The sequence below is a fragment of the Gouania willdenowi genome, chromosome 2 (assembly GCF_900634775.1).
Source record: "Gouania willdenowi chromosome 2, fGouWil2.1, whole genome shotgun sequence".
Classification (NCBI taxonomy): domain Eukaryota; kingdom Metazoa; phylum Chordata; class Actinopteri; order Blenniiformes; family Gobiesocidae; genus Gouania; species Gouania willdenowi.
The window spans coordinates 6793250-6932148 of NC_041045.1; the positions used below are offsets into that span (position 1 = coordinate 6793250).

Here is a 138899-nt window from a genome sequence, read left to right on the forward strand (position 1 = left end):
GAAATGTCTGCTTTCAACTCTGTGAGTCTGATGCAAAGTGATAAAAACAAAGCTACGTGTCCCCCAAACCGCCCACCCCCGTACTGCACGTTTACATGCACATCCATATAAGGCAGACATAACCATTTCCAGGAGTTATTTTTACTTTTTCTGGACTTTTTTTTTTTTTCAAACCCCTTGAGGAGGATGGAGTCCAGGCAGGGGTGGACTGGGACAAAAATTCAGCCCTGGCTTTTTGTGTCCAGACCAGCTCACAGAAAACCACGTTATTAAGTCAGTGATGCTCAACATGTGGCTCTTTATGTATTTGATTCTAATTATTATTCCCACAGAAAACCTTACAAGGGGGAAACTTTTAAACCCCTTTTTACCTATTTCCTTTGGCCTTTTTGCAGCTTCCTTTGTCCATGTTTTGCGCCTTTTCAGACTTTAGCAACCTTTTGCCAATAAATATCCCTTTTTTTGACACTTTCATCCAAGTTTTGTCCTTTCTTTAATTTTTTTTGGGTCACCAAATTCATCCAAATCAGCTAACTTTTACCCAATAAATATCAGTTTTCCCTACATTTTGCCAGTTTTTGTTTCACATTTTTGCCCTTTTTCACTATTGTTTGCCACATTTTGCCCATTTAAGCTACCCTATACCACCTGGTTCCTCTTTATTTGCTTATTTTATGGCCACTCTTGACTGCTTTTGGCCCATTTGAGTCACTTTTCACTCTTTTCTTGCCACGTTTTTTTTTTTGTTGCCATTTTTGGCCACGTTTTAACATGTCTGCCTCCACTTGTCAAAAAAAAAAAAAACAAAACGTAGTGAACCGGACTGGCCCACTTTTGATCAGCCCACCGGGAAGATACCCGGTATGCAGGTCAAAATTTGTGCTAACGGTGAGTTAGCAATGGGCTTTGATAACGCTGGCATTTGTCCTGACTGCTGCGGTGATGGTCGAACGGTAAATATAGACGTGCCATCAGCTGTTGGCTGGCACCGACCATGTGTCAGAACGATGAAGACAATGGAGCAACGACATTTGATAAGAGGCTGCGACACAGGCCCTTTGTTTCTGAAAGCATGTGACAAATCCAAATGTGATGCCTCACTTTTACTCGAACAGAGCCAAATACGAGACGGATTAAAAAGTTAATTTTATGGCAAAAGAAGTAAGTCCAACAAGAGACAAAAAAGGTTTGATATTAGCTTTTTTTTTGCCCAGTTCTGATATGCAACGCTAATTTTTAAGATTTCAGATTTTAACCAATACCAATATATCCACTACTTTTAGGCCACAATATAAAAATCTCAATGGAAATTAAAGGTTAATTCTAACTTTTTTTTTGTGATGCCCCATGAGATGTATTCCATTAAATTAGCTTAGCAGTTAGCCCATGAGTTAGTTAAACATGTACAAAACACAGAACAACGATCTTTATTAAGTGTAAAAATGATTGAAACACATAAACACGTAAACACTGTCTAACAAATGAAAACATTTACAGACATTGCTTTAGCACACAGTATAAAGATACTTATAGAAATACTCAGAAAAATACTTATAGAAATACTCAGAAAAATACTTATAGAAATACTCAGAAAAATACTTCATAAGATACTTAGAAAAATGCGTAGAAAAACACTTAAAAATACTTGGAAGAATTCGTAGAAAAATAGAAAAATACTTAATAAGATACTTAGAAAAATGCGTAAAAAACTGCGTAGAAAAACACTTAAAAATACTTGGAAAAATGCGTCAAAAAATAGAAAAATACTTAATAAGATACTTAGAAAAATGCGTAGAAAAACACTTAAAAATATTTGAAAAAATGCATCAAAAAATAGAAAAATACTTAGAAAAATGCGTAGAAAACTGCGTAGAAAAACACTTAAAAATAGAAAAGATCCGTGTAAAAAACCTATATATATACTTGTAAAAATACTTAGTAAGATACTTGTAAAATACTTGAAAGAGACTTGTAAAAAAACTTCAAAATACAAAATATTTAAAAAGATCAGTTCCTTACCATGCCGCCTAACACTAACAGTAATGTAACAACATGGACAAAACTTATTTTTCCTCCCACCAACCTGGCAACCCATCTGTCTTAAAATCTGTGCTGGGATGTCCTGACTCCCTCCTCTTCCTCCTCCTCACTCTCTCTCTCTCCCACACACACACACTGTGTTACAGCCCTGCACAGCTCAGCATATCTAACATTTCTCTCCCAAACTCCAACCAGCTCCGCTCACATCTGAAAGGTAAGAACAAGAATCTCAATGATAAATAAACACACACACACACACACACAGAGAAAGCTATGTGATGTCATTTCAGAGGCTGGAGAAGATAAATTAGACCCAGATGTTAAATAACGCTGACTTTATGTGGTAAACCTGACGCGTGTTGAAAGAGGAAGAAGTCAGTGTTCAAAAACAAAAAGAGAAAAAAAGGGTTTGATTTTTGACAACATAACAGGAAGTTTTAACGGTTGATCTCGTTTTATTTTAAAGAAGATTATTAGTCATTTTTCATCGTAATCTGAGCAAAGAGGAGGACACAGACCAGCTAACTGGATCATAAATGGGCCGTACGAGAAAAATTTAGATTCATCTTATGGGAAAAAAAGAATAATTTCATCTTTATTGTGTCATGTATGAACAATGTATTTCAGTCACTGACAATATCCAAACATCAAATTACACACATCCAAGATCTTGTCTTTAAATTTCCATGATTTTGTGATGTTTCTTAATACTTGTGATATATTTTGTGGGAAGTTTGAAAAATGAAATGTACTTTATTGATTACTGCAATCACGTGTCAGCCTTCTTTATGTCTGGGATTTTCATTGAATTTGGAAGGAGTGAATATGATTATTATCATTATAACTTAAATAGAATTGGAGGCTCAGATGTTTTCATGAATTATTATCATAATTTATTCATCGCCATTTCACTGGCTATTAAACTTCCCAAAGTTGTAGCAAACATACTAAGTGGGCTAAAAGAGTCAACCACTGTTATTGAGTTTATATTCATATGCTGCAGATGACTTAATGACGTACGGGAAAAATCCAAATGAAATGTGTAATAAGATCCGAAAATATGTAAGTGAAGGTTTAATACATGCTATATAGCTGTTTAAACTTCATTTTGCAAGAAAAATGTGCTAAAAATACTTAAATAAATGCGTAGAAAAATACTTAAATAAATGCGTAGAAAAGTACTTAGTCAAAATACTTAAGATATTTGTAAAAAAAAACAACCTATAAAGATATTTACAAAATACTTCGAAAGCCATGATTACGTAAGATTTTGAACGAGATAATGAACGAAACTTGACATATCCGTCCGTTTGCTACACTTCTTGCTAGATTCTCAGGGGGAAAAGCACGTGAATGCGTGGTATCCTCCCGAAACATGCATGTGATAATAATAAAACAGTTTAACATTTCTACAGGAATAAAAGGTATGTGTGAACCGGCATCACGACAGCAAACCTGCACCAAAATCGGCCCTTTGTTTGACTAATGATACCTTTTATCCCATAATCCACCTCTGCCCTCAGTGTGGTTGACATCGGAGAGCAAGTATTAGCTCTTAGCCTCAGCTGTGACCCCAATATAAGCCTTGTGTTTACACATCAGCACTCCACACATCAGTGTTTCATCGCACACAATGATGTCAGGGATCCTCGCCTCCCGACAGTTGCTGCTGCTGCATACTTTCACCGTGTACGAGCCATGTCGTACTGATTCCTCTGTGTGTGTGTGTGTGTGTGTGTGTGTGTGTGTGTGTGTGTGTGTGTGTGTGTGTGTGTGTGTGTGTCTGTGTTCTATGATGACAGAGAAAATGTTGGGTGCATTCAAAGACAAGTGAGGATCAGACAGCTCGGCTACAGCAGGCATGCTGTCCTCAAAACAAATAGAAATGATATTAAAAACACAAAATGATACACAAACAAAAACATGCAAATTACAACATAACTTCAAAAGTACAGAAAACTATAACAGAAATACACAATTTGCATGTAAAAAACACACAAGTTGACAACATAAATACACAAAATGAGTTCAAAACACACAGAACAACAGAAAAATACACATAAGGACAGAAGAGTAGATAAAATGACACCAAAAAATGCACAAAACCACAACAGAAATACACAAATCAACTCCAAAAACACACAAAATGAAAAGAAAACAACTCAAAATGAGTCCAGGACACACAAAACGACAAAAAATACAAAACAAGACACCAAAAGTACACAAAACTACAACAAATTCACAAATTGCCAGCAAAAAAATACATAAAATGACAACACAAACACACAAAATTAGAATAGAGTTTTTCAAATCAACTCCAAAACACACACAATGACAACAAAACAAGGACACGAAACGACAGAAAAATACACTAAATGATTTCAAAACTACAACAGAAATTCCCAAATTGACTCAAAAACACAAAATGAGTCGAGAACACACAAAATGACAGCAAAATATTTAACATGACACCAAAAGTACACGAAACTACAACAGAAACACACAAATTGCCAGCTAAAAACACAGATAATGACAAGAGAAATTTGTTCAAAACACACAAAATAGACAAAATGACTTCGAGAACACACAAAACTATAACAAAATACAAAAAACACATAAAATGAAAAAAAAAAAACACAAATCAACTCCAAAAACACCCAAAATGACAACAAAACAAGATTCCAAAATACAAAAAAAAAAAAGAAAACACGCAAAACAAGAGAAAAATAACCAAATGACTCCAAAACTACAACAGAAATACACAAATCGACTTAAGAAAACACACAAAACTACAAGAAAATACCCAAATGACTCCAAAGACAACAAGAAAACACAAACCCACTGTTGTTTCCAGTGTTAATACTCGGATCAGTCATTATTGTTGACATGAATGTTGGTAATGTGACCCTTAGATCCCACTAGGATAATATACCATTCCCATCTCGGATCTCTGGCATTAAAGCTCTTATTCACACTTCTCATTAAACAGATTGAGTCTCTGTCCTCTACAGACACACGTATCACATGATACGTTCAGGATGCTCACATGATAATACAGTCAATGTCTGTTTTAACTGAGACTTTAACAAAAATGTTAAAGGGTGAAGTGAGGATGGAACAGTCATAAACAGGAGACGGAGAAAACCAAACAAACTAAAACATAACCTGAGTGTGTGTATGAGTGATTGTGTGTGTGTGTGTGAAGGTGTGGACATGTCTAGTGATATGGCAGCAGATAGAATGGAATAAACAGGGTGGAAATGATAAAAATAGACGTGATGAAGAGTCTAAGGATGCTCTGAGGTGACAAAGGCAGTGCCGTGACTACAGTGGATTATTAAATGGAACTCCTGGGTTAACCCCTCAAATACAACATCAACAAATGGGAATATTTTCCTCCAGAAAATTGTTGAGCAAGTTTTTGTGTCTGGTACTTTGTTCTATTTTATGAAACATTGACTTGTTCTCTAGCGCCACCATCAGGCCAAACCTTTAAATTTAAATTCATTTATCTTTATTTCTAATCCAAATCTTCTCACATTTAATCTCACAAGAGTCTGAACCCTATTGGTTGTGGTGATGATATCATGACCTTTCCTGCAGCATCACCATCGGGTCAAACTTTCACTTTTAGAGTTGTTAGTGTATCCTGAAAATCTTTGATCCGAATCTTTTCTAATTCGGGGTCACATTCACGACTCTCACAAAATGAACCATGAACATATGTATTTCCCCTTTTTTATGTAACATACTTGGTGTTATTCACTGTAAAGTCCTTTGTGTCAGACATATCCTCCTCTACGTCACTTTTACTGTGAAAGAGCTGTTCCATGTATCAACTCTGGACCTGCAGGTGTGGGGATGAAAGGTCACACATGGGTCATCCACAGCTAAAACAGCTTGGGGTCAAATTGACCCCAGAGGAACACCAATGCGTGGAATACGTGTTCAGCTCATGTGATTTTAATGCTTAATCAATTGTGTCCATCAGATTAGAAAAAGTCATGAAATATGAAGCAAAGGAAAAAAAAGTCAACTATTTTTTTTTGAATGATGAAAATTGAATGAGGTCAAATTGACCCCAAGGATAATAGGAGGGTTAAAATTCAAATTTTGTGCGTTTTTTGTAAATTCTTCTCTAGTTCCATGTGTTTGTGTTGTTTTTTGTAAATTCTTCTCTAGTTCCGTGTGTTTGTGTTGTTTTTTGTAGTAATTTATGTATATTTTTGCTGTCATTTAGTGGTTTTGGAGTCATTTATGTGTATTTTTGCTGTCATTTAGTGTTTGAGGAGTCATTTATGTGTATTTTTGGTGTCATTTAGTGTTTTTGGAGTCATTTATGTGTATTTTTGGAGTAATTTATGTGTGTTTTTGGTGTCATTTAGTGTTTTTGGAGTAATTTACAGTATGTGTGTTTTTGGTGTCATTTAGTGTTTTTGGAGTCATTTATGTGTATTTTTGCTGTCATTTAGTGTTTGAGGAGTCATTTATGTGTCTTTTTGGTGTCATTTAGTGTTTTTGGAGTCATTTGTGTGTATTTTTGGTATCGTTTTGCATTTTTGACTTCTTTGTCTTCTTTTCACTGTAGAGAAGAAACGAAAAGGTCCTTAATCGCGAACGATTTGAACCGCTGAACCATTAAAAAACCAGCGAAAGGAGCAATTCGAGGCCTCAGCCGTCCGTCGCCATGGAGCGTGTGCAGCACATGACCAAGTCGGCCATCCGCAGAGCGTCCCAGATCGAGGTGACCCCCCAAGCCAAGAGGAACCTGCAGGAGCTCTTCGTCAACTTCACCCTCATCCTCATCTGCCTCCTCCTCATTTACATCATCGTCCTGCTCAGCAGCTGAGAGCCAAATGTGCAAAGTCAGGCTGGATGAAGGGTTAACCCGTCAAATTCCCACAATGCATCAGCCCCGACTCATAAAAACAAGCCAAACTCCCTCAATCAAACCTCCGAACCTGCTTAAGCTCACCGAGGTGACCCAGCTCAACCTTCACTGATATACAAAGTGTGTAAAGAGAGGAAGTGCAATAGTAAACTATGAATATATCACTGTTATTTCTGTTTTTTTTTTTATTTTTGGTAGATCTAAAACCACCAAAATAAACTGCCACAACTGACAGAGAATGTATCCAATGTATCCGCCTGTTCACATTATTTTTGGAACAGTTTCTCAACTGGTGGGTCGGGACCTAAAAATTTCATTGGGTCGTGTTAAGTAAAGTTAAGAGAGCTGTGCTGTTATTTTGAAGAGGATTTATTCATCATAGTTTCACTTCTAACAGTAGTTGTGAGAATGCTGTGAGCAATTATTCCATTATGTTTCCCCACAGGTAATGCATCTGCACAGTTTTGGTCCAGGTTGAACAATTAGAGCAGGGTTTTTCAACCTCGGGGTCGTGAACCATGTGGGGTCGTTTGGATTTAAAACGGGGTCGCCCAAAAATGACTAGTAAAAACACTTAAAACTATATTTCTACTTAATTTTTCAATTATTCTTTTTCAAATTAACACACCACACACAATTGTATCAATATACGTTAAACTTTCTTATACATAAATCTAGTTAAAATTAAATGCAGTATAAAATGATCTGTCAATTTGTGCGCTAATCCTGGCTACTCTATAACAAACATGACTAAAAAAAAACTAATTCTAGAGACGAAAAATTTCAAAATTTTTGATATAAAAATGGGGTCAAGACACAAAAAAGGTTGGAAACCTCTGAATTAGGGTGTCAAAACATTGGGCAAATTTAAGAAATCAAATATCTGTTCTAGCCTCTTTCTAAGTTCATTTTTCTTTTTTTTTGTGTGTGAATAATTTACATTTTCCGCGTGGACATGCTCACAGCCTCTATTTATACCCTTGCTGTGGATAAGCTGCGATGTGATCTCTGTAGCCAACCTGCTCATATCAAACGACACATGCCAATGTCATATGTTGCCATGGCAACGTAAAAAACACTTGCTGCAAGTATTTGGCTCCACTGTCTTCTTGTTTTTTCAGTATTTATCTACCGATATAGACTTTTTTGGAAGTATTTTCCATATTTGATTCACCTGTTACTTCTGTAAAAAGAATATTGGATAAATGTTGATTTATGGCATATTTGAGTCACAGCTTTTTATAAAGACTTGTGGTCTAACTGTTGGTTTTATCTATGAGAAAAGTGTAACTCTGACACCCCCTAGTGTTCACTTAAAATATGGCACCAGCAGATTAATAAAGAGCTTTTGCACCTTATCCATTTCGTTATCATCGGATATGATCACATGACTGTTTCTTTCGTTGTTTGAGCCATTGAATGTAAACTTTGAGTGATTTCACTTATGACAGTCACTGATGTGACGGACTAATGGAATTATTCAGAAGATAATAAGCTGTTTAAACATGTATACACACTACTGTATGCTCCTGATTGGTTATATTTGCTTCTATTAAAGCACATGTGTATGTGGCCAACGTCCTTAAAGATTCATTATTGAGCTTTTTTTTTTGCATGCTCAATTTTCATTTGGAACGATAAGTTTTAAATGAACTTATATATACATATATAAGCTTTTACGGGAAGTTGAAGTTTGTCACACGTTCAACACATGAACTAATGATTTATTGTAGGTTAATCAACATTTCCCATTTACTGTCAATACGTAGAATATGTTCTAAAAATGGGCTGTGATCAGTAATATTCTGCTTTAAAATGACTCCATTAGATTTTAACTCGTAAAGCACATTTAAAATGTTAAAACTGACTGTTGAAAGACAAAAGTTAAGAGTGAGAACATTAAATATTAATTTAAAAACTAGACAAAAAAGCGAGTGAGAACAAATATTAATGTAAATGGTGTTAAAAAAATAAAGTAAGGTCAAATTAAATAAAATTTTAAAAATGTAAATAAAATGAAGTAAAACATAAGATAAACTAAAGTAAATTTAAATAAAATAAAACAATTTCAAAAATGTAAATAAATAAAAATGAAGTAAAACAAAATAACAAACTACAGTAAATTTAAATAAAACAAAATAAGAATAACTGGAGTAAAAAAAAAAAAAAAAAAAAGCAAATAAATCAAAGTAAACTAAAAAAATAAAAATTTCAGCCTCTGCTGGAAAAAAATCTACAAAAATGCCAGGACAAAAAATGAACAGAAGATTTAAAAATAAATAATAATAATAATGATGGTAAATGATCTCAAAACTATTACAGCCCATTTAAATAAAAAAAAACCCAAAAATAAATTATGGACTACAGATTTTCATAAATGCGTGCAGAAGGTAAGACCAGGACACATTTCTTGTGGGTAACTATGTTTTGTGTTTAAAGGTTCAAAGTCCAAAAATCTCACTAATAAAGTACAAACTAAGACCTTGAACAAAAGTACTCACCTTAAATAAACAAATCATGGAAGACTAAAGTTCATAACTTGAACTTAATTAACATTAAGTGCGTCTTCATGCAAAATAAATAAAAATAAAGAGCACAACACCAGGGCTTTATCTCACAATCGTAATTTTACTGGTCCATAACATACAATGGAAATTATAGAAATATAAACAAATATTGTTAGTGTTATAGTTGTTATACATTTTACTTCAAAATTTGCAAGACAGACATCTTTAAATAAGTCACAATGGGACATCGGCTCGTTTGGAAAAATTCATCTTTGTTTCACAGAAAACAAATTTGATTTCAATATTGAATTATGATCTCCCGAAGAAGGGACAACAATATGAATCCTTAGTCGGTCAAGATATTGGTATTCTCGCAACTTTCCTTTTATTTTGAAAAGCAAATGACTGAAATGTTTATGGGAAAGCGACTGTTAAATGCGCTACATGTTTGTGTCCCGAGTTCATGTGCTTCCCTTTGTTGAAATGACTGGATGTGAATGTGAGAAGATAAAAACAAACAAACTCAAGGCTTCTTCTGCAGATCAAATGTCAGTATTTGACGTAGTGATGGTCACAGTGTGTGTGGAGGAATCAACCAGCCGTGGTTCAGAATAACGGGTGCCGACGTTCAGTATTTACACTCAAACCGACCCTTAAAGGACAGACAGGAAGGCTTCAGTCAGGTCACAATGTGTTTGTGTGAATCACAACAGAACAAAATACTGTTGAAAATACTTGGATGGCACTTAGCGAAATGTAGAGATTCAGGTAAAATGTCATTTAAATGTATCATCTCTGCATTTGTGTGTTTATTTTGACCATTAAGCAATGCATGTTACAGGAAGTATCAAGCTAAGGAAGAGATATGGAAGTTTTATCCCAGTAGGGGCTGCAAAAAAAAGTGATTGTCTGATCTAAGGGCCACAATATTATCAACATTCATGTCAGCATTTAAAATAATAATGACCAATACGAGTTTTAATACAGTAAAGAATAAAAGGCAGGTTTTAACTTGGTTTGGAGTCATTTTGTTTATTTTTGTGTCTTTTTTTGGTAATTTTGCATATTTTTCTGCCATTCTGTGTATTTTGATTAGTGTTTAGTGTGTTACTAGTCATTTTGTTGTCATTTTCTGTATTTCCGCGGTGGTTTTGTGTGTTTTTGGAATCATTTGGTGTATTGTTTTGTTCATTTCCTGTCAATTTGTGAACTTTGGTTAGTGTTTAGTCTGTTATTGGTAATTTTTGTAATCTTTTTATGTATTTTTGTTGATGTTTTGCACATTTTCTGCCATTCTGTGTATTTTCGTTAGTGTTTAGTTCGTTATTGGAAATTTTTGATATCTTTTTCTGTATTTTTGTTTGTTTTGCACATTTTTCTGCCATTCTGTGTATGTTCGTTAGTGATTAGTGTGTGAATAGTAATTTTTGTGTATTTTCGTTGTCATTTTGCGTATTTCTGCTGTAAATTTTTGAAGCCATCTTGTATGTTTTTGAAGTCATTTTGTTTATTTCTGTTGTTATTTTGTATTTTTTCTCTCATTTTCTGAATTTTTGTTAGTAATTTTGGAGTAATCTTGTGTATTTTTCTTGTACTTAAGTACATATTCTCTCTTTTGTGTGTTTTTAGTGTAAATTTGTGTTGTTTTTGGGTTTTATGACTCATTTTGTGTATTTTTAATGGTATTTTGTCTATTTTTCTGTATTTCTGTAGTTGTCTTGAGTCTTTTTGGAGTACATTTTGTGTATTTGTGCGTCTACTGTGGTAGTCGCAAGAATATGGGCTAAAGTGATGGTACTATAAAACCTGTTTTAATTTACATTTGACAGTTTGTGTGGTATTTTATTTTGAAAATAGGATTCTTAAATACAATAGAATTGCCTTTGACCATATTAGGCTAGATGGTGAAATTTCAAGTGTAAATATATCCCCAAAATATCAATATATTTACTACTCACTGCTTTTAAAATCTTTACACTGTGCCAGATCATTTTCAGTTCATTGTGTAGATTTTTGCTTGCACTGCATTGAAGTTACAAACACTTCCTGATCCACTGAAGCCACGCCCTCTCTGCCGTAAACAAAGTGACCCAGAGCCCGCTCCTGTCAGACGGCCATGCACTTCAAAAACTGTACAGATTACTGAATGGACCTCAGCACGAGTAAAAAAATAAATAAAGCCGACACTGAAGAAACTGCAGATGTGAGGGTTTCAAGTGAGCGACAGCAGCATTATGACCGTGTGTGTGTTTCTGTTATCTCATGCTCTATGGTCTGTCAGAGTTCAGTCGCTGGCAGGAAGTCCTAGTCCTCATAACGAAACAACTCCTTGGCATTGAAGAGTCGCTAGGATTCACTCACGAGTCCGAACTCCTCCGTTTGTCACCAACAGACCGTAGAAAAACAGTAGCGTCGTACATTATAAACACCCCAATGATAAAAACAAGAGGGGCGCTCCATTCAGTTGGTTGCATGTCTGGAAAAGTAAATCAAGCGCCCCTCGGAACAATGGAGTATGTCGGAGCACTGGGACAGCTAGCTAAAGTTAGCCTTGTTTGCTGGTGTCGTTAAAGTTTACAGATGCTGGAAAACCCCGATCAGCATTTAACTCAGGTCGTCTCTCTCTCTCTCTGAAAGTTTGTTTAGCTACGTGGGACAAATGGAGCTACGCTATGAAGACGTGAAAGGCGAGCGTGAAGGCAATAATCTCTGACTGCCGTCAGAAAGCGATTGAAGACACATATGGAATGATGAACATCGCAGTGTCCGACACACAAAAACATCTGCAGCCAGTGAACATTTGTATGAGCGTTAAACCTCATCTGTGACATGTTTTGCAACCATTTTCTGTAGGTTTGATGCTAACGGCTAATGCTAAGACTAATTTTTAGGGATTTCTCGCCATTTTAGGCTTAAATCTCTATTTGATATGCTGTTTTGTATATTTTTGTATTTTAGTTGTCCTTTTTGTGTATTTTGTCTGCAGTGATCTACGTTTTCTTAGATAACTTCATTTGGTTTGTTTTGATTTATTTTGTGTATTTTTGTTGTCATTTTGTGTTTTTGAAATTATCAATGTGTATTTTTGGTGTCATTTTGTCTATTTTTATGTGCATTTGTAGTCGTCTTGTGCGTTTTTAGAGTAAATTTGAGTATTTTAGTTGTCCTTTAGTGCATTTTTTCTTTAGTTTTCCACATTTTTTGGAGTCATTTGGTTTGTTTTTGATTCATTTTGTCTATTTTTGTGTGCATTTGTTGTTTTGTGTGTTTTTAGAGTCAATTTGTGTTTTTTAGTTGTCCTTTAGTGTAATTTTTCTGCAGTTCTCTAAATTTTTGGAGTCATTTTGTGTAGTTTTCTCTCATTTGGGATTTTTTATTAACTTATTTGAACTTAAATGTAACGTGTTTTCGAGGTCTCGCTCATGTAAATGTCACGTTTTGCTACTTTGCAATGGATATGCATGAGGAGAAAACACATTTAGCTGATAAATGACGGGGCATGCTCACCACCTGTGGAAGCCCTAAGGTTCAATCTGAAAGGACGTCATAGACTCATGCTTCTGCTGTGTGTGTGTGTGTGTGTGTGTGTGTGTGTGTGTGTGTGTGTGTGATCGCTGTCCTTTAGCTCTCTGTCCCATCACTGTTGGAGAGTCTTCGTTTTTATTTTTTTGGCCAGTCAGAAAGTGAAGTATTGCGCGTTAAGCTCCTCTTCTTCATTATATTTCACTTTTTCTGCTTCCACCCCTGGTGGTTCGGATAGTGTCACAGCATTGGTCTCAGGAAGGCTGAAGGAAGATGAAAGAAAGAAGGAAAGAAAGAAAGAAAGAAACATCAGCCTGAACAAAGGACAGGGTGACTGGGAGAACAGCAGTGAGTGAAACGTGCATCGGGACTGTGGGAGAACCAGTGTCACTGTGCAATAAGAAGAGAAAAACCACTAGGTGTGAAAACCAAAGGCCAACTTAGAAAAAAAAGAGATTAAAAATACTAGGCTTGGACATTCAATCTTCTATTAAAGGCAACATGCACACAGCAAAGCAGCGCTTCAAAATGATTCAAATCCTTTCATATACGTAGAAATAATGGCTTCAGTCAGTCCAAGTTACAGCTTAATGAAAGTCAGCGATTGGATTTATTGGTAAGTGTGGTAAAAATGTTTTATTTTTCCTAATTTTTTAAGAAATGAGGTTAGATTTAAAGCCACAAGGGGGATGATAACTAAAAATTTAAAAACTTTTTTAAATTGCAAGTGTGCATTAAAGAACTGTGACATTTCTGCTCTCTTCATGGATTGAAAGTTGTGCCAAAACATAAGTTGATGTTGATGTTGTGGCATTCTCGCGGTGAACATGATAAACCACACGTGTCAAACACATGGCCCAGGGGCCAAATCTGGCCCTTTGAGGCATCCAATTCGGCCCACAGGAGAAAGTAAAAATGACAGAGAAAACATGAATCATTGTGTAAATTAAACCTGCACAATATTTGAACTGATTCACTGTTTTCCCTGCGCTTACTGTATATCGCATGAGTGCAGTCATTTTTAATGTCAAATTATGATTTAATATTTCACTTAATTACATAGTCACAAAATCTAGGAAATTTAAAGTGAAGATCCTGTTTTGACTGACATCTGTCACTTATTGCTTGGATATTGTCTGGTTTTTTACACATTTTCTATTTAATGTATACGTGACTTGTTTTCCCACATATAATCTGTGGCCCACTTGAAATCAAACTGCTCCGTATTTGGTCCTTGAACTAAAAAGAGTTTGATACCCCTGCTTTAGTGCAACCAACGCTTTTAATCAAACCTGGACACTTTAAAAAGTAGACCTGTAGGTCTGTATGGGTATTTTCTAAGGAGTCCATGTTAGACCGTAAGTGTTCATGATTAAGATTCTGGGTTTTATCTCAGAGTTAAACACATTAAAATCAGCTTTCAGTTAGCTGGGATTAAAGCCTGAATATTTTTTTTTTTTTTTACTGCAGAATCTTTACTGAAGCTTTAGGAAAAATTGGCTGAAGAAACGTTTTTTTTTTTTTACGCACAACAAATGGGAACACTATTAAAAAAAGAACTAAAGCCCACAAATGTTTCCAACATAACTTTCCTGTTCAGACGGATTTGCACCGTCTTAGTACGTGACAGCAGATAGGAAGGATTTAAAGCCTATTTCTAAGATGATGGAGGCTGTTTCTAAACCAAATCGAGTCTAAAAGGAATAATAGCTTCATTATGAGGCGTATTGACCCAGATCTGATACAGCGAGACAGCAGCGTGTGATGAGATAAAAAGATCAATGTTGAGCTGGCAAATGCAAATTAAACTACAGGAAGCAGGAAACTATTGGTTGAGAAAACACGTCTGACCAACACCCACACAATAGTCAGTTTTTATAGAACACTAAGGCCATAGGCAAAACTGCTGAATTGTGTTGTGGTTAATTCGGCCAATCACGTCTCGCTTTCTGTGTCGGGAATGAGTCCACCCCAGAAGATAATGTATATTTGACTTGGTTTTTCAGGCCCCATTTACACAAGGATGTTTTCTAGTGAAAACGCAAACGTTTTGTTGGGTTTTGGTGGTCCATTTGCATGGCAACGGCGCTTTGGTGCTTTTAAAAAAATGAAGTGGAAGTGTATGAAAACGCTACTTGTTCGGGGAACCAACATTTTTTGTGTCACAGGCACGCTTGAGACGTATTTCATGCCTGCACCAGATTCTGACGACCGTCACAGAGCTGCACTCCTACTCAGAGCTAGTTGAACAAACCCAGGTTTGGGCTTAATTATAAAATGCATAATTGACTCGTCGTTTTACTGTGTGTGTGTGTGTCACATACTGTATGTAGAGAGCAGGTTGCTGAGCTGTGTGTGTTGCAGCAGTAAACCGGTACAGTTGTACGCAGAACGAGTGGCTATCAAATAAAGCTGAGTTATTAAAGAAACTTGCCTAAATGTTCACGCAGCGACGGGTTTCAACAGCAATGAGTTCAGACTTAAAGAGAGATCAGATTTATTCTGACAGACTTGGGTTAAGTCGGGTTTAACTTTGTAAGTCCGATTAAAGCTTATCACTTTTACTTGTGTTCGGCAGAAGTGTGTTAATTATTTTGGTTCATTGCAAAATCATCTCGCCATCTATTGGCCAGGGATGTAAACTACATCGTTTTCTATGTTTTACCCCAAGTCTCATGTAAAAAGAGATCGTTTTGAAAACGTTGCCGTGTGACTGCAGAACTTTTTAGAAACAAAAACGGAAACAGAAGCTAAACGTTGTCGTGTAAACAGGGCCTCAGATTGTATCTCAGAATTCTCTCTGCTACCCAGCGCCTGCGAGTGTGTGTGTGTGTGTGTGTGTGTGTGAGTGTGTGTGTGTCTGGAAGCACGAATAGCAGGCCTGCAGCTAAATTTGACTTGTGACTAACTTAGAAAAAACTACTCTGAGAAATAGAATTACACTTGTCATCTTTCCTCGAAACTGTTCAATCAAAAGATCCGGGAGGAAGGTAGACAGAAAAAAACCTCACATGATACTGAGCTTTGTAATACCACCACCTGATTGGATGTTTGAACACAACAAAATAAACAAGGAAGAGGTGAGTTGACAGCTAATTCAATTTCAGGGAAGGGAAGGCAAGTGTTTAAAGGCACGTCATATTGGTTCCACTAGAGGGTGCAGTGAATCAGGCAACATAAGCCAGGGCTTTGTTTTTGCATGGTGAACAGAGACTTTACTACAGGTTTTACAAACAGGCAAAGGGTCGGGAAGTGAGGTGCTGGACTGGGTGCAGACAGCAAACGTCTCCCATGGGCAGCAGCAGTAGCAACAACAAGCACCAACCAGTCAATCTCACCTCCTAACGTTGGGCTGGCCCTGTTGCTGCATCAGGGCATCCTGAGGATGAGGAGCATGAGGAGGAAGAGCGCGGTCCGGCATGGGCTGATGTACAGGAAGAGGAGAGGGAGGCGGAGTGGGAGGATGCTGAGGGAGGGGGTAAGGAGGGAGGGAGCCTAACAGAGGCGAGGCTTTCTTACGTCGGGGGAGGGACCTCTGGAGGAGGGAGTAAGGAGGTGCCAAGCGGCCGCTCGCTCCTACCTTGTCACCTCCTCCTCCTCCATGACTCAGGATGAATTGAAGAGCTGATTGGCTAGGAAAGCTGGAGGAGTGGTTCTCTGATTGGCTGCCTGTTTTTAACTATTGACAGAGAAAGGTGAAATGATGATGTCGGTGATGAGCATCAAACGGTTTTACACAATGTATAAAAAAATGCTTAACTTTAACATTTGATGAGTTTTTGGGGTTTGTTGTTTTTTCTACATTCTGCATAATGTATCTTTTTTAACTTTATACAAGGTTTGACATCATTATTTTCCATCAAACTCAATTGAATTTAAAAATGTTCCACAGCGTTTTTTTGTTTTTTTTCTAACTAAATACATTTACATGTTTTGACTGTCAACTGCCAGTCTTCGTCAGAGGCATCTACTGATCGCTTTGATGTTTCCTTTGATGTTTCTTTGACAGTCCAAGTTACAGATTAATGAAAGTCGGCGATTGGATTTACTGTGACATTGTGTGATTCTGTGTCAGTTATTTGAATAAATGAAACCTCAACATATCGTTCGAAAAAAAATGTTGCTGTAATTACTACGTGGAAGTCAAGGAAACATCAAAGCGATCAGCAAGCTTGGAAGTCAAAACATTTCAGGAGATCAAAGTTGATTTCCTGAGGAACAGTTTTCTGAATAAATGAATATATTACATATTATTAAAAAATAAGACTAAATATAGCAATAATGACTAACTAGAAAAAGTCCAATACAGTAAGCTAAACGCTGTGGCTGGGTTCACTCGGTTCTATAAATAAATAAAAAAGAAATGTGTAGTCTGGAACAGCTGATCAGCTCTCATATTAGGTCTGTTAAACACAGAACATCTGTGAGGTGTTCTTGCCTCCTTTACACTTAATTTAATCAGACTTCGACACGTGTAAAAAGGATAAAAAAGGATCTGTTTGTATCAGACTGATACAAAATAAGACGATACGAGTCCGTCTCAGGTTTGTGTCAGACAATGATGCACCGCCCTCATTCCACTGAGGATTCTTTACAACCCACCATCAGATCATAACAGTGAGGAGGAACACTGCTGCCAGTTTCTCATCATTTCCCTCCTCCTGAGATGATCAATAGCTTCCCGTGGCAGCAGTAAACAAAGCTACTAACTGTGCCAGGATGTAGGCAGCCACCGTGCGTCACCCTGGAAGATGAACCGTGTCGGCTTTACTGCCGCTTTACCAACGTGACGGATCGCGTCTGCCATCATCGCCCTTTATGGGGTCTTCGATACACTCTCACATAACCCATAAACTTTATTTTGGAAAATAAAATCTACTGTATGACTGAAGTTGTTTTTTTTTTAACTCATAAGTCACAAAGAAAAACCGCTCTCTTGGTAATATTATCATACTTTACACACTGATGAGATAATAGATAATTCAAAGTTTGCATATGACTGAGAGGGGTTATTGTTTAATTGCTGATTTTAATGTTCTTATTGATTTTTGAGCTGTTTGAATGCTTTCTGTTGCACCTTTTGATCACGTAAAGCACATACTGTAATTTATTGCATTTTATTTCGTCTTTTAAAAAAATTAAATTCATATTTGAGAACGTGAAAGTACAGAATAAAGTTGTCTAACATTGTGTGTTGTGTTTTATTTTTAAATATAATACATTACTTTTTTTTTTTAAATATTAAATATGTTTTTTTCAATTACTAAGGTTGAAAATCACTGATCTAGAGTTAAAATATTTTAAAAATGTAAACATTGCCAGATGCCTTTAAGAAACTAAGAATATTTTTTGGACAATTTGAGCCCATTTTATTACACAGTTTTTACACTACAACAAACTTGCCATATTTTAACCTGTTTTCATCACTTTTTCTTGCCATATTTTTGATCCTTTTAATGCATTTTTGCTACATTACTCCCATTTCTGCACTCCTCCATTAAATTCCAATGCCTTTTTTGCTCATTTTCTCCACTTTCAAAACATTTACGGCACTTATAAACCCTTCTTGCTAATGAACTCGGCTGGATTTCTGCCCAGTGAATTAAAGCTGACGGACACAGTTGAGCAGCAGCGCCATTAAAGTAAAAAGAAAGCTGCGAAAGGACTTGTGTGCAGATTAGAAAGCTCAGCTGGAGAGGAAACTATCACTGCGACTCCCTCCGTTTGAGCGAGTCCCAAACCAGTGTAGTGGACATGTGGTTTTGGGGTTTTGCTTTGTGACGCATAAGTTGAGAAAACTCAAACCGCTCCTTTGACAACTTGGTGAAGTGGCCTCACCTTGATGAGAGGGTTGATGACACCAACGTTGGCACTGGAGTTAAAGACCTTGTTGAAGCCTGTTTCCCTGTTGACCAACTCCAGCTGGTAGAACTTCTTATCATCCTGTGGAACAGAGAACCTCAGTTTGATCTCATCTCAGCTCAGACGCCAGTCCACACTGTGATGACTCACCACCAGTTTTTTGACCAGAGCTTCCCGTTCAGTGATCATTTCTCTGAGGTCGGCGATAAGATGCAGGTCCTCTGGTCGGCTTTCTCTGTTCCTCAGCTTCTCCTCGGTTCCCTCCAACCTGGACGTGAGCGTTGAAAAAAAAACAAAAACAAGGGAAGTTAAAAAGGCGACAGTGAAAGGTAATTGACTTTGTAATTGTAATTGCCATGAAAATGCTATAAAAATGATCAGTTATCTTACAGCTTAGTGTAGCTAACAATTATTAAAATATGTTTCATATCAGGAAGCCTAACGAGGTAAAAAAAAATGGATAGGAAAGATATTAGATGATAGATATTTGTTTTTAGTGTATTTTACAGCTAAGATGCTAACAGAAAGCTAACACAAGAGGAAAGTTATGGTTATTTATTTCAGGCTCTGTAATTGTGATTAATTGTATTTGAACATTAGTAATTGAGACTTTCGGAAGAAAAAAAAAATTGGAATTTAATTGGAATTGACAGGACATTTTTCAGTTACAATTACGTTTTCAATTACCAATGTTTGATTTCAACTCAATTATGATTAAAGTTTGTAAGATTTTTTCCAATTACAACCAAAAATAAAATTAAACGTAACGTCCCTCTTGTGTTAGCTTTCTGTTAGCATCCCTTATGATAACGGGTGGGTTTTGACCCATGTCTTATATCAGCTGCAAAATACACTAAAAAATATTATCCATCATCTAATTTCTTTTTATCTCTTGGTTACCCTATTACGCTTCCAAATCAATGAAAATATTCATATTAATGTTCTTGGTGTAGTCATCTTTTTCTTCAAATATTAAAATGGTATCAACAGTAAAAAAAAAACCATCATCACACGAGTATGTGGCCTTACAGTATTTGCAGGGCAGATATCTTATCTTTGAGGACCTCCTGGGCTTTGTTAAAGTCAGCCAGCATGATGTGCGTTTCTCTGTGGTGGGCGGCGTTCATCTCGCCCAGATCCCGCTCGTGTCTCTTTGTTAGGTCTTGTTCATGAGCTCTGCAAAGGGGGCGGATAGAAACCAATGGGGCCTTGTGAATAATGCACCATTAGGTCAACCAATGCATTCGCTCGAGTGCCGTTCAGGCAGGATCACAATTTACACTCCATCAACGCCATTAGAGGCTTTTACTGTGGCTAACTCGCAGACAGGCTGAGCTAAAGGACCGCGACTTTGACCCCATGTTGGGTTAATGATAGAGGACAACCAGGAGAAGATGCACAGCTGCAAAATCAACTCAGCGGGGCACAATGTGGAGCATATGGTACTTCACAGCTTCATAAATCGTGTATCCATGGCGACCGTTTCACTGCTGGAGCTTGGCTTTTAATGATCACGGAAATGACAGAATTCGCAAACTGAAACGGGAATAGCAATATTGTTATTATTTTCATTTCTGTGGAAATATCAATATGATGCAGAATATACCCTCACGAGTGTTTTGAAAAAAATATCACCAATTACATGCAATTTTCCCCCGTAAAGGGTGGGCAAATGTCAAAGTCAGCAGAAAATCTTGCGATCTACTGAAATGGAACACGGACTAAACCCTCACGACATGTTTTGGGACAAAATCACACATTTCCATGATATTTTTGCCGTATTGACATGTATAACAGGCATAACTGAATATAACACATGTAATATCAACATCAACATCTTATGTTCTTTACGTGTTCAGTAGAACAAGGATTCTCAACCTTGAGGTGAGGACTCCACTTTGGGTTGTGAAACATTGGGAGGGGGTTGCCAGATGCCTTCAAGAAACTAGGAATGTTTTTTGGACAATTTAAGCCCATTTTTACCCTTTTTCTGCAAACTAGTCATATTTTACCCTATTTTCATGACTTTTTATTGCCATATTTTTGCTCCTTTTAATGAATTTGTGCTACATTACTCCCATTTCTGCCACTTCATCAAATTTAAATGCCTTTTCTGCACATTTTTCTCCCTTTTTCAGCATTTAAAAACCCTTTCCAACACTTTTCCCACTGAATGTCGCATATGTTGATCCATTATTGTCACTTTTAACCTCTTTTCACCATATTTCATGGTTATTTATGTCAATTTAACACAATTTGTCATGTCCATTATTTGCCAGTTTAAACTACATGTTCCTACTTTTTAAATTAAATTACATCAGTAACTGTCCCCCGGTATCAGGCACCTTTATTTTGCACTGCAGTAAAAAACTAAATAAAGTAATCCGTGTGTGTGTGTTTGTTCCAAATGTGCTGTGTTATATACACATGGGGTTTGGCCAGTTCCTCCCCTTCTGACAACAGCGCTGGATTACTTCCTGCAAACTGGGTCACTGACTGCCGAGTCACACTTTCATCCTGAGAATCACTGCAGCAGTGAGTGTTGTTGTTTACTAGATAAGACGCTGCTCTACTCTGGACGTGTCTACCTTATCTGATGGTTCGCCTCGCTGCGAACCCGCAGCACCTCTTTGCCCTTCAGCTCCAGCTCTCGGGTCAGGGTGTCAATGGTCTCGTTCAGGGAGTGGATCTCGTGGTCGAGATCGGTGATGCGGTTGCTACGGCAACACACCTCAGTTTGCAGGTCTGACATACGAACCAGAAGCTCTTGCTCCTAAAGAAAAAAAATAGAAGTGTAGAGAAATGCATCAGGTATATGTCCTGTATGTTAAAACAAGATGCTATATAGATATAGCTGATATAGATGCAGATATAAATATAGATGGAGACTTATAGCACATTGAGTTGCTTTGTGTATAAATTGTGCTACACAAATATAGAGGGTTATAATTACAGATATAGTCTGTATCTATATTGATAGCCCTCTACAACTAGGTCTATATCATATAGATATATAGACATATAGATAGAGGGCTATAAATATAGTCTATATCTATATCCATAGCCATCTACAACTCTATGTCTATATCATATACTGTAGATATATAGACATATAAATAGAGATATATGTAGAGATATAGAGGGCTATAAATATAAACATAGAAATATATAGCGAGACTTAGATATAAATAAATAGATATAAAGAGAAATTTAGAGTCTGTATGATGGATTAGGGAAAGACAGAACATGTAAACTCCTCTGACAAAGCATTTTGTTCACTAAATGTCATAACTTTACTCGTCTCAACTAATGTAGTTTGAAAGCTACAGGCTAACCGCTAACAGTGGCTTTTATTTTGAAGCAAGAAACGCACTGAGTCGAGGAAGTAAAGCAGAGCTTGGACCTGCTGGTGGCAGTGCTCCATGGCCTTTTCCAGCTCCCGTTTAGCAGCCGTGTGTTCTTTAAGGTGAATCTGTTTGATGTGCTCTATGGCCGTGGCGTGGAGGTGGTTTAGCTCGGCGCGAAGAGAAGCTGCTCAACAGAGAACAGTGACATCGTCATCGTCATTCATGAATCCTCATCAACCACTGCATCGTGTCTATAAAGCTTTACCCAGCTTGGCTTTGCCCTCGTCCTCCAGCTCGAACCGCAGCGTCTGCAACTCTTGGTCCGACTGCTGACGGAGGATCTCTAAGGTTCTCCTGTGCGCCTCCTTCAGGGCGTGGACCTCCTCCCTCTGCTCCTGCTTCAGTCGCTCCTCGAGAGCCTAGAGGAGACCCGGGAAGGAGAAAGACAGAAAATGCAATGGAAATATGTGAATGAAAGAAACACAAAGTTCTTTGTTTTCTTCCTTTTTCTGAAAAGTAAAAGCATTGAATGGAGGTTTTTATATAAATTATAGCTTTCAGTCTCCATTTAGCTTCTGTCAGGGTGTATTATGGAACAAAAGCCAATAACGCGTCTCCTCACAGGCACGCGCCGTCCGTCGTTTAGCTCGTTCAAGCACGGAAAAAAACAATCTTTACAGGTTTCAGTCTGCAGAGTAATTATACGTGAGCTTCAACCGTAAGTAGCACAATGAATACACTTCTGTCGTCAGCAGCTGATTTTGAAAAGCACTTAACAAGACAAAGGAGGAAATCAAAGTGGATGCACCGCGTGAAACGGTGCATAACGAGGGAGATTTATTAGCTTTATGAATCCTCTATCTGCTCATCAATCAATGGATTATTCCATTAAACCTGATGACGAGAACACAATCCTGAACACTGTGATGATATCAAAAAAAGTTTATTCTTCAACATCCTCTAGGAAAAAAAGCATTCACTGTAAAGCATGGTGGTGGCAGCATCATGCTGTGAGGATGTTTTTCATCAGCAGGGACAGGGAGGCAGCTCAAATTTAACGGGAGGATGGATAAAGCCACAAACATTCTAGAGTCACATTTCAGCAGCACAATGACCCAAATCCAATGTTGGACAACTGGTGGCCTGCGGACCACATGCAGCCCTCAAACTATTTTTTAGTGGCCTACAAAACAAATACCCCAAATGACCCCAAAAATACTCAAAACAGTCAAATGACAAAAAAAATACACAAAATTACAACAGAATAATGCAAAAATAACATCACAAACACAAAATAATACACACATTGAATCCAAAAGTATATAAAAATACATATTCTATATACTTCACAAAACACAAAAGGACTGAATAATTCATAAAATCATTAGAAAACTTAATGAAATGACACCAGATATACAAAAAGGCAACAAATACACACAAAAGAAAACAAAAATATACACAAAATGATAAATACAGAAAATGGCCACAGAAATACAGAAAATAACTCCACAAATACATAAAACGCCAACAAAAATTACACAAATGGATTACATATTTCACAAAATGAAAGAAAAATTAATTAAATGACACTAGATATAAAAAAAAGACATTAAAAACATACAAAAGGAGAACAAAAAAAATACATGATGACTCAAAAAAACCACAAAAATGAGAAAAAAACCCCCCACAAAAGGACAACAAATATACAAAAAATGACGGGAAAAAATTAAATGACCCCAGATGTACAAAATTACAATAAAAATAAAATACACAAAATGACTACAAAAACAAAAATTACAGAAGAGGAAAGAATTAAATGGCACAAAATGACAACTGAAACAAACTAATTGACAGCACAAACGCGCAAGATGACAAAAAATTACAAATTGTGGAGACTGTGAAGCTGTTTCACAGCCGGATGCATAATGTAGCAGAGTGTTTGCGCCGTAGTGACAAGTTCTCTTGACATGCACCACTTAGGCTCACAGAAGATGGTGCCAGACAACAGCCAGGCGTGTGCATGTGTGTGTGCACGTGCGTGTGTGAGCCTCACTCTTATCTGATGCTGCCGAGCCTCCTCCATCGTGCTGAGAGCGCAGCAGTGAGCTTCCTGCAGTCGGTGCTCTCTCCTCTGATGTTCCCTCTGCATCTCTGAAGACACAAACAAGTGTGTGACACTTCAAACACACACACACACACAACTCAAAACAAGACACGCAACACAGCTTACACTGCTCTGCAACATCCAGTACCACTGTGTGAAGGTGTGTTACTTACTAAAGCTGAAACGCTTTCTAAAGGCTGGATTGTACATGTTAAAGGGATCCTCCATTGTTTTTACAAAACCTTTGGAATGTCCTTATTAGAAGATCTAAGATCAGTTAGATAATTGAGCAGCTTTTTTGGTCAAAATGACAACTTGTGCAGCTTTTGGTTGCTCTAAATCATGGGCGTCAAACTAATTTTAGTTCAGGGGCCAAATATGAAGAATTTGATCTCAAGATCAGATTTTATGCAGGAAAATGAGTAGTTTCAACATTTTTGTGCCCTAGTTTACACTTCTACCATATCCAAGCAATAAGTGACAGATATCAGTGCCAACAGGGTCTTCCCTTTAAATGTCCACGATTTTGTGACCTATTTCTATTTAATGAAGGAAATATAAAAAGGAAAATGTTATAATTAGAGCAAAATTGAAGTATTTTGTAAGAATTTTGAGTTTTTTTCCAACTGTCTAACATTAAAAATGACTGCAATCGTGTGATATAAGCACCGGGAAATCAAGGATTCATGTTTTCTATGTCATTTTTACTTTCTCCTACGGGCCGAATTAGATGCTCCAAAGGGCCAGATATGGCCCCCAGGATCATTAGTTTGACACATGTACTAAATAATCACACAAACCCTAAGAATAGAAGTCCTTTTGGGCAGGAGTTCTTCAACAGTCCGTGATTAACTCGCTAACTTCAGCCACCAGAGCATGTCAGCGCACTGTTTACTGGAGAGTAAATGTCCCTTAGGAGAGCTCTTCTTCTCTGCTTCAATGTCTATTTCCAAACAGCAGAGTTGAAACTGTCGCCCCCTGTGGTCACAGATTTTTTTTGGTCACAACTGTTTTTATCCTCTATCGGTAAACAAAAGTGGGTTACATCGACATTTTTAACTTTTCCTGATCAATTATATCAACTAAAAGCAGCACAAGTTGTGAAACCTAAAAAGCGACTAAATAATCTAATATGCAGGTTCAATGCTTCACTCCATTAAGAAACAATGGGATGTTTACAGGCAGTGGGGCCATGTGACATCATCAATCGGAACACAGTCTCTAAAATGGTAAATTTCAATGTTAATAAAAGCTAATATGGTGCAAAATAATGTGCTTTGTTAAGCATAGATCTTCTACCGGTGGACAATCCCTTTAAAGCAACTTCTGGATTGGCAGAAGAAGAAAAAATGGAAACCTTTCAGCTGTTGGCTCAGTAGCTCCCTCTCTTGGTTGAACTGAGACTGCAGCTGCTGCAGAGCCGACTGAGACTGGGACAACTGCAGCTCCAGAGACTGTTTCAGGAGAGAGATCTGTCAAAACCCAGGGACAGAAGAAATGAATGAGTGCACACATATATTCCAGTGGCTCCTAACCCTCATATTATCCTTGGTGTCAATTTGACCCCATTCAATGTTTCAATATTTCTTTTTTTTTGCTTCATATTTCATGACTTTTCCTAATTTATCCAAATCATTCCTTATTGTGTATGGAAGTCTGCATGCTCTCTTTCTCTTGAAAATGCCCTGTAGGAAAAGGTTTACTGTCAATAAGGCTTTGGAACAGCTCTTTCACAGTAAAAGTGAATGTGTCTGACAGAGAGGAATTTATAGTGAATAATCCCAAATATGTTAGAAAAAATTAACCCTAACCCAAAAACACAAGTGTAAAATGTGTTTTTGAGGACAATAGAAGGGTAAACTCCTGTCACGCTGTTGTAATACCATTTAAACTGGTGCTTCTGAATCTATCACACATTCAATAACATAAAGCCACTGAATAAAAATGTTCTATTGTGGAAACAACAAGCAGGAGTGAGTGGCAGAACTCTGGGAAACAAGACGGCTCTGGCCTTTCACATGCCACTCTTCTCCTACACAGATAAATCCCCTCCAGGATTAAGCTTTTGCAGGAGAACTACAATACGAGGCAAGACGGATTCAATAAAGGCAAAGACGAGAGGACGGGGTTGGGATGAAGAGCGCGATCGTATCTGTGACACAATTAAACCAAACATACACACACCGCCACTCCCACGCGCCGCAAGTGATGATGTCACAGTTCAACAGAAGTTCCACAGTAAGTAGGAGTAAGACAGATATTACATTATCATGCTCAGACTTATCCGCTCCTAAATATGATGAGGACGACAGTTTATGTAATAATTTAACATTGACCAAAACTGAAGGTTGATGACATTATCAACATTCATGTCAGCATCTGGAATAATGACAAATCTGAACATTAATATAGGAAAGGAAAATGGATGTGTGATTTTTTTCCGGTTATTTTGTGCATTTTTGATGTCATTTTATAAATTTTTCTTGTTTTTGTGCATTGTGTCATTTTAATATATTTTTTGTTAATTGTGTATTTTTTGTTATCCTTTTGTGCATTTTGTTATCGTTTTGCATATTTTTTGGTCATATTATGTATTTTCGTTGTCAATTGGCGTTTTTGCTGTCGATTTACATTATTTTCCTAATATTTTTGTGTTATTTGACATATTTTTTGTGCATTTTTGTTGTCCTTTGTGTTTTTGTGGTCTTTTTATATATATTTTTGAAATTTTGCATATTTTTGTTGTCTTTTTGCATTCTTGGTGTCATTTTCTATATTATTTCTGTGCATTTTAATCATCCTTTTGTGTATTTTTGCTGTTACTTTGTGCAATTTTAAAAGGGATTTTCTGCGTTTTTTTCCTAGGTTCACACAAAATTAGACCATTCAGCTGTTCGTCTATTTAGTTATTCATAATTTGACGTTTCTAAGCTAATACGAGCCGTCACGTTTGACGCTCTCCTGCCGCGCTTCTCTTTGTAAGATTTGTCAACTAATTAACTGCTGAAAACTGTGTTTATTTTGCATGTTGGAGGTTATATCACAGCTCCAATACAAACTCAGCAGCTTATCAGGATGCCAGTTATTTATGCAGAGAAGGGCCTTTAGCGCGCGTGCGTGTGTGTGTGTGCACTGCCTCTGATCAAAAGAACGGTGAAGTGGATGCTACAGCAGTTCATTAGCCGAGAGAAAGTGTAATTTTTGATTAAAAGAGAAATGACATGCTAAGTAGCAGCTCTTGTTGGGGCGGAGGGAAGAAACAGCGGTGTTTTACTGATTTCAGTGTTGTTGATGTGTCATGCTAATGTCTAAATCACAGCTCCATGCGTGAACTTCATCTGGCTCCTCAGCGCCTTACTGCGCCTAAAGTAGGTCAACCCTAAGAGGAACGCCGAATAATACCTGAATCCTTTTTGTTTGTACTAACGAGACACGTGACTAGTCTTCCACAATCCTAAGACCTCCCTTCGTCAATCCTCACAGTGCTGAGCTTTAATTTGAAAGTCTGAGTTCAAAAAGTCTGTGCTTACTTTAAGGAAACAGTAGGACTCCACATGTGCAGCTACTTCGCATAAATATTGTTCTTTTGAAGCTTTTTTTGGTGCAGTGTGCAGCGGTTGTAGTGAACATCTGGCTAGCCTAGCTTAGCATAAAGTCACTAAATCCTGCTGGCAGCGCCTCAACGTGCTTTTACGTGTGTTTACTTTAAGGGCTTGTTTGTGATGGTTTTAGCTCCATGTATCAATCCTCTTACGTAAAGCGTTAACATTGCTCCCTATGATCATTTGCAACTGGTTTCTTGTTAAATGTCTTTTAGACAACTACACTTAGTCCATAGACTGCATTGTCTATGGCAGGGGTTCTCAACCTTAGGGTCAGGACCCATATGGAGGTGGTCGCCAGATGCCTTTAAGAAAATTTTCGGAACAATTTGAGCCCATCTTTGCTTATTTTTACCCTTTTTCTGCAACTACGCCAAACTTGCCATATTTTATAACCTATTTTAACAACTTTTTCTTGCCATATTTTTGCTCCTTTTAATGCATTTTTGCTACAGTACTCTTTCCAACACTTTTCCCACCTAATGTCACATATGTTGACCCATTATTGGCACTTTTAACCATATTTCATGCTTATTTTAACCAATTTAACCACATTTACAATTTGTCATGACCATTATTTACTGGTTTAAATTAATTGTTCTATTTTTTCTACCACTTTTAAACCAATATTGACCAATTTTAACACTTTTCCTCTCCGTTTTTGCCCACTTTAATTTGCCACTTTTAATAAATTTTTGTTTTTCTGATTAAAACAAGGATATACATCTTTAATATGACTAGATATTATGGAGCAAATAATAACTTCCTGGATAACAGTGGATATTATTCAGATAAATAAATAAATAAATGTGGTTATCACAGATTCATAGAACAATGGACCATCATTTTGCTGACTTTATGGATGGACCCCAAAAATCTCTCCCCTTTATTCCCCCTTATAGAGGGTCCTGTCTCCACATAACTGTTCTTTAGTGTTTATGTCTGTGTTCAACCACCTTCAGGTACAGAGGGGGTCCCCGGTCTCTGGAACCTTTATATTGGGGGTCACGGGCTGAAAAGGTTGAGAAGAACCATATACTCTATATTCATGTGTGTTTACACATACCGGTAAATATTTGCGCACAAATCCTGTGGATCTCAATTCAAAATGTTTAAAAAAAAAAGGTTTTAGAAAAGGTTTATTAAAAAAGCTGAACATTTCAAAAACATATATATTGTTATTTTGTGGGGCTTTGGAGACATTTTTTTTGTGTGCATTTTTCAGGCATTTTGGCATTTGAACTCACTCTGGGAGCATTTTAAATCTTACCGAGACACAACCTTGCCAATGGAGTTACCATGGCAACACTGTCTCAATTACAAAGTCCTGTATATGCCCTATCTGAACCTGCACAGAGCCAGGATTAGCATTATTCCAGGTATTGACCTACAGCTACAAAACGATGACATGAATATTAATTTCCTTTATAAACGGATGCATGTATGCAGCTGGTGCTTTTCTATAAAGGAGTCACACGGAGGAGAAATATGGCGGAGGGAACTAATTAAAACAAGAAACCTTCATCTTTGTTCTCCGGGATTGCCATCGGCAAAGAACAGAAGAACGGGAAAAATAAACGCAGCCACTGCTCTTTTTTTCCCAAGAACTTCGTTGCTGTTGCTATGAATCCTGGGAAATGGAAAGAAGGTAATGTATGTAATGATGTAGTCATAAAAAGGGAAGAATAGCGAGACATAGTCACTCCATCTCTGCGTTTGACCGAATTGTGATTGTGTAGCTGATAACTAATTACAATTATGATGTAATTATAAATGCAATTGTAATTTTTGTTGTAATCATAATTTAATTGTAATTGAGTTCAGATAATTGACTTTGTAATTGCAATTACAATTGAATTAAATGCACACCTGTTGAACCATGTTACAGCTCTATGTCTTACACATACCTCGTTAATAATTATTAATATATATGTTTCAGATCAACTTTTTTACCACTACCTGTCACTTCTCTTTTTACCATTTAAAAAAATATATAAACCCAGGGCTATAGTGACAGAATAAAGGCTCAGACGCCCACACCAAAAATATTAATACCAATATTTTCATTGATTAGGAAGCCTAAAACAAATTACATTATTTTTTTAATGTATTTTACAGCTGATTTAAGGCATGGGTCAAACTGAGCTGTTATCAAAACAGATGCTAACGGAAAGCTAACAACAACAGAAGAGGAAGAATACGTTTAATAAGGGATATTTATTAAAGGCTCATTAATTGTGATTAAATATAATTGAACTTTAGTAATTGAAACATAACTGTAATTGACTTTCAAAGGGAAAATAATAATGATAATTTTAGTTGTATTTGGAAAAACTGTCGGTCACCGTAATCGTAATTGAACATAATTGAAGACGTAATTATAATTTCAAAATTTAATTGAGCTCAAAGCTCGTTTGAGCTGTCACTCAAGGGTTCAAAGGTCACAATTCTGTGTGTGTGTGTGTGTGTGTGTGTGTGTGTACCTGTTCGAGCAGGTCCTCCACCTTCCTCTGCCAGCCCTCTCGTGCTGCCATCATCTCCAGCTCCTTCTGCTGGGAAAGCTGAGTCAGCGCCGCCTGTTTGTCCGCTTCGTACTCTTCGTTCAGCTCCTCCTTCAACAGACGCACCTCTTCCCTGCAAAGCATGCAGGCACTTCGGATACATTATATTTCATCATAAAAGCGGAAGTAGAAGACGCTAAATTGTCATTTTTGTAAAGATCCAAAATTGCAAAATCGCCTCCAGATTGCGTACTTATTAGAGGCAATGTCTATTAGCGCATAGTAACACCATTGCTTACAATGACACTACCATTGGCAACAATACCATGAGCACGTATTTTTATGTAATTAGCAAACATCATATAAATGGATGAATAAATGGAAAATAAATAACTGAATTGCAGTGGCTGAAGTGAGGATGCTGTATGCTTGATCCTCGGAGTCAGTATAACCTGAGCTCAATAAAAATGAATGGGACAACTTTTTTCCAAAAAAGTCAAATAACTACTGAAAAAGTTTAAATGTAAAAAAATGTATCACAAAAGCAGAATTTTTGGAAATTTTGATTTCTACTTAGGTCTAATAAGTTACAAAATGTGAAAGTAAATGAAGATTGAATAACGTACGGAACGTACTACAATTATAAGAAGAAAAAGAAAAAGAAAAGTATGTAGATTACAAAAATAACAATAAAATATTTGTCTGTATAAACAGTTGTTTCAATTGGATTACCTGTATAAACAAAGCTATTACAATATGTATTTTATTTATCAAACATAGCTTATAACAGTCATTAAAAGATGAATTCATTAACAAAAAAAATATGAAATAAAACCAATTTACTACTACTCCATTGGCTGTTCCTCAGCTATACTGGTTCTTACCGTAAAGCGTCTCTCCACTTTTGGTCCAAGTCGTCTGCCATCTTGTCCATTTTCTGCTTCTCCTCCGTCCTGATGGACATCACTCTGGCCTCGTGTTGTTGTTTCTGCGTCTCAATTTCCTCCTGTAAACAATGAAGTGGATGCCGTCGCTAGTATTAAGCCGTCAGGACAAACTATTCCCCAAAATGTTTGAAATTCAACAAAAGGAGCCCTAGAATAATGTAATGTATTCTTGGTATTAATTCGGAGCATAACAATGCTCCGATCAAAGCATGTACGTTAGCGCTATATACAGTGTCAGCATTCAAACTACGAGTGCTGACTCATCTAGAACATCAGCTTAATCTTTTTTTTTTTTTTTTTTTTTTTTTTTTTTTTTAAAAGTCAGCAGAATGCACTCACAATAGAAACTACAACATGAAGTGACTTAAAAAAAAAAAAAAAAGGAAACTGATTTTCCACACTGAAATCTATGTTTTGATTTTAATCTTTTTAGTAAATCTTTTAAATGTACGAAAATTATATTGCTCAGATCATTTAAATACATTAGGTACTCGAAAAAAAATATATAAATGCATTAAGAAATGTCCCGAATTTTAATATGTTTGGGTCAAACGTGACAAAACAATGAGCTAATGCTAAAGCTCATGAATACTTCCTTTATTTTCAATGCATCTAATTTAATCCAGTGTGGAAGACTACAATACATAATTACAAATTTTTACCCATTAAAGGAAACAATAACATTAAAACTCCATTAGCCTAGCTTGGCTAGCGTACCTAGCTTGTTTGTTAGCAATACTGACAATCAAATTTAACGGACTGGAATATCACTGGCTTCCCAAGATTTAAGGTCCAATGATGACGACACACTTTAGCGTTTAGCTATTGTTTTTTTCTGAACAATGTTTGCTAACGAGACGATTGTTTAAATGTCTTCGTCACACAGGATAATTACGGTAAAGATGCGAGAAAAACAAAAAACATTCTAAGTGCATTCAGAACTGTCCCAATCAATAAGATTATACTTAATTTAGTTTCAATACAATTAAATTAATAAAGTGTGTAAGACTCTACAATGCATAATTAGGCAGAGTTTGTGTAACATCGAAACTCAATTAGCCTAGCTGGGCTAGCTTACCTAGCTTGTTTGTTAGGAATGCCAACAAGCAAATTATCCAAATTAAATATTAAAAAAATTTAAATATCACTTGCTAGTCCCGAATTTTAATAGATTCAGGTCAAATGTGCAAAAACTATGAACCTCAAACTCATGCTAATGAGGCTATCGTTAGCAATGTCACAGAAAGCTCTGCTTTCTTTCTTCGAAGCTTTGATTTTTTTCTTGTTTGTGTTTTTTTCCCATTTCCGCTTCATTTTTATTCCATTTACCCCCAAACATCGCCCATCTGTCTCACAGCAACAGAAAAAGAACCTCTCCGCTCATATGAAGCCTTATCGTCATCATCTCACTGCTTTATCTCCAGCAAAATCCCTCCCGTCTCCTGCTCTCAAACCTGACTTCCACCCACCATCTCTAGAACCAACACAATCAGTTCATATGGGCTTTTCTGACCTGCTACGTCAGACATACCGCTCACACGTTCCCATTACAATCAATGTAATTATCATCTTGGAAATGCAGCATTTAATGGATTTCAATTGCATTTGAGGGCAAAGTGGACAATGAAACACTGAGGATAAGTGGCCATCAGTGCGTGGGATAAAGGGTGTGAAAAGACAACCAACGCAGTGTGACTCATCGACGCAACTTTAACATGTAAAGCTCAAGTCGGAGCCCAGCTGGGTTTTGTTAGGTTCAATGAGTGGAGTCAGTGTGTGTGTGTGTGTGTGTGTGTGTGTGTGTGAGCAAGAAATATGGAACTGACTGTTTTTAGGGTGAGAATCATGGAAAAAACAAACTGCATGCAGGTGAAAATACAGAAATATCAGAATTTTTTTACTTTTTGTCAAACATCACTAACACTTTTAAAGCCAAACAACGTAAAGCTGGACTTCACAAAGAATGAAGGCTTACTTTACAAAATGCTCTACAATTTTATAATAAAATATCAATTGATAGATAATTATATACGGTTTGTGTTTTTTATTTTTGTATAAGTTCCTAAACAGGAAGTGAAACAATCAGGAGTGTTTAAATAGGGGGAAGTGCGACAAAATGACAAAAGCTTACTTACATGGCAGTGAATGGTCGACCATCCAGGAAATCCCCACAAACAAAAACAAGACCAGGAACCACATGATACTGGTACTACAAACAATGGGTGAGGCTCATCCCTCCATTCATCCATCCATCCATCCATCCAACCATCCATTCATGTATTTAACCACCCATCCATCAATCCATCCATTTATTTATTTAATTACGATCATCCATCCATTTAGTCACCCATCCATTCATTCATTTCCCCATCCATCAATTTATTCACCCATCAATCCATTCATCCTTCCAAGTTCCAACCACCCATTCATCAATCCATCTATCCATCCATCCATTTATTTATCAATATGTCCATCCATCCATCTATCCATCTTTTAATCCATCCCTTTGCCCATCCTGTCATCAATGGTTTCTAATAAATGGTTGAAATGGTTTGTATATTTGTACATTCTTTGTGCATTTAGTTTAGTTATAATTATAATTATTATTAGTTTACAATATACTATAATCTCAATCAAAATAACAAAAGGTTGTAACGACGACACAACAGCCTGGAAAGTTACAAACTGGATTCCGTCAAAGGACTAGATTTATTAGAATCCACTTATATCACTAATAAAAAACGTTTGATATCGCTCCTGTAACTCTGGGTTTTCTCCTTACCTGCAGGTCAGTGAGCAGGTTGCTGGTTTCCCTGACTCGGCCTCTGGTTGCATCCAGCTCAATCTTTAGTTTCTCTTGAGTTTCCTTCAAACAGGTGATCTGAGCCCGAGCTGAGCCCAGGCTCTGTTCGCCCTCCCTCACCAGCTCCTGGAGGTGGGACACCTACGGAGATATTCAGTGGTCATTAATCACACCTCTGTAATAGAAAAGTGATCAAAGCTCTCCTACTTCTTGATTGGACATGTTGAGTTTGGCTGAAAGCTCTTCCTTTAGGTTGTCCAGTTGTTGCTGGAGACGATCTCGCTGCTCTTCCAACGACAAGCGCTTGATCTCAAACTCTTGACTCATTTTCTGAGACGGAAAAATAAAGTGTGAAGTTAAACGCAAGGAAACCAGAAGTTCAATGTGCACCAACTGAGTAGGTGTGTTAATGTTGACAATTTTTGCATTTTAAGAGTGCTTTTACTTTAAAATGTGAACTTTTATTGAAAATGCATTCATAAAAAACTTAAAATCGAACTCTAGTGTCAAATATTTTTTTCAGAGATGTCCAATATTACCTTTTTTTCAATATCAAATAAGCAAAACTTCTCCAACTCTTAAAATCAGATTCCGATATCAACAAATACCAAAAATATCACTGCGTTTGGTTGTCATTATAACTCACAAACTTTTCCTAAATGTCCTAAATCTAAGAACTTAGATGTATACATAAGAAAATATTAACAGTCAGAATATAAAATTACTAACCATCTTAAATGATTTCTAAAAAAAGCTGTCCTCTGAAGATACCTCGAACAGAGTAAAAAAAACAGAACAAGGGCAATAACTCCAGGACAAATATGTGCACACTTCTCATTTTCGAACTCCATCACGGTATTGATACCCTGAAGCCACACACCAAAATATGTTATCCTATCCTAAATGATTTCTTAAAAAAGCTGTCCTCTGAAGATACCTCGAACAGAGTAAAAAAACTGAACAAGGGCATTAACTCCGAAAATGAGAAGTGTGCACATATTTTTCCTGAACTCCATCACGGTATTGATACCCTGTAGCCACACACCGAACTTGGTTATCCTATCCTAAATGATTTCTAAAAAAAGCTGTACTCTTTGAAGATACCTAAAACAGAGTAAAGAAAAACAGAACAAGGGCAATAACTCAGAGAAAAAGATGTGCACACTTCTCATTTTCAAACTCCATCACGGTATTGATACCCTGTAGCCACACACCAAACTTGGTTATCCTATCTTAAACAGTTTCTGAGAAAAGCTGTCCCCTTTAACTTGCACGGACCGACAAGGCTCAAACCTAAATCCCCCTTCACACTTTATGGAGGGGGATAATAAATGTATTATGGATCTCTAATCCAAATATTTTTAGTTAAACTTGAGACAAAAATTTACTTCGTTATTGCCTCCCAATTAAGTCACTGTAAAATTATAAAACACAAAGTTGATGACTAATCACTGTTGCTAACCTAAAACAGCTGTAAACAGGTCACACATACTGCTGTCCATCGGCTACATTACCAGAGTTTTTGTGGAAAAAGATTGGTTAAAAAGCCTGTTAGCTTAATACTAACGTATAATAAGAAATTGCATTGACAGGCCAACCAATGTAGCATTGTCTGTATGAACACTTGCACCGACATACAGAAATAATAACACCTCATACTGCCGAAATGCATATGTGAACCGCTAAAATCAGTACTGGCTTCTTTATTTGGTTCAGAGCGATAATGAGAAGCTGCTGCAACAATTTATTTGCTCCCTGTTTTGCCCTAAAATACACAGAAGAGAGAAAATCCACTGCATCGTAAATCCTGTTTGCGCTGTGAGTTGCAGGCCGAGTGTGACGGAGGACTCCTGAGCGAAGGAGAGACACATTTACACTACAACAAGCTGTAGAATCACTCCCACCATCGTTGTTTACTACTTTCTCCTCCTGCTGAGGCTGTTTTTATCTTCAACATACGTCCTTTACTCGCAGCGATGATTTATTCTTTCAGCATGTTTCCTAATGTGTGTCTCGCATCAGGTTACATAACGTTAATTTATGAATGTGAAATGTTTCCCTGAGCCGTCAGAGAGCCATCGGTTATTAGCGGATATCTCTAATGTGTCAGTCAAGGTGTAGTTTTACTGAGCATTGGCTCATTTCTTCTGATGTAGTGGGAAATGTTTTGTGTACACTAAACAACAACAAAAATACAGAAAATGAGAGCAAGAATGCACAAATCGACAACAAAAACACAAAATGAGAGAATAAATATACAAAATGTGACCTAGAACACAGAAATGACAACAAAAATACAAAAAATGACAATAAAAACATCACAAAATTAAAAATAAATACACAAAGTGACACCGTAACTTCACAAAATGGGACAAGAATCCAAAAAGTGAGACCAAAAATGCACAAAATGAGAGAAAACACAAAACGAGAAAAAATATACACAAAATGATAGCTCGGACAAACAAAACACAACTACAAGACATGACAACAACAACACAAAAGAATGACAGAAAAATCCACAAAGTGACATTATGAACTCACAAAATGGAACAAAATCACAACAAAATGAGAGAAAAACACCAAATAGCAAAAAACACAAAAAACGACACCAAAACACATCACAAATACACAAAATGAGGGAGTTATCATATTAAATGATACCTAGAACACACAAACAACAACAAAATTACAAAATAATGAAAAAAAATACACAAAGTGACGCCATAAACTCACAAAATAAGAGTAAAAACACAAAACGACAACAAAACACACCACAAAAACACAAAATGGGAGAATAAATGTATGAAATGAATGATACCTAGCGTGATTCAGCATCTCTAAAACAACAGTGTTGATGACTATAGATATGCTGCAGCACAAGTAATGATCAGAATTAGTGGACAACTTGTTCACGTCTTCGCTGACGGGCACAAAAGTTGAAAGTGTGAAGATGATGATGCTTTTATGAAGATGGTCCCTCCTGTCTCTGCCTCGCGCCGTCTTCGTCTCTTTAATTTCCTCCCACGTGGAAGCAGACATTAATCTGCGGCGCCGCGCAGCATTTGGATTACATAATCCATCTCTCCGTCTCCATTACTCCTCCTTTCATGGAAACAACAAGCTCACCACTCGTTTTGCCCTTTGCCTCAAATACGTCATGAGACTTAAAATCAACTAATGACCAGTGATCTTAACAGAACACTGAGGTAAGGAATGAAAGGATGAATTAGGAAAGGTAAAGATTGGGACGGTGTGAAACTGCTTTATGGTATTTCACAAACGGTGGGATATTTTGGAAAGGAAAGTCCATGGATGCACATCACACGCTTTTAGTGCCTCTTTGAGCCACGCAGGAGTATAAGCGCCAATTTCCTCGCTCCAGAAATGCAGGTGGGGCCACATGAGCATGAATAACGGCGGGGTAATGCAGTGAAAGCACATTGGAGGAAATGGGACTTCTTAGGAGGAGATTTTATACAAAGTGGCAAAAAAAAATGTTACATAAGATGTTGGGGTTGGGTTTTTTTTTTTAGCTTGTTTTTGCCATTTTATGAATCTGAATAAACATCATTTAGATGTTGTTGATCTTTTGGTCATTTGTAAGCATCACATCAGAGGCAGTGAGAAAAGGAAACAGGACAAACTGAAGCAAAGTGACTGTGAGTGAAAGTAGGATGCATTCAAAAACACACAAAACAAGAAAAAGACTCAAAATGAGAGAAAAATAGACAAAATATCAGCAAAAATAGACAAAATATCAGCAAAAATACACAAAACGACTCCAAAAACACAAATGAGGACTACAAAAAAAAAAAGAACACACAAAACAACAACACTAAACCTTGGAGAAAAATACACAAAATATCAGCAAAAATACACAAAACAAACCCATAAAAACTAAAATGAGAGAACATTGTATAAACTGACCCCAAACAAAAACAACACACACACAGTGACTCCAAAAACACACGACACAAAAAACAAAAATAACAAAAAAATAAACAAAACAACAACAAAAATACACATAATGACTCCAAAAACACACAAGACTACAAAATTACACGACAAAAAGGACAGACTATGAGAGAAAAATATACAAAATAACAAAAATATACAACATCACTCCAAAAACACATAAGATTACTACAAAACTACACAAAAATAACACAAAAAAAAATACAAAACAAAACCACACAAAATTACTACAAAACCACTCCAAAAACACTTAAGATGACTACAAAAATTATAGAAAAACTACTCAAAACTACTAAAAACTCCCAGAAACCCTTTGCTATCGCTTGTGTTAATGCTCAGATTGGTCATTATTCCAATGTGACTCTTGAAGCAGAAACAATCACGTTTTTTGTGGCCCACGCAGTAATAACAGTTGCTCATCTCTGACCTGATTAAACCAGCGCTTGTTTCTTAAAGATGTTTTTCTTTTAACCTCTGAGGCTGTGCCTGTGAAAAGTAGAGCCTGATGGCAACACGTCATCACAGATGTAAACAAACAGTGGACACACTGATGAGTCAGCGTTCCACCACATTCGTAATGAGCTTATTTTAGTAACAGGATGAGAAACAAATGAACAGCTGAAGTGGAAACCTGAACTCACCGCCATCACCAGTTTCTTCTCCTCCTCTTTCTCCTGCTGGGCCTCCTCCCTCATGGCCCGGTGCTTGTCCTCCAGCTCGTCCAGCGCTCTGACCTGAGCCTCCTTACAGCGCAGAGACTCCTCCTCGTAGTGGACCCTCACCCTGGACAGCTCCTTCTCGTAGCTCTGGTGCTCCTCGCGTAAAGACTGGGAGGAAACATGTGGGTTAGACTCCAGCACCAGGAGGAGGAAGGCAGGGACTGGGAAGGAACCATTACCTGTTCCAGTTTGAGCACTTGCTGCTTGTGCTGTTCACTGGAGACCTGGCTCTGGTTGAGCATGGCCTCCCTCTCCTCCTCCAGCCTGCAGATCTTCTCCTTCAGGCGGCTCTGCTCCTGGTCCAGGTTCCTAATGGTGGCTTCATGGGACATCTGTGTGGCCTGCAAGGAGCCGATCTGACCTGGGAACATAGAGACGCATCATAAAAACCTGGACTGATTAAGTTGGTTTTGTATATTCCTCCCTCATTTTGTGTATTTTGGTTGTAATTTTGTATATTTTTTCTTTCATTTTGTCTATTTTTGAACATTTTTCTCTCATTTCATCTTTTTTGTATATTTTTCTCTCATTTTGTGTATTTCTGTTGTAATTTTTTATATTTCTCTCTCATTTTGTGTATTTTTGTTGTAAATTATTTTTCTTTCTCTCATTTTGTGTATTTTTTAATATTTTTCTCTCATTTTGTGTATTTTTGCTGTAATTTTGAATATTGTTCCCCTCTTTTTGTGTATTTTTGTTCTTCTGTGTGTTTTTGATGACGTTTTTATATATAGATGAATATATATATTATATATTTTTCAGTTATTTATTTGAAGTAGTGTGCTTGTGGCGTCATGTTTTGCAAATTTATTATCATTTTGCGCATTTTTGTTCTACTTTTGTTTTTGTGTGTTAAATATCATGTTGTGTGGTTCTTCTGTTGAAGTCGTGATGCTTTAACTAGTATGTATACTATAGTATACTTTGTAGAAATCGAGGCTTCGTTCTCACTGGCTTTATGAAGGATTTCCTTAGCCTGCTGCTGAACCCGCTCCCTGCTTCCCTCCAGCTCGTACTCTGTGTCCTTCAGCTGCATCACCCAGATCTCTCCATCCTGGATGGCCTCTTCCAGCTGCTTGTGCAGGTTCTGCAGAGCACACACACACACACACACACACACACACAAACCCCATCAGCTTTTAACGCTCCTATTGCATTAAGCGACCAAGCTTCTTCCTGCATCTCCTGCTCAGCCTGGAGGAAGGTTTGGTGCACAGTACATTACATTTCCACCATTTAGAGATCCTTGAAAACAGTTCTCACCCTCAGGCTTTCACTTTTATCTCCCTTTTCACCCACTGTTTTACATTCAATTTAGCTTAAGCACACTTTTTTTTCCTACCTACTACCAGCCCGAAGCAAGGCACCACATTGGCGAGTCACAACACTTAAACACTAACACTCGTGCATGCAGTGATTTATTCATGCAATTATCAGCGGGCACACACTTTGATGGTGCCCTCAGCGTTGGCCATGGACGTCTGAAGCCTGTTGGTCTTGTCGCGGTTCTCCCGAGCCTCCTCCTGAGCTTTCTGCAGCTCGCCGCGCAGCTTGGACAGCGAGCGCTGAAGTGCGGCCTCCTGAGCCTGAAACTCCTTACGAAGCTCCACCTGAGCGAGATAATCCAATCCGTTACTGTAACATCAGGCTATTCACACACAGCTGTACAAAATGGTACCAACCCGACTGTATGAGCTTAAAAAAACACTTCCATTGACACAGTGTTTTTCCATTTAAACACAAGTAGAGCAACCCTCAGTAATAGATATTAACCAAATTTAGTATGTTTAGTATGATTTAGAGAAGTTTATTAGACAGTAAAGTTATATCGAGAGAGAATCCTAGAGCTTTGAAACTTTTTTTATATTTAAATCGAAGAAAAAAAAAAGTGTTCAAATGCAATTTTTCGAGGTCTCAAAAGGGGTTTTTGTGCAGTTTTGTCTTTGACAGAATATCTTTTTTTATTGAAGATATTTTTTTGATTGAAAAAGAAAAAAAAAAATGAATTCAAAAAGTGTTCAACTTGCAATTATTATTATTTATTTATTTTTCTTCTTATTTGATTGAAGTAATTTATTTTGATTAAAAAGTTTTTTTTATTGCATAATAAAGACACAAATCTACCTCCATATAAAGTCATCTACAGAGGCAAATACGATGAAATGAAAACAATAAATTAATTACCGTTCGTAATTCATTTATTTAATGAAATGCCATTTAATCACATCTGAGGGAATTGTTTACTTACAAATTACATAAAAAGAAAAATAATAAAAAAAAATTTAAATACTATTTTTGAGTTAGTGGACAGAGCCAGCGGTGCACAACCACTGGAGCGTGGTCCGGTACCAGCCCATACAGGTCCATAAGGAAAAAATATAAAAAAAGTGTAAAAAAAAAAAAAAAAAAAGATTTGTATTTTATTCCGGGTGTTTTGTTTTGAAAAGTTACACTTCTGTTTTACTGCACACACTCAACCAAACAGAGCAGAGCGACGGCTGTACCTCCGTCCTTTTCCAAGCCAGTAGGTTCTCCGTGGTCAGCTGATGAGTTCTCCTCATGGCCTCCACCTCTCGCTCGTAATACTCCTGAGCCTTCCTCAGCTTGGCCTCGTACTCCTCCACCAGGCGGACTTTGTCCTTGGTCAGCTCCTCCACCCGCTCCATCAAAGCTTCCACCTTCACAATGAGAGCATAGTTGTACTGGTTGTTATCTCAATGTGTTGGTAATACAGGGGGAAAATGGAAAGAAAAAGAAGGTCATGACCCAGCTGTTAGCCCACCTCTTGTCTATGGAGCTTGGCCAGCTTCTCCTGGTCCTCAGAGGAGCTGGCGCTTTGGTTCTGCTGGTTGTTGAGGAGTTCCTCCACCTCCTGACGGTGGCTGGCCTTCAGCTCCTCCAGGGATCGACGTTTCTCCGCCTCAAACTGGGCCTGAGCCTGGCTGAAGGACCGTAGCTTCTCCTCAAAGTCCCGCCGCATCTCCTCCACCTGTTGGAACCACCAAACGTAGTCCATCCAGCGTGTTGGGATCGTGCCATGCTGAGAGCTCATCAACACCCTTCAAACACCCTCTTTCTACATGTGCAAACAGGCCACGATAGACACGAGGCAGCTGGGTAATGTGTACAAACGCAGGATGATGTAATGTCATGTAAGGCCACCGCTAACGCTAATGCTAACCAACCCACTCTACATCAAACACTGACTGTCACCATGTGAAATGGCCAAACACGACAACACAACGTACACATTATCGGTGCGATAATAAAGATTTCACAATTCATATAATAGAAAAATACAGACAAACTCTTTATTTTCTTCCCTGTATTAATGCTTACATTTTTATATGTTGTATGTGTGTGTATTTAGAGCAGTGCTTTCCAACCTTTTTTTGATCATGACCCCATTTTAATATCAAAAAACAACCAAATCTTACTTTATTTTCCTTCTAGAATTAGTTTTTGATCACGTTGTTGTTATATTGTGTTACAAACACAGATTGATTAGTGTTTTTGTTGTTTGTTTAAACATTTATATTATATTATTTCATTCATTATATTCTTATTTAAGTATCTATTATATATTTTCATATCGTATCATATTATTATATTTGTGTTGTTTTCATTTCAGGCGACCCCACATTGGGTCGCGCCCCCAAGGTTGAAAAACACTGATTTAGAGAGTGATGGAGTGAGAAATTCTCATGGCAGTGTTCAGTGAATGTGTGTTGTGTTGTGTTACCTCTCTGCTCATTGAAACCACTCTCTGCGTGTGCTGGGCCTCGGTGCACAGCTGAGAGTCCTCGATCCTCTGTCGGTACATCTCGAACTCAGCGAGAGCCTGAAAACCATAAAAGAAGGCAATCAGGAGAAGAAGAAAACGACTTGAGACTCAAATATTCTAAATATTCAGTGTTTCAGTTGAACTCCGCCTTGTTACGCTCTTTAACTGAAATGGTTGTAGTAGGATGAGACAGAACTAAAGCTTTGTTGCCATTTATTAGAGATCCAAATACGGAGAGAAAAGAGGAAAGGCAACCGCTGTACAAATTGCATTGCCATGTTGGGTTTATTGTACCCAAATGGTGATTTAAGCAACATTTTTAATGGTTTGTGTTAAGAAAATAGAGTAAAATACACAAAATGACAGCGAACATATGCAAAAATACAGAAAATCTACAAAAAAATACACAGAATGGCTACATACTACTTACAAAACAACCACAAAAAATACCCAAAATGACAAAATTTCAGCAAAATACACATCTATCATTGTTGATATGCAGTTGGTTTGACCTAAGTATTGTAATGCTGTAAAAAGTTAATATGACTGCTGATGATCCCAAAAATTCATATTAAAGCACAAACTTTTTTTTTTTATATTAAATGGTAAATGGTAAATGGACTTGATTTATATAGCGCTTTATCCCCACACTGAAACAGTCTCAAAGCGCTTTACATATCAGCTCATTCACCCAATCACTCTCACATTCACACACCAGTGGGACAGGACTGCCATGCAAGGCGCTTGTCGACCACTGGGAGCAACTTAGGGTTCAGTGTCTTGCCCAAGGACACTTCGACACATAGTCAAGTACTGGGATCGAACCCCCAACCTCTCGATTAGAAGACGACCCTCTACCACCTGAGCCACGGTGTCTCTACTTTCTACTCTCTTCACATTTTAAAAAACGTCTCGTTACTTTGCTACTCGCTCTACAGAGGGAATAAAACGAGACTACATGAAATAAAACAATGAACACTGATAGAAAAGAGGGAAGTCAACTGCTGTAAAAAATTAAATGTTTTAAAATTGCGTTGCCAGGTTGGGTTTCTTGTGTCCAAATGATGGTTAAGGCAACATTTCAATGAATTTCTGGGATTTCTGTTTTGACTGTTTTTGTCACAGCTGAGCTAACGTTAAAAATACTTTAATTCATCGCTGGAGAACTTTCGTGTGACAATGTTTCTTTGAGGCGATGTGCAGAAAGTAAAAATGTGATGAATAATAATATTAATATCTGAGACACTGAGCCGTATAAAACTCTGAGTGTACTTTCTTTTTTACCACGGCAATAAGAGCAAACGTCCAAATATTGTGTCTCTGTGGTGTGGGAAAGCCCCCATGGTAGTGACTGACCTGTCGCTTCATGTGTTCGTGTAGCTCCACAGATTCCTCCAGACTGGCCAGTCTTCGCCTCAGGTCTGCCTCGTCCGCCATCTTGCTCTTATACTGCATGATCTTGTCTCTGGTTTCTGTGACGATGTGTTGGACCTGAGGAGAGGAGGCAAATCAGCGTTGATGGAATGTGCAGGAATTTTAGCGTACACAGTGAAGCTCCAGGAGCTTCCAAAGCATGAATAAAAAATGTCAGAAAACAAAAAAAAACACTTGAAAGAAACTGAACTACATCCTATACCTATTGTGGAAATAAGATTTTTTTTAGAACTTGCGACTCAAGCCAACCAGTTTGCCAATGATAGCATGCATGATTTATAAGATATATAGGGCCAGTTCTTTTCCATGTCTCCAAACCAGATATCGGCCACACATTTTGTGTGAGCACCAAATTAAAAGCACAAAGTAACTCCAAAAACCCACAAAATGACAGAAAATTTACAAATGAACCATAAAATAAACAGAAAATGACTCCAAAAATATACGAAGCAACAACAAAATATGTAAAATTACAGAAAATATACAAAAAAATCCACAAACATAAACAAAATCAATCCAAAAACTAACAAAGTCAGAACAAAAAACACAGAAAAAAAATACAAAAAACATGAAATATACAAAAGGACTAATTCAATATAGAGTGTATACAAAACAACAATAGAAATAAATAAAATTACAGAAAATGTAATAAACAAAATATGCAGAAATACAGAAAACAATAAAGAGAATCTGCAAAAAAAGAAAAAAAACATATAAAAGGACCAAAATAAAATACAAAAAAACCTCTAAAAACATACAAAAGGACAATAAAAAATATGGTACATTACAGAAAAAACCCAAAAAGGACAACAAAAAATACAGAATAAAAAAGAAATACACAAAATGAAAGAAAAATACACAATATTGCAACACAAACAACAACAAAACATTAACAAAAGTACATTAAACTACAAAAAAATGCACAAAAAGGACCACAAATTGCCCAAAATAACTACAGAAACACACAAAACAACAATACAAATACACAAAATGACAACAGAAATAGATAAAAAAAGACATAGAAATGTTTGCATCCTGACGCTTTTGAACTGAGCCAGCCACAAACCTGAAAATAATACAAACTAAACACACTGTATAGAAGATAACAAAGCACACAGCCCACATGCATGTGCATTATCAATACCTCGTCTTCATGGGCTTCTTTCAGGGACTCGATTTCTTCTTCGTGTTCGTCGTTCTTGGTGTTGAGAGCATAAATAACCTGCAGAGAGGAAGAAAGACAAATCTTTTTAACTGTTTCCATATCCAATCGATGGTTTGACAGCGAGGAATAAAGTGTCTGTGCGTTAAAATGGCAGTAAAATCAATAGCCATAACATGAGGAGGTAAGAGAAGGATCTCTCTGCTCTGATTGGACAGCACTGCAGCTCGTCTACACACAGGAGTCATTAATGGAGCACTTGGATTGACACATACTGCAGGCTGTTTGCTGGCTTTACTCTATAGGACAGTAAGGTTGGTAGAGCTTTAGCTAGGCACAGAAATATATAATGTTTGCAATGGCTTGATCCTTTAAAACCAACATAAGGACTGAAAATGAACAGAAAACATGGAACTCATGTTCTGAAATTGAAAATGCAATCTGAAATGTGTATTTTATTATTATAGTAGTCTGGCTTGTTTAGGAGAAAGTCTGGGTTAGGACGCAATCAGCAATCCATCCAACTGAGCTATTTTGATACAAAATAAGCTTTACAATAAAAATATATTGTTATAGGTGTTATAGGTCACCAAAATAGAAAACTCGATATGTCATGAATCTTGATATATTGCCAGGCCTAGCACTACGTATTCACAGCTGTGTATTTCCATTTATGGAAATAGCTCGAGGACAAAGATACAACCCCCCTTACATGTTTTGGGACCACATCCCACATCTCCATGAGATTTGTCCATTAAAAGTGTGTCTGGCAGTGTAGCTAACGCACTTTCTTGCGCCGTAATCTTGCTTTATTTCCAGCATAACCCTCCCAGCTTCCGTAAATTATCTAAAGCATATAAATACAATCGTCTTTCCTTAATTCTATGTCATTTTTGGCTTTGAAACTTCCCAAAAACGTGTTAAAAACCTGCTTAATATGGTTAATTGAGTCAACCATTTTTTAAATATGCTTAATTTCACCATTGAGTTCGGACCCGATCAAATCACGGAACATTTTCTGAGACTGTTTGCGAAAGTAGCAACAGTGGTGACAGTGGAAAATTGGGTGTAAACGTGCGATATTGTCCCAAAATATGTCAATGAGGGCTTATTCCGTATCGTTGAAATACTTCCATTTCAGAAGGTGAACTTCATCATATCGTGTCAAATCTTGAGCGAGAAATTGACATTACCGCCTCTTTGCTATCAGAAAAATAAACAAACATGCATGCGAGGGTATATTCCATGTCATATTGCACTTCACACTACATAATAATAACAATAAAACACAATATTTTCATTCCACGAAGTGAATTCTGTTGTTTCCATCCAATTTTCACGATTATGGACAATGCTGGTGAGAGCTATGGGAGAATCAGAATCATGTTTTCTTCCGGCTTGAGTTAAGAGTTAATATCTCTGCTATCCTTCTGTTCTCCTTCATTGAAATGTTCCTTCAATTTTACATGATTATTTTAATGAGGCTGCACGCACAGCCTGCTGCTTTCATCTCCTTCCTTTTATCTTTCCCTCTTTTTGTTCCTCGTTCCTTGGCTTCTCAGAGGACCACCGATACCTCTCAGTGCTATTTGGGTCTCCACTCTCACTGTAAATCTCCCTTTCCACAAATAAACCCTCCGCAACACGACTGGGCATCAGAATGGTTTGGCTGCAGGAGAAAACCTGCACAGATGAAAGCCTGCTTGGTCACTGAGAGCTGCTAGAAACTCAGATGAGTCATGAATCATACATGAAGAGCCAAAAAATAGATGAATCGGCAAAGGTTCGGATCAATAATTAATCCTCGAGATAGGTTGTCAACGCAATATGCTCACAGCTGGTTAAGCCTGTCACTATTTTATGGTGCTGGATACATTCAACACACCAGTGAGGTTCAGCCCATCAGGCCTCCAACCCTCCACGCTGATGAGCTCTGAGTGTAATAAGGTGGAGTCTTTAAATTTCAAGTGACGGAAATCACGGAATTAGCGGAATATACATTCACAAACTTTTTTCGTGAGTAAATATCAAGTATTTCCACCGCACTAGAGAGCGTAGAATGTGTTTCGAAGACAAAATTGAACTATGAAATCTTGCAAGACTTAATTTGGGAACATTTTAAATAAGAACTGGAGACCCTACTTACTGTGTGATAAACTAAAGGCTATTAGCAGTAACCTGGGGCTTTTACTTACCAAAACTGTCATTTTAAATGACTTTAACAAAACCCAAGGATCGATTGTTTTAGTTTTTTGGCAATTTAACTCAAATAGATTGTTAAACAAAACAGAATACATCAAATTACACAAAAGCACAACAAAAATACACAGGACAACAAAGACACAAACAAATACACATAAATAACAAAAAACATAGATGGTACCATAATCATTCACTCTTTAAATGACAATATAATAGGTCCAAATGTGTGGGCACCATCATTTTTTCAAAAAAGTGCGCTGAAATGTGCATTTTGGATCCGATCCGGATGAAACTAGCTTGGGTAATTGAAGAACCAAATTATAAGAAAATATGAGATATGAGTTTGGAAATTTTGCCTCGTTTCATACACTCCATGTCTAGTGGGTGTGTACGTGTAAAAAATAAAATAAAAACAAAAAACATGCTGCATTCCCTCCTCCTTCTCATCCACGCAGGTGTGCCTCATCTCCAAATTGCCTTCCATCAATACTTAAGCTGTTCTTGAACACTGAGTGTTTGCTGGCCTATTGTTTTCTCACCTCCATCTCTTCCTGTCCGCACTGTTCTCATTTCTATTTTAAACTTCTTTCAGTTTTATCAATGACTACCTTTTTATTCATCGTGTCCTTAGATTAGATTAGAACATCCACTCCATCCATCACTTCTCACCCCATTTACACCCATGTAGATTTGATTCTTAAATTTCTACCGTCTTCTGAGACATGTGAATAAAGACCAGTGCATCCAATTGCTGCAATCTGTTTGAGTGGAATACCATCAGTCTGTCACTGAGTTTTAACTCTCAGTGTTTAGTGTCTGGATAGCAACTTATTAAGACGTGATGTGATGCTACGGCTCCAACACATCACAATCTAATGACTAGCTTATTGCCACCAATGACAGGCTAATTGTCACCATTGGAATCGTCTCGCTTGTCACTGGGACAGGCTGCATGTGTCCTAACGACTGATATAAGCGAATATATGAATGGATATCAACTGTATCTGTTTGTTGTAGTTATTGAAAGCTTGTTTTTCAGTAGCTACAGTCGTGGACTATTTTTATCAGCGCATCTTGGAAGCGGTGCACGCACGTGGCCGTATGTTTCACACAGAGCAGTTCCACGGAGGCACTTTGTTTACAGGAGAATCAGTCAAAGCAGGGAAAACAAGAAGTGAGTGCCAATCAAAAACCTTTGTTTGAAATAAGACTTGGCGATTTGAACCAAAAATCACATCTCAATACTGTACACACTTAGCAATATTCATACATAGGAGTTTTCCATTTAGAGTTGAGCTGGGTTTAAGTTGCAGAAATCATGTCCTGAAACGAAAAACAAATATAAAGTGACAGAAATACCAAACGTGCACGTTTTGGGACAACATCTTGCATTTAAATGCTATTTTTCCCTGGAAAACAGGTGACTGAATGTCTAAAAAGTGTATCAAACAGACAAATATGTCCAATTCCGCTCATTATCTTGTTCAAAATCTCATGCTGTGTTATGGTTTGCCAAGTCATCCTGTGACTGAAACTGAATGCAGAGCTTCATCTGAAGTGTGTTTCAATGGGTTGTGATAAGCAATTCAGATTATTATGACTGTGCATTTAAATCTGAAAAGGCTCAGGTACACAGACAGGTTTAGCTGTTGGTGTAATAGTTTAACTGGTGATCGTTTTACCTGGTGACAAGACAAAATTTTGAAAAAATGTGTTCGGACCATATTTCATTTCTGTATATGTCCTGTAAAACGGGTGGCTGAGCGAACGCAACGTAATCTCGCGTGATTTGGGCGTAACCCTCGAGGCTTCTGTAAATCACTTATGGCGTCTAGATTTTAAATTAATAAGATTTGTTGACTATTATTAACCCTACTATTTAGCATGCTTGGAATGATTTTGTGAAGTTTAATAGCCAGTAAATTCATCTAAATAGGAAAAGACGATGAAACTACAGTGGCTCTAAAAGCTCACTACACAACACAGAACAACTAAAGCCACAACGCAAGACACAACGTAAGCGCATACAAATGCAAACGCCACAACGCAACACGAAAGCAGCCCCTCAAACACCAACAATGGAAGCAAAAGTCTACGAAGAGTGGTGTGAACGTTGTTTTTGTTTTGAGTTGCGTTGTGGGGTTCTTCATTCTGTGTTGTGTTGTGAGCTTTCAGGGCCACCGTATGAATAGCAAAACCAAACGGAAATGGGAAACTTCCGTGAAAACGGCAGATAATTCCTCAAAAGTGCGATAACGATAAGTCAGATAAAACACCACAAATCTAACTCAAAGTCAGCACTGAAAAATGCCACATCTGGCACTTTTATTAACAGCAGCTGCACAATATCAAAGAACTTGAAGGAATCTCTGAAATTCCTGGCTAGTAGTTTACTCCAGTTCCTCACAATCAACGGTCGATTTTACACGACCAATCAATCCGACTGTGCTGCATCACTCAACGTATCGCTAGTTGCCAACAAAAGGAACAAATTTCCATCAAGTGAATAATTATCAAGCTTGTTTACAGTCCAAGATTATCGATCCTACTTTGAATTTTTTTTTATTTTCTTTAAATAGTTGCAACTTTGGAGTTGAACAAGTGCAGTATTTGGCAGGAACAAAACAACTGCTGCTCTGCGGTCATCATTTTAAGAGGATTACCGTCATATTCACTAATTAAAAACGACTAATGAAAGCCCCACTCTCAGAGGCGCAGTCGTCTTAATGGCATCCCTCGGTGTTTGGGCTTTGCAGTCCTATGTTTTCCTTCAGCGGGCATCGGAGTGGCAGCACGAGCCCGGTTTACAGGTACCGTACATCTGTCATTGTTGTGCACTGCTCCCATGCTTCAAGGACACTCAGCGACACATCCCAACAAAGGAAAAAGGAAGTGAAGATGTGGGAACAGGGGAGACTCTCTGTGCCTCCAGATAAAGAAAGCCAACAGTGTCTGAAGCATAAAATGTGGTTACAACACCGCTTTGGTGAAGGTGTTAGGAATAATAACAGTTCTCTCAAAGGTACAAACGTTTACTGTGATGGTGTTTCAAAAGTAAGCACACGGCTGTTTCCTGTGTTTCCATATCAGCTCGTACATACAGTACACACATCACTTTTTTGGTCTGGTTCTCAGTGGAGCACTTAGGGTTGTTGCTTTGCGTTTAGTTTTCTAAGGACGTGTTTTTCCATGTGCGACTCACGTCACAGGACAGACACAAAAAAAAAAAAAAGAAAATGGATAATTGAAGTGAGTTTATTTTGTCTTTTTATGTATTCAGACAACTGTTTTTCAAGAAATTTACTTTGATCTCCTAACATGTTTCGACTAATCGCTTTGATGCGTCCTTATGAGTTCTTTCTGGGCGTGGCCACCCTGACAGAATGGTCAAGTTTGTGTTTTTGAAGTCATTTTGTTAATTAATATATTTTTTTTTTCCATTTTTGCGAGTGATTGTTTCTGTTTCATGAGTATATCTGTAATCATCTTGTGTGCTTTCGGATTAAATGTGTGGATTTTTCTGTCGCTTTTGAGTGTTGCTGTCATTTAGTATCTTTTTCTGATTTGATCACATTTCTGTTGTTTTTGTGTGCTTTTGTTCAGTCGATTGGTGCATTTTTGTTGAAATTTTGTGTTTTTGGATTCGTTTTTGGATATTTTTTTTGTGGTTTTGGTTATTTTCACTCATTTTGTGCATTTTCAGAGATTTTTTGAAGTCATTTTGTGTCTAAGGTGTCATTTTTGTGTATTTTTTATGTTGTTAAACTATTTTTTTGTATTTGTGTTGGGTGTTTGGAGAGTACATTTTGTGCACTTTTCTGTCATATTGTGTGTTGATCAAGACACTCTTTTTTGAATATTTTTTTATGGTTTTGGTTATTTATTTGGTTATTCATTTTATTTATTTACTCATTTTGTGCATTTTTTTTAGAGTCAATTTGTGTATTTCATTTTGGTTTTGTATTTTTTTTAGTCACATTGTGTATTTTTTGTGATTTTGTATACTTCCTCTTCATTTGTGAGTTTTTAAGAGTCGGTTTGTGTATTTTTGTTGGAATTTTGTGTTTTAGTTGTCATTTTTGTGCATTTTTTATTATTGTGTATTAGCATATTTTTCATATTTGTGTTGTGTATTTGTAGAGTAAATTGGTGCACTTTTGTCATTTTGTGTATTTTTTTTGTGATTTTACATTCTTTTTTGCATATTTTGTAGTGGTTTTGGTTATTATCTCTCATTTCGTGTGTTATATTTAATTTTTTTTATGGCATATTGTGTATTTGTTGTGGTTTGGTATAGTTCCTCTCCTTTTGGGAGTTTTTGGAGTCGGTTTGTGCATTTTTGTTGTCATTTTGTGTGTACGGTGTCATTTTTTACGTCATTTTACATTTTTTTTTTTTTAAATGTTATGTACTTTTCTGTCATTTTGTGCATTTATTTTAGGGGCTGCACAACATTAGACTGAGGGCCACATGTGGGCCCCGGGGCTGCCAGTTTCCCAAGTCTAAACGACTGCATTACATTTAGAATTTCATTTAACCTGACATCTTTATCTCCTCATTTATTTACTTCACGTTCAATAAAACATTTCTCGTTGAACAAGAATATAAAATTAACATTTTATTGCTTAAAGAATTTAAGATGATCTTTTATTATAAGGAAAATTTATGCAGCCATCGGAAAACACCCATTGAGAAAAATCCCAGCAGTGAGCGTGGTAACGTTTAACTGTCCCTTTGGTCCGCCATCACAAAGATAACCCCTTTACTTACAGATCATATTTCTCCTACAGACTATGAATCCTCCATAAACCACTTGGTTTTTTTAATCCACAGTTTCAATCTGACTGGATGTTTGTGGGTCTTATCTGGCTCCATGGGGCGTCTAATTCTGCATGTGGGGGGGGAATCGAATCATCATCATCCTCATCACGTGCGTTATGTGAAAAAAAAAATATATATATCCTGTCGTCTCTACTCGTGCATTGTCCCCCATTTAATTACATCTAAATCAATCACCCCCCTGTGGATGATGGATGTGGCTGGATCACATCCTGCATCCATCCTTGGATTCTTCCACTGGTGTCAGGTTGAGCACAAAGAGGCGGCTCTGCCAAATCCTCTGCATCCCTCCAGGATTACATAACTTCTTTGAACCCTTGGTGGTGGTGATGGCTTACAAACAACACACAACACAAGCCATGCATGCACAGGTGAAAACAATAAAGAGTGGAAGAGCAATCAGTGACAAAAAAACAAAACAAAAAAAACCACTAGATTGTGCCAATGTGAGAATTAGAAGAAAAACATATAGCACTGTGTACGTGCATGTATTATGACATCTGGACTGTGCATTAATTAAATTAATTAAATGAAAATTATTTTCATTAAAACATAAAAAATACAGCATTAGCAGCAAAAAAAGAAAGATTTTTTTTTTTTTAACTACTTAATCCCCATCCTTATGTTTACAACCTGCATCCCACGTCAGCTACTATCCTCCAGATGAGTTAATAACACCACGTCATTCATTCATTCACTCATTTTACACACCTTGGTCAGCTGTGCTATCTTCTTGCTCATCTTCAGATGCAGGTCCTGTGTGTACTCCATGGCTAGGCTCCCATCGTAAAACATGCTGGAGCTGGGACACGGGCTGTATTTAGTGCTGCTTATCGGGGTGTTGTACGGAGGTTGCCAGCCCGTGCCCGTCGCCATTTTTCGGCGGGAGTTGAGCCCCCAAACGGAGGGTTTCCAGACGACGGAGTGACGGAGCTGCTGCTGCTGCTGCTGCTAGGCGTCTGTCCGCGGCATTGCTGGTTAAAAACCTGCGGCTTTTACTGGGAGGAGGACCTACGATGGTGTGCAGCCCCCACGGGAGCGCGCACACACAGTGAAGGAGGGAGACGGTGACGCGCCACACACGCGCTCACGTGATGCTTTGATGCGCCGCTTTACGTCCCAAATCCAAATTATTCACCGTGAAAATGACTTCAAACTGCATAAAAACGGTAAGTATAGGTTTTTTTTATGTTTTTTGTGCAAACTAAACTTAAACTAATTAATGAAAGTGTCTAGTTGTACGGTTGCCGTAAGGACCGGAACAACCCAGGTGCTAATATCGCTAATATCTTAGTCACGCGACTTAAACTGGCCAATGACTGACTTATCACGTGACCTAAACTAGCCAAATAGGGGAAGCTTATCATTTGGGGCGCTTACGTCGTTATATTGATACGGCAACCGTACGGATAGCCACTGCCTTAATTAATTGTGTCATTTGTCAGCATGTGTTTTACAGTTGTACAAACAGGCCGAAAAATACACAGAGTAAAAGTATAGAAATACAGTTGTTTAAAAATTTTAATTGTATGTTTTACTTTTTTATTTAAAAAAATAAATTCTAAATTCTATTTTAATTTTTCAGAAATTTCAAGTGACCCCATTTAAACTCCAGGCGACCCCGACCCCAAGGTTGAAAAACACTGATTTAGTGGCTCCTGAATAGATTTATTTCTATAGACCCTTTATTTGTTAATTTCCCCCCCTCTCTCTCTCTCTCTCTCGCTCTCTCTCTCTCTCTCTCTCTCTGAAATACCCCCTGTAGTGCCATTACATACCCCGAGGGGTACACGTACCCCCATTTGAGAAACACTAATGTACATAACATACAATTATGTTCAGTGCCATAAAACACAGTGACACAAAATACATATTCATATATATATAAAATAAATAAAATACATATTCATATATATATATATATATATATATATATATATTTTTTTTTCTGCTGCTTTGATTCTAACATGTTACTGTTAGTTTCATGCCACAGATGTTAGTTCTACCATACATTTTCAGTGAAATGCTCCCAAACTTTTGAAACTTTAGGTTGGTTCTTCTTCTGTTGCACAATTCTTCTTCAAAATATAAACGGTGAAGCGACACGGCGCCCAAAAATGAAGCAGAAAGCGGCCGCCAGTCTGATTTTATCATGAATTTACAACATTAAACGATGCTTTGATGACAATTTTTGGAGTCAACATAATCAATTATGTATCTCATAATTTTTGTATTATTGTATATGTTACTGATGCCAATATCTGGCACTCGGCATAGATTTGCGCTGTCCTCTGGGTGCTCTTGTTTTGCATCGCTTTCACACATCTCCCTCACATATTATGTAAGGGAGGCCCTTGAGCACCCTTGGCCCTTCAGATGACAACTGCTACTGCTAATGGTGACAGCAGGACAACAATCCCAAAGGAAATACGCCCAACCCATAGCAGAAAAATGGTAGAAAAACACACACACACACACATATATATATATATATAATAAAACTAGTGCAGTGGTTTGGCATTTAATCAATGGGGGAAAAATAATAATTCTGACATTCAATGCTTTGAAATTCTATATTTTCCCACATGCACAGTACATATATTTGTGTTTTCTAGCTATCAGACTTCAAAGTGTGTCATTTTGAAATCTCTTATGGAATAGTGACATTTATTCACAACTGTACAGTCATATGGAGATGCAGCTGGCACCGAATTTACTGCATTACGTCACTCTGCACATAAACTAAAGCTGTAACCAGTCCCACACTGACATCTGCTGATGATATTTATGAACTGCACAACTGTAATTCAAGAAGAAATATGAAACCCAACACAATACACTAAAATGATACCAAAAACTACACAAAACAAGAGAAAAACTCACAATATGTCGATAAAAATAAATCAAGTAACAACAAAATCACACAAAATGTGACTAAATTATTATTCATTTAAAAACACACAAAAAGGTTCCAAAAATACACAAAAAGACAAAATCATACATGATCACAAAAATTACACAAATCAACAAAAACAACAATAAAGATAACAAAATGACTAAAAAAAAACATACAAAAAAACTAAAAATAAATAAAATAACTTCAAAATACACCTACAAAATCAAAATACACAAAATGACTTAAAATTCCACACAACAGCAGAAACATACAAAACAACAAACAACTTTACAGAATGATACTAAACCCCCCCCCAAAAAAAAACTTTAAAAAAAAAAACATAAATAGACCTAAAATACACAAAAGAAAAAGAAGTATACAATATTACTCCAAAAACCAACAAAACAATAGAAAAATACACAAAAAATCAATAACAAAACAATACAAATCCACAACAATGGAGGGAAAAAAGCCCAAAACAGCAGAAAAAACTACACAATACCTCAAATTTCACAAAAATTAAAATTACACGAAATTAATTCAATTACCACAAAACAGCAGAAACATACAAACAACCAAAAAAGCTACACAAAATGACTCCAAAACTCACACAAAACAATAAAATAATACAATATTACTCCAAAAACGCACAAAACGACAGAAAAATACAAAAAACACCAATTATAAACAAAATATTTCCAATAATAAAACATTATAAAAAGCACAAAACAGCAGAAAAATACACACACAAAAAAAAAAAACATCCAAAATGACGTAGTTATTATAATAAGCCTTAGCAGATTTCGTGTTTGACCTTGTTATCCTGAGGGTGGCGCTGTTTTCAAACTAATGCTACAGCAGAAAGTCCAAGCCATTGGAACGGAAGGGTTTAAAATTACAAATTCACCAGATGCCAGTGAACGCATCCATTTGTACCAGGTGTGAAGAAGCAGCACAACCTCCATGAAGGACCTGGTGATAATCCATTTCAATGATATTAGCATCAAACACACCACAGTCTTTTCCAGTTTATAACCAGAAAGCAATTTAAAGGTTAGTTGGTGGCATCATCATCTTCATCACTTTTCATCTTCAATCCCTTTTGTTTGACTGACAGCTTTCTATGCTTTTATCTTTGCTGTAAACCTGAGCTGAAGCAGATGGAGACTCTTCCATTTAGTCTTTCTGGAGCTGATTGGCTCTTTAAACAATGTGGCTTACATCTTTTATTCTGTTTGTGAGGTTTTTTTTTTCAATTTATTCATTCATTTTTAAATAATATAGCCTGCAGCTTTTATTTCGTATCCCTTTTATTCAAGTTTTTTGAAGAAAAAATATAAATCCATATTTAAGGTTATATATATATATACCTTGATTAGTAGGGGTGTGCATTGCCATGAATCTGACGATACGATATATCCCGATACTAAACGATACGATATACATATTGCAATATGGTATGAAAAACAATTTATTTCATTTTGTTAAACTTGCAAGAACAAATAGATGGTAATTAACTGTAATTCAAGTACCAATATCCAAAACAAGTGGTATGCCAAATAATATTTTGTAAAAAAAAAAAAAAATTACGATTCTGTTAAGTTTTTAAATTGTATTTAAAAAAAAAAAGTAGCCACAACTATAAAAGTGCCCAGTATCTTTTATGAAAATAAAGTACAATCAACTGTATTGCGGAGGGAGTGAGTGGACGGTTACGCACTATGCATATGTTATGCAATTTAATTGGGGTTTTTCCATTAAAAAAAAAAAAAAAACATGATTTAAAAAAATGGATTTTGACATTTTTTGGATCGATATAATTGCGTGGTGAAATATTACGATATATCACCGAAAATATTATTGTCTTAAACTCTTATTGATTGAGTTTTACCATCAAACCTTCTTAGCTGCTGATGTTTGTGTGTCGTAATCAAAAATAACGGCTGCAATCTTAATTTTTTTCTGCTTTCTTTCAGGACTCGACTGCCCCGAGGTTTTGTGGAGACTTCAGGTGGGTTCGTTTTTCTGATTTCATGCTCAACAATCAGCTGAAAACATACAATAATAGTGGACAGCTGCATATGAAGGGAATCACTGTCGAATTTAATATTCCGTTTGGATTGGTTTCAGAGTAATCCCAGGGTTTCATATCTCTCTGTACGACAGCATTTACACTAAAATGTGTAAAATCATTATTATACTGTGGAATGGATTAGCCTGGGTTGGATGTACAAAGAGGTGTACATACTCTGTACTCTGTAGCGTTATAAAGATATATATTTGTGGGTGCGGTATTTAGTTTTGTGTATTTTGAGTCATTTTCATATAACCGTTGTGTAATCAACAAATAAGTCCAAAATGACGCGAGCACACACACTCAGCTATGTGCAAGCTGTTCATAAAGTTTCAGGTCGAAGGTCGCGCTGGAGAGAAATTCGCTCCACAAACACACACACACACACACACACACACGCAGAACTTCCTTGCTTTTATAGAGAGATGGCCGCCTTCACATCTTGCCAGGGCTATGAGAGCATCTGATTTTCACTTTTCGTTCCATTCATTTTCCATTTCATCGTCTTTCCCTATAATTAGATGACATTACTGGCTACTAAACATCCTGAATTAACGACAAACATGCATAATATGCTTAATTAAGTAAAGTATTATCAGATTTAAAGTATATTTCTGTGCTTCTGATATGCAGAATAAAACATTGGGCTGAAGTCATGCAAGAATCTGCATATAGCGCAAGTCAGATACCTGCTAGACAGAAGGTGCCCTGTTTTTAGTAGAACAAATATTGTCAAAATACATCATATTGTCCTAAATCATTGGTATGGAGTTTAGTCCCTTTCATATATCAATTTCAACCTGAAATATCGATGGGAAAAAGCGGTAATGTCAATCAATATTCCATTTAATGGCAAATTTCAGCCAATAATATATCGGTGGGTTGATAATTTCACACATTTCTAATTTGAAGTCATTAGTTGAAGCAACAGCACGATCTTATTCAACTGTTGGACTCACATTCAAAAGTTTAAAACTAATAAACTGCTTGAATAATATGTTATGGCTTCATTTATTCCGACTTTTTTCCAGGAAATTTACTTTGACCTCCTGACATGTTTCGACTGCCAACTGCCAGTCTTCTTCAGAGGCGTCTGCTGATCGCCATCTCAAAAAGGAACAAGAAAAACTACCAAAACACTGGCCTTTTTCCTCTCGAATGAAAACATATTCGTCCTTGTGTCCATTCGTTTTTATTCTTTATATTTCCGCTGCATATTCATAGCTTCACTATCTATTATTGCACTTGTGAAACGATGGCTCAAACTGCGACTAAATTATTCATTTCTGTGCTTGCTGTGACAATTTTTGCAGTTTAAGTGTGAAACATGTCAGACAGTCCTCGGCATGTATTTTTTTTATAATAAGGCACAGCCAGAAATAGGAATAATAGGAGTTCAGGCAGGCAGAGGATGGAGGATGAGAGACCAGTGGAATGTCAAAGAGCTGAGGAGGAGGAGGAGGAGAAGGGTGGGTGGGGGGTGAATGGAGAGCAAAGTGGTCGAATATTGTGTGAGGGGAAAAGTGTGAGTGCAAGAGAGGAGGTGAAACAGAAGGGAGCTGGAGGAGGAGGGTGAGGTTGGGCTGCGGTACATCCGTGCGTAAATGTGACCGTCCGCCCTTTACGCGCTGCCTCCGTCCCTCCATCCCCTCGCCCACCGATCGCCTGGCACTCGAGTCGGACCCCCGGATGTCTCGGCTCGGCGCCCTCCTCCAGGGCCTAGGGGGAGCACCTGGGAGCACCTCCAAGTTTCTCCCGGGCTTTGTGACCACATCCGGCGACAGTCATGGCTCGGAGCGCCGGGAGAGACGCGGCTCGACGCGCTCTCGGATGCCGGTGATGCGGGGTTTGATCGCGCCACAAAACACCTTTTTGGATACCATTGCCACCCGTTTCGATGGAACCCGTAAGTAGCAAACATGTATTACCCTCCAAACATCACCAATGAGCGTTGAAGTTATCCTATAGTGACTATACAATAAAACTGAAAAATGAGGAATATGATGTTGTCAAAGTGCCTGATGATTATTAAAGACAGCTGAACAAGTGAGCGCGGGCTTCCTGCGACTTTGATGAATGAATAATGATGAATGAAAGCGCGGGCTACCGTTTAACATGGTAAATATTTATGAGGAGAACCCAGTCAACAGATGGAGTCCACTGACGGTCGCAACGCCTGATGTCACCAAAATGCGTCTCCACGTTCACAACAACTTTAATTGCCACAGTTTCATTAACTTTATGGTTGTTGTTGGTGGTGGTGTGTGTGTGTGTGTGTGTGTGTGTGTGTGTGTGTGTGTGTGTGTGTGTGTGTGTGTGTGTGTGTGTGTGTGTGTGTGTGTGTGTGTGTGTGTGTGTGTGTGTGTGTGTGCGTGTGTGTGTGTGTGTGTGTGGGGTGATATTACTTTGAAATAAAGGTTGCGCATTTCAACAGCTTGTGGACAAACCTGGCTGGATTACATTTGGTCAAAAGGAAGCCTATATATATATGGTTATTCACAAAATACAGATCATTCTCCATAAACACCAAAAGCTGAAAATGTGTAAGAAATAAGAAACTAAATACATGAACAAAATACTGTAAAGATGATACTTTTGAAAAATCACAATTGTCTTTTTTAATTTCTGCAAACGTTTTAGTAAACCAATGTTTGAACTTGTTCGTTAAACTAAACACTGTATTAGTTTACAGATTAAATGCTCTTATTAAATGTGGAGTCTGCAATTCTGCTCAGAAACACTTTGTCCTTCCATCCTGAGGGTAAATACATTATATATTAATATCCATCCATCTTCTGCCATTTATCTGTAGTCGTTTCACAGGGGCAGCATCCTTAGCAGAGAAGCCCAGACTTCACCTTTTTCAGGTTGAGAACCAAGGACTCAGATTTGAATGTGCTGATTCTCATCCCGGCCGCTAGTGTTTTTCAAGGATTCCAACTGCTCCAGAGGTCTCAGACTCGGACCAATCCCTGCCATTCAGTCCATATGGAAAGAACCAATCAGACGCTGTCCTGCCTTTTTCCTGTGTGCACACTCCACCATTGTTCCTGGAAATATGGAGCATCACTGAGGATGTGAAGGGCCTGAAAAGTGATTCAGAAATGTCTTCTTTCTGTTGGACAGCTCGTTATTTGTTTTGCTTCGGGGTATTTGTTATTTTTTTATCCAATGCTTGTGGGGGCGTGGCTTTAGACAGAGTCTTGAAGGGATAGATGCGAGGAGAGGGTGGAGCTTAGCTGTCCAAAATTGCTGCCTGCACCGTCACAGCTTTTTTTTTTTTTTTACTGTCTGTGCAGCGTCTGTGGATTTTGGATGGATTTTGAAAGTTACTCGCATTGATACCGTCGTCCTCGGTGAAAACCTTTGATGCCGTGTTTTGGTTGTCGTAGCAACGGGTCGAGGATGAGCCGGAGTTTGCGTCGCCTCTGTTGCAATCACGGCAAAGCTATGTCATCGGGTCAATTTATTTGTTCAAATTGTGCCGTCATTTCTTTCAGGAAGAAAATAGTAATTATCCTGCATCCTTAGTTTAAAATATATTTAGTTTTTCTTCCTGGTCACGGAAAAGCAATGTATTGATTGGCTTTCTCTTGATGTGAACTGGAATCGAAAAGACAAGTTAATGCCTTTCAGTTCTAATGCTCCTGTAGCTGAAACTTACCAATTCCAATCTTCAAAATCAATATGGAAACCCCTTTTGCAAAAACTCTCTGTGCTCTCTAAGGAGTTAATTTTGTCCAGTAATTGCATTTATTCGTGTGTTCCCAAACACAATTTCAATTAAATCGCCGCTAATGCACATTGAGTGCAATAAGACGAGGGCTTGAAGGCGCCGGCTGTTCATTGGCCTTTCTTCCAAATAGGAGTACTCTGGAGGAATTTGTCTTCATAATTAAAATGTGCATTTGTGAACAGCGCGCAACAGCTGGTAAACACAAACAATGAAAAGTGCTGCATTGTTTGAGCCCACGAGCATCAAGTTGGATGAGTCTGTTTTATTCAAACATTTTCCATGAAAAACAGCCAACGGATCCCTGTGTGTCCTGCAAAAATCAGAATTAAGATGTTTACCTGTTTTTTCTTTTACCTTTATTGATGTCTTTATATTTTTCGCAACGTGAGTAATGATTTTGCCAAACTTGTTGTTTTCCATATTTTAATTTCATTATTTACCTAATAGGGCAGTTTTTTTGGATATTTTTGCAGCTTAATAGCCATTTTTGTCACGTTTGGTGGTGTTGTAGACCCTGAATTCAGAGGGAGATGAAGGAGGAGGGCAGGCAGGAGTGTAGACCAACATAAAGTCCATTTATTGAAAACCAAAAACCAACAAAGTACAAAAACCAAGATGAATCAAAGTAACTAATCAACCGATTTACAGGCTATTACAGGCGACCACTGGGAGCAACTTAGGGTTCAGTGTCTTGCCCAAGGACACTTCGACACATAGTCAGGTACTGGGATCGAATCCCCAACCTGTCGATTAGAAGACGACCCTCTACCACCTGAGCCACGGTCGCCCCATAAATAAATGGTGGATAAAAAGAAAAGCTATTTTCTAGGATTTTCAATATTCGCGAGTGGGGAAATAACCCAAAGTTGGGGTCCAATAAAATTTGCGTAAATAAAATAGAACACAGAAATGGAAGAGAAGGCATTCCCGCATGCACTTATGAGCTGTTATTAAAAATTTTTTGGATTTCAAGAGACTGTCACTCAAGAACCAATGCATATATGTGACTAATCATTAGTGATGTGAACAGTCTATGTTCATAGCTCAAAGCTGATCAATGTACAGAAAGCTTAGGCATATGCAAAGTTGTTTACTGAAGGCCCAACATGTTTGAGACAAACTTTTTTTCCAAATTTGAGTGGCTGACATGTACACCAGACGGAATGTATAGCAGATATTTTTGTGTATTCTGAGAGAGTAGGTGGAACTGTATTACTATACCAAATTACAGTTTCCCATGTTTGTTGAAATGACATGGAATGACCCAATTGCTTTTGGTTACTTCTTATTTAAGGCATATCGAGCTAATTGCTATATACCGAAGCTGGATAATTACAGATTATTTGCGGCTCGGTTGAATCATAATAATCCAAATCTAGCCATTATAAGTTTCTTTTTAGCAGTGTTGCTCTCTGCAGCTGACAACAAACCTTTTTAAGGCTGTCACAACAATCAACGTGTGAGCGTTACAATAGGCTCGGCGTTACCCACAGAGGAACCTCTGTCAATCAAAAGTTCAAGAACGTTGCACAACGCAGCCCGAGGGGCGTGCAGTGCGTAGCATTAGCTCAGGATACATGCAGTTTTTTAATTAAGAATAAATCATTGAGGATAACTGCTGTGTGGAAGAATTCACACACAAAACGCCACATCTCTGAAGGATACTATAGAATAATCAGTGTTGTAATAATAGTCAGCACTGTCTGCACGTACTCGCTGCTTTCTATGTGTCCCTTGAAGTCAAGCTTTTATGAGATGGCGCTGATTCAAATAGAATTTTATATTTTGTGTCACATCCAATCAGTAGCAGTCTAATGTGAGCAGAGAACAGGCTGAAACTCTGTGTCCCAACACGTCGCAGCTTTTTAATTGGATACTGGCATCAGTTTTCAGCACTTTTGGCTAATATTTATCTTATCTGATCAGAATAGGCATCAACCCTGCAATTGTGTGTTTGTGCGGGAAGATGAATCAACATTGTATCCACGCAGCAGTCGCACACACACACCTCCGCTGTTTGTTTCTTTTGTGTGATAAATGAATGCTGGCGTCACAGGATATTTACATAAAGTTAAGTGTTTCCACAGCCCCCGGTGGCTGCAACACAATATCCACTCGCTCTGGCCTCATGCAACAGCTGAGAAATAATCAGACGCCACAAGTATCACACTTCTGCACGAATGCGGTGCGATTAAATCATCCACCTGTGCGCCTTCTTCTCAGGAAGACGCTGTTTGTACACGTTGCCATGGCAACAGTTGCGTCCTTTGACGTGCGCCTCATTGGCTTTGAGGTGGAATCTTCGTAGATCCGCAATGTTTCAATGGCAAAAATCAAAATTCTGAATGAAATGAATCAAAAATCTGAAAAGTTCAAATGAAGAGAGCAGAGATTCCACCAGCGTTCTAAAAATGTTGACACTTTAATCAATAAAATGTGTGGATTTTTTCGGGATCCTTGCATCCTCGTCATCCTCACACACTGCTGTAAGTTGTAGAGGTATTTAGTCTTATAGTGCTAAAATGAGAGAATTGTATGCAAAATAACACCATAAACACAAAATGACAACAAAAACACACAAGATATGCACAAAAACGATAACAAGAACACACAAACAAGAAAAATACAATTTAACAACAACAAAATTGCAGAAAATAACACCAGAAACACAAAACAACAACAAAAACACACCTAATGAGAGCACATTTTAATAAATGATATGAAGCACCCACAAACAAGAAAAATACAAAAAAATGATGCCACAAATACACAAAATGACAACATGACAATAATAATTTTCATAGTGGTTAGATTTGAATTGCTGACGGGAATTCTCATAATGCGACACTCAGATAAGACAACCACAATAATCTCCTCATGTGTTCCGGAAGGTGAATTCACCAGTGCTTATTGCCGTATGACTGCAGTGACTCGTTTGAGGGCAGGAGCTGAGATCTTAGCATCTCTGCCATGCAACATTAATGCCACATGGTAACTGGGGAGCCTCGGGGGGATTTTCCCCTGTATGAGTGTGTTTACCTTCAGTGTAGCACGGAAATAACCACGACCTACAAAACATTGACTTTTGATTCAAGGCTGCTACAATTCCTGGAGGTTCTCCAATACCTCGATTACAAAAAAATTAATGACCAATGATTTTTTTTTTGTTCAGCCTGAAAGTTTAGTTTATTTAAAGTTAAGTTTTTTTGTTCTTTTTTTTTTATTTTTTTTTATTCACCATGCCTGCAATTGTCGTCTCAGGTTGACTTTACATGAAGTGGAATCTTTTCACAACAAATATGTATGTTTTTGTTTTTTTTCTTTTTCTACTTTATGTAATATATTGAGAATTCTGTTGCATGTTTAAAATTTAAATTTTGATTAAGAAAAGTATGTTTTATCCAATTAGTCAATGAAATATTTAATAGAACTCTCGATTGCCAAAATATTTGACAGCTGCAGCCTTGATTTGGTTCACAGTGATGTTTCGTCCATTCACCTATTCTCAGTGGCACACACACACGCACACATACAGTATATATACACAGTATATACGTGTATGTGTGGTTGGATGTGTCAAAAGTGTTTATTTTCATCAATCATGGAAAGTCTGAGGCCCTTTTTGTTTATTTTAATTCTTAATTCTTGCCTTTTTGATTTTTGCATTATCAAACTACAAAAAATGCCTGACAAATGCTGATTTGTTCCTTATTGGACAAGTCTGCAGAAAAGCAGTCATGTAAATTAGTATATTTAATTTAAAATTATTACCAAATGAAACAACAACAAAAACCCAGATGTGGTAAACCCTAAAATCTGCTCGGTTTGAGTTAGACGCTGAAGCATGCTTCTTTATCTGTATGCATTACACTTTCCATTACCTGTGTCCACCAAAGGCTCTCGCCCTACATTGTGCACGCTGTTGAATGCACTATGGCAGGCTGCCGTTGCCAGTGCTGTCAGTTGGAGTTTTTATTGGGGTTCCCCGTGCCGCTCGGGGCCTGATCTTAAGTGCTTTTGTAGTTATTACACCTGGTCTGTGGTGGGAATGTGACGGGCCTGCCTGGTGTCTGAGACATGTATGCTAAAGGGGCATAAATCAAAGGGCTGTGGGTTCACAGAGTAAGACTGGAGGGGGGGGGGGCACTGACTACTGCACCCAGATCACGTCTTAGGGCCGAAACCAGTGTCCTGCTGGGGAGGTTCCTGTGCTCTCTGTATATGTAATGAATAACTCTGTAACCTTGTACACAGCAGAGATGGATATGCAATCGCTTCCCTCTGTGTATGTGTCTGTACATTAGATTTTTTAAAAAGATGCTGCTTTGGTTGGAGCTAAGCCTCGTTCTCAGCTAATGCCCCATCCTTGGCTGCACAGCGACACAGCTAATCACAGCTTTCAGGCTGGGATTACGATTGGAGATGTCATCTTCCACAGCCAGATGAATTTGACATCCGTGCAAAAAATAATAATGAAGAAGCTACTGACAGAGCAAAACGCTGGGATGTGTGGAGCACCAGGAGTCAGATTAGCATGTTTTTGGCGCTAACCCTGCAGCAGAATAAAGTATTGGCCAGTATTTTGGGAAACAAAAGTAGTAAAGAAAGAGAGAGACTTCACCTTTAAAAGTGTGTGTAAAACTAGGGATGTCCCGATACATATTTCCGTCATTTCCGATATAATACCGATATTGCAGCCTTGCGGATCGGCTGATACCAATATTGATCCAATTTCAGCATGAATTATACATACTTTTTTATGTTTTTTTTTTTTTTCTCTGTCTTTTCTTTAAGGAAAAAAAAAAAAAAAAATAGTTATTTTGTAGTGTGGAACGTTAGAAAAGGCTTCATCAACTGATCAGCAACAGTAGGTATGAGAAAAACTGACCTGCAACATAATATCTACAGCATTCTACAATTGAATAAAATAAATTGAAAATAATTTTATTTAAAGCGGAAAATCCGGAAATTTGAATCTGATATTCGTTTTCAGGCTAATATCGGACCGATATCGGATTGGGACACCCCTATGTAAAACACATAGCAGGAGTTGCAGATTCTTGCCGAAAATAGAAAAAATAGAATTAAATATATAGACCGTCTCAAGATTCGCGCCAACCACAATGTGTGTAACATACACAATAATGCAAAAATGATCAGTAACATAATTGATGATGTTGACTACAAAAATTTGCGTAGTTGTGTGGTTTTATGTTGTATATTCATGATAAAAAAAACAGAAGAAAAACCAACCTAAAGTCTCAAAAGTTTGAGACCATTTCACTGAAAATTTCAAACTCCTCGTATGGTAAAACTGTTAAAAATATCCTTTACTTTAAGCAAACAATGTGTTCAGACTACTCAGATTCTCAACTACATCTCATACAAAGTACCTCAAAACAACAACAGAAATGTATATTAACGCAAAAAGATTACACAAAATAAATGAAATGTCCCTCAATTTCAACACAAATACACAAAACGACTCTACGAACACACAAAATCACAGAAAAAACATAAAATGACAACAACAAAAATCACAATAATAAATAGATACAAGACTCAAAAACACACAAGCACACCAGCTGCATATGACTCCTTGTGTTCCCAGTTTTCTCTTTTTGTTCTCAGTTAATTTCTTTGCGTACTTTCTGTTCCTGGACTGTTATTTTTGCACTTTGCTCATAGATTTTGAGTTTCATCAAAGTGCCGCCTCATCCCTCTCATCCTTTGCTTCCCTGACATTGTGAACGTATACCACCATACGCAGGTATTTAGATAATAATCTATATTTACGTTGTGGATAGTTTCAGTTAATTTACATAATTGCGTTCACTTTTCATGAACAAGCTTTAGGCATTTGTTGGAAGCACTCTGAGTTACTGTATTTCTATTCTCTGTATAAAAGCACAGCCGTTATTCTCCTACAAAGAGGTGCCTTCTTCTGAATATTAATGCACTCATCATTACCCAGCTATTCATCTCCACATTGAAAGCTCTTATTTCATGCAAAGTGATTCATCAGTTTTCGTTCAATCGTCTCGATGCAAAATCCGGGGCCGCGTCAGTCTTTTGGGTAAACATTCTGCTGCCGAAGACTGAAGTTGCACAACATTCAATGACTTCAGGCTTCAGAAACCTGCTGAAAGGGAGAACAAAGAGCCGACGTCTTTTCTTGCTGTGTTCAGCACTGATCCATCTGTTTTCATATGGGGAAAAAAAAAAAGACTACTTCACACTTCCAGTCACGTTGTGGTGGTTCATTTGGAAAATGGCTCATTTACTATCATTAGGACCCTTTGACTACAATTGTATCAAACTCGTTTGATTTCAAGTGTGCCAAATCATAGAAATCCTGTCTAATTTTAACATTTTGTGCCATATTATATATATCTTCATGGTTCCTCTGCGCTGTGAGGTGATGAAAGGGCGATATTGTCATTTTTTATAAATCGCCCAAAATAGAATTTGGGATATATCGCCCAGTCATATCAACAAATGCATGCAAATCATGTTAGACTTAAGAATAAACTTTGCATTAGACTTCCCCTTTGTAAGATTTCTGATAGTGGCAGCACTAAAACGCCTTAGCGTAACATTGGGACAGGAAATACAACTAGCCAAAATGGCGACGGCCACATATAAAGAAATATTACGTGTGTTTGAGGCTAAAAGTGACTTCAAAGACATTTCTTACAGGAAATGGTAAAAAAAAGTTTTATTATTAAGCTTGGAGTTCGGTGAAAACTCTAAGTCACCATAAGGCTCCGTCAGTCTAACGTGGAATGGAGGTTTTAAAGAAGGTCATCAACGGGTCTGGAATTTAGAGGCACCACTTCATGTTTTGAGAAGGAAGAACGAGTTAGCCGGATATTGGATTTTGGGCCGATATCCGAAATGCCGATGTTTTAGAACTCATTTGACCGATGGCAAATGTAGACATGAGACAAAACTTAAAATGACAAATAATCATTCCTTGTGCAAAAAAATACTTCAACTTACAGGTCATATTTATCCGTGACAATCGTTTCTAAACCAAATAATGAAGATAATTACAACCTAGAGTTGCTACCAACTTACTAGGAGTGTGACAATATCTCAATACGGCGATATATCGCGATATTTTTCCATTTACATTGGTATGTTGACACTTATTTACATAAATGTTGCACTAAATTAGTGTCACTGTTCATAGGACACTTTTTCAATTAAAATTGTATTTTTTCACTTAATCTTTTTTTTTTTCTTGTTATGTCGTAGATTGAGTTCTGACCAATATATTGATAATCGCAGTATCGTCATATCGTGAGATAGTTATCGTGAGCTTTGTATTGCGTATCGTATTGTGAGGTCCCCAGAGGTTCCCACCCCTACTACTTACCCACTTACATTTTTTTTTTGACTTGTAAAAACAGCATTTTTACAATATCCAAGTATTCTGTGTCATAGCTATATATGACAAAAAAAATCAAAGCATTTTGACATCGATAAATTCAGTAAGTAATTATATTTTGAGATTGAGTGCCTCGAGATGGCAGCCCTTAGTCACGCCTCTTTATGGGCAATGAGGCATTTACGTATATGATGATGTCTATGGGTTGAACAATTTCGACTCTTCCCCACCACTTCCATTTTCCTACCCTGACTCCCTCTCCCCTGTTCCCTTTCCTCTCACCGAGGTGTAACACTGCCCTCTCTTTTTTTATTCTCCCTTTAATAAAGTTTTCATAAAAAGATTGCACTACATGTAGTGTTGACCTTCGACAGCATGTGCAGACGAGGTGGAAGGAAGCAAAGCCACTCATTTCATCAGTTAATTCTATCCACGAAGCCGATATCTGCTGATAATGTGCAGATGATATCGTGCAACACTACTTTGAATTCATGTGGCAGCCGATTTGTCAGCTATACATTTATTCGACCACAGTCTGGCTCATGTTTCAGTGAGACTGTTTGAGGCTAAAAGCAGCACTACAGTGAGTGCCTTTATATTATAACAATTGTTATCCCACTTTGTGATTTTCTCAGTGATTTGTTACCGTAACAACAGGCACATCAAGCCCTTTTTTTAGATCTCTGATGAGCCCAGCTTCAACATTCTGGTGCAAAGGAGAACCGGACAGCCTCATCCAAACCATATTTCAACAAGGTTTTTTTCTAGGAGCATTTGCACAGGTTGTGGTTTATTACTGTATGAATAATTAAATGCAGTCGTCTTTAGTACTGGAGCTGCCTGTCTGCCTCTCCTTTACAGTCAATTGTTCACCAGCTTCCTCTACAGCTCACTTTCCCTCTGAGGCTGCTGTATGTGAACAACAGAGATCTTGATCTAATAAATGTCACTGCCGTCGGAGGAACCTTAACCCTAGTCACCATTAATTATTTAGGGCCGTATCTGTTGTTCAGGCTTTCTAAATATTTCTCCAACATCTGCTTACGTCCATGTTTCCATGACATGTGATGGATGGATTTCCTTACAGGATGGGAACGTTTCATCATCCCATACGCGCTCAATGTCTCTCCTGGAGTGACCAGCAAACTATTAAATGAAAACTTCAATGTATATTTTTGTTTAGGCATTATCATTTGCATTGTAGTTCATGTGCTTTTTCAAAAATACGTACCGTAATTAAAAATCTTTCCCTACAAAAACCCTTTGCCTGTGCGTCATGTCTGCACCCACGTGTTCTACGGAAAAGACGAGACAGGAATGGAATTCACTTCCTGAAACAAAAATGGTAATTGTATCCATTTATTTAGTTTTCAATACTTTTTTTGTATTTATTTAAAGCTACCTAATCACAGAAGTCACATTTAAAAAAAAAAATGTATGAATTTAGAAATTGTTTTTTGAAAGTTGTTTTTTTTTTTTGGTTTATTGGAAAATGTTCATGTGACTTGAATTTTGGAAAGGTTTCGCGCATTGCATTGTGGGATTTGGAGTCCTCGTTGAATGATGCAAAAATGGAGCAGAATTTTTACTTCATTCTTCTTATTATTTTTTGTGTTTCTTTCCCAGATAACGAGGACAGTGATTTGCTTGATGTCGTTTTTGTTCTGTTTTGTTTATGCTGTTTCCCCGTGATATGACGTCACTCTGATTACGGCTATATTTATATTACATATTTCCTTGAAAAGCCACTATATTAACATCCACAAGTGTTTTGTCATCAAGTTTCATTCAATCCGAAAACACAGGCAAAATGTCACTTTGGTTGCATTTTTGGGGACATATTGGCATCAGTAGCCGACGAGAACAACTTGTAGATGAAATACAGATACAGTTTAAAATGTACACCGTAAACAGGTATTTGAGGAATAAAGAAACAGAAATGTCAAACCTTGCTCAACATCTTCCACCGAAATATAATATTTTCCCCTTAAAACGGGTGGCCTGATTCAAATTCTAGCAAATATAACCAACAGTATCTGTTCTGAACATGTGAAGCATAAAAAAATTGAAAGTCGCAGGGTTTTAATAAAACACACGTTGACACAGACGAAGTAGGACAAAAGTAAACCCACTGAAAACAAACCCCAGCAGGACTTGAACCCACAACCTTTAAACAACCAGACAGAAATGACCTCAAAGTGCTGCAGAACAACAGAAGAACTGAAACCAGATCATATCTCAATGTATGGAAAGTCACATCAATGAGGCTTTATAGATGGAGACTGTACCTTTACTAATGGTTTATTATTTCTATTTTCCTCTGAAAATTAGGCCCACAATATTTTATTTGGCTCAGATAAAGATAAACAAGTTAATTAAATTGAAAATAGATAAATAAACTGAAAGAAAAGGAGAATTAAGAGGCCATTGAAAAGCATCAGGCGTGTTGAAGTCTCCCAGAGGAGCTCGACTGATTACAAGGTAAATAGAGTGAAAAGGAAAAGGCAGTGGCTGCATTTTTCATCAAGTGTTATTTGAAGTATCGTGGGATATTTCTGAAGCTGTATTGCTCTAATTGAATGTGGGGGGAAACCCACTCATAGATGTGACTTGTTGCTCCTGCAGGCTTGGTTTCATTAGTGAATGAATAAACTGTCAGGCATCACCACTCAAAAGGAGGATGAGACTTTTGTTCTTCGATAGCCTGTTGTCCGTCCAAGGCCTCGTCCCTCATGCGTTTCCCTCTTCTTTTGTCCCAACGCTCAGACAGCAACTTCGTCCTGGGTAACGCTCAGGTTCAGTCCCTCTATCCCATCGTCTACTGCTCCGACGGCTTCTGCGAGCTGAGCGGATTCGCCCGCGGCGAGCTGATGCAGAAGAGCTGCATGTGTCACTTCTTGTACGGCAGCGAGACCAGCGACCGCCTCACGACACAGATGCAAAAAGCACTAGATGAACGGCGAGAGTTCAAGACCGAGATCATTCTGTACAAGAAGAGCGGTATGACAGAACAGCCGGGGGACGCTGTCCAACTCAATTAATGCATTATGGGCGAATCATCATCAAGCAAAAACCTGACATGTCTGTGCTCTTATCTTCATTCTATAGGCTCCAGGTTCTGGTGTCTCCTTGACATCGTCCCCATCAAGAATGAGAAGAGCGAGGTGGTTCTGTTCCTGGTCTCCCATAAGGACATCACTGAAAACAAGGACCTTGACAATGGAAATGAGGGGGACAACGGTGAGAAAATGAGAAATCAGAAAGCGGCTTTATCAGTAATTCTGTTTATAATATGTCTGAGGAGATAATCTTTTCTTTTTTTTTCATAAAGCCTGATTTACTGAAAGTGGACACAATCAACACAATCTATTTTATGCCTTAGCCTCTAATAAATAATCTGGATGTCTCAGCCAGAATGCACAAATATTGGGATGAGCAGATGCAAATAGATCAGGAAGGTGCTATTCGTCACAGCTCTACCCACAGATGGCTGCAGTTATTGTTAAAGTGGTAGTGGAAGGCAGACCAAAACAAGACGGAGAGAACAGATCTTTTCATCTTCTGATCAATGGTTGGGGGTTCGATCCCAGTCTAGACCTGTCTATGTGTCCTTGGGCAAGATTCTGAACCCTAAGTTGCTCCCAGTGCTTCATTGTGCTTAGTAAATTAGATCTTTGGGCTTTTGAAAAGACCTGCAGGAGGGTAGTTTTTAACCATATTTTCTTCAGTCTTTGATTGCTGCTGCACTTGTTGACAGATGAAGAAACTGGAGGCCTGGAGGTCCACCAGGTCAGCCGCCCCCCAGGCTTCAACATCGAGCGGCGGCGCAGTCGAGCCGTCCTTTACCAGCTGTCTGGACACCTACAAAAACAGGACAAGGGCAAGAGCAAACTCAAGATTAACAACGTGAGGACATTTAGGCTAAGGAGGGGGATTGCCTTACATGTTCATTATTACTTGATAAACCAAGAGTATTAATGTTTTCCAGGCTGTTCTCGGCGCCAACGCCAACCCGGTGCCAGAGTACAAGGTGGCAGATATCCAGAAGTCCTGTTTCATCCTTCTTCACTACGGTGCATTCAAAGCCGGCTGGGACTGGCTCATCCTGCTGGCCACATTCTACGTAGCCATCACCGTTCCTTATAACGTTTGCTTCACAGCTGTGGAGATCCGAGAGGACGGAGGCTCTGCTGCGCGAAACCCTCCGAGTGTCAGCGACATCTTGGTGGAGATACTTTTTATCATTGGTGAGCTGGTTTGAGCGGCAACTGTGTTCAGTCCCGGGCTTTGTTTTGATTTTCAGTCAACGTAGTTGTTGAACTCTGTCATTGAAGGGTCACATTGGGCTCTTTTTGCATCCAAGGGAACTGACTATTGACACTTAATGAAATGCCTTCTGAAAATACAGTAATACTTGAAGTTTTATACGTAAAGGCTGTTATTAAGTCTCATTTGTTACCCTAACCCTTTGTTACCCTAACCCCTAACACTACCTAAGCCCACTAAATCCCTCCACCTAACCCACAAAATGCCAATATAGCTCCAAAGGTGTCATAATTTAGCAAACGACACCTATTAGCAGCCTTCATGACACCTTATTCATGCTAATGATGGCATAATGTCAGCCTTATGTATGAAACTTCAAGTAAAGTGTTCCCAAAAAATCTTAAATTCCAATCAACCAAGTGTCACATTCTTGGATATCTGTGTGTGTTTTGGCTTTATTTTCTCATCTTTGTGTTGAGTTAAGATATTTTTGTGTTTATTTTTCATTTACAAATACAGTTGGTTCAGATTTTGTTCTGTAAAACCAAGCTTTCTGAGTTCATATTCCTGTGGGTTAATTTTTCAGTTTATCTTTGTGTCTGTCATTATGTTTTAGTGATTATATGTTGTGTGTGTGTGTGTGCGTGCGTGCGTGCGTGCGTGCGTGCGTGCGTGCGTGCGTGCGTGCGTGCGTGCGCGTGTGCGTGTGCGTGTGCGTGTGCGTGTGTGTGTGTGTGTGTATGCAACATGGTCTGTTAATTATTAGCTCTGAGTTTGTCTTTGTCTGTGATTCTTTGGTCCTGTTTGTTTATACCACCACATGTGTTTGATAGAACGAGTCGTATCTCCATATTGTCTCCACACGGGTGTGCCTAATTTCTTGATTGCCTCCCTCCAATATTTAAGGAGTGTTTAAACACTGAGTGAGTGCTGGTGCTTTGTCTTGTGATGGCTTTTCCCAACCGGTTTGTCAGTTGCTGAGTTTTTCTTTCTGTATTTTTGTTCTGTTCATTTTAAATAGATAAAATAGATTCTGTTTTATCAGTTTATACGACAATAGGGAGTGTTGAGTCAATACTGTTCAAGAGTACTAGATTAAAGATTATGTTTAGATTCATCAAAGACCTTATTTTATTGGAACCAGCAGTCTGATCACCTGGAAAGGTGCTGCATCAACACCCTTATTTCTGTTTTAATTCCAAAGATATCGTCCTTAACTTCCGGACCACTTACGTGAGCACGTCAGGCCAGGTGGTCTACGATGCCCGCTCCATCTGCATTCACTATGTCACCTCCTGGCTGTTTGTGGATCTGATTGCTGCCTTGCCCTTTGACTTGCTCTACGCCTTCAATATCAGTGTGGTGAGGAACTCACACACACACACACAGACACACACACACACACACACACACACCAATACAGTGGTGTTTGTTATGTAACGCACTGATGGTGGTTGTAGGGGAACTCTTAATGGCTCTCAACGAGTCTGGGTTCAGAACCCAATGTCACCACTGCTGCTTCCTCAATCAAGGAAGACTTTGTTTTTATTTTTAAATATTATATATATTATTATAAAGAAGGGAGTACAGTTTTCACCTGACATTAAAATGGACAAAAAAAAGCATAAAAAATGTGTACCACTTAATGTTAAACATATGAAAATATTGTAATTCAAGATACAAATGGTCACCAAAAATACTCCAGTGACCCATTTTTGGGTCACACTTGTGTGTGTGTGTGTGTGTGTGTCTCTCTCTCTGTTTGTGTGAAATGTAAAGGTCGAGGCTCTAAGGGCACAGCTGGTGGTAATGGACATCTTTCTTTACCAACAGCAGTCACATGCTGTGCATCTCTCACTCGCTATTGATTTGAGAAGATCATGGGGAGCCTTTGTATGTGTGTGTGTGTAACTGTGATATTGTGAGTCTGATGGGCTTCAAATACACAAAGGAGCAAACTAAAGTCTAGCAAAATAATTTTTCTCTCAGTGATTAGCAATAAAAAAAAATTTAAAAAAAAGAAAACACGTTTTTGTCTTTCAATATGAAAGTTGTGAGTTTTTCACAAAGCAGTAAAAAAATTTTATTCACACTGCGACACACACTTTCTTTGTATTACGTCTTCTTCCTGGTGGCACTTTTTTAGAATTGAAGCAATGCGCAACTTTAGGTTTGATTCCAGAAGTAGCAATTAGTCAGTTTTCCTGACTGTTTTCAGTATTCCAGTTTTTCGTTTCAAAATGTGTTAGTTTACCTGTTTTTGCGTAATTTTACACTTTCTCTTGTTTTTTTTCCCCCTTTCATTTTCTTTACCTATTTAGATGACTATACTGGCTATTAAACTTCCCGAAATCATACCAAACATGCGAAATAGGGTTAATAAAGTCAACTACTGTTTTCATTTACTGTATATGCTTCAGATGACTTATGAAAGCTGGAGGGTGTTGAAAATGCACAAGATTACGTCTCAAAAATGTCCATTAGCTACACTGCTATTATAGAAATGCATGATATGGTCCCAAAAATGTAGATAAAGGTTTAGTTTGTGTCATATAGATATTCCCATTTTGTTTTGCACAATAACAGTCGTGTGATTATGTTACCTAATGCAAGTTTTTTAACAAAATTATAAGCGAAATTTGACACATTTGTTTGTTTTTACACTTACTATGCATTCAGTCACCCGTTTTACATGGTAGTGTACATGCGATATATTGTCGCAGATCATGCATTGGTGCCTGATTCTAAATAAAGTGAGAAAAAAAAAGTTTTATAGTGCTTTTTTCATTTCAGTTCGTGAATTCCGCGATTTCTGTTGCTTTTACGCGATCACAGAAAATCCGAGTCATTTTTCGGTAGTGAGAATATTTTCCAATTACATTTTTTCCCCCTAGTTTGTTGACTTGCAAACTGCATTTCAGAATTTGAAAATATATATATGTAGAAACGTAGAAAAGTTGGGATGAACTACGGCCGAGCCCACGGAACGCGTCGAATAGCACGTAGCACGTTCCCAAGAATTCAGTCAAATGACTCGGTTCCACCGAGCAAAAAAAGGTCTCAGAGAGGCTGTTGACATCCGCTCATAGAATATCCATGTTAGATTCAATGAGCATTAACGGAGGAGTAGTCATTTGAAAAATGTTGCCCCCCGGCCACCCCATGGCACATACGGAGTACTGGGACCCATTCATATATTGGTATGTGTCAATTATTTGGTACAGTACCACCAACTGTCACAATATTTGACTCATAAATAAAAGAGAAAACTTTTTTTGGGCACCAAATTCAAAATTGGGCTCTGGGCTTTGATGCGTACATATCCATAGATTATACCTACCAAATTTCAGCCCAATCTGTTCCCGAATAACAGAGGAGTAGCGATTTTAACTAGTGTACACAACAACAAGAAGAACAACAAGAACAAAGTGTGGGGCGTTTTGAGCCCGGCCTAAAAAATACAAACATAGGGTGTCTAAAGCTTAAAGCTCAATTCATAAATGGTCCAACAGTTAACTCCAAGTTCAGCACCTGTACCAAGAAGTGTCATTTTTAAGAAACTCACAGAACATTATTTGGACTTGATTTGATGTTTGTTGCCTCAGAAGTTGCATCCAAATGCTTCATTTTTCCATTATTAAGCAACGACATTTGCCCCAGATTTAGACAGAGATTCCTCAGAGGCGATTTTAACGTTTTGTGATGATAAGAAAAAGGCCTGCCCATGAATAACCCCTAAAACACATGAAGCCACTGGCCTGTGGTTGAATGAAAAGAAGCGTCTTTGGCCCAGAATGTGAGCTCGGACTAAAAGCAGGGACTCTACCTGTGTCAATGGGTGAGCGCGCTCTGTAAAGTGTGTTTATTTGTTCCGCCTGTTTTTCCCTGTAGATAGAAGATGAACTGAAGGCAGATGTTGTTTAAGCTTAGAGTTTTTCACTAGACTGACTTCTATCTGTCAACTGCATGTGTTTGGAAACAGCATGGATCTTAGATCTATTTTGGTGATAATATAGAAAATGACAATATTGTAGTTGGTACTTCTCAGAACAGCATGAAAAGCAGTTTTCTAAGTGCGTGTAGTCATTTTGTGTATTTTTGTTGCATTTATTATTGGGGCCGCTAGTTGCCCATGTTTGTGATACGCACGGAAGTTCTTGTTTTTGTTTTTTTCAACCGATGTTATTTTAGCCTGTGTGGCATTAAAATTTACCCATGAATTGTCTTTCTGGTTAGACTTTATTCAAATTAAAATGGAGATTTCTATCTTATATCGCCATTTTGAGAAAAAAACATTGAGATATGAATTTTGGTCCATATCACCTAGCCCTAGTGGCTAAAACAGAATATTATGTAAATACTACATTGTAAGCATGTGTTTCTAAGAAAAAACACAAGGCAGCTGCAGTATCTGGCCTTTAGCTTGTGGTAGCCACTGGTCTTTGAAGGATAAAAATGAAGGAGGGAATGCAGGCTCTGTGTCGATGATGTCTTAGAACCAGGGTTACTTCAGTCCACAGAGGGAGTGTTTTGAAGACGAAAAGGAACCTTAGGGCGTTATCTGTCGATGGGATGATTGTTCGCCAGGCTCGCCAGGGGGTAATTGCTGTGATTTTCCCTTTGATAACTCTCAGCTGCTGGAAGGCATTGTAAATCCTTTCCTCATCACAGGCCCAGTTCCTGCGTAAAGTCACGAGCACGGTGGTTTATAGTAGCTTTCCTTAGCCCAGCTGCTAATATCTGTCTTTGCTTTGCTTTGTCGAAGAACTTTGGCGTCCACCTCCTGAAGACGGTGCGTCTCCTACGACTGCTGCGTCTCTTGCAGAAGCTGGACCGTTACTCCCAGTACAGCGCCGTGGTCCTCACGCTGCTCATGTCCACGTTCGCCCTGCTGGCCCACTGGATGGCCTGCGTCTGGTATTTCATTGGCCGCAGTGAGATTGAAAGTAACAGCCCTGCGTCCTGGGATATAGGTTGGTGTTCACACCACAGAAATGCACTTAAACTGTTCTGTGTCACACTGGTCAGCTTGATTCTCCGAGTTTGAGTTCATTTGTTTCACTCTAACAAAAGTCTTCCAACCAAAATTACAATTTTAAAATATATAACAAGACTGAAACAGGCAGAAGACAAAATGGTGAGGAGCGTAACTGCACAGTAGTGTAATTTATTGTTTTTCAGGGTTTTTTTTTTTTTTTTTTGCATGAGCTTCTTTTGTTCATTTTTTTTGTTTTTAATTCCAGCAATTTCTTTTTGTTGTCTTTTTGTTGAGGTTTCATTCATCCTGACAACTGTTTTTCTCTCAGGAAATTTACTGTGATCCCCTGACATGTTTCGACTGTCAACTGCCAGTCTTCTCCAGAGGTGTCTCCTCATTGCTATGATGTGTCCTTAACTCCTGCGTAATAATTCCAGCAAGTTCTTTCTGTCTTCTTTTTGAATAGTATGTTAAGGTTTCATTTATTCAGGCAACTTTTGTCTCAGGAAATTTACTTTGATCTAGATCAAAGCAGTCGAAACATGTCACGAGATCAAAGTACATTTCCTGAGAGAAAAAAAAAAATTGACCTTACCATATTTTTTTTCTCTCTTTTTTTCTTTTTGAATAATATATTAAGGATTTATTTATTCAGACAACTTTTTTCTAAGGACATCTACTTTGATCTAGATCAAAGCAGTCAACACATATAAGATCAAAGTAAATTTCTTGAGATAAAAGTTGTCTGATTAAATGAAACCTATTAGAAACATATTAGGTATTTTTCTTCTCTTTTTCTATTAATTTTAAATGTTTCATTAACTAGTTGCTAACAGCTAGCAAAATATATGATCGTGAAAAAGCTGTCAAATCCTCTTGTGTTATTTCAGGCTACTCTGTGCAGAGAAATAACAAATAGCATCTTTCCCCTCACATTGGGTTTCGTGTGTGCAGCGTCAGCATGTTCTACCTATTAGGTCGTGTCCAGCCCAGCGCGTTTGTGCTATTTGACCCTCGGGAGCGAAACATTACTACACATTGGTGTGCTGCTGCCTGGCGGTTCAAATGATGAGAAAACACCTCTAGTTTTAGTGATTTGTTTCCCCTTTGGCTAAAAAAAATACTATGAGGTACATGTGGAGATGATTGTTGTAATCACAAAAGAAGAAGCAAAACAACATAATGCAAGGTTTTTTATGGCTGTGGAAGGAAATAAGGTATTTTTTTACCATTAAATGGACGCTTTATGGCTGATGGTCTGCTTTGGGGTTGCTGCGGCTCACGGCCAAACGCTGGTTTGTTGATTAATCACAGTGTTGGTAATTGAGCAACGGTAAATAGCTGCTAGCGCACGTAACGGGGACGTGGTCCACCATTCTTTGGTAATGAGTGTGTGTCCACGGCTGGTAAAAGCTCCCACTGCTCAGCTCGAACAGCATTCTCTGAAAAATACACATAGTTGCACTTCCTGTGCTCTTACTTTACAATGTCCAACAAAGAGTTATTAGAAAGTGAGGGAGTGAAAAGACAAATATGAGTTCAAACCGTGTGAAACGCTTGCGTGCAGCCATGTAGCAACACATTATGTAGTGTTATGTAACAACTAACAAACGCAATGTGTCCCATGTCTTTATTCTGTGATGAGTTATTATAGATTACATTTTCATTTCAATAGGCAGTCACAAATGCACAACATTTTACATTTAGAATTCTTATTGCAAAATGCGTCATTAAAAATCTTTGAAAGAGCACACAAAGGATGTGCTCACAGCCTCCATTTATACTTTTTCTGGGTAGAAGCTTGGTTTTATTTTATTTTGTTTTTGCTTTTTGTTGTATTGTATTTTTTTGAGTCATTAAGTTTATTTTATTTCTCATTTAATATCTGTTTATGTCGTAGCATATGCTTTCTCATTTTGTGTAATTTTCCAGTCATAATTTGTGGTTTTGTGTATTTTTGTTGTCATTTGTATATATTTGCAGTTTTTTTTTTTTTTTGTCATTTCATGTTTATGGAGTCAATTTGCTAATATTTGTTCTCGTTTTGTGAATTTTGGTAGTCGTATTGGGTATTTTATGCGCAATTTTGTGCATTGTTTGTTTTTGAAGACGGTTCTGTGTATTTTTGTTCTTGTTTTGGATATTCTTTTTTTCATTTTGTGTAATTTTCATGTCATAATTTGTGTTCTTGGAATAATTTTGTGTATTTTTGTCAATTGTGTTTATTTGCTGTTTTTTCTTTGTCATTTCGTATTTTTTTCTGTCATTTTGTGCATTTTGGAAGTCATCTTGTGTGTTTTGTGCACAATTTTGTGCATAATTTATGTTTGTGGAGTCAGTTTGCGTATTTTTGTTTTCTTTTTGTATATTTTTCTGTCCTTTTGTGTGTTTTGTGCACAGTTTTGTACATTATTTATGTTTTTAAAGTAAGTGTGTCTTTTTTGTCATTTTTTTTCTAATTTTGTGTATTTTTTTTCTAATTTTGTGTATTTTTTTCTCATTTTGTGTAATTTTTCTTTCATAATTTGTGTTCTTGGAATTTGTGTATTTTTGTTGCTAGTTGTGTATATTTGCTGTTTTTTTTTTGTTTTTTTTTCTTTATAATTTCGGGTTTTTTGAGTAATTTTTTGCGTTTACCTTGCACAAAATTAGACTGAAGGGAAGGCTGCCAGTTGCCTGTTTAATCGCTTGCAATTTAAGTTCACCACAGGTTCCCTTTGAGCTTTAGTTTTACCACTACTCACCAAAACTTCTTCTAAACGTGATGACTTACCTGAGGCTTCAAACCAACACACAATGACCTGTCCTCCCCTTTCCAGGCTGGCTTCACGAGCTCGCCAAACGCCTTGGAACGCCGTACTTCCTGTCACCACTCGCCTCTTTGCTGGGAGTCTCTGACTCACCTCAGAGTTCCACAACATCCGGTATGGCCAACTACAGCCAGTGGAACAGTTCTGGTTTGGGGGCGACGAGCACGGAGGGCCTTCTGGGTTCGGGTCAGTGGAACAGCAGCAGGGCGAGGCCGAGGACGCCCAACGGCACGGGGACGACGATGCTGAGCGGCGGTCCGTCCGTTCGGAGCTCCTACGTGACGTCGCTGTACTTCGCCCTGAGCAGCCTGACCAGCGTGGGCTTTGGGAACGTTTCAGCCAACACGGATTCTGAGAAGATTTTCTCCATTTGCACTATGCTGATCGGAGGTGAGCAAAACTGCTGATTTTTTTCCAACTACAATTACATTTTCAATTACTAAAGTTTAACTACAATTAATAACAATTACTGAGCCTGAACTAAATAACCTAATAAAAGTTAACCTTCCTCTTGTGTTAGCTTTCTGTTAGCATCTCTAATGACAACAGGTACTAAATCAGCTGTAAAATACACTAAAATCAAATATCTATCATCTAATTTTTCTATTTATTGTTTTTTTTGTTGGGCTTCCTAATCAATAAAAATACAGGTCTTAATATTTTTTCGTGTGACCATCTGAGCCTTTTTTGTGTCGTTTAAAATGTTTTTAAATGGTAAAATGTGTGAAAGCTTGATGTGAAACACATTTTAATAATTATTAGCTACAGGTGTGTGGAACTGTACGTACAACCAGGGGTGGAGCAGCAATTTTAAAAGTGAGGGTGTTCTAAGGATAGGGCAACCGTCAACTCCTAATTTAGTGTATTAAGTGATAACGCTGTTATTAAGTCATTTTGCAACTTACTGTGTTACATTTTTGCCCCTTTTTGTTCTTTTTGTCAATAAATATCCCTTCTTCCTAATTTCTGTCCATTTTTGCAAGTTCTTTTTGACACTTTTATCCAATTGTTGATTCTTTAACCATTTTTTTTGCCACTTTTCATCCAAATAAGCTACCTTTTGCCCATTGAATAACAGTTGTTTCCTTGTTCCATACATTTTGCCTATTTGTGTTCCACATCTTTGCTCTTTTTTTACACTATTGTTTGCCACAATTTGCACATTTAAGCTGTCTTTTGATATTACATACGACCTGTCAACTCTTTTTTTGTTATTTTTTTCTCCACTCTTGACTGCTTTTGGCCCATTTTGTCACTTTACTTACACTTTACCCATCGCTGTTAACTCTTTGTTTACCTTCTCGGAACGGCGGCTGAATGGATGAATGGTGTTCCTCTTTCTGTCTCTTGCACTAGCATTAATGCACGCCGTTGTGTTTGGAAACGTGACCGCCATCATTCAGAGGATGTACTCGCGCCGCTCCCTCTACCACACCCGCACCAAGGACCTGAAGGACTTCATCCGCGTGCACCGGCTCCCCAAGGCTTTGGAGCAGCGCATGATGGAGTGCTTCCAGACGACCTGGTCCGTCAACAACGGCATCGATGTCAGCGAGGTAAGAGGGACGCTGTAACCACTCTGCTTTAATTGCCTTTAATTTAAACCTAGTTGGACTTGGAGTGTGGATTAATAACCACACACACTGAGTTTAACATTTGTTCAGGTACCAAACATGCAGAATAACATGAAACTTCCTCATCAGGAGTTTAGGATTTACCGAGTTTGTATTTTTGTCAACAAAAACTATTGTGGGTAAGGGGTCTGGGGACCTTCTGCAGCGTTGAGCAAATCTTTGTACGTTGCCATGGTGACCTTTGATGTTAGCTGATTGGCTTTAGTTTTTTTAACAAACACATTTTGAACTAGAAAAGCACTCGGAGAGCGCAGACCTCCGCCAAGCAGCTCATGTTACCTTGACGCTCCAGTCACGGTAGCATGGTAAACTCAGGATTACCATGACGACCTGTCAACATTTAGCTGTTGACTCTGAGAGAACCTATGACATCATCAACAAGAAGTTCCACAGTGTGGATGGGAAACAGAATGATATATATATATATATATATATATATTATTTTTTTTCTTTTCTTTTGGTAGCCAGAACATCACCAAAATGTAATCACCTGTTCCTTGTCCCATTTATCAATTTTTATTGAAATTTCATCCAAATCCGTTCATAAATTTTAACATTATCTTGCTAACACACTGACAGTCACTAACTGCGCTTTGTGCTTGGCGGAGGTAAATAAATAAAAATATATAAATATATTACAATGGCCTATTTGCAAATAATGATTAAATCTTTTTCAAAAATGTTTTTTAGAGCAATTAGGTGAAATTGATTAATTCCCCATGGTACACCAGACGATCCCTCACGGCACACAAGTGTGCCACGGCACAGTGGTTGAAAAACCTTGCTGTAGTATATTAGGAGCAAGGGATTATGGGGGCTGTGGTTGGTATTTCTGCACACGTGTACCTCATTCTTGATTTGTGTGTTTTTTGAGGTTGCAGTCACTAATTTCAGTCTGTACAAATATTTTTATTGTTTAGTTTGATTTAAAGTTGTGTTCCCTTTAATGTTTTCTGACTTTATTGTAAGTAAAATTGGATTATAGAATGATCTACATCCCTTTTTTAGCTGCTGAAGGACTTCCCAGACGAGCTGAGGGCGGACATCGCCATGCACCTGAACAAAGAGCTCCTGCAGCTGCCGCTCTTCGAGTCGGCCAGCAGGGGGTGTTTACGCTCCCTGTCCCTCATCATCAAGACTTCCTTCTGCGCCCCCGGGGAGTTCCTCATCCGTCAGGGAGACGCGCTCCAGGCCATCTACTTTGTGTGCTCTGGCTCCATGGAGGTGCTGAAGGACAGCACCGTGCTCGCCATCCTGGGTAAAGCATCAGCACCACGGACAGCGCCGTTTCTCACAGGGACTGTGGCATCAAAGTAACTCAATAACAAACGCTGCCATTGTTGTGCGGAGAAGCTCATATGTCTGCTGGGAAGTTTTTACAGCAGGCTCGTCATCAGAACACAGAGGCCCAGTCGTCTAAACGCCCTTTAACTGCTGAGTCATTGCAGGGACATCATCTCTGCTGGTGCTTATCTATTGCAGCAGCGACGTTTAGGCACTGCTTTTTCCCCTTTGAGAGACATGAAGCCCACAACAATCACCAAGGTTGGGTTACATTATAATTGTAATCGCGTGATTGGTAATTAAGTGCTGTTATGGCGTAATTATAATTGCAATTGTAATTTTAAAAATCTGTTGCTGTTGTAATCTAGAGGTAAACAGACACAAAAAGGGCTCGGACGCCCACAACAAAAATATTAAAACCTATATTTTCATTGATTATGAAGCCTAACAAGGTAATCAATAAATAGGAAAGAAATGAGATGATAGATAATTGTTATATATATTTTACAGCTGATTTAGGACCCGTTATCATAAGAGGAAGGTTAACTTCTATTAGGTGATTTATTTCAGGCTCAATAATTGGGATTAATTATAGTTAAACTTTAGTAATTGATAACGTAATCGTAATTGGCTTTCTGAGAAGGAAAAAGTAGTTGTCATTCAATTGTAATTGGGCGAAAAATGCTAGTCACTGTAATTGTAATTGAATATGGATAATTGAAAATGTAATTGTGACTGAAAAATCTAATTGACCCCAACCAAGACAATCAGACTCGTGAAGTCTGACTGCAAGGTGGATGCAAACGGGTTAAAATAAAACGCCGAGTCAGTGTCACTCCTGCAGAAGGAGAACGTCTCCATAGTCTCGTCCGACAACGAGCACATTCCTCCCTAGGTGTTGATAAAACAGAATCGAGAAACACAAACAGACTCACAAACACGCGTTGGAATCAGTTCAGGTTCATAGAAAAAAAGCTCAGGGAGCAAATTAGCAACTGGTATTTTCATATTAATGAGCGCGGCGGTGTAAATAATGTACCGACGGCAGTCCACAGGGGGAAGGAGCAGAAACTCATTAACGTGTTGGACCTGCACAGTCTATGCGTGTGGAATGGCACATTGTTACCCGTACATACATGGACAGATTACCCAGTGATTAATAACACATTTTCATATGTAATAAACTAGCAGAACAAGTAGCATCAAATTTTATATTAAATTAAAAACTAAATCACTCTAATCACCTGCATTAAAAGCAAACGTAAAAGTGCAGCAGTAAAAAAAAATACAGGAAATAACGAAGCGTTGTTTGCAACCTGTGCCGAAAAGCTAAAGAAAAACACTAAAGGAAATTCAGTGTACGTTTGTAATGCACTAGCAGGGAACAAATAACATGATGTTTTATTATGAAAGTAACATAGTTTATGAATAAATCAAAACTCAAAAAATAAATTCAACGAATCACCTGCGTAAAAACTTGTAAGTTGTGACAAAAAAAAAAGTGAAATTACATTTTTGAAGTCAGTTACAAAAATGTTGTGTATTGTTTCGCTTCGTGAATAAATCATGATTTTTATCTTTAGTTCCACGTTACATTTGTTTCTCAGTCGCGTCTAATAATTTAATGCGGTTAATTTCTGCTCCATTTTTAGGCATCTTATTATTACTTTGTTTGTGTGTAGTGTTAATGATCTTTTTCTTTTTTTTCTTTTTGAGATTAGCATGAAATTGAAAATGTCCTCCTGTTTGTCACGCCCCACCTGTCATACCTCCATGTCTCACCAGGGGGGGCGCGCACTGGTGTAACCTGTGCTGTATTCAGTACTACAACCACACATTCTTCCATCAGCTCTTTACATTTTGTCCAACTATACTGTTTATAATTTGACTTCCTTTGTCCCTCCCCTCCCCTCCCAGGCCGGGGCGACCTGATTGGCTCTGACTGTCTGACGCAGGAGGAGGTGATAAAGACTAACGCCTGTGTGAAGGCTCTGACCTACTGCGACCTGCAGTATATCAGCTTGAAAGGCCTCCGTGAGGTGCTGTGCCTGTACCCTGACTACGCCCAGAAGTTCATCACAGAGATCCAGCACGACCTGACGTACAACCTGCGAGAAGGACACAGCACAGAGGTGGGACCCTCACACTGATGTTAACGTTAAATCAGAATAAATGAAATAAAATCAAGAGTTTTAATCCTGAAAATAACACTTGTATTTAAAGCTGGTGGGGCAGTCATTTTTTTGTCAGAAAAGAGTTGGCCTCATAGATCAACCTTAGCTCGGAAAAAAGATGTAAATGGTTTAAATTACTCACATTGTTGGAAAGGTTTCTCACATTGCATTGTGGGATATGAAGTCCCTTAGACAAGGAGTTCTCAACCTTAGGGTCAGGACCCCATTTGGAGTCGCGAGACACTGGGAGTGGGTTGTCAGATGCCATCAAGAAACAGTTTTTCAACAATTTAAGCCCACTTTTGCTTTTTTTACTCTTTCTCTGCAACTAAACCAAACATTCCATATTTTAACTTAATTTCATCACTTTTTCTTGCCATATTTTTGCTCCTTTTAATGCATTTTTGCTACATTTCTCCCATTTCTGCCACTTTTCCATCAAAATTAAATGCCTTTTCTGCACATTTTTTCCACTTTCAACACTTATAAACCCTTTCCACCACTTTTCTCACCCAATGTTGCATAAGTTGACCCATTATTGTCACTTTTAACCTCTTTTCACCGTATTTCATGCTTATTTTTGCCAATTTAACCACATTCACGATTTGTCATGACCATTATTTGCCACTTTAAACTAATTGTTCCTACTTTTTAAATTATATTGCACCCCCGATATTGACACTTTTAACCCTTTTTTACTACTTTTTCTGTCTGTTTTAGGTCCACTCTAATTCAGAACTTTTAACCAATTTCTGTGGTTTTTAAATACCCATTTCACCAACTTTTCCACCATTTTTGGTCACTTTTAACCCATTTTATTTCTGATTAAAATAAGGATTTACATATTTAAAATGACTATATACTATGGCGCAAAAAATTGTAAACTTCCTGGATAACAGTGGATATTATTCAGATGAATAAATAAATGTGGTTATCACAGATTCATCGAACAATGGACCATCATTTTACTGACTTTATGGATGGACCCCAAAAATCTCTCCCCTTTATTCCACCTTATAGATGGCCCTGTCTCCACATGACTGTTATTCAATGTTCATGTCTGTGTTCAACCACCTTCAGGTACAGTGGGGGGTCCCCAGTCTCTGGAACCTTTATTTTGGGGGTCACAGGCTGAAAGGGTTGAGAACCACTGCCTTCAACGATGCATGGAAATGTTTTTTTACGTCATTCTTACTGTGATTTCTTGTGTTTGCGTTGAAAAACTCTGTCGAAGTGACTTCCTAAGTGGCAGCAAAACAAAGGTGGATATTTATTTATTATTATGGGTTTACACGGAAATATCCGAATCCGGCCAAAATTGGATGTTTGGCGTACTGAGGTGATATCGCGAGCAACACTGGGAACAAATATGCTGTCAAGCCAATTATTGTCCTCCTTTTTCTGGAGAAGAAACACAACAATTCACAGATTAAAGGAGAACTTTTGCCAATCCACTTTTTTTAACATCATTTTGTGAGCAATTTAGAGCTTTGAATGTTTTTTTTTTTCGTCTGAAGCAACTTTAACAATCAGTGCAAATCTTTCTAAATGATTCCACTCAAAGCAAAGGCAATAGCAGCAATACATCTGCAATCACTGGAGAGACCACCATTAGTATTCACAGCTTGATAGATGAAAAACAAAAGGCCAGGGGTAGCAGTGACTTCCTTCCAAAGGCTGGAGACTAAAGTCACTGGACAGGATGTGGTCGGAATCAACGATTTTTTTTTTATATACCTGTTTTACCTTGAAAACATGACAACACAGATACATGAAGCAATCACTCAGCTTTAACCTCCTGCTTTGCTCCGTACCTGAATTCCTCCCCCAGGAGGACTGGAAGATAAGGAAACACATCCGCACCATCCAAGTTAAATACTGTAGACTTGACTTTTCCTTGTCACTCCCTTCAGCTCCTCCTCAGGGGGAAACGACACTCTGTCCTCACCCACAGAAGCTGCACGAGCTCATCAACACCCATGGGCTCTGCTTCAGGGATCGTTTAGCAGTCAGAGTTCCTCCACCAGAGTAAACTTTAATCACAACGGGAACCAGAGATATTTTATTCAACTAAATGACATTAATATTTTATTACTACCAATGTTTAATTCAGAGTTTACAGGAGTAGTTATGAGAAAGCACATACACAGTAGTATACAAGTAGATCTATTAATACCTAAAAATTAAGTAAGTATATAAACTACAAGGGTACATAATTCCAGCAAGTTCTTTTTTAATAATATGTTAAGGTTTCATACATTGAGACCACTGTTTTTCAGAAATTCCCTGAAAAGCAAAATTAACTTGCTGGAATTATTACGCGTAAATCACGGACAAAAATGTGTCCAAGCACCGGACTTATCAAAGCAACCAGCAGACACCTCTGAAGAAGACTGGCAGTTGACAGTGGAAACATGTCAAGGAGATCAAAGTAAATTTTCTGAAAAACAGTTGTTTGAATAAATGAAACCTAAATATATTATTCAAAATCAAGACAAAAATAACATTCTGAAATTATTATACGGAATTTAAGAAAACATCAAAGCGATCAGCAGATACCTCTGATCTCCTTGACATGTTTCGACTGTCAATTGCCAGTCTTCTTCAAAGTAAATTTCCTGAAAAACAGTTCTCTGAATAAATTAAGCCTTAATATATTATTCAAAAAGAACTTAATGGAATTATTACACGGATGTCAAGGAAATATCAAACTGATCAGCAGATGGCTCTAAAGAAGACTGGCAGTTGACAGTCAAAACATGTTAAGAGATCAAAGTATATTTTCTGAACAACAGTTGTCTGAATAAATTAAACCTAAATATATTATTCAAAATCAAGACAAAAATAACTTTCTGGAATTATTATACGGAATTCAAGAAAACATCAAAGCGATCAGCAGATGCCTTTGAAGAAAACTGCCAGTTGACAGTCGAAACATGTCAAGGAGATCAAAGTAAATTTCCTGAAAAACAGTTGTCTGAATAAATTAAACCTAAATATATTATTCAAAATCAAGACAAAAATAACTTTCTGGAATTATTATACAGAATTCAAGAAAACATCAAAGCGATCAGCGGATGCCTCTAAAGAAGACTGGCATTTGATAGTCGAAACATGTCAGGAGATGAAAGTACATTTCCTGAGAAACAGATATCTGAATAAATGAAACCTTAACATAATACAAGGACACAATTCTGCTCAATATAAATAATTAGATAAGTTTTTGTGGATTATTCTAGAATATTCAGAGTTTAAACTTTACAAACTCAAAAATATCAAAAATATCACTTTTTTTTTTTTATGAATGTTTTGAAAATGTAATCATTATGGGGTCACATCCTTTCAGCATTCCTATATTAAGTAGATTACTGACTGACTCAGCCAATCCAACATTTTAAAGTAACAAGCACATGTTACAGATACTCATTTGCACTGTTTTGCATACAACCACAGAGAGAAACTGTTCCTTACTGGGAACGCTGCTCATATTTTGATTTCCCAATTCTCCTTTCGACTTGTGGGAATGCTGTGATCTGTTGCTTCTTTGGTGTCGTGGACGAGCCTCAGCTGTGAAGTGCGCTCTCCTCCTTCATGTTACGCCACATGCATAAATCTGCTCTCGAGACACGATCGTCCATCTGGACCAGGCCAGAGAAGGAGGCCACGGCTTGCGCTTGAGATGCAGCCAACAGATGAAGAAGAAGAGGAAAACACGGCAGATGCCAGGGATTGACTGATGGATGTCAGATGCTGCGCACACGCATGAATAACCACATGATCCAGAAATAAATTCGATGTTCATCTTCAGTAATTCCACAGGAAAAGGGATCGATCTTAATGTGCACATTCCTCTTTACTGTAATGAGGAAAGCCTTTGCTTTGGCAGTAACTGGCGTCCCTGGGGCCTCATGTGCTGCACGGTTTAATTTTGTGTGCCCCCCAAAATGAACACACATAAAAAACACACAGTATATCAAAAATAATTACATCAAAGTACAATAAAAACACACTAAAGGACAAAAAAAGTCACAAAATTACAGCAAAACCACACAAAAGGACTACAAAACTAACAGAAACATATACAACCAAAATAAAATAATGACTCACACGCAAAACAATAACACAAAGGCACAAAATAACTCCAAAAAACCAAAAACAATAGATGAGAGAATTATGCAAAACAACAACAAAAACTCAGAACAATAACAACAAATATACAAAAACAACAGAAAAGTATACACAATGACAAACGTGTTAACTGTCACAGCTTTACCCACAGATGGCTGTAGTTGTTGTTGGATGAGATGAAGGCAAATCCAAAGGAAATTAAGAGAACCAAACTTTGCTGCTAAGTCAGCATTATTCGTCTTCGGCTTGTTCTTCTTGTTCTTCATGGCCTTGTTCTTTTTGGTCTTGTTCTCCTTGTTCTTCTTGGTCTTGTTCTTGGCCTTGTTCTTCTTGGTCTTGTTCTTCTTGTTCTTGGTCTTGGTCTTGGCCTTGTTCTTCTTGGTCTTGGTCTTGGTTTTCTTGTTCTTGGTCTTGTTCTTCTTGTTCTTGGTCTTGGTCTTGTTCTTCTTGTTCTTGTTGTTGTTCTTCTTCTTGTTCTTGTTGTTCTTCTTGTTGTTGTTCTTGTTGTTGTTCTTCTTGTTGTTGTTGTTCTTCTTGTTCTTGTTGTTGTTCTTCTTGTTCTTGTTGTTCTTCTTGTTGTTGTTCTTGTTGTTGTTGTTGTTCTTCTTGTTGTTGTTGTTCTTCTTGTTCTTGTTGTTGTTGTTCTTCTTGTTGTTGTTGTTCTTCTTGTTGTTGTTCTTGTTCTTGTTCTGCTACTTCAACTTATTCTTCTATCTTTTTTTTTATTTCACCTGCTGTTTTTGTTTCCTCCCCACAGCACTGACTTTCTCTCACATAGCCTCCCATTTTGTGTTCAAAATGGGCACCAAATTTTGCACCCTTTATTTGGGATCTTAGTAAATCAGGTGCACTTTCTCACCCTAAAATGAACAAGCATCAAAAACCGAACAAAAAAACTTTGATTTCCATGGTTTGAGTCCAACTTTACAACAGGATCTCTAAACTTCACATGTGCGGCAGAGTCTCTAAAACAAATGCGATTGAAAACTATATGCCCGCATCTTCATTTTGCAGTGATTGAGAGAAATTTAGATGAGCGGCGCTCACGTGAATGAACCAATAATAGGCACACGCAGCAGAGCCTCCTCAAACCAAGCGTTGCGAGAGCTAAATATAGCGCTGTCAGATGGGTGGAGGAGGAGGAGGGTCATCCCTGGCTGGGTAAATATAGCGCGCTGAACCAGATGGAGACGAGACGCGGAAACATCAGGATGAAAAGGGGGCTGCGAGGGACGAACGAAGAGGGTGGGGGAGTACGAGTTGTGTTTGCATTCACGTGCAAAGTAACGTGTGCGGATCGTGCAAAAAGACATTAATTAGCCTATCTGAACCTTTGAAAAGTTCAAGTGTGTGAGGACAGTTACACACATGCATCACTTCTCATGTAGGACACGCATGCAGCTGTGTGTGTCTGTTTCCACATTAAGCGGCGAACGCAGCTATTCTGGCACGCTGTATTACAGCATGGCACGTGTCGCACACTCACACACAGAAATTCTCAAACAGTCACTTCTCCGCTTGGCCCCCTCTGGGCAAATCTCTGCTAAATTTAAACCTCGGCGATCTAAAAATACCAGCAGGCCACGTGAGCCTAAAGACTGGATGGAGAAAGGCAACAAACGGATGGGGTGGAGGGTGCGGAAAGGTTGCCAGTGAAGAGAAAAGGGAGGGGAAAATGGGGCTGCTTGACAGTGTCTTAATTAGCTTTAAAATGCAGCTGGCAGGAATGAGATCACACCATGTGACCTTTCAGTTTTCATCCCCCTCCATCAAGGATGTTTAAAGCTGCTCCTTTAATCACAAAGAGTGGTTTGAATCCACCATAACAGTCACAAGTAGTATTTTGAATGAAAACAGCAACAGTGATGGTGAATGAACACAAGCGTCGCTGCAGATGTTGTGAGTTGTGGAGTTTGGAATGACTCAGCAATGCCCACATGTGGCCAAACCTACAACACAACACTCCAAAAACATGCAAATCACAATATAAATACAATAAATGATGACAAAAACAAGCAAGTGACCACATAACTGAACAAATTTATAGAAATATTCATAAAATGATGAGGAAAAACCCACAAAATACAATAAAAACAAAAAGTTTGAGAATGTTTTTTTTTTTACATTAACTCCTAAAATCACATGAAATGAAACATGCAAATCACAATATTAACAAACAAAATTATAGAAAAATGTATAAAATGACTCCAAAAACACTCAAAACAGCAACAAAAACACAAATCAGTTTAATCCTGATGGAACAGAAAAGAGCTGTGGGGATCTACAGAGCTTGGTTCTAGGCCCTGTTTTGTTCTGTTTTAGTTCATCTGCATTACTTTTCCCTCTTCATTTCTGTGATCTCTGACCTTCAGGCAGACTGTGACAGCAACGGGGGGATCATCAAGAAGCTTCCATCCATCAAAGAAGACGAGGAGGGCTCAGGGTCCGAAGGCGAACACTCCCCCCTCCCTAAGATCTCCCCCTTAGGCCGTCTGGGCCGAGGCCTGTGCTCCCCCCTGCGCTCCCCTCTGCGCTCCCCACTTCTGCCGCCTAGGCCTGTCCGAGCGGGCGGCGACCTGGCCCGGCCCTGCACCCTGCAGATCCCCATGGTGAGCTTCAGCTGCGTGCAGCCGGACCTCAGCCCTCGGTAAGAGCGCGGGAGAAAAGTTTCCATGAAAATTATAAGGTTTGTTGAGTGAGGATGTATGGGACGCCGATTGACGCGCATGCGAAAATAAACAGCCACTTTTTGCAATATTTAGCAACAAACCATGGTTAAAAAACATATAAGAATTTATTTGTTACTTTTGACCAGATTTACAACAGCATTTGTAAAAATATAAGGTCAATGTTAAATCTAAATGTTAAATGTTAAAACTAAATGTTAAAACTGAATCTAAATGTTAAATCTAAATCTAAATGTTGACTGTTACATCTAAATGTTAAATCTAAATGTCACGGGTGAAACTAAATATTTAGCTAATAGGCAAATTTGCCATTTAGATTTAGCATTTAACATTTAGATTTAGCATTTAACATTTAGGTATAACATTTAAATGTCATGGTTGGAACTAAATATTTAAAATGGTAAATGGACTTGATTTATATAGCGCTTTATCACCACACTGAAGCAGTCCCAAAGCGCTTTACACATCAGCTCATTCACCCAATCACTCTCACATTCACACACCAGTTCGACAGGACTGCCATGCGAATATGCAAATTCACCTTTTAGATTAGCATACATTTAGCATTTAGATTTAACATTTATATTTAGATTTAACATTTATATTTAAATGTCACATTTATATTTTTAACATTTAGATTTAGATTTAACATTCAGATTTAACATTGACATTAAATATTTTACACCCAAAAAATGGCCCCATAAGGATGCAGCCAGTATGGACGGGTTCTGATTAACTCCTGTGGTCAGGTACCGTGACCTTTGACCTTTGAGTCCACGCCATGTTGGTGATCTGTGAGTTTTGACTCCAGACTTGGATTCGAACCCATGTTTTGTGCCGCTCTGTGCTCATTGAGAGTGAGAGACAGAGGTCTGTTTGGATCGCTCAGAAATCAAACCATGTTTATTTTCTGTTTATGAATAATTAAAGCATTCCCAGGACCCGTAGCATGGGCTCTGTTTCTTCAAACAAGGAAAATCCATTTGTATCCGCCTCCATGTGTAACTGTGCGAATGCTAATGCTTAGTAACACTTTGCACTGTTATAGTGATATGAGCTGTTTGTTTCTGTGTATCTGCTTCCACCGTGTGGACAGATACTGTAACAACAGTGTCTCTACAGGGATTTAGTATACGGCGTACAAATCTATTAAATTCACTAAATGTATGTAATATTTTAAATATTAATCAATTAAATTAAATGAAATGATAGTATACAGCTTTTTTTGTATACTTGTTTATTTTGTGTTATGTAATATGAAATAGAAAGCATGGGCTTGTGCTGTAGATTATAACAGTGTGTGATATTGGGGGAAAAAAGTAAAAAAAAAAAAAAAAAAGCACAGTATAATATTGTATGTAGCAGTTATTAGGTTTACCGCCTGTGTTTTTGAAATGTTAGCTGTTGTTTGTTTTATTTGTTGTTTGAGAAAGAAGACACTTTTAAAAAGTTTATAGTTAATAAATCTATCTATATATATATATATATATATATATATATATAACACAAAATTACAACAAAAAAACAACAAATAATTCCAAAAACATACAAATAACAACAAAAACGAGAAAGAAATTGAGAAATAATTATAAACTCACTTCAAAAACACATAACAAAAAAACAACAAATCATTTTAAAAAAACACACATAGTACAACATTAATGAACAAAATTATAGAAATGTTTATAAAATCACTCCAAAATCACTCAAAATACAACAAAAACGAGAAGAAAAAAAATTGAGAAATAATTATAAACTCACTCCAAAATCACTCAAAACCACAACAAAAATACAACAAATGATTCTAAAAACACACACAGGGCAACATTAACAAACACAATTATAGAAATATTTATAAAATCACTCCAAAATCTCTCAAAACCACAACAAAAATGCAACAAATGATTCCAAAAACACACACAGGACAACATTAACAAACACAATTATAGAAATATTTACAAAATCACTCAAAGCCACAACAAAAATACAACAAGTGACTCCAAAAACTTGCAAATAACATTAACAAACATAATACATTGAATTATTGACATGTTTGTTGATGGAACAATGACTTACTTTAGGCTTTGCTTTTAGATTTGTTACATGTTTGATTATATTTGTTACTAGAACATTAAAAATCTGTCTCGTCTTTGCTCAGGTTTGTAGACGGCATTGAGACGGAAAACCAAAGGACTTCTCACAAGTTTGATTTTTCTCCTGGGACGACTCGGAGTTTATTACCGAGCCCTGAATCTGCCTCCACAGGTGAACTGAACTGAACGCACGCAAACATCAAAGCATTTGTTTGGGACTAAATCCAGTATTTGTTTCCTCAGACGCCTGCAGAGACAGGGACACCCTACAGGCTGTTGCAAAGCTGAAACATGAGGTAAGGCTAACGCTAATTGTTAGCGCTCATTGTTGGAGTCAATTACATTTTTCCATTACAATTACTGTACGTCTTCAGTTATCCATATTCAGCTATAGCTCAATTACAATTACTTTAATTTTGATATGAAACATCATTTTAGAATTATTTACTATATACTGTATGTGTGTAAGTAAAAGTAAATGTTTCTTCAATTACAATTATAATTATGGCATCATTGTAATTAATGTTCAATTTCACAATTTCAATTATGGCGTAATTATAATTATAATTGTAGTTTCAAAAAATAAGTTGCTGTCATAATCATAATTAAATTGTAATTGAGTTCAGATAATTGACTTTGTAATTGTAATTGCCATGAATATTCTATAAAAATTGTCAATAATAATAATTTAAAGCAAACCATGTTAAAGTACTATGTACACTTTTACACATATGTAGTTAACAATTATGAAAATATGATTTATATCAAGCTTTCCCACATTTTACCATTTAAAAAAAAAATTAAATCGAGGGGTATCGTGACACAAAATAGGCTCAGACGCCCACATCAAAAATATTAAAACCCATATTTTCATTGATTAAGAAGCCTAACAAGGGAACCAATGGATAGGACAGAAATTATATGATGGATATTTGATTTTAGTGTATTTTACAGCTGATTTTATACCCGTTATCATAACAGATGCTAACAGAAAGCTAACACAAAAGGAAGGTTATCTTCTATTAGGTTATTGGTTTTAGGGTCAGTAATTGTGATTAATTGTAATTGACATTTAGTAATTGAAAACATAATTGTAATCGACTTTCTGAAGATAAAAGATTAATGTAATTTAATTTTAATTGGGAAAAATGCTGGTCACTGTAATCATAATTTAATTGTAATTTAAAATGGGTAAAACCCCAACCCTGCTGGTGGCGCTGGTGTCCAAAGTGGGATGTCCTCCTGATGATGATGATGATGATGATGATGATGATGTGACCTTGTGTCCCTCAGATGAGCGTCCTCTCCCGTCAGGTGTCCACCGTCTCTGAGGAGCTGCAGGAGATGATGCGTCTCCTCAAACCAGTCCTCCTCCTCCTCCATCATCCGTCCACGCTGTTGATGCCTGGGGCTGTGACTCCGCCCCCCAGCGTGTCATCACATGCTTGCTCCCCGGCCCCGCCCCCTCTCACCCAGCTCCATCCAAACCCACCGTCCCTCCTCGTACCTAAACTGTCGAAGGAGGTGGATTTATTCGGCGGCGTGCGTGATTCTCCGTCGTCCTGCGGGCTTAGCCCCGCCCCTCTTGCCACACCCTCCTCGCCACACCCACACACCTGCTCCTCCATACAGTCTTCATCCTCACTGACACAATCACTCGCTCCCCTCCTGGTCGACCTATCAGAGCCTGCGAGACAACAACACGCGCCCCAGTATGAACCCCGGCCTTATTCCCACTCCCTGCCCCCGTCTCCAGTCCAAGGATTCCTCCAGGCCTCCATCACATCATCACCATCACCATCATCATCATCATCACCACCTAGCAGAGACACAGAATGGAAGCTCAGCTTCATCAACGAGGGTCGGCCGTCACTGTGAGAGGACGTCTGTGCACGGATCAGCATGCCTCACACTGTAATGCATGACAGACGTTAGCCCAGAGTTTGGCATGCAGCCTATTATGTATATAAAACTATCAAAATATCATCAGCACCACGGAGCAGAGTAATAATATTATTAATAATACTACTAACAATAAAAGGTTGTTTTACAGTTTGATCTGTGCAATAAATGACTTTTATTCACTACACGTCATGCAGAGCTGGAAGATATGAACCAAAAAATATATAATTCGAAGTATTTTATTTACATAAAGTTGACTCTGGGTCAGAATCACAGGGACAGCACGTGTGAGTGAGATTTTGAACACTTGATTACTATAGTAAAATAAATTTCCTGAAAAAAAAGTTGTCTGAATAAATTAAACCATAACATATTCAAAAAGAAGACAAAATGAAACTATTATGCTGAAGTCAAGGACACATCAAAGCGGTCAGCAGACGCCTCTGAAGTTGATAGTTGAAAGATGTCAGGAGATGAAAGTAAATCTCCGGGAGAAAAACTCGTCTGTATAAATGAAACCTTAGCATATTATTCAAAAAGATGATAAAATAAGCTTGCAGCATTATTACGCTAAAGTCAAAGACGCATCAAAGCGATCAGCAGATGCCTCTGAAGAGTACTGACAGTTGATAGTCAAAACATGTCAGGAGATGAAAGTACATTTCTGGGGGAAAAAAGTTGTCTGAATAAATGAAACCTGAACATATTATTTAAAAAGAAGACTAAATGAAGTTCATGTTGAAAAATATACACGGGCTGCATTTTATTTTGAAGTTACATCGATTCTCACTGGTTTTTCCAAGTCAAAAGTGATTGATTTTATTCAATCTAATCTCATCTAACGTGAGCATTAGCTTCTTTTTAGGCATGACGTTATGCTAATAACACAGTATTTCTATTCCCAGGACACTGGTTTAGAATAATATGGACAAAACACATTTTATACAACTTGGAACACTTAAAAAAAATTAAGAAAACAGACAAAAAGCCTATAAAATTACAAAAGTGGATGAATAAAATGTTAGTCATCATTAAAGCTTTAAAGTGAACTTTTTTGGCTTAGTGACTGTGGGAACATGTTAAATGTGAAACAGTCCATGAGGTGTAACGTGTGATATTCGTGTTTGCTGTAATAGAAATCAGCCTGTTTCCATCAGAGCCTGCTGAGGTTTAATTAGCCCACATGGTAACACACACACACACACACACCTCCAAAGACGTGTGGTGAGCTGCTGTCAGACACACTTAGGATGATGTAAGGCAGACACACACACAAATACACACATTTTTTCAGAGAAGGTTGTACATACTGTTGTTTATCTTTACTAAAAAAAAAAAAAACGAATGAGAAAATTCCTCAAACAATATTTTACTTTATTTTTTGGAAGAAAAAAAATTAATTTACTTATTTTAAATATATATGTAATAGTTTTTTTTTTTCTCATCGCATGCATTCATTATTTTTTACTTGTGCAAGAAATGTAAACCTGTTTATTTAATTACATTTAATTCAATGTAGTTAAATTTTATTTTACCACCCATCATGTAAGTGTGATATAATTGTTTTATCTTTTTAGATTGTGTAATGATTACATGATTGAATGGGGAAATTGCACTGCCAAAAATACAGAAAATACCTTTAAAAAAATAAATAAAAATGTTTAATGTTTAAAATAAATGTATTAACTCTTAACCCCTTTCACCAATAAAAATAATCGCATGCATTCATTATCTTTACTCCTGTAATAATTGTAAATTAATCCTTGTTCATTTCATTTCATCAAAATTGAATTAATTTTGCCACCCATCATCTAGGTATATCTATCTATATTCTATCTATCTATAAAGCGAGGAACCTTTGTGTGTCTGTCTGTCTGTGTGTGTGTGTGTTCCTCAAGTATCCCAGCGCATCAGGCTCAGAATTACCTGAGACTTTCAACATGGCTGCTGCTTGGTTCAAGGATGTGCAACGTAGGATTTGTTTGGACTGCAATGAGAGCGTTCATGAATTACTTCATAAAATTGCCTTAAATGCAGCTTTGCAGAACAGCTCAGTGTTGACAGGTAGTCATTGTAACTCAGAATAAGTTAGAACAGCTCAATGATGACAGGTAGTCATGGTAACTCAGGATAAGTTGAAACCTGTGTAGAATCGACAGGAGTGACAGCACAAAGGGCTTTTGAAAATGGGTCTAATATCCTAAAAAAAAACACCCCGTAAATATTGACCAACAGGTCAGTGAGCAACGTTTGTAACTAAGGTGAGTAATAATAGTGATTGCCGAATGTCCCGCAAACTACGTGATGTCTGATTAGTTAATTTAACAGTCATTCATAAATATACGTCTTGCATCCAATACCGCACTGTTAAAGTGCTTCACACATTCGTATTTCTGTTTTAAACATACATGGTTATAGCAGTAGTGGATTAGTTTCAACCGACTAATCGAAATAAATTGTACACTACACATTAGGATGTGCTATAGCGCCCCCTGCAGTACTTTTAAATATAAGCCCCCACATGAAATCCCACAGATCAAACAGACACACACACACACACACAGACAGACATATCCATGTCTTCCATGTCTTTTAGGGCTCTCTCTCTCTCTCTCAGCAAGCTGCAGATGTATGCTAGCCTATTTTACAGTGCTAAATATTATGCTATGCACAGTTCATTTAGTCCAACTAGCTACAAGTTAGTCTGTTTACACTGCCAGATTTCATCCCATTTATGATGTTCACTTTATTGTTGTTGAAAAAGCTACTTAACCTCCCACTTTTCTATAGCAATACATACTTCCTACGGGCACTACACGAGTATAAATTAAAAATAATCTATATCAAAGACAAAGCTAAAGAATTGTGCCTTAAATATTTATGAATGAGACGAGGATTGTAAAGTTGCGCCTGCTAAAATAAACATCAACTTTTTTGCAATACTTACAGCAACATTTGTGAAAGTTGTCAATGTTAAATTGAACTCTAAATATTCAACATTTAAGATTTAGATTAAACATTTAGATTTTGATTCAATATTTAACTTTTAGATTTAGATTTAAGATTTAGATTTAGATGTAATATTTAATATTACGTTTCTATGGGAAAAAACATCACTGATTTCATAAATATTGCTGGAAATTCAAATCTAAGATTTAGATTTATTATTTAGATTTAGATTTAACATTGATTGTTAAATGTAACATTTAGATTTAATATTTACAATTCAGATTAAGATTTAGATTTAATATATAACATTTAGATTTTTATTTAACACTTACATTTAGATTAAATATTTAACATTTAGATTTTACATTTAAATTTAGATGAAATATTGACATTATATTTCTATGAGAAAAACTTTCACAAATATTGCTGTAAATCTGGTCAAAAGCACCATTAAAAAAATTCACATATGTTTTTTGAATTTGCTTTGTTGCTAAATGTTTCAAAAAAAGTTGCTGTTTATTTTACAATCGGTGACCCATATATAAAGATATATATTTTTAACAACTTTATTATTTGCTGAATTTGCGTGCCTTTACTTTTTCAGCCACTAGAGGGCAGACTATCCTCCCTCACTAAGCCGTGTCAGTATTAAGTAAATACTAATAATAGAGTCTGAACAGATGGATTTACACAAATCCTGTTTGATCTTTGATGACTTTACACATTATTTATTATGTTTACAACTTCATATTCATGTTTCCAGCTGCTTTTAAAAATGTATTAGAGTCAAATTGAAACATTTGGATTTGGATGAGTCAACAAAGGCATGTCACTGTTCATGTCTGTCATTTTGATGTGGACCTTCCTCCTCCTCCTCCTCCTCCTCCTCCTCCTCTATCCATGTCCTTCTCCTTCTCCTCCATCAGTCTCTCCTCATCCCTCCTCTTCCTCACATCACATCTCATCTCTTCCCATTAAAGGACCATCTCAGAGAAGTTTCCACACTCTTCCCAGGCTGGATTCCCACATTTTCACCAATGGATGGAGTTTATTCCCTAACACGCACAGCCACGTCCTGAAACGTGAGTGAAAACTTTTTTTTAAAACGTTGAATGATGCAAAACTTTATTAAAAAAAAAAATGGAAATACAATGGTAGAATTAGTTCTGAACAAGCAGGCATTTTAAATGTACATTTAATAGGTTACATTTCGAAATTACATTTTGAAATTTTTTTAAATTAATTTATTCATAAAAGATTATAATGGTTAAAGTTGTATTTTTGATGAAAGAAGTTGAAATTTATTTTGCATTCATGAAATATGATTATTTAAAAAAAAAAAAAAAAAACAACAACATTTTTAATAACCGTAAATTATTTTTTTAGTTTAAGTATAATACAATGAAATATAATTCTATTCAATTATTTTAAAAATACATGTATAAACATTATAATAAAATTAATATTTGAATAAGATGACGTGTGGATAATTTAAGTACAATAAACTCTTCAATGTTTAATACGTGACTGTTTTATGGTTGGTTTTTATCACCAAGCAGAACTTCATTCAAAATATGTCAAATTTAACGATATACAATTTTATTCAATCAATAATGTTAGCAAACGCTTCAAAATACTAGCATTAGTTTGTTGTGTTATGTCGTCTATGTAGTTTAGTTGAAGTGTAATAAAAAAAAAATGTGTAATTTTATTCAATAAAATAAAAAATACATGTATAAACTTGATAATAAGATTAATATTTAAACGACAACATAAAAAAAGTGTGGTTTTTAATCCGTGATTTCTGATTTTTATCGTCAAGCCAAACTTCATTCAAAATATGTCAAATTTAACGATACACAGTAATGTGTTAGCTGTATTGTTAGCTAACCGTTCAAAATGCTAATATTACTTTGTTGTGTTGTGTAGTTATTCTTCTGGGGTATTAAAAGTGTTTAAACCAACTGTAACTAAACTACTTTAGTTAGATTTTTGTATGATTTGAGGGCGGATTCAGTGATAATATCGGAGGTTTTGGTTCAGCACACCTGAAACAATTATTAGGCTAATTGTGTTAGCATCAGGTGTGAATTCAGCTGACACTTCCCAGCCACCGTAGTGAATCACTGATGGAGGACAAATACATACAAGTTTACCTCCTATATTTGGTGAGTATTCAAATATTTGCTACATTTTGAGTTGCTTATATGAAAATAATAAATAAACAAAATAAGAAAATTGTTAATGTGAAATTTAACAGATCTATAAAAAAATAAAATAAAAAAGCATCATGATAAATCCTGAGAATTATTCAATATTCTGTGATTTAATGAAACCAAGGAGTGATCTTTGCAAAGTTTTTGATATGAATAATAGATTTTTAATTTTTAATAGGGGACATTTTATCTCTTATTTATGTCTATTTATCATAATGTTTCTTCTATTCACGTCTCACCTTTGCAAAGTGTCTTTGAGCACCTGCAAAAGTGCTTTTTAAAGTAAAAATGAATTATTGTAATAAAATGTGATACTTATAGACATTTTGCACAGAAAAAAAAGTAAGCTTGACAAGAACTAAAATACAGATATGATGTATAATACTTTATTGGTCCCATTATAAAGAATAATGTGGTTGTTTTAACAGCAAAAAAAAAAAACAAATATACAAGACATAAAAGGCTACATTGATACGTAACACATTACACAGCATATAAACATAACTATACCCATAATGTAACAATAATATGACATCTGAAGCATTCTTGGCCCTTTAACTGATGCAATAAATCACAATTTTAAGTGGCAAATGTAAGAATCTGTGACAGACTTTTGAATTTAATGTTAAATATAATGTTAAACCCTCTGTTTAAAAGTTTATTTTGGAATACAAATGTAATGAGGTTCAGGTCTGCAAAGTAATGCAGCAAAGGCCAAACAAGGATTTTTTGGCAGACGGTTTAAAAGCACATTTAAACACACAAGAAGCTTTTAAATCCAACCAGCCGTGAATGTGCCGGAGTAAAGATTTGTGCATGTTCTCTTCGATTTGTCAGCCCAAAGCTACCGAGGTGTGACTGTACATTTGGCCTCCATGTGCGCCTGTTAAATGTGTGTGTGCTGGGAGTGTGTGGTCTCTCGGCTGCACACCCACCCAGCATGCCATTTGAAGTGGTTTCATGTTTGTGCGAGTGGCTGAATGACAGCACTTTTTCTGTACTTCATTTTTTCATTTTATTATTTATTTATTTTTCCAATTGTTAGAAAAAAACAACCTAAAAACCATCAAATCCAACTTATTTCTGCTCACTTTTAGCCTTTAATGTAAAGGTAGTCATTGAAACTGGCTGATAAATCCTTGCATTTACACTCTTTTTAGCTTAAAAATGCTAATGACCAAAGAGTGAAAGGAGGTGGAATAAAACAAGTATGTAAAAGACACAGTTTCAGACAATTGGAGGGCCAAAATGATCAAATTTCAAAATAAAAGAGCATCTTTTACAGCTGTATTAGGAATTTCTCTGGTTGTGTTTTGGGCTCTGTTGCACACAATGAAACGCATTCACTGTTTGTGCACCTTCAACCTTTATAAGGCACTTAGTAGTTTAGTTAAACATAAACATCAGGCTTGATATGAAAAATTACTTTAAAGCAAAGAAAAACCTCAATTTAAGTCACCTTTATGATATTGTTTTTTTTTTTTTTTATTTACATTATGTGGAGTGGTTCTCAATGTGTGGGTCGCAAACAGAAAAGAAGAGCTTGTGCTTTTATTTTGAAAGAAATTTGCTTTCACGGCAAAACTATTGTTTACGTCCTGTTAAGGAAAAAACGGAGGATTGGCTTTTCATTTATGAATTATACTTACTTATAATTTTAACGATATTAAATGTAATAACGGAAATGGCAACATTTCATTTATTTAGATTCTTTTTTTAATGTATTTACCAGTAATTTAGTTGTTTTGTTTTTTTTTCTCAATAAACATAATCTGTCGGTGATGAGAACATGACACTGAATTTACCCTCTCATGCATGTTTTTGGGACAATATTGGGCATTTACAGGCTTTTTTCTTCATACACGGGTGGCAGAATGCGTTGCAAAGAAACAAAAATATCAAATCATGTGACACAAAATGACGAACCTCACCTGTTGTAGTGGAAATAGCTTTTCAAATCTCACCTACATGTTTTGGGACAATTTCATGCACAATTTTCTTGGAAAAACACGTGGCCTAATTTTTTAGCAAACAGACAGACGTGAAATCTCACGCTACGTAATCTCACGTGACGTTCCCTCCAAACTTGATCCAATAATTAAAGTCAAATAGAATAGAATTCTTTCTGAATGACATCTCGAAATGTGATGTTTTGTGTCATGAGAAGCAGAAGAAAAGGTAGTAACTCCTGGTGAGATGATGGTCCTGAGGGCTCTGGTTCTGGTTCTCCTTTGGGAACCTTTCAGAGACACGTTGGCACTCTGTGTGTGTGACTGCGGCTCCAGGTCGTCCATTTTTTAACAGCAGCTATTAATTTTGCATTGGAGTTTTATTGTAATCATGTGTCGCTCTCACATTCATGCGGCGCTGCCAGCTTTACGGTCCCACCACAACAAACCACACAGTGTGAGAAAAACCAGCAGAGATGATAAATATGTGGAGATTTGTCCACTGTGTGCTTTATACATACAGATATTTTATACCTGCCTATCAGCTTTGTGGACGCCTGAAGCCTAAATCATTCCGTAGTTTTTCATAATAACTTATTTTGTGCAGCAGGACTCTTCAAATGTTTGGTGTGATTTAATGGGGATTTATTGGTTATTTAATTGTGAGTTATTGGGGATTTAATGGTGATTCATTGGTGGTTTATTGATGATGTAATGGTGAGTTATTGGTGATTCAATGCTGAGTTATTTGTGATTTAATGGGGATTTGTTGGTGATTTAATAGTGAGTTATTGGGGATTTTTTTGTGATTTTTTTTATTGTGATTTATTGGTGCTGTAATGGTGATTTATTGGTGATTCAGTGGTGGTTTATTGGAGATTTAATGGCAATTTATTAGGGATTTATTGGTGATTTAATGGTGATTTATTGGTACTTTAACAGTGAGTTATTGGTGATTTAATGCTAAGTAATTTGTGATTTAATGGGGTTTTATTGGTTATTTAATAGTGAGTTATTGGGGATTTTTTTTTGTGATTTTTATTGTGATTTATTGGTGCTGTAATGGTGATTTATTGGTGATTCAATGGTGGTTTATTGGGGATTTATTGGCAATTTATTCGGGATTTATTTGTGATTTATTGGTGATTAATTGGTTCTTTATTGGTGATCTATTGGTGATTTAATTTTGAGTTATTGGGGATTTATTGGTGATTTTTATGGTGAGTTATTGGTGATTCAATGCTGTGGTCTCTGAAGCGTCCTGTAAATCCAACAAACCAGTTTGTGGTACAAAGCTGTCAAGTCCCTCCTCCCTTCCAGTGGGTGGAGCTATGAGCAGTTGACGCTGTTGTTGCAACCGACCGTTTAAACCAATTAGCTGAAGTGGTAATAATGTTAAAATAGTGCTATTAACTTTTCAAAATGTCTCTCTTGACAATGAAAAAGTGGAATACTGATTCAGAAAATATGCAATTTACCAGCAAATAGACAATAGATACAGACAGGATATTATTATTATCTAATGATATGATCAGAATGTGTCACTGTACAGTGTGGTGGGAGGTAAACTACAGCCCCCATGATTCATTGCTCATATAACATTAAATGGACTTCCTTTATGCTTTTATTACCACTGAAATCCCTATTCACTATTTTTAATGATTGGTTTAATCAACATATTGTTGTTTTATAATTATACCTAATTATTTAGTTATGAAAGAAGTGGCTTTATTAGGGTAAAGGGTTAGCCATATTTCTATCATGATCATTTCTTCTATACACAATGATTTAAGGCCTTTTTAGGCATTCTGCTGAGATCTTTTACTTCCTAAAGTAGCAGAAAAACACAATTCTTCAATTTCAAAGTGCAGCTTGACAAACACAAACCTCTGAGCCATTCGCTGACATACAAAGTGTGTGTCATTAGCTTCAAATGAAAGGCTGACAAAAGGAAATCGTGTAAACACCGAACAAAGTCGGCCCTGATTCTGGTCAGACGACGGCTATGGCGTTGCTGTCTTATCCACGCCTTAAACACCTCCACGTCTCTCATTAGGAGCCGTTGTGTACTCGTATCTGTCTGCGCACAGTCTGTATTTAGTCTGTTGTGGCGGAGGCTGGCTGACTTCATTCTAAACAACGTAACAAACATGTTAGCTTAGCTGAGTCAGACTGGGTGAAACCAAAGTCCCATTTTGTTGATGGCGTGTGTCTAAAATGGCTCAATGCTGTCCACAAACAAGGAAAGATGATACAGTTGATGAGTCGTGTGAAAATAAACTGGAGGAGAATCCGATTGGATCCGTATAGATTCTACTGTTTGGCCCAGGGTTGGTCTCCTTTTTCAGTTTGGACGACTTGAGCATTAAATGTGATGAATTGATTTTAGAATGCAACCAAGAACAAGAACCTAACGTGAAATCACTATTGTTAAGCATACTTCTTATGCTGTTAGATACAAGTTGAGTAAAGATAACATGTGATTTTTCTCATTCGCTATTTATCGAGTGTCACGTTAACGTTTTTCCTTTATTCAGGCAACTTTTTTGGAGGAAATTTACGCCCCCACTCGTAATCTGACCGAACTGTCAAGTTGGCCACGCCCTGAAAAAACTCATAAGGACACATCAAAGCAGGAGATCAAAGTTGAAAAAAAGTTGTCTGAAGAAATGAAACCGTAACATATTATTTTAAAAAAAGAAGACAAAATAAATCAATTAGCTCGGTGACCCACTTTTGGGTCCCAACCCACATGTTGAGAGCCTCTGTTCTTAAGTCTGATGCCACTCTCAAAATTGCCATAGATTGCTTTGATTTTTGATGTTCATCCTTGGATTTTTTTTTAAATTTTTTTTTTTTTGCTTAGCTGACGAAAGGTAAAACGGACTTGCTGGAATTATTGTTATTTATTTATCGAGAAATCAACGTGTTCATAAAACACACGAATAACATAAGTTCTAGCTACATGTTTAGTTTGCAAACGTGTCTCTAGGAATACAAGTTTTTTTTATTTCCCCTTTAAGTACAAAACAACTTAACTGTATATAATAAAGAAGTGAGACATTACTCGATTAGTCAATTTCTGGCCTGTATGGTTTAACACATGCAGATACATTTATTCATATAACTTAAAAATAACTTTTCCACTGAGTGGTTACCAATGCTGGCTTTTTTAGCAGTAGTCGGCTGTATTTATTGAATATTTAACTTTTATGCACTAATCCTGTGGTATACAGCCAAAAAACATCATTGGCTCACAAAGCCGAGCTCCTCTTGCCAATAAGGTTTAATCAGATTGTTGCCATGGATGTCGTAATCAACCCTTAATTATGATGTTTGTGTTCTCCCAGCCTCGCTCCTCGGCAGGGGGATGGAGCAGCGTGCAGGCACAGCGGGTCCAGAGAGTCCCAATCTACGGGACTGCGTTAGCCCAGAGGACGGAGGGGAGAGTCCTGTGTCCAGCGGCCCACTGCAGTGCAAGCTGAGCCGCCTGGAGGTCAACGGCAGCCCCGCCACCCCCAGAGTCCGACAGAACGGCACCTCGCTGAGGCCACTGGGAGGTACGTGTTTATCGTCATATACAGCAGACATGTGCGACTGTGCAGCCCCCAAAATAAACTAACAAAATGACTTAAAACGACACATAACGTTTGAGGATAATACACAGAAAAACAAATATATACACAAAATGACAAAAGAAATATTCAAAATTACTACAAAAAAAGCAGACTGGAAGACTGAAAATTGACAACAGAAATATACAAATGACTCAAAACTTCACAAAAAGACAACAAAATAGCACCTACATATAAAAAATACACAAAATGACAACAGAAAAATGCAAAATTAACCAAAAAACACACAAAGCGAGTAAAAATATACAAAGAAGAGCATATTTAAATAACAATTACAGAAGAAGTACACAAATTTAACCAAAAGTTGTACAAGATGACAACAAAAACTTTGAAAATGTGGGATGACTACAAAAATAAAGTCAATTAAGCCACAACAGACCCGTGATAAAGGTTGTCCATCTCTGATATACAGTATATAAACACTATGCCACATACTGCTACATGTTATACGAACATTTAATCACTCAGTGACATGTTAATACAGAGCACTATGTCACCATGCACTGGAGACGTGTGGATGGGAGGCTGCGTGTGCGTGAACATGAACACACAACATTGCAGCACAGGGCGGCACATGCACACGCTCATGCATAATTGCCCCGTTATTCTCTAATGCAGCTGAAGACATCATCATGCATCGTCACACAAACATTGTGATAAAACACACACACACACACAATAATGTGCCCTGGTTTGCGCTTCACGTATAAATGATATATAAATGACAAAGTATGTGAGTATATCAGTCGATATAGGAACTTCACTTAAATTTACCTGATTTTGGGAATTTGGGGAATTTTTGTGGAATGAGTTGAGAAAAATTTTCCAGATTTTTTTGGATAAACTGAGTTCTTTCAACAATTTAACATGTGTATATATATATATATAATTTTTTTACTTTCTCGAGCAGGCCCAATTTTGATGCTCTAAAGGGCTGGATTTGGCCCCCGGGCTTTGAGTTTAAAACATATGCATTACAGAGTCCTTCTGATAGCTTGTTAACTAACCAGGCCTTACACACACACACACACACACACACACACACACACACACACACACACACACTAGTGGACTGGATGGGTGTGATTGGTCCTGGACCACTTTCACCCTGGCACAGGTCCTGAGTGCTGGTTGCATGGCTTTAATGGCGCTTCTGGAAGCAGGTCCTCTCCCTTGTGGCTTTGAATATGTGGCTCAAAGACAAATACAGTTGTACAGTCTTTTCCCTGAAAATGGAATACATGCACACACTGGCAGCCGCCCAGTTCAACCAGAGACCACCAAGCAGCTACTACGTTCGACACTAAGCAGACACCAGTGAGTGGAACAATGTCACTCACTGTTATTGACGTGTGTGTATATATACACAGATGAAATAACTGATTACAAGTACTCACGTTACTGTAATCGACTTACTTTTATGGGTACTTGTACTTTATTTCTAGTATAAAATTTAGAGGAAATTTCTAAATCAGTAATTTTACTTGTACTTAGGGATGTTTTTAAAGAATTAAAGTCATTTGTTACATTTCTACACCTAACAATAACTGAGTAAATCATTCTTTTTTTTGTTTTAAAGTGATCAACGTACGTGTGAAACTACAAATAATCAAATGACCAGACAACAACCAAATGCATGACATCATAGCCGAAGCCGACCAATCAGATTAAAGTTATACACCGCGCCAAAACGGCTCTGAATGCCGTTTGTTTCAGCCTGAGAATGTTTTTATTTTGAATTGAATTCATTGGTGTTATTTTATTTTCAAAAAATAATTGTGCATTTTTGACAAACCTTTTATTTTATGCCTTTGTAGAATAAATTAAGTTCTTATTGTGCAAGATTTGGTCTCTTCCTTTTTAAGTTTATACATGAGATGTTTACTGTATGCAAAGGAACCGTGGCAAGAGTTATTATTAAAAATAAACAGTTTTAGTGTATTTTACACGCAGCGTATTTAAGACATGGGTCAAACTGACCTGTTATCATTAGAGATGCTAACAGAAGGCTAACACAAGAGGAAGGTTACATTTAATGGCCTAATTAGTTAAAGGCTCAGAAATTGTGATTAATTGTATTTGACTTTCAGGGGGGAAATAATAATTGTAATTGGAAAAAATGTCCGTCTCTGTAAACCTGATTGATCATGGATAATTGAAGATATAATTGTAAATGAAAAATGTAATTTTTATATATATGTGTGTGTGTGTGTGTGTGTGTGTGTTTGTGACTCTCTCCGTCCCAGGTTTGATGATCCCCGTCTACTGTGTGGTCGAGCGTGCAGACGTGAGTCGATCTGGTGAGTGCGAGGGCCGCGGCGACTGCCACGCCGAGTTTGTGCTGGTGCGTAAGGACGTCCTGTTCACGCAGCTGGTGGAGACGGTGCTGGTGGCTCTGGGTTACTCACAAAGCTTGGCTGCACAGGCCAGAGGTACGTTACGTGCACTGTCAGAGGGACGGCAATGCAGTGGTTCTCAAACTTGCACCCACCCCTATGACACCCCTAATGTCATATTTCATAGTGAATCAAAAATAAAGAACTAAATGAAACTAATCACCTGCATGAAAAACAAATATAAAAGTGCAGTCCTCAAAAATACAGGGAAAAAAAAACACATTGTTTGCATCTGTGACAAAAAGCTTCAGAAAATAAAAAAAGGAAATTCCAAAAAAATTTAATTTTCAAAATAAAAAAGGAAATTCAGGGGATAACATCATGTTTCATAACGCAAGTAATGTATTTCATGCACAAATTGAAGCTAAAAAACTAAATTCAACTAATCACCTGCATTAAAACGTTAAATGTTAAAGTGCAGTAGTCAAAAATATAGGAAAAGGTTAAACTTTGTCTGCAATCTGTGACAAAAAGCTTTAGAAAATCCAAATGAAAAAAAAACCAGGCAACAGGTAACATCATGTTTCATAATGCAACTAACATATTTCATGAATATATTAAAACTCTAAAACTAAATTAAACTAATCACCTGCATGAAAAACAAATGAAAAAGCGTCAGTTAATGACTAACAGTTAATTCGTCAAAAATACAGGAAATAGAGGAACGTTGTTTGCAATCTGTGGCAAAAAGCTTAAGAAAATCCAAAATAAAATACATTATATAAAATAATTTATGCACTTTAGTTCCACGTTACATTTTTTTCCCCGGTCATATATCTAATGCAATCTAATAATTTAACTCTCTTTTAATATCTGCTACATTTTTAGGCTTCTCATTATTACTTTCTTTGTGTGTAGGCGTTTTTTTTTTTTTATTTAATAGTATTATTAATGTCAGAAAAGCTTCTGGCATTAAATACATCTGTAGTCATGTCCCTAAACTAAGCAGAACTGACAACCTGCTGCAGACCACAAGTGGCATTCACAGGGAAACGTGACTGTTTCTTCAACTTCTTCATCATCATCTGGTGAATCAAACCATCCAAAACATCTCGATTCACTACCGTACATTCCCAGAGCTGAGCCAGACCCAAAACCACTCTCACTCACACACACACACACACACACACACACACACACACACACACACACACACACACACACACACACACAGTCGGGGGAGCTTGACATTCCTCTTGTCCTATAAACATAAGGCGTTCTAACCAAACGGCCCACGCCCTGCAACGCCCCCCCCCCTCTTCCCTCCCCCTCCCGGCCTCCCATAAATAGCTTGGTTTTGTTCGGAGGAATCGGCATTTCATCCCAAATAAATGGAGTCGTTGCATTCCCCTTCTCAGTGTGGTCACAACCAAAATTATACAGTCTCTTCTATTTTCTTCTACAATTGTATATGGCGTCTTGCGCAACTTTAGGCCTAAAACTCCTTCAAGAACTCCTACTGGAACGCAGATATCTCATAGACGTATGATTACAGCTCATGGTTTAAACCCTGGTGATTTTATTTTGTCCATAATAATCAGACTTAGAGTGAACTTTAAAGAGCCTGTTAACCACTTAAACAGCCATACATTTCTGTAACTACACTAGTTACAATAGCGATGAGTGTGCAAATCACTGTTATTATGGTAAAACAATTATTACAAGTAGTTTGCAAAAGTTTGAATGCATCAGGTGTGATGATGTGAGGGTTATTTTGTGACAAGTTCAATTGTTTAATTTAATTTAATAATAATTTATGCGAATAATGATTGAAAGGAACAGGCGTTAATGTCACTACTTTATACAAAAGCTTGGTTTTGACATAATGTATGTTTCACAAAGCAGGAGAAGTGGAAAATCCAGGGTTTGTCAACTAGAAAATCATTAAAACTCACTCAAAAAACACAGAAAGGGAGAAAAAATGTAATACATTAATGGTTCAATTGAACCGGTTCTTATTTACTGTGAAATACAGTTTGAATGATAAGCTTTTAATCAACTGTGAACACTTTGCTGTAAGTATAGTAAGCATTGCAAGGTCTGGTTAGTTCTTAGTCGTGTTTTTCAACATTAAGGTCGTGACCCCATGTGCGGGATGCCTGAAATTTAAATGGGGTCGCCTGTAGTGTCCAGTATTTGATATTAAAAAACAAAAATCACTGTTTAAAAAACATTTTAAAATTTAGATGATTGTTTTTCAAATTAAAACAATGCAAAACAATATAGTGTAGTGCAATATGGTTACTGAACACATAAGAGGTGTTCAGTCATTTCAGACAATTTGACCCGTTTATTTTTTTATTTATCATCTTAGTGGTTCCCCTTGTAAATAAATATCTTACTTCCGATTTATTTTTCTCTGCACCACGAGAGTTGTCTCTTAATTTCATTGTACCTTGTGTGTAATGACAATAAAAGCATTATATTCTATTATGTTCTATATAAATCTACATGAATCCAGTTCAATTGAAATGCAGTTTAAAGAAAAGAAAGAGAAAAAGGAAGATTAATAACTAAATAAATAAAATGCAGCGTAAAATGATCTGAGCTGGCGCGTCTTGTCACTTTGTGCACTAATCCTGGCTACTCTGTATTTTTTACACATCATAAGAAACGCGATCAAAAGCCTTGACCAGGAATGACGAAAGAAGTCAGACAAAGTTTTCTTTATAAGATGACACGTGACTAATCATCTGTACGTTTAGTTGTGTTGTATTTTATATTAACGAGGGTTTCTGGAGTCAGCAGTGAGCACAGTTCCATCCTCCTGTTTCATTTGTTGGATACGACCTCAGTGTTTACACACGGCACCGACATCAAAACACGGCTCACATCAGCGGCCTGATGCTCTTTTATGTTGAGCTGATTTCACATTTCTCCCCTGATTAATCAGCTGTGGGGTCCAAAGAGAGTAGACCTTTGTTCTTCTGCCCCTATCACACACACACACACACACACACACACCACTGACAGACAGTCAGAGGCCAGACTGAGCCTGTGTTTGATTTAGGAGTTCCTAATGTGATTAGGCCTGTTTAGATTTGCACTTCCAGTCACGGTTATAGTATGCAGGCTGGGGGAATGTTTTGCTCCTCTGCAGTTTTAAAGCACAGGTTGTGCATAAAACTGATTACTAGACATAAAAAAAGTGTCTCAGATTAGTTTATTAACCCTTCTTCTCGTTTCATTTGCAACCCCACAGGCATCATTAAAGTGGGCCGGTGGAAGCCGATGCCCATCCACTACCTAACGGACGCCCCAGAGGCGACAGTGGGTGACATGCTGCTGGACGTTTACCACATGGTCACTCTGAGGATCCTTCTGCACAGGTCAGATACATTCAGGTTAAACATTCCTTTACCTTTTGTAGAAATCAGATTTTGTGTGTGTGTGTGTGTGTGTGTGCGCGCGCTTATTCATATTACACATTGAATGCAACTTCTATCAGTTTGGAGCAGGGGTTCTCAACCTTGGGGTAAGGAGGACCCCATTTGGGTTTGTGAAACACTGGGAGGGGTTTGCCAGATGACCCGTGTCAAACTGAAGGCCCGGGGGCCAAATCCGGCCCTTCAGACTAGAGCATCCAATTCAGCCTGAAGGAGACAATAAAAATTACAGAAAAAACATGAATTATTGTGTAAATTACCAAATAATCCATTTGGAGATATCTCATATTCTCCAATTTGACGAAACTCTACAATATTTTTAGGGGCTTCAAATTTTCCTTTGTTTATTTCACATGAATGCAGTCATTTTTAATTGCAAATTCTGGAAATAGCTCTCAATTTTTTCACAAACAATTCCACAAAATTCTTCTAAATTACACAAAAATTGGTTACAAAATCAATAATTTTTTAGGTGAAGTTCTAAGTGAAACCTAGGCTACAATTATGTTGAAATAGTTCTTTTTTCCATCTAAAATCTGCGGCCCAATTGAGATTAAATTGGTCCATATTTGGCCCCTGAACTAAAATGAGTTTGACATCCCTGATCAAGGAGGTCTGCAATGTGTCTTTATCTGGTAAATAATTATTGTCTTTAGCAGCTTTAAGTAGTTCCTAGTTGACTGGTGTAGCGGTGTGTTGCTGCATTGGTTGATATATCAGTTATTAACCTTGTGCTCCTCCTGCCATTACAACATGTCACGGTGAATTCATCTTATTGATGTTTTTGTAGTTTCGCTCGCCTGGAGGAGCTGCCGTCGGAGCAGTGGAACCACGCCACGGTGAGAAACGCCCTCAAAGAACTGCTTAGGGAGACCAACCAGAGCACGCTGGCGAGGGAGTGTCCTCTCTCCCAGGTAACTTCCATCTTACCTGCAGGAAGTATAGCCGTAGCGTTAGCATTCTTGATGACATTTCCTCAGCAGAGGGGAAAAAAAAAAAATCGACCTCAAGACACCAATTTGTGCCCATTCTGACAATCCTGTTCAAACTAATCCAATGGGTCCTCTTAGAGTCCAACTGTGCTGCGCCATTGTTTACGGTGGAGATGCTGCTAAACACATGGCTCCATCCTCCGCTCACCACACACTTAGTGCACTGTGTAATCTGACACAAATATTGATACCATCCCATGGGAAAGGATGCAAACACACACACCTCAATTATCTCACTCACACGCACACACCCTGCAGTCGTTAGACTGGAGAATGTGTCACTGCGACTTGTGATTATACACAAGACTTAGTCGTGTTGTAGTTAGTGATTAGGGGAAGTGTGTGGGCGGCGTGAGTTTTAATCCTCAGCATTTCTAATGTTGAGTTTTGCTCCACGAGTGTGTTTTTTTTTTATTCTCGAGTTCCCAATCGTCGGGTTTTCATCTTGCATCTTTGTGTCCCAGAGTATGATCTCAGCGCTCGTGAACAGCTCTTTCTACGCCAACGTCTCCACCTCCAAATGTCAAGAGTTTGGACGCTGGTACAAGAGATACAAAGGGCTGAAAGGTAACGGTTTGTGTTTGTTTTGAATCAATCAGAGCATGGCTCGTCACTAACAGTCTATTTTGGAGCAGAGACGACAACCACTAATGTGAGTTTAGCATCCAAAAATCTGTATGACAAACTTTAGCCAGCTCAGCAAAAACATCAAAGGACGAACAACAAAAATCAAAGAAATCTCTGGCACTTTTGACAGTGGGATCAGACTTTAGAAGGGAGGCTCTCAACATGTGGGTTGGGACCCAAAAGTATGTCACAGAGCTAATTAATTCCAACAAGTTCATTTTGTCTTCATTTTTTAAATAATATGTTAAGGTTTCATTTATTCAGACAACGTTTTTTCTGGAAATGTACTTTGAAATTTTCTTTGATCTCCTGATATGTTTCAGCTGCCAACTGCCAGTCTTCCTCAGAGGCATCTACGTATTGCTTTCATGCGTCCTTATGAGTTCTTTCTGGCTGTCCCTGAGACTGGCTTCTCCAGAGACCATTGGACGACAGGGAAGAAAAATAACTCATAAGGACACATTAAAAGCGATCAGTAGATGCCACTGAGGAAGACTGGCAGTTGGCGGTCTCAACATATCAGAAGATCGAAGTAAATTTCCTGAAAAAAGTCGTCTGAATAAATGAAACCTTAACATGTTATTCAGTCACAGAGCTGTTGTTTATGGGTCATCAGCAAAAATAGGTGCTTTTATTTTGAAGGTGATTTACATGCAGCAGAGTGACAAATACTTGTATTTAAGTTTTTGATAAGATGTTTTCTTTTCTTTTTTTTTATATCATTTTTTGTGAAATTCTTTTTCATCTATAGATAAAATGCTTTGTTTGTGTTGAAATTATCTGCTGGAATAGTTAAATAGGTAAATTACTGTTTTCATTTAGGGTGGAACTTTATATAAATGTGATGCATTTCTTGCTTTTGGTCACAGGACAAGTTCCTGTTACATGATGTCAATTTTATATAAAAACATGAAATCAACTCAAACACACAAACTGTGGGGTTGTTTATTTTGGCGAGTCGTAAATCACATTATCACCCTACATTGTTCTCGATCGTTGGGCTAGAGAGGCGATCAAAAACCAGGGGTCACAAATTAATGAATTTTGCCATCAACGAATTACTTAATCGGTTCTCTGTGTAGTCTCATTTTGAAAATATAAAGCACTATCACTGTCGAAGTGATGATGAGGCAGAATTTATTTTAGAAGCAACTAAATGAATCAGTTGGATGTAAATTCAGTTTAATTGTAAGTTTTGTACCTAATAAGCTCTTTTTAACATAGTCATAGCTGTGTTTCCTCTCATTACAACATCAGATTAATCCCATTTTTACATTCTTTTGGTGTGTGGCGCTCTTTACTTGCAGTCAAACATTTTTGCTGTGCTCTTTACTTGCACAGAATGGTTGAATATTTATTTTTAGCACAAACAGCCCCCACATTTGAGCTGTTTGCACTTTATTTACTTTAATGTTGCTGTTAAAACTCTGTGAAATGAAGAGTGTCCGCCCTGCTTTTCAAACCGACAATCACGGCACGTCACACCTGAGTTTAATGCGGCTCACCTGCCCGCAGCTTGTGCTTTTAACAACGCCTTCCTGTTCTTCTGACCACCCCCCGCCCGTGCGCGGCGTGCGTCTCGGGCCTTCACGCGTCCGATCTGAGGCACGAGACGTCGTCTGTGACAGCTCTCGCTAGGAAGGAACTGTCACACATGGTTCACATTAATGTCACCCTTAATACACATGACAGAGCTAAATGCTCTCAACTCCTAATGGAAAGCAGCAGTAACCCTCACCAACACACACACACACACACACACACATTGGGGAAGGTAAAAATGTGAAGTCCTGCCAAACCTCACTCCAACTTTTATTCCTCTAATAACTGAAACTCTCCCCCAAACAACAGTAATCAGAGACAGATTTCTGTGGAGACGAGAGCAGAACAACACGACGCAGTGACTCAATCACTTTAGTTTTTCAAGATCACTGGGAAAAAAACTTCCCGACTCAGTGGTTTCCCAACCATCGGGCCGCGGACCGATACTGGTCCCTGGACCATTTGTTGCTGGGCTGAAAAGAAAAAAAGTAAAGTTTTAGATAAATTTATTTGATTTTGATGGCTTGTTCTAGTAATTTTACTTTGAAAAATTGTCATTTTCTAATTCATCACTCATCAGTTTTACTGAAGTGCATTTGATTAGACAATTCTTAATACAATATACAAATATTTCCAGTGCCATAAAACAGTGTTTGTTGTTCTTTTAAAGATACTAATATACGTTTTCAGTGAAATGGTCCCAAACTTTTGAGACTTTAGGTTGGTTTTTCTTCTGTTGCGTCAACGCAAATTTTTGTAGTCAACATTATCAATTATGTTACTAATCATTTTTGCATTATTGCATGTGTTACACACATTGTGGTTGGTGTAAATCTCAAGGAGGTTTATACATTAAATCCTATTCATAGAATCTCAAACTCCGCCTATGCCGAGAAGCCTATGTTTTTGTGGTGTAGATGCATGCACAAGCCCCCGCGTGACCCATGTGTGGATAGTTTTTGTTATGAAACAAAGATGTATTTCTAGTTGAACCAAAAGATAAATGTGGTGAAGTTGTTGGATAGAGCTGTTGTCCTAATAGTTTTGTGATTTCTCCTCCACAGGTGTATACATGGACAAGACGTGGTCGACGCATGACAAATCTGAAATCAAAGGTTTGTATGAAGGTTTGTTTCCTATCAGTTACTTCAGCTGATAGAGAACCTGCAAATCAGTCGTTTACTGCTTTCCCTTTGCTACATTCTGTGTGTTGATGCAGTTGAGAGGGATTTGGACCTGACCATCCTCAACCATTGTCCGCGCTCCGTCTTGCCGTCTATGGGCACCGTCGGTGGTGGCCCTGGAGGTCTTCCCATCAAAACCAGCATGGGAGACCCTCAGACCCCCTCCCACCCGCACGGCCTCCCTCCACCCGGTGGCCAGAACCGCCCCAGTCCGCCATTGCGTTCGCAAGGCCAGCCGATCCTTGGCCACGGCACGCTCCTTTCACCCCAGCTGGTACGCCAGCAGCTTGCCATGGCCCACCTCATCAACCAACAGCTGGCCGTGAGCCGCCTGCTCGCCCACCAGCACCCGCAGGGCATCAACCAGCAGTTCCTTAACCACCCACCCATCTCACGGACCTGTAAGGCGCCCGCTGGCATGGTGGAGCCCGGCCTCAGCTGCTCCGGGACTGAAGTGTCCCCCGACATCTACCAGCAAGTCAGAAATGAGCTGAAAAGAGCCAGTGTGTCCCAGGCCGTGTTCGCCCGCGTGGCTTTCAACCGCACACAGGTAGTCCTTAAAAAGTCAACAACCAGGGCCCGGTTTTTCAAAAGTAATACACTCGGATTCTGGATAACAGACTGGATCAAATCTAGAAAATGGGTTTTTCAAAAGAATAAACGTATTACGTAATGGAATTAGATCACGTAATCCAATCTTGGTTTTGATTCAGATCAAACCTTTAGTTTGTGTTTTTCAGAACTTTTTAGTAGGATTGGGATCACTTTGATCCCAAAAAATCTGGATTAAACTGATCCCATCAAAAGGGTGTATTCATTGTGGATTTCAATCCCAAAATGTAATGCAACTTTAAAAGGTTACAGTGATTAGGTAGGCTATAACAGTATAGGCCAACAAAGTAAAAAGAGTTTGGTCTCATAAAATAATCCCCCCAACAGCTGTCAATATTGACCACAAATAATGTATTTAATTCTGTCACTAATTGATGTATATTCATGAAAATCAAAAATATTGTTTTGTTTTTAGATTATTTTTTAGTGAAGCATGCAATGATGAAGCGGGTTAATAAAGCTCAAAAGTAAGATGGATTACGTGATCATGGATGGGGAAAAAAAAGGATTAACAAAACCTCCGACTTAGTTTGAGATTAACCGTGGGATCACGTGTCCTACAGGGTCTTCTGTCAGAGATCCTTCGTAAGGAGGAGGACCCTCGCTCGGCCTCCCAGTCTCTGCTGGTGAACCTGAAGGCCATGCAGACGTTCCTCAACCTGCCCGAGGGCGAGCGAGACCGCATCTACCAAGAGGAGAGAGAGAGGAGCACCAGCACCAACCTCAACCACGCAACCAATCACATTCCCAACAGCCTCACACACAGATACACACAGGTACACACACACACGCATCATTTAACCAATCCTTAAATACACACAATTTCACATGCACATCAAGGTAGACCAGTGGTTCCCAACATTTTTTTGGATCGTGACCCCATTTTGATATCAAGAATTGCTGGCGACCCTGAAGACATATTTTTTTCTAGAATCAGTTTCTGATGACGTTTGTTATACTGTATTATTACTGTAAATGCAGAGTTGCCAGTATTAGTAACAACTTGTCAGCTCAGATATTTTTATACTGCATTTTATTATTATTAACTTGATTTAGTATAGAATACAGTTGGTTAAGATTGTGTTTTAATTTGAAAAACAATCATTCCAAAAATTCAAAAACAAATTTTTAATCAGTAATTTGTTTTTATATTTTTTATCAATTATTCCCAGCCCCCGAGGTTTAAAAACACTGTAGACTGAAAGAAAGAAACATTGATAAAGTTCACAGCGAATTTTCTATTTTCGTTATAGTCTAGTTTAAGTCAACTAAATAACATTAAGATTTTAGTCGACTAAATCTGTTACGGTATTTTTATTTTTTTAAAGATTAAATTATCATTGATCAACCTGATATTGGATTGTATTGTTTGTCAACAGATTTGATGTGATCAATGTAATTTGGAAATTATTATTATTAGTCGATGAAAATATAAATATATTTGGATATAGTTTTTGTTAACATGTTTTTTAAATTAGTCATATAGTCTAGTTATTGTCACTTAAACTATGTGGGAAATTTTTAATCAACAAAATTAACAACGACACTTGCGCAGCAATACTAATAGCCTTGATAAATTAATCTGGTGTCACGGCAAATTTGCGGTTGACCTCATTTGGAGACATGATTTATTGCTCTGGTTGAATGATGGAGTCCAGTCGAAGCATTGATGATTTTATAAAAAAGATTTATTATAAAATAAAATAAAAAGGAGTAAAAAAGAAGCTTCCATCCTGAAAGAATGAAAGGCAAAAGGATCGTGGCAGAGCAAAAAGGCAAGACCCACTCTAACTAACAGTTTCACAGCTTAAGCTTTTATACAGATAACAGAAAAAGTTCCACCCTGAGGTGAGGAGAAGGAGGGAGTCAGAGTGGAAACATTTGAGGATGATGAAGACGTGTATATTATGAGGAAGATTGGGCGCCACTCTTATCTATCCGTGATAGTGTGTGTGTTCGTGTGTATGGCCTTCAGCAGAGACTCTGTGTTGCACTGAGTACAATACGATCTGTACTGTTTAATCTAACATGACTCAGCTGTTCAAAAGTGCAAAGAGTAATGGAGTCATCATGTATTAAAACATGACAAATTGTACACATGAACACACATTTGACGATATTATGATGAATATAAAAATTGCCATAACACTGGGAAAAGAGTCTGTGACTGCCACAGAAAGGTCACATGATCAACATTCATGTCAGCATTTAGAATAATGACTGATCTGCGCATTAATACAGGAACGAACAAAGAGTTTAATATATAGTTGGTTTTCCTGGTCATTTTGTCGACTTTTTGCAGTAACTTTGTGTGTTTTTGGAGATACATAAGGTAATTCCCCATGTCTTGGTGTAGAATGAATACATAAATAAGATAAATACTGCTCTGTGCTCAGCGTGTGCATTCTGCTCCGTGCAGCCAAAATGCATCGTGTCTGCTCCCGAGCTGCAGCTGAAGCTCGACTCGCTGACAAACATCACGACTGGGATCTACGAGGAGATCCAGCAGGAGATGAAGAGGGCCAAAGTGTCCCAGGCGCTGTTCGCCAAGGTCGCTGCCAACAAGAGTCAGGTCAGTCCCAGGGAGTCACAGCCATTTATTTGGATTGCAGTGACACAAGCTCAGTGTGTGACTCTGTTGCCAATGTTTGAAGGCTCTGATGTGGGTGTGATTGAATAGGATATCTGATTACCCACTCATGCATGTCGCCACAACTCCATGCTTAAATAAACAACACGGGTAATTATGACCGTAGCACAGAGACGACGAGGACTTTATGACAACAGGACTTTAGAAACTAAGATGTTTGGGAAGAACTGCAAGCTTTTTAAGAATGTATCAAAGTGTTTACAAAAAAATGCGATATCTGAGGGTGAAGTGACACAGTCTGAGAGGACGGAGATGGATAAGAAGAAGGAGGGATGATCACATTATTACCAATGATTTCCAGGCTGTAGGTTGTGTATAAACAACAGCTGGTGCTACATCTTGGGTCAGCCTAGCAGAGATAATTCAATCTATGCACACACACACACACTTCCAGACGCTCACAGCACACACACAAAGGAGAAGAAGATCTGGTGCTTTTATTTTGAAGGAGAAGTATCAGGGTATCATCAGTTCACACCTTAAACAAGAGGCGGCGGTGATCAGTCTTTTTCGGAATAATCAAAAAATTGAAGTTGATGATTTGAGCTTCTTGATGAAAAAGTGCTTAAACAGCTCCAGGATTTTTTTTGTTATAGGCATAAAGAAAGAATTAAAGAAATAAAAGAGATTACTTCTTTTCTTGCATCACTGTATGCTCGACTTTTCAGTTTGTCCTTTTATGGCTATGGCTCAATATGCTGATTCTGAATCAGTTCGAAAAATTCTGTCATCATTGGCTAAAATTTAAAAAAATCATATCTCGGTTTGTAAATGACGAATCGTTATGAAGCTTTACTTCATCATGTGGGGTGGGTCCCTTAATTACCCAGTCAAGTTTTATCCGGATCAGAACCAAATTAAGCATTTTATCACCATTTTTTCTGAAATGGGGTGCCCATAAATTTGGACCTATTGCATGGTTTTACAAGCTTTTAAAGTGTGTTATCTGTTCTTCCTTTTATTATTTATTCCTATTTTTTTAGCATGCTGCTGGCCCTGAGGCAAAATTTACATTTTACATGTCACATGGAAATGCAATAAAAACCTTGAAACCTATTGGACATTTTTCCCAATTTGGGTCATACCTCGCTATAAAGGGCTGATGTTAGCATGTATCTTTATGGTTAGCCTGCTAATAATAAAAACACCAGCCACCACAGGAAAAGGCTGACATCATCAGCTTCAGTTTGTAACACGTAAACCAGTTTGGAGCTGTTTCCATTGATGAAGCAGGTTTGAATCCAGTTTGTTTGAGAATGGGTGTCGTGCAGTGGGATCATGGGAATGGGAAGAGCTGCTGGAATGTCAGGCATATTTTTAGAGTCTATAAAGAAGCAGCTGGTGTGAAAGTGGTTTGTGTTTCTGGGACTTACTCGTAAACCGTTTATTTGTGGGAGGGAAGAAAACATCACAAGATCCATCGTTGTGTTGAGTTTTTACTACCAATAGTTAAAGAAACAAATGAGGAGTTTAATCTTTGTTCAGTTTTTTTTATTTGAATGTTTCTGTACCCTTTTTGGCTTTCATTCTTTATGTTTTAGATTTCTGAGTCATATGTACATTAATACATGAATCCCGTTTTCTGTTTTTATCCCGTTCCTGAAGAGCAATGCAGAGTGTTCAGTGTTACCCCACTTTCTGCCTCCTCCTAAAATGTGTCTAACCCTCATTTAATCATAGGTAACCCTAAATAAAATCCAAAATTGATAAATCAATAGTTGCATTTTAATGAATGGAAAACGTAAACCAATGCAAATACTATTCAGTGACTTTGGAAAATTATTGTGAAACTTTATTGGGAGAAAAATATTGATTCCTACCATTATTGCAATTAAGAAGAAAAATGGAGATGTCATTTTTGGTTCATAGGTTTGTCCATTTCTGCAAGTCAGTGACTTTAAAGCTATTTTTTTGCTTCAGTGACAACTCTAACATCTGAACATTGTTTCCTTATATAAAACAAAAAAAAACACTGAGACCGGGCTTTTGATGGCAAAATTATTATTATTTTACTATCTGGGTCAGAGTTGAATGGATTTTTTACTGTATTTTGGCGTTCCTCCAACTTTCTCTCCCGTCATTCTGCACGCACACAACTTCCTCTGTCACTGCATTCCCCTTTTTTTTTTTTTTTTTATCGTTTTATCTCACCATCGCCACACTATCCATGAGTTCCACACATGCTCTGGTCGAGTATGCGCTGCTGTGCGCTGCTGGGAACGTCAACTCTCGCCATTTTCTGTCTCCTAAACGCCTTACCTCCTCTCCCTCTGAGCTCTGCTGAGCATGGATGATCTTTCATCCAAAGGTGCGCTGCTACCTCCTACATGTCACCTATTATTTTGCTATCTGGCTCACAGGCTGGGGGTATTTTGTACCCCCCTCCCGACACGCAGCGATGACCCGTTTAGCCCGATTAGTTGATGGTTTTATCTCGCCATCTCAACATTATCAATAATGTACTCATGTCCATACATGTTCTGTGGCACAGTTGGTCACTACAACACCCCACAGCTTAGATATTGATGAGGGACCTCCGCTAGGGTATTTTCTAGTAACCCCCGTCAAAAAATGCAAATGACGAGTTATCTCGTCAATGGCACTGAGTGAGTTAAACTTCCTTAAATCGTATACCAAACATTGTAAATGGTGTTAATCAAGTCATCGATTGTTGTTTTATATTCATATGCTTTAGATGACTTAAAGGTATGCTAAAATCCTAAGAAATTTAATGTTTGCTATTCCATCCAGCTTCTTTTTTCATGGGGAAAATTTACATGGAAATGTGTGATATGGTCTCAAACATGTAAACATGAAAAAAAAAGGTTCAGATTGTCTTTTTAGAAGGTGAACTTGTTAGAAGTTTGAGCCATTCAGACTAAAAGTTGCTGTTGGCTTAGAGAAAAAGAAGGAAGTAGGAACATAGAGATAATGGTTCCTGGAGCCGTACCCCCTCTAATGTTCTCTCTTAACCATGGTTAGAAATCTCTGCTGTTGCTGTAAAGGTCTTTGGTCAATGATATTCAGCATAAGTGAACAGAAGAAATAGCGTCCATGTCTACTGGGATTTTGTGGGGTTTCAATGAAAAGTGGGTGTGATTTATTCACTTCTGTAGCTTTTATGAATGAATCATGAACACCTTCTCATCAAAAGTTGTGGAGCTAGAATTGTTGTTTTTTTAAATTGTAAGAACCAAAGACGTGTCCCTCAGGCTGATCAAAACATAATGGCTCCTGTGTCATGTATGTCCCAGGGTTGGCTCTGCGAGCTCCTCCGGTGGAAGGAAAGCCCAAACCCGGAGAACCGCACTCTGTGGGAGAACCTGTCCACCATCAGAAGGTTCCTGGCTCTCCCACAGGCCAACAGAGACCAGGTCTACGAGGAGGAGTCCAGGTTGCAGCACAGCGACCGGGTTCTCACCGTCCTCCACATCCCAGACCAACAGGTACACGAACTTCTCCTCATTCTCCTTTTGTGTCTTCACTCCATCAGAATAAAAACGGTGAATAAGCACACCGCACCATTTCCTGCTCCCACCCTCTCCCAAAAAGGCCGAGCACTCCGCAGTCTCGCCCTAACCTCGATATTATTTAGGAGACAGCCTGTAATTATTGAAGCAGAGAAAAAGGAATTGCCATTATCTTTATTTAGGCCCTTTAATTTTGATGGGCCACAGATTTATGGGCTTGGATTCCTGTGTTTGGGTGTACTGGGCGACCCCACCCTCTTAATAAGCCTGAATAGCAGCAGTGTTTGTGTGATGCCACTGATGGAGGCGGCTCATCGCACTCCTTCCTCTCGGAGAACATTTCCTTTGGCTGCGTGGACGAGTTAAAGGGAAATATTTACCCAGTGGAGTTGGTTTTATTTGATATAACTGAATTTGTGTTTGATTGCCATTATTTACTTGAACTAAGCAGCTATTAGGGAGCATCAAAAGCTGTTACAAGATTATTTTATTCAACTTTTGGATTTAATTGTTTGTTTTTACATTAAAGTGTGTAAAAGATCAAACAAGCAGTTATCTATCTATGTTGGCAGAGGCAAAAGTAACAGTACAAACACTTCATTTATCTGTGCTTTAGTGAGTATTCATTTCACTGGACATTTTTTACTCAGGTTTTTACATAAATATCTGAACTTTCTACTCCTTACGTTTGAAAAACTGCCTCATTACTTTCTCTAACTATAGGGTGAAGCCACACTAACATGAGAGAAAACGGCTGAAATCACATACCAACGTACACTCTTAATAAGTTTGACGTCAACGTTATTATGCAGTGCTTTGCCGTTCACATTATATAGTGTGAAAAGATTGACTGCACTGAAATACCCCTACTCAACCGTCCCATGATGCATTGTGAACGGAATGCAAACATCCCCTTTTTCAAAATAAAAGCATCACTTCTTGTCTTACATTAGTTTTTTAATGCTTTTGTTAATAGGGCTCTTGTTTTGAAGATGCACAATGTTGGGTCTCCGAAAATCTCCAAAATGTCGTCATTAAATGTGTTTACATTGAGTTTTATGAATTAAATGAGCACATGTTCATATTCTACTTGGTCACTTTCTCGCTTAAAATGTTTTCAGAACCTTTAGAGGTCGAGAATCATTGGAGATGTTTAGCTTCAGTGTGCTTCAAGTTTTTGTCATTGTAGGTTCCAAATGCATCTTGGGAAACTTGGAAGTATACTTCATGGGAATGCTCATCATCCTAATTATACTTAAAACTAACTATCTAAAACAAAATGATTTTTTTGAACTTTTCTCTGTTATAATTTCCATTTCTACTGTGGTCTAGCTGCTTAAATGATGTCCTACATTACTAACAACATGAATAAGATCGTTACCAGCTTAACACACACAAAATGAACTTTAAAAGTGTTTTTTGTTTCTTCAGCAGCTGCTCCACAGACAATCTCTGCCTCCTCTGACGGCTCCGTCCCCGTTATACGACGACCCCCAGCCCATCCCTCTGCCCGTGCGGCCCGCCTCAGTCGACGGCTCTCAGCGAGGAGAGAGTCCAGGTCTGAGTGTGAAGAAGGCTCGTTCGCGGACCAGGATCTCCTTGGAGGCCCTGGGGATCCTGCAGAGCTTCATTGGGGACGTGGGTCTGTACCCGGACCAGGAGGCCATCCACACCCTGTCCGCCCAGCTGGACCTGCCCAAACACACCATCGTCAAGTTCTTCCAGAACCAGCGGTACAACGTCAAGCACCACAGTCAGCCGAGGGAGCCCGTCTCCGGGGAGGAGGTTGGGATGTGCCAGGCGGAGGCTAGTGGGGAGGAGTCGAGCGAGGATGGGAGGGGCTCAGTGGAGGCGTTCATGGGACAGGAAGATGCAGAAATGGAGGCGGAGAAAGATGAGGCTGAGGGCGAGAAGGTGTCGGGGCCGCCCACGTCATCCCTGTCCCCGTACAGCAGCGTGGACAGCCCCCAGTCGGCCGAGCAGCAGAGATAACATCACACTGTGAAGGAACTCCGCCCTGAGCTGCTCAGAGCTCGTTAATATCTGAACACAAATATTTATAGACAGTGTTTACTTCCACGCAGCAAGCAGACAGTCATTGGCTGATATTTAATACTGCTTTAAAGGGATCCTCCACTCTTTTTTTATTTTTTGTTTCAATTGTGGCCTAAAATCTTTGAAATGTCAATATTAGAAGATCTATGCCTAACAAAACCACATTCTTTTTATTTACTTGTAAAAATGAGACCATTTTGGAGCCTGTGTTCCTGCCCATCTATAAACCATGTGATTGATGACATCACACACACATTTTGCTGGTAAACCTAACATTATTTTCTATTGGCGTGAAAAATTCAGCCTGCTTTTTAAGATCATTCAGCAGCTTTTTCGATCAAAATACCAATTTGTAATGCTTTTGGTTCTAAATAATCAGGAAAAGCTGCTAAATTCATTTAAAAAGCAGGCTTAAGTAGTCCAATTTTTAAAAGTTAATAAAACAAATGTGGTGGAAAAGTAATACATTTTGTTCGGCATAGATCTTCTAATAAGGACATTTCAAAGATTTCAGGCCACATTTGTAAAAAGAGTGGAGAATCCCTTTAATACTTTGATTTATTTCTACTGAACAGTGGTTCAGAAACACCTCCGATGTAACATATTTTATACACACTCATCCTGATGAGTGCGACTTTAAAAAGCCGTCATCTTCATCATGATCAGAGAGGAACTTCTTTAGTTCAGGAGAACGTTTGTGATTTTGAGGGAGTTTCCTGCTCTGACAAATCTATGACCACCCAATGATATTTATTAATGCTATCATTATATTTACTAATGTATTTACAGTTTGTGTATACTTATTTGAAGGAGAAAAAGACAACTGCTGCACATTCTTCAAGTGTAAGCCTCGTATTTTTTACAACGACTTTCCTCAAAGACTCTGACGCACAGGATGATTTCACCGTTGACGGATCGTAAGTCAAAGGGAATCCGTCATAATCCCAGGACGCAACCACTGTCACTTCACACTGTTGAGTGTAACTTTTCCCCAAACTGAGGAATCAAACCCTCCTCTGTGTCCAGAATGGAGTGCACACAGCCTCTGATGTGATCCACGTCACCGTTTGACTGTTCTTTGTTGTTTAAAGGGCATAAAAGTGGTTTCCAAAGTCATCTCTGCATCTCTGTGTGGGATTTTTGCAACGAGTGTAATTCTGAGCAGAAATAGTTGTCAGATTGTGTGTTTAAATTGTTCATAATACTGGATGCATAATGACGCATAATGCGATTGCTGAGGCACTCAGTGTGAGTGGCCATGGGTTGGCTCACAGAACGTGAACGAGAAAACATGGAGGCACACATTTAGAGATGGACAGGATGCAGGGAGCTAAATAGAGCATTTGTCACCCAGTGTTACCATAGAAACCGGAGGAAGTAAGTCTCATACTGTCATTTTAAACACAAATATAACACCACAACTTTTTTAGGCTTTATATGTCAATAAATCAAAGACAATTCCCTGGGAAAAAAACATCATGGAAGCGTCTGACCTGCAGTTCTCCAAAAACCAATGTGAAACGAGTTCATGTGAAGTAAAACTTTTACACGGGGCGCTAAGTGAAAGCACGTCAGACCCTTTTTGTGTGTGCGTTCTGGTTTCAAAGTGTGACAAAAACTAATCAGAGATCACAGTCATCTCACATCCAATATTACGACTGCATCAGTGAGTGTGTGCAGCACGCTCCACAGCCTTCCTGCACACACAGCTGGCTATTAGATGTATGGCAGGCTGATACAAGGCCATTAGGGGTGTGTGTGTGTGTGTGTGTGAGAGAGAGTGTGTGCTGTGGGACAGAGACGCAGGTGCTCCATGGGCTGATATTACCCAGGATGGCCCTAGTGTGGGGCGAGGGGGGTTAGAGGGGACAAGGAGGATCTCAGTGGAGCTCGGAAACACACCTGTGATCCCCTGCAAGCATGCTCACACACTCCATCACACACACACACACGGTGACCCATGAGCTGCAACGTTAATACACACTCTGATAAACAGGCTAATACTCACAGCAGCACTTTACACACCATTGAACACGAAACACAGTCAGTGAAGCAAAATAGAAATGTGGGGCGGGGGCTGTTTGTTTGGCAACGTGGGGTAAAGGACTGTATAAAAAGTTTCATATCATGACAAGCATAACCTCGTGCTTCACTTAATGCCTGGTCCTAAAGAGCTCCTGTCCTGCATGTTTTAGAGCATGGGTGTCAAACTCATTTTAGTTCATTGGCCAAATACGGAGCAGTTTATCTTAAGTGGGATGCAGATTTTAGGCGGGAAAATGAGTAATTTAATCATTTTTGTGCTCCAGTTTGCACTTCCACGTATAAACAAATTATAGAATATGTAAGGCACTGATATCAAAAATTTTGTGGAATGATTAAAGGAAAATTGCAGGATTTTGGAAGAATTTAAATTTATTTTAACAATTTCAGATCAACAATGACTGCCATCATATGATCTAAGGGTGGGGAAAATGTGAGCCCTGCTAATATTGTGGAGTTTCATTGAATTTGTGTGTTATTTTGATGATATCTAGCTGAGATATCTACAACTGAATTAGTTGGTAATTTACACAATGATTCATGGTTTCATGTGGGCCGAAGTGAATGCTCTAAACGGCCGGATTTGGCCCCCGGGCCTTGAGTTTGACACGTCTTAGATAGGCTCCTTTGACTCTGCCACAGCTGATTGTAAAGAGCTTGTTGTTGGGCTTTCTACAGAGAGGCATTAATAAAATAAAATATATCATACTATATATGTAGTATAGAAAATAAAAGATAGGCTAATTTAGTAAAGTAGTCAATTAACTATAGCATAAAACGCCACGTTTTTCATCATTTTTCATGTTTTACTGCATTCCTACCCTTACTTTAATGAGTACATTATATTTCTACTAGTCTTAAGGGTCTTAAGATAGCGTTAACTAAAACAACTTTTTTCATTTTTATGCCGTACTATAGCCTTACCTTTGAATTTTGGCGTTTTTCACATTTTCGTCATTTTTCACGACTTACTGCATTCTCATCTCAGTTTTTTAAGTGTGTGCATTACTCAAAATCATAATAATGAGTGATTATTTCATTGTTTGATACTTTAATGAAGTTACGAAACAGTGCAACACAATTGTCACATACGCTTCAAACAATTCACGACACATAAGTCAGTTGACACCCCTCATGACTGGAAATGTCTTTCTTTTTTTTTAAATTAAATCTTATAATTTTATATTTCTGCCTGTATGTAAAGTTTATATAAATACACATTTTATTTAAAGTACGATGACTACATTTACAATAGCTGGCAATCAAATAAACTGACTGTTTAATGTCATTTTTGGACCAAATATTACTAATTACTGCTAGTTACTGGTATTTATAATACGACAAAGCACAAAAACGTTCATTCATAGCCCTCATGTTTACAGGTAAAACACCCAAACATGAAGCTGCATTATTTCTACACAACATAGGATGTTTATGCAAATGGTCAATATATTCCTGACCTTAGGATAAGGGACAATTCCCTTCATTCAAACATCTGATTAAATCACAGAAAGGCTTGTTGGAATACAAACTAGGGTAACTAGAGTAACATGACACCCCCGCTTACAGGATGTTTTAACAAGCTGTACGTAATGGGCTTCTCCTAATCTGCGCGGAAGTGTTTTGGTCTATTTGTTTTGCTCCATTGTCGTGATGCATGTAATGAAATCGGGGTTTGCTTGTTATTCATAGACCCGTGCGCGTGGCGTCCCTCAGGGGAGGGTCTCAGGCTCCAATCAACAGCATTTGGAAATGATTATGTGGTTTATAACTAGTTTGCAACGCACAACAGAGGTGAACTTAATTCTTATGCTCGTGTGTTTGTGGCTATATACAGTATATATAAAAAAAATGGTGGACTTGAACAATTGTGCATTGACTTTATATTAACGTTGTTTAGTGTTGAAAGCAAATCTCACATTGGGTGCATTCACACTGTTGGATCTCCATGTTTCAGTGACATCTCAATTTACCAAAAAATTCAAATTTTACTCTAATATTTGATATGCCATCCATAATAAATCCAAGCTTTTAATAAAGTACTTTTATTCGTCATAAGAATAGTATGATATCGTCCTTAGAATTAGGATATTTATTTCTATCCTTTGTAGTGAACATAGTTTTTCTTTAACCTCCTTTGAGTTACTTCAATGATTACTGTTTGGCTTTACAGAAAACATCACTTATTGTTTATTATATTTATGTACTTTATCATATTTATATCTATGTGTAATGTTATGCCCTTTTGTCCTTTTTTAATGTTATTTTACATTACATTTTACAGCTAGTTTGTGTATTTTTGTCATTGTTTTGGGTTTTTTGGAGTCATTTTTTATTTATTTTTCTGTCATTGTTCAGTATTTTTGTGAAACGTTTGGTTAATTTTGTGTATTTCTGGTGTTATTTTAAGTACATTTGTTGTTTGTCATTTTGAATGTTTTTTTGAGTCATTTTGTTATTTTTTCAGTATTTTTTTGTCATCTTGTGCTACCTTTTTTTTTTGCGTATTTTGTGTATTCATGATGTTATTTCACGTATTTTTGTTCTTCTTTTGTGTATTTTTTTTCATTAGGAATTTTTTTTTTTTTTTTTCTTTTTAAATTATTTTGTGTATTTGTGTCGTGGTTTTATTTACTTGTGCAAAAATGTTATTTTGTTATTTTTCTGTTTTTTTTTTTGAGTTTCTTTGTGTATTTTTGTTGCTGTTGTTTCATATGTTGCTGTTATTTTAGTTATCCTTTTATTATATTTCTGTAATTTTAGGTGTTTTTTGTCATTTTGGGGGCGGCACAAAATTGGCCCCCGGGCCTCCAGTTGCTTATGTCTAATCTTCTTGTTTTTTTTTTTAATACAAATGCTGGAGACAATAGTCAAACTCAGATGTAGAAGCTAAGAACAGACACAATGGTGTGTGTGTGAGTGTGAAAGCACAGCTGGCCCAGTAACTATGGTCTGACACCAGCTGCAGAAAGATCCACCAGGTGTCTGTGATTTCACGCTCCTTCCTCCTTCACTGGTTCCTACTGCAGCCTGTTCAACCATCACTGGAGCCTGGATTAGCACCGGCTGTTCCTCCACAGCCTTCATCTCTCACGTAAGGTTGTGTAAAGTGTCGGAGCGTCCTCCTACATACAGATTAATACAAAGATGTCCATATGTATATAATAATGAATTGTTTAAAAATAAGAACACATTTAGATGAATAAACATTTGGTCGAACAATAGTCAAACACCCACAATAGGTATTTTTGTGTATTTATTTGGTTTAAAGGGTACGCGGAAAATTCCGTTCGGTATGTTTTCAGTACAGTCAAGGGAAAAAAAATGAAAATATGACATTTTAAATGAAACCAAATATGTAAATAAATAAAATAAATGTGTGTGAACTACCACCACCAAGTTAAAAAAAAAAAGTATATAACTAATATTATTCTTCTATTATTATTCTTTTTTCTTTTTTTTTTAAGCATAAACCTGTTGTAAAATGATGTGTAAATGTCCTTCCCAATTTTCTTTTACATTTTCTGTCTTTTCTGATATTTTTATAGTTTTTTTGGGCCAAATTTTCCCATTTCCGTACCCTTTATATAATATTGCATCTTCCTGTTTCCATATATGATAACATACTTAGTTAATCCCTCTTTTTCTCTCCAGTTTGAATCTTCTGTATAATAATATTTGTTTAATTTTTAGCTTGTTCTTCAATCTTTACAATCTTTGCTAGCCAAGTGACCCAGTTTAGCATTAGCATTAGCATTAGCATACAAAACACACAGCTGCCAATCATTTTCTATTTCACCCAACTCAGTAATGATGTAGTCAATCGCTAAGTGACAGAAACTACACAATAAAGTTAAGTTTTAAATCTACAAGCATGAGTTAGAACTAGTTATTTATTGTGGTTGCTCAATATCGCGCTTGGTTTAGTTTAGCTTAGTTAGCTAAAGTTGCGACTAAACATAAAAAAAAAACTGTTTTGGCAGAAACAGCAGTTAATTTTCCAAACAATAAAATAACATTCATCAAATGCAGAAAAATGAGCCAAAAATGTCCTGTTTATGGCTTTTTATGTTTTAAATAAAACATTTGAGTTAAGATAAAGTTCAAAACTATGCAAAAGGCAGAAAACTGCCCAACCTGGCAACCAAAAGCAACATTGGGTAATGTGAAACCCAAATTTCTACATATTGTTATTATTTAGTTATTCTTCAATAAGCTTTCAACTATTCAAGAACAATTTTCTGTATTTTTCAAAGTGTTTAGTCACAGTTTTGCCTTTTTAAAAAAAAAAATGTACTCTTCTTTATTTTCATTGTCCCGTTGTCTGCTTAACTGTTTCCATGTTTCCCTTCGTCTCCTCTGTTTCCTTTCAATCTTTAATCACCGATGTTTGAAACTTTACTGTAATTTAAACAGACGCGGGAAGTCTATGTTACAATCACACAAACACGCAAAAAAACTGCACAGATATGTACAAACATAGAGAACGTATACTATTTAAGTACGCGCGCGCACACACAGTCATCAAACCAGGCCTCGCTCAAACAACTGCTAACAATTACAACAATTAGTGGTTGGGCATTGCATGCCCACCGCGTTGCCTGTTTATAATGTGACGGAGCACAAATGTCATAACAGTGAGGTTTTGAGGCAAACAAGATGCGTTATCAACATGATGGCGGTGGAGTTTTTTCAAGCAGATATGTAATCAAGACGAGGAACCAGGAAAGTCTTTAGCGTTTCTCATTGTTTCTGTCCTGAATTGATAAAGAAACACATTTACATCCACTTTGAATGAACTCAAGGCCAGAAACGTCCACTTCTGGAAGAAAAAACTCCATCAATGTGTGAAAATAAAACGAAATGGTGTTGCTTTAAGAGCAGCTTTGACTTTGTTTTGCTCTCCACGAGGTGATGGGCGTCTCATGGTGCATCAGGACGCAGCAGGAAAGCGTTTCTGGCTGAGTTAATGGAGGAGCGACTAAAACAAGGTTAGTGGGCTTTTGATGGGAGTGGGAGTCGTCCTGTCATAGGAACAGGTGCTCGGGTCCAAACGCAGTGACCTTTCAGTAGAAGTACTGTTACTTGATTGAAATGGTACTCAAGTACAATAAGAAGTACTGGTAAGTCATACATGGAATAAAATAATAAAAACAATAACAGTAAGTACAAGTAAAATGACTGATATAGAAATATAGTAATAGTATAGTAATGCTAGTACTTCCGTTACTTTCACCTCTGGTAAAGACTTATTTGAAATCTAATTGAAACTACCATAATTTCCACATTATCTGAAGCATTAGTCAGTTTCTTGGTTAATTCACTCCATCAGGTATCAATATTGAGAATAATGATCAATCTGAACGTATATATATATATATTTATACAGTATATTGGTTTGTGTGGTTTTTTGTTGTTTTTTTGTGGTGAGGGGTTGTCTATGTTTATTTTTGGTGTGTTTTGTCTGTTTCCTTGTGTTTTTAGAGTCATTTTTGTTGTGGTTTTGTATGTTTTTGTTATCTTGATGTGAATTGGGAGTCGTTTTTGTTGCCATTTATCTATTTTTCATTTTGTCTATATTTTTCTTTTGCTTTTTTGTGTATTTTTTTGTTGTTTTGAGGGGGTTAAGGGGTTTTTTTTTTTGCAAGTTTTTGTAGTGTCTTTTGTTTATTTTTCTGTATCATTGTTGTCATCTTGTGGACTTTGGTTAATTTGTGGTTTTAGTTTTTGGGTGTTTTTTCGTTATTTGTGTGTTTTTGTGTTTTTTTTTTTTGTTGTGTTTTTTATATTGTTTGAGTTTTTTGCGTATTCTTCTGTTATTTTGTGTTTTTTGAGTGTTTTTGTGCTGGGGGTTTTTTTGGGGCGTATATTTTTGTAATTATTTTGTGCAGTTTTGTTGGTTTAAGACTTTTTTTTGTTGCAGCCTTTTTCAGTATTTTCCTGTTGTTTTGTGGGTTTCTGAGGCGTTTTTGTGCATTTACTTTGGAGGACGCAGAAAAATAGATCGAGAGCCACTTGGCACTAAATTTAGACACGTAAGTTCCAAAATTTTGAATGTAAATTAAAAAAAAAAGTCACGACTTATACTCCAGAATCTGTTACTTCTTGAGACCTGATGCAAACATTCGTGTCCATGTGCAACATCCTCTTATTTCGCAGTAAATCAACTTCAGGTGTGTAAAATAAATAACTCAGCTTTAATGTTGGCTCTGCACCAAATCTCTGCTAAACTATGACAGTAATAAATCTTTCTTTATTTTACCTCTGAGCTCAGTTTGTTGACTGAAGTCATTATTCTTTCAGTCAAGGCCTGCTCTAATAAATGTCATTTAATTTGCTGCAAAACAACGTTTAATATTTAATTCCAAATGTACCAAATTATTGATTCAAGCATCAATATTTGATAAGCATCTTTATTTGTATAGCATGATAGTTTAATTTGATTTAGCGGTTCATTAGGCATTCTTACATAACCAGCATTACCTATGAAACTAATTTGCTGCTTTTTTTAATAAAAAAAAAACAAATACAATACTCCAGGGATGCTCCAATCAACATGTATCTTTTTTTTTTTTTTTTTTTTGCTTCACAACTGGAGTTTTTGTCTTCCTTATTTACATTTTCATTAACATTTAGCAACAAACCACTTTTAGAAAACGTATGAATTATTTTATGTTACTTTTGACCTGATGTACAGCAACATTTGGGAAATTTGTGATATTTACCTTTCTCGTAGAAATATATCAATGTTAAATCTAAATGTTAAATAATAAATCTAAATGTTAAATAATAAATCTAAATGTTAAATAATAAATCTAAATGCTAAATGTAAATGAGAAATGTTAAATCTAAACTTAAATCTAAACTTAAATCTAAATGTTAAATGTAAATGAGAAATGTTAAATGTAAATGAGAAATATTGAATGTAAATGAGAAATATTAAATGTTAATCTAAATGCTAAATCTAAATGTTAAATATGAAATATAAATGTTAAATGTTAAATCAAAATGAAAAATTTAAATCTAAATGCTAAATCTAAATGTTAAATGTTAATGTCATGGGTGAAACTAAATATTTAGCTAATATGTAAATTAACTGGGAGTACCAAAATAAAAGCTCACCCTTGACATTTTTATTTAACATTTAGATTGAGATCTAACATTTAGATTTATATGTAGCATTTAAGATTGAAATTTAACATGCAGATTTAGATGTAATAGTTAGATTGAAAATTAACATTATATTTTTAGGAGAAAATTAAATATCACAAATTTAAAAAATACAGTATTTCTGTAAAAGTGGTTATTAAAAAATTCACATGCGTGGTTTGTTCCAAAAAGTTGCTGTTTATTTTAGCATGTGCAACTTTACAATCGGCGCCCCATATACCTGTACAAATTTCCTAACATCACGATTTATGTTGGAATCTAGTTCGTCTTTTTGTCGACTGACAAAAAATCTCTCACGTTCTGCCCTCTCGCATCCCTGCGTTGGTCTGTCTTCCTGGCAGGGACCGAAGCCTCCTCGGCAGACAGCAGCCCTAATTTCATTAATTATAAACCAATATGCTGCTGGCAGTCCCTCTGGAGAGGTCTTTACCCAGCACTGGCATCTGTTCAGCACAAACACAGTAAGGGTTGAAGGGAGGAGAAAACAAGGACGATGGTGGAGGTTTCAGCGTACCAATATGGACGCCAACCAAGAGGCAATTCAATGACCAAGATTGAGAGATTATATGTTGAAGGTTTTTTTTATTTGTTGCGAGAAGACAAATGTTTAACGATGAAGTAATCCTCTCATGAAAGAGGATAATTAGACATTGAAAATATCTACCGTGAGAATATCCACCATGCGTGGCTCAGGATTTGGCTTCAAAGTGTTGTTTTTTTTCCTTCAAAATAAGGGTTCCCAGGCCTCAAACCAGGACGTCCTGAATGCTAAACCCTGGTTCAGTCCTTTGTGTTGTGTTTCTCTTTCTTACATTACAGTATTAACCATAATTAAACGTGAATACAGTGAACCTCCATTTATTTTAACACATGGGGCGCCATTTGTAAAGTTGTGCATGCTGAAATGAAGAGCAAGTTTTTTGCAATGTTTTGCCACAAACCACGTTTAAAAAATACAGCTGTGAATTTTTTCTATGTTACTTATGACCAGATTTACGGCAATATTTGAGAAATTTGGGATATTTTTTTCTCGTAAAAATATGATGTCAATGTTAAATCTAAATGCTAAATCTTAAATCTAAATCTAAATATTAAATATACATTTTAGATATTAAATTTAAATGCTAAACATTATATCTAAATGTTAAATCTAAATGCTAAACATTAGATGTAAATCGAAATGTTAAATCGAAATGCTAAACATTAGATCTAAATCTAAATGTTAAATCTAAATGATAAACGTTAGATCTAAATCTAAATGTTAAACCTAAATCTAAATGCTAAATGTTAGTTCTAAATGTTAACTCGAAATGTATAATGTGGGCTGGGCATACTGATCTAATGCACATTGAAAACTAAAAAGTTTACACAGTTCACAGTTTAATCATCTCAAACCACTTTTGACATCAAATTCTCGTGCATGTGTGTAGTTGAAATGTCCATTCGGTTTGGCTTCACTTATAAGTTTTGAGTAATTATTTTTTTGTTTACCTACAGACCATAGTCGTCCAAAACGTTCTTATTCTAGCTTAGCTTTTAGCAAGCAACTAGTTAGCTTTAATTGCTTAGCTGTTAGCAAGTGACATGTTTTTTTTCCTTTACTTGCAATTCAGTCAATTTGATGTAGAAAATGTCATTTAGTTTTTCATGCAGAAATGAAAATTGTGCACTGAAAAATCAAGTTCAACGTTGTTGTAATAATTCATCGGATTAAGAAAGCGAGTGTCTTTTGGGTGAATAATAACAGGCATATTAGATTTCTTTAATTATTGAAATCCTGCACAAACCTTCCGACACTGGGTTTTAGTTTGAAATCACATTTAGTTGGTGTATAAATAGTAATTCTCTGTAATTGGGTCCTGTAGGCTGTAAGTGATGGGAAAAAGGTGAGCTTCCTTCTGTATCACGGCGCAGCTTTAACGTGATTTTCAGCTCTAATTAGAGTTAAGTCACTTAGTGTGTTGTAATGATGTTTGGCTCACAGAGCAGCAGACGCCGTCCGTCCACCAAATGAAATATTAAACTGACCTACGGCTGGATGCTGTGCGTGCACGTGGATTTATATTTGGACTTATGTCAGGAGACCTCCATGCGTGGCACGTCCACATTACAGTAGACGCACACACATCACACAAAAGCATCATGGGGGACACAATATTCTGACCTACATTCACTATACACACAAACAACAGGGTGTCAGGAGGGCCAGGAGAGTGTGTGTGTGTGTGTGTGTGTGTGTTGGGGTGTAAATCTGCAGGTGCACTGGGCCGTGAATCTAATGTAAAATTAGTGTTGTCTACCTGCCAAATAATTCATGATGCCGCATCGGAAATGATTGCAGAATGACTCGACTTGTCATCCCCTCTGTCTCTGTCACTGTCCCCCATGAAGGATGTTTTATTCAAAATATCACGTGGAGCAGAAAAGAAAACCAGTAAATAAGAATAAGTGCCACGACGCCAACAGTTCTTTGGTTTTTGTTTCTCAAATGACTTTAAATGACTTTAAATGACTGCTGCTGGATTAGAATGGACAGTTGTTTTGCTGTACTGTTGAAAATATTTCAACTTTCATGAATATTTTTGAGATTATTGACAAATATTGGGTTTATTTGTGTTAAATGCCACCTTAAAGCAGCCGTTCTCAACGTTTGGGGACCTAGAAAACTAGCCGTGACCCAAAGCGACAAAAAATAAATCACGTTGAACATGTGAAGATCCAAACTTTAGCAGTTTGAACCATGTGTCACTGTGGCAAACATTTAAACAACAAGTTTATAACTAAAAAATACAAAATATCTTGCTGATAATAATATTAGAATGAGAAATATTCACTTTTGTATGACAGTGAAGTCAAAGTTGTAATATTTTGAGAATAAAGTGAATTAAATCTACTTTAATCTTGCAATATTATGACTTTAATCTCGTAAAATTTCAATTTTACAACTTTCATAAATTTACAACTTTGTTCTCGAAATATTACGACTTTAATCTCGTAGTGCCCATATTTTTTATTTTATTTTATTTTAATGTGGCCTTAATATGCCGTCATACTTTTACTTTTAATAGAAATCAATCAAATAAATATACGACAACAAACATACCAATCAATACCTGAAAACTGCACCTTTTGAAAGTACAGTTTTCATACACAAAATAAAAATGATATCATTAGGCATCAAAAATAACCACATGTCCTTTGTCTGCTGGGATAGACAAGATGAGATCATAAATTGTTCAATAGTAAAATATTGTGCTTCGGATATTTCAAGCATCTATTTTTCATTGTGTGCTGACGTCACTGTTTTTCAAAATAAAAGCACAAAAGGATTCTACCCACTGAAAATTGTTATTGGGACCCGACCTAAAGTTCAGGACCTTTGATTTAAAGTGAGATTGGGAAAAAAATCAAAAATACATTAATACATACAATAATACTATTTAAAAGCTGCAGATGCAATAAAAAGCACTTTAAACACATGCTTGTAATAATACATTTTTGACAAACTATGACATGTGCTGTGTTTGAAATCACGTACTAAAATACTACTCATACTAAGTTGGACATCTAAACTAGTACAGTGCGTTCACATTAAAGAGTATGGAAAGATTGAGTACGCGAGAAATACCCCAATGTATACTATATTTTTTAAGTATGCACAGTGGAACACTAGTCATACACAACCGTCCCATGATGCATTGCGAGCAGAATGTAAAGTCATCTTGGG

General features: G+C 37.5%; 4 protein-coding genes across 6 annotated transcripts; 3 read left to right on the forward strand and 1 right to left on the reverse strand.

The window, feature by feature from the left end:
* Positions 1-2121: 2121 nt before the first annotated feature.
* pln2 (phospholamban 2) lies at positions 2122-7556 on the forward strand. Its single transcript, XM_028462879.1, has 2 exons — positions 2122-2254; positions 6629-7556. Exon 2 carries the CDS (start codon positions 6728-6730, stop codon positions 6887-6889), a length of 162 nt encoding a protein of 53 aa, XP_028318680.1. The 5' UTR covers positions 2122-2254; positions 6629-6727; the 3' UTR covers positions 6890-7556.
* Positions 7557-16294: 8738 nt separating this feature from the next.
* On the reverse strand, positions 16295-53312 carry fam184aa (family with sequence similarity 184 member Aa). The gene is made up of 23 exons (XM_028472558.1): positions 52953-53312; positions 45183-45260; positions 43961-44095; positions 42563-42661; positions 41603-41809; positions 41325-41498; positions 40269-40430; positions 39772-39907; positions 39000-39181; positions 38743-38928; positions 34334-34456; positions 34106-34267; positions 31261-31382; positions 30359-30509; positions 25631-25745; positions 24223-24320; positions 22435-22588; positions 22196-22353; positions 21411-21595; positions 19852-19998; positions 18973-19090; positions 18799-18903; positions 16295-16639 (listed from the first exon to the last, which is right to left on the reverse strand). The coding sequence occupies exons 1-23, from the start codon at positions 53115-53117 to the stop codon at positions 16295-16297; spliced, it is 3507 nt and encodes a 1168-aa protein (XP_028328359.1). The 5' UTR covers positions 53118-53312.
* A 5466-nt stretch (positions 53313-58778) lies between these two features.
* Positions 58779-96272, forward strand: LOC114479099 (potassium voltage-gated channel subfamily H member 3-like). The gene is made up of 15 exons (XM_028472573.1): positions 58779-59117; positions 71107-71340; positions 71449-71580; positions 72098-72246; positions 72329-72587; positions 73811-73968; positions 77372-77579; positions 80404-80784; positions 81751-81950; positions 83037-83286; positions 85230-85444; positions 91987-92261; positions 94460-94566; positions 94638-94690; positions 95688-96272. Exons 1-15 carry the CDS (start codon positions 58901-58903, stop codon positions 96270-96272), a joined length of 3423 nt encoding a protein of 1140 aa, XP_028328374.1. The 5' UTR covers positions 58779-58900.
* A 3923-nt stretch (positions 96273-100195) lies between these two features.
* Positions 100196-126244, forward strand: LOC114473306 (DNA-binding protein SATB2-like). 3 transcript variants are annotated; one of them, XM_028462852.1, is made up of 12 exons: positions 100196-100327; positions 106761-106970; positions 109292-109477; positions 112644-112770; positions 113618-113741; positions 114284-114386; positions 117053-117115; positions 117208-117722; positions 118348-118560; positions 120204-120356; positions 123689-123880; positions 125336-126244. In XM_028462852.1, the coding sequence occupies exons 2-12, from the start codon at positions 106781-106783 to the stop codon at positions 125894-125896; spliced, it is 2427 nt and encodes an 808-aa protein (XP_028318653.1). In that variant the 5' UTR covers positions 100196-100327; positions 106761-106780; the 3' UTR covers positions 125897-126244. The 3 variants fall into 3 exon arrangements, with proteins under 3 accessions (XP_028318653.1, XP_028318660.1, XP_028318669.1); XM_028462859.1 differs by having other exon boundaries at positions 117053-117103; XM_028462868.1 differs by having other exon boundaries at positions 117053-117103; positions 125339-126244.
* The last annotated feature ends 12655 nt before the right edge of the window (positions 126245-138899 follow it).

Excerpts from the sequence above, each read along its gene's own strand:
- LOC114479099 (XM_028472573.1), top strand. The coding sequence starts at position 58,901 with ATGTCTCGGCTCGGCGCCCTCCTCCAGGGCCTAGGGGGAGCACCTGGG. Across the intron at positions 71,341-71,448 it reads CATTCTGTACAAGAAGAGCG|GCTCCAGGTTCTGGTGTCTC; the intron begins GTATGACAGAAC and ends TTCATTCTATAG. Across the intron at positions 83,287-85,229 it reads CACCGTGCTCGCCATCCTGG|GCCGGGGCGACCTGATTGGC; the intron begins GTAAAGCATCAG and ends CTCCCCTCCCAG.
- LOC114473306 (XM_028462852.1), top strand. The coding sequence starts at position 106,781 with ATGGAGCAGCGTGCAGGCACAGCGGGTCCAGAGAGTCCCAATCTACGG. Across the intron at positions 106,971-109,291 it reads CTCGCTGAGGCCACTGGGAG|GTTTGATGATCCCCGTCTAC; the intron begins GTACGTGTTTAT and ends TCTCCGTCCCAG. Across the intron at positions 118,561-120,203 it reads TCACACACAGATACACACAG|CCAAAATGCATCGTGTCTGC; the intron begins GTACACACACAC and ends TGCTCCGTGCAG.
- pln2 (XM_028462879.1), top strand. The coding sequence starts at position 6,728 with ATGGAGCGTGTGCAGCACATGACCAAGTCGGCCATCCGCAGAGCGTCC.
- fam184aa (XM_028472558.1), bottom strand. The coding sequence starts at position 53,117 with ATGGCGACGGGCACGGGCTGGCAACCTCCGTACAACACCCCGATAAGC. Across the intron at positions 42,662-43,960 it reads ACGAACACATGAAGCGACAG|GCTCTCGCTGAGTTCGAGAT; the intron begins GTCAGTCACTAC and ends TATGGTTTTCAG. Across the intron at positions 40,431-41,324 it reads TGGCTTGGAAAAGGACGGAG|GTGGAGCTTCGTAAGGAGTT; the intron begins GTACAGCCGTCG and ends TATCTCGCTCAG.